Source organism: Tachysurus vachellii, chromosome 18 (genome assembly GCF_030014155.1).
Source record: "Tachysurus vachellii isolate PV-2020 chromosome 18, HZAU_Pvac_v1, whole genome shotgun sequence".
In the NCBI taxonomy this organism is placed as follows: Eukaryota; Metazoa; Chordata; class Actinopteri; order Siluriformes; family Bagridae; genus Tachysurus; species Tachysurus vachellii.
Genome location: NC_083477.1, coordinates 12,333,213 through 12,477,391, shown reverse-complemented (window position 1 = coordinate 12,477,391; position 144,179 = coordinate 12,333,213). Strand labels below are relative to the sequence as shown.

General features: G+C 38.1%; 6 protein-coding genes across 9 annotated transcripts; 5 read left to right on the top strand and 1 right to left on the bottom strand.

Moving 5' to 3' along the window:
* Positions 1–64,414: 64,414 nt before the first annotated feature.
* pecam1a (platelet and endothelial cell adhesion molecule 1a) lies at positions 64,415–76,064 on the top strand. Of its 2 annotated transcripts, XM_060892585.1 has the most exons (15): positions 64,416–64,569; positions 64,649–64,678; positions 65,512–65,802; positions 66,572–66,853; positions 67,014–67,274; positions 67,448–67,705; positions 69,488–69,772; positions 70,517–70,798; positions 71,285–71,423; positions 71,529–71,608; positions 72,722–72,775; positions 73,083–73,169; positions 73,297–73,353; positions 73,899–73,918; positions 75,784–76,064. In XM_060892585.1, exons 1-15 carry the CDS (start codon positions 64,515–64,517, stop codon positions 75,826–75,828), a joined length of 2,226 nt encoding a protein of 741 aa, XP_060748568.1. In that variant the 5' UTR covers positions 64,416–64,514; the 3' UTR covers positions 75,829–76,064. The 2 variants fall into 2 exon arrangements, with proteins under 2 accessions (XP_060748569.1, XP_060748568.1); XM_060892586.1 differs by lacking the exon at positions 72,722–72,775 and having other exon boundaries at positions 64,415–64,569.
* A 12,474-nt stretch (positions 76,065–88,538) lies between these two features.
* On the top strand, positions 88,539–90,653 carry ppp1r27a (protein phosphatase 1, regulatory subunit 27a). The gene is made up of 3 exons (XM_060892667.1): positions 88,539–89,257; positions 89,397–89,547; positions 89,728–90,653. The coding sequence occupies exons 1-3, from the start codon at positions 88,846–88,848 to the stop codon at positions 89,846–89,848; spliced, it is 684 nt and encodes a 227-aa protein (XP_060748650.1). The 5' UTR covers positions 88,539–88,845; the 3' UTR covers positions 89,849–90,653.
* A 6,133-nt stretch (positions 90,654–96,786) lies between these two features.
* On the top strand, positions 96,787–102,523 carry mcrip1 (MAPK regulated corepressor interacting protein 1). The gene is made up of 5 exons (XM_060892301.1): positions 96,787–96,913; positions 100,033–100,120; positions 100,698–100,813; positions 101,056–101,151; positions 101,737–102,523. Exons 2-5 carry the CDS (start codon positions 100,113–100,115, stop codon positions 101,799–101,801), a joined length of 285 nt encoding a protein of 94 aa, XP_060748284.1. The 5' UTR covers positions 96,787–96,913; positions 100,033–100,112; the 3' UTR covers positions 101,802–102,523.
* Positions 102,524–104,198: 1,675 nt separating this feature from the next.
* On the top strand, positions 104,199–107,697 carry alyref (Aly/REF export factor). 2 transcript variants are annotated; one of them, XM_060892433.1, is made up of 6 exons: positions 104,199–104,577; positions 106,116–106,277; positions 106,377–106,524; positions 106,594–106,681; positions 106,779–106,965; positions 107,052–107,697. In XM_060892433.1, exons 1-6 carry the CDS (start codon positions 104,323–104,325, stop codon positions 107,064–107,066), a joined length of 855 nt encoding a protein of 284 aa, XP_060748416.1. In that variant the 5' UTR covers positions 104,199–104,322; the 3' UTR covers positions 107,067–107,697. The 2 variants fall into 2 exon arrangements, with proteins under 2 accessions (XP_060748416.1, XP_060748417.1); XM_060892434.1 differs by having other exon boundaries at positions 104,201–104,577; positions 106,615–106,681.
* Positions 107,698–108,414: 717 nt separating this feature from the next.
* On the top strand, positions 108,415–126,421 carry arhgdia (Rho GDP dissociation inhibitor (GDI) alpha). 2 transcript variants are annotated; one of them, XM_060892155.1, is made up of 6 exons: positions 108,415–108,568; positions 120,867–121,062; positions 122,110–122,193; positions 123,499–123,575; positions 124,252–124,315; positions 124,517–126,421. In XM_060892155.1, exons 2-6 carry the CDS (start codon positions 120,876–120,878, stop codon positions 124,714–124,716), a joined length of 612 nt encoding a protein of 203 aa, XP_060748138.1. In that variant the 5' UTR covers positions 108,415–108,568; positions 120,867–120,875; the 3' UTR covers positions 124,717–126,421. The 2 variants fall into 2 exon arrangements, with proteins under 2 accessions (XP_060748138.1, XP_060748139.1); XM_060892156.1 differs by having other exon boundaries at positions 108,421–108,568; positions 120,870–121,062.
* Positions 126,422–126,696: 275 nt separating this feature from the next.
* On the bottom strand, positions 126,697–140,695 carry cdr2l (cerebellar degeneration-related protein 2-like). Its single transcript, XM_060893209.1, has 5 exons — positions 140,183–140,695; positions 131,589–131,701; positions 130,310–130,458; positions 128,411–128,575; positions 126,697–127,891 (listed from the first exon to the last, which is right to left on the bottom strand). The coding sequence occupies exons 1-5, from the start codon at positions 140,259–140,261 to the stop codon at positions 127,009–127,011; spliced, it is 1,389 nt and encodes a 462-aa protein (XP_060749192.1). The 5' UTR covers positions 140,262–140,695; the 3' UTR covers positions 126,697–127,008.
* Between the last annotated feature and the right edge of the window lie 3,484 nt (positions 140,696–144,179).

The following is a 144,179-nucleotide window of genomic DNA, read 5'->3' as shown; positions in this document are numbered from 1 at the left end:
GAGCTAACATTGTTAAATGTCTTTTCTTTGACCAAGAGAAATTTATTTATTAAATTCTAAAGACAGATATATGGGGGCACGGTGGCTTAGTGGTTAGCACGTTCGCCTCACACCTCCAGGGTTGGGGGTTCGATTCCCGCCTCCGCCTTGTGTGTGTGGAGTTTGCATGTTCTCCCCGTGCCTCGGGGGTTTCCTCCGGGTACTCCGGTTTCCTCCCCCGGTCTAAAGGCATGCATGGTAGGTTGATTGGCATCTCTGGAAAATTGTCCGTAGTGTGTGATTGCATGAGTGAATGAGTGTGTGTGTGTGTGCCCTGCGATGGGTTGGCACTCCTGCCTTGATGCCCAATGACACCTGAGATAGGCACAGGCCCCCCGTGACCCGAGGTAGTTTGGATAAGCGGTAGAAAATGAGAGTGAGAGAGAGAGAGACAGATATATTGGAGAAGATTATTTTTTTTATTCAAAGTTGTGCAGAGCAGAACCTTAACTTGGTTTCTGGGTGGTCTATTTATATTTTTAAATGACTTATATTCTGTTTATAGCAGATTTTCTTTTTTAGTAACGCACCCTGCCATTTTTCATCCAATATTAGTCATTCCCACCCACTAGTTTGTTTTTCATCACATGACAACTACTAAATGTGGAGGGAGAGGAGTAACATGTGCTTTCTCCAAAACACGAACATTCTTTTCTACTATTATCCAGGGCAGGTGATCACTCCGGGCAAACTGCCCTCTTGCAAAGAAATGATCTCACAGATGTCCATGATTGTTGAGAGTCAGTCTGAACAGGGGTGAGAATAATGCCATCCCACCCACTCATACTGCAGGTCAAGTATCTTGCCTTGGAATGCTGGCTATAGACGGCTGTGGCAGCGTCACAGTCAAACTTGCAATCTCCCTATACCTATAGCAGTGTTTGTAATTCCAGAGTACAAAGACTGCAAGATGATTTAGACAGGCTACAGATCAACCACCGTCTCTCTGAAACACTGGTCAGATTTGACCCTAAGGTCAGCTTTGTGTGTTATGTACAGTAGACATTGGCATCTCCATGCAGCTAATGTAGGGGATGTCAGTTAGACACAGCTTCCTTTAAATGGACAATTCAAAAGCACTGAGCAGAAAGTCTTCCAACAGTACTGTAGAATAATTATTAATGACAATATACAGTAACACGAACTGTAGGAGCAATCCAACCCAAGCTTTGAGAAAAAATACTGAACCTTTATTTAGAGGAAATAACAACTCCAAAACAAAAAAAAAGGGTAAGATTGGTTAAAATGACTTCAAGACCAGGTGGTAGTAGGGTTAACAACAAAGCACACCTCTAGTCAAGCAATTAACAATATCTGGTATTTTTGTATACACACATGGACAAAATTGTTGGTACCTTTCGGTCAATGAAAGAAAAACTCACAATGGTCACAGAAAAAACTTTAATCTGATCTTGTCTATAATTTTCTTTCTAATCTCCTGAGACAACGCTTTCCTTCACTTCCTCTGGTCCATGTTGAATGTGGTACGCACCATGTCACCAGACAACACAGTGACTACCTGGAGCCCTATATATAGGCCCACTGACTGATTACAAGATTGTAGACACCGGTGATGCTAATTAGTGGACACACCTTGAATTAGCATGTCCCTTTGGTCACATTATTTTCAGTCTTTTCTAGGGGTACCATCATTTTTGTCTAGGCCTGTTCCGTGAGTTTATTTTTTTTAAATAATTCCATTGAAGCATGGTTGAAAAGCAATGTCTGGCTTTCATTGGTTAACATTCATAGAATTTTTATTTATTATTACTTTATTTTTTATTTTATTTTATTTATTTATTTATTTATTTATTTTACTTTATTTTTATTTTTTTTTTACTTTATTACTTATTTTTCTACTTTATTATTACTTGTCAGATTAAAGTTTTTTTTTTCTGTGACCATTGTGAGTTTTTCTTTCATTGACCAAAGGGTACCAACAATTTTGTCCACGTGTGTATAAGTGTATTGATAAAGTACCTAGCGACAACATAAGCTTTGCTAGTCAGCTAGATGGTTGAGAATATGGGATATTCAAAGGATGAATCGCTGAAGAGGAGACCCAATTTGTGTCAAAATATTAGCATGTGCCTGTAATGAAATGGAGAATATCAACCACTACCAGTACTCCAGAAAGATCCACAAGGCCGATGGACTAGCTTAAATTCAACACAGTAAGTCTCACAATTGACAATAGTACAATACTGAAGCCTAATGGGTGCTGAAGTAGCATTCTATGAATAATATTCACAAAAATAAAATGAAATGAGATGAGGCTGATGATGATCTCCAGGTTTGTAGGACAGGACGCACAGATGGTCACAAGCTGCTATATGAATAAATCATACTATCTTTGCACTATGTAGGCCAACATACAGACAGGCGAGAAGTAGAAAGGGAATCATTTTATCTGTAGCAGCATCATTCATACCGAATACTGTCATATATATATATATATATATATATATATATATATATATATATATATATATATATATATATACTGTATAATGTCATATGCAACTGAATATTTAAATGATACAGATCTCCTCTCTTCTACAAAATCAACACATGAGTAATGGATGTGTAATGGTTTTGAAACATTTTACTCATATAGACATCTTGAGGCCTGCAGAAAATGTAATACATAGTGTACACAGTTGCAGACTGGGTAACAGCAATAAAGGTATTTTGCATAGCCTCAGAGAAAACAGAACAGCTCAGATATACTGTACTTGCAATACATCATTCTGACAGAGAAGAGATGAAGGAGTAGGCACTACAGCACTGGAAAGCAATTAGAAAAGATTTCACAAAAGGCTATTAAATGATACCACATTTTTATCTGAACAAATATGGACTTCTATATTTCTGTATCTTCTCTTTATCTTGTTCAGTTTATCTTTGCTGCAGTTAGTAGCATTTTATACTGCAAATTTTAATAAAGCTTTGCAAAAATAGTTCCATAATTTCACTTAGGTCCATAGGCACACATTTGGGTAATATCATTAGGAAATAACTATCTGTTGATGAGCAACTCTGGACTTCAATTTAAATCTGATGTTAGCTAGATACAAAAACTCTATCCCTATCAATGCTGCTGTGACTAATCCCATGTCAGTGTCACTTATGTGCCTGAATTCTAATTATAAATGATTAGTAGTGGTAAGGTGGTCCCTTTCCATTAATGGATGTGGTTGGGGATGGCTAATAAATCATGCACTATGTACTACATTACACAAGAGAGACCTTCCACTAGTCCTTCCACTATTCATCTCTCTAGACAATTCTGTGTATGTTCGCATGACTACCCTCATTAGTACCACTCACGACAGGTAGGTGTGGTCAGAATGACTGGCTGCTGTGTACTGCTTCTAATCCAAGGACCTCATGAGGCGCAAGGAAGTGAGGTAATGGTGAAAAGGAATACATTCTGTAGAGGTCTTAATGTCAGCAGCACAAGTTGGTGTACAGAGGATACAGCATCTATTGCAGAAAAACTGACATTAATGTTTGAAAGTACCTTCAAGCTAAAACCAGTTAGGGTGAGGTTAGCACAGGAAGAAATAAAATTACATAAGGGATTTATTTAAATAAATGAAATAAGTATAAAAGTATTTGATGAAAAGGAAGGCCTTTGCTCTTTGTAACAAAGACAGTGAGGACTCACTGGCTGTTTGGATAGCCAGGAGAAGTTCATTACACCATCTAGGTGCCAGGAAAGAGAAGAAATTTATTTTACCTTGAGGGATGAGGGGTGGGTTGAGTCATGCTATTCTCAAGGCTTAAAGGAAGTGTGGTGCAGTCCAGGGTGTAATAAGTGCCTTGAGGTAGTGTGGGCTTGTCTGTTTTTGGCTTTCTACTGTAGGTGAGAGTCAGTGTTTTAAATCAGATTCCAGCAGCTACAGAAAGCCAATGGAGTGAATTCTCTCTTTTTTTTTTACTTCCAACACCTACATATTTAAGTGGTGTTAACTTTTTCTTTCTTTCTCTACATGCCCAGTACCACATAATGTATTGTTGCATTAGTCATCTCCTCCTTTGTTGTTCGTATGGTATACAATATGTAAGGTCAAAGTGTTCGTCTTGTATGGAGGATGTGCAATGCAAGTAGTGTGCTACTTGTGCTAGTGTGCTAATGCCCCAATGCCCAAATTCACTGCTGATAGAAAACCTGACCTACCTTATTTAGAAGACCCGCATGTTTCTTTCTTTCCTTTAAACGTATATGAAACCAACAGGTATTAAAACATGTCTAAAACATGCTAAGAGGCAATCCAGAGGCCTGTGAAATTAGAAGAAAATTATTTACCTTTAAGTGAAATATCATTGCTTAAGAATAATTGATTCATGTTACTTCTAGCTCTGCGTTCATCTCTGTTCACTTAAAATCATTTGCGATATGATATTTTCATAGCTACATTAAATACGCATGTATATGCTGTGCCCTTTTATAGCTAAAATTACATTAGAGATAAAAAAAAATAAAAATTAGTAATTGAATAGAAAAAGACTGAATCCTGGATATGATTGTAAACTCTGACCTTTTCTGTAGCCCACATTTACAATATGGTAATAAGGTTTTTTGTTTTCTTTTTCATCAAATGGGCTAGCTTTATTTATTTATTTATTTATTTATTTATTTATTTATTTATTTATTTATTTATTTATTTATTTTAATAGAATGGTCTTTCCTTCACATCTGCTAATTGCCACATGCTCTGCTACATTAGCTGCATTTCCACTAGCACACAATACGTGAGTTTCCCTCCATCCCCTGTTCGGTCTCAGCTGTAGCTAAATGAAGCAAACACTTGATATTTACAGTCTTTTAAATTCTACAGAGACATGTCAGTGAAAGCAGAGACTTGTGGGGAGTTATGTAATGCTTTAAAGATTAAAGATTAAGCCTTAAGCAGTGGCTGTTTACATTTAGCAAACATAATTATAGTAAACTTTAATTTTTTAACATATTTATCAATATGCTAAAAATGGAGCAATTATCCACATAGTAAAGTCATTCACACTGTATCACGTTTTAAACCAGGTGGTCCAATCTTATCTGTAGTGGGCCGGTTTGGATGCAGTTCTTCATCTCAATCAAACAGAGCCACATGTGATTCCAGCTGTTTAATCAGTGGATCTTGGGTTTTAATTAGACTCAGGTGTGGCTTCTGATTGTTTGGAATGAAAACCTGCACTCACATCAACCATTTCCTGATAATACTAAACACCCCTGGTTAAAAACTAGAGATGAGCCGGATACTCGGCTGAAACGAGTATCCGGTACGGATAAAGCACTTCTGCCGAGTACGAGTATTATACGAGTAATATGAGTCAATATCTGTGCTCGGATTGAATGAAAATCATCATTGGGTAGCTGATTGTGTCAGCGTTCTGTGATAGGCTAGTCACAGCGCCCCTCCCCTACACACATACAGATTTATTGTGTTGCTGTGTCTCGCTCTGCTCACTCACAGTCACACACAGAACAGCTCTCTGTCTCTCCCTCAGTCACTCGGGTTCGCGGGTATTTTCCGTTAACGTTTAGGCTTTCTTCAGCTTTTTACTTCGGGTTGTAACGTTAATAATACGTACTTACTAACCAGTAGAGTTCTGGTAAACGTGGGTTCGTTCAGACGTGGTGCTTGCTTGGTAGAATGCGACTCGCATTGCGTCTCTGCCTGTCGGAGATTATTTTTCTTTTTTAACCTTCAGCTGTCTCTAACCAGTAACCAGACACTGAGTGTCTGACACGTTTTTGCTGTATTTCATAAAAACATAAAAGTAGTAAGCTAGTGTTATAAATATTACAAATTAATTATTACAGGTTAAATCCCCGCCCATCACAAGACAAGCCCCGCCTACTTCCGGGTTAGGCTCCACCCACTCCGAGTACGGATATAGATACAGATAATTCATATGGTTAACAGATACGGATACAGATACAGATAATGCTGTACTCGCTCATCCCTATTAAAAACATAGTCATCTGTAACTTTAGACAAAGAAGAGAAAGGAAAAAAGGAGTTAAAGTTAAGTGTACCATTATTAACCATGGTTAAGTTCAGTTCTGTAGTCTTCCTTCATTTAACATATTATCAGGTAGGTAATCAAAAGAAGCGGTAGCTCAGTAGTTAAGGTTTTGGACTAATGACCAGAAGGTTGTGAGTTTGAATCCCAGGTGCTCTAAGCTGCTGCTGCTGGGCCCTTGAGCAAAACCCTTAACTCCCTGGTGCATGATAAATGAAAGCTGCTCTGTATAAGGGAATCTGCCAAATGCTGTGAATGTAAGTGACATAACTCAGCATTCATTGAGAACTGTGTATCAATATACATTTATCCATTCTTTTTTTTTCGCTTTGGGACACAAGGCAAGGGACACACACTGGTTGAGGTGCCAGCCCATCACAGGGCAAAATTGTGCACACTTTAGCACAACCATTCACCAGCTACAGAAAATGTTTATATACTAGTTAGTGTACAGCACTTTTCAGTACTGGGGGATGAGAACCAAGAACCTGGAAGAAACTCCTGAAGCATAGAAAAACATGCAAACTCTGGGGTGTGATGCAAACCTGCTGACCATTAAGCCACCGTTCCCCCTTTACTAAATCATACCAAAAAAGAAATGTTGCATAAAACAGTCTGAATGAAGGCTTATGCAAATGCTCATGATTTTATCACTTGCCTGTAAATCAAGTTACATAGAAATAAGCTCACTGACGTTTAATGGGTTTAACTCGACACTGATTCCTAACTTTTAAGTGAAATAAATGGTTGGGAATGCTTTAGAAACCTCTACATGCTTGACTACCATGATGGCAGATTCACAAATAAAATATTGTCACTTTTGAATGATTCTTATGTGATAAATTGATTCACAATCAAATTCCAAAAGTGTTTTCTCATAAACACACAGAAAAATACTAAACTTAATTATATACATATTCATAGCCTTTGGTTAAAATTAATAGGCTGTAACTTCAACCTAAATGTAATTATATTGTCATAAGATAAGATTAGATTCAACTTTATTGCCATTGCACATGGATACAAGGCACCGAAATGCAATTAGCATCTAAACAGAAGTGCAAAGTTGTAGTGCAGTACAGACATTTGTACAGATATACATAATAAATAGATATCATTTATTTATGAATATGAGTTAAAGAGTTCATTAAGGAGACCGCTGTGGGGTAAAAGTTGTTCCTTAGCCTGCTGGTCTTAGACTGCAGGCATCTGAACCTTTTCCCAGAGGGTTAGATGGTAAACAGTTTATGGGCTGGGGAAGAGGTGTCCTTGATGATGCTGCGAGTGTTACATTGTCACCGCTTCCTCTGGACAGACACCACTGTCTCTGGATGGACGTGTAGCCACTGAATGCAGTCAAAGTGAGTTTACAAAGAAGAAGGGGTGAGTTTAAGCAAAGATTTGAAAAACTAAATTGTGGTTAATATCTCTTTCATGATCATTAGCACACCATTCAATTTAATGTTTCATTTTTTATTAAACAATTTCATTTGAAGTCTGTTTAATTCTATTTTATAGATATTAATAAATGTAAAAAAAATCATTATTTATATAATAGTAATAATATAATAATAATAATAATAATAATAATAATAATAATAATAATAATAATAATAATAATAATAATTAGTTGTAGTAGTAGTAGTAGTATTAGGCAGTAAAACCATATTGTAAAAAAATAAGTAAAATGGATGTATCTTATTATTATTATTATTATTATTATTATTATTATTATTATAATAAAAAATAGGTACATCCATTTTACTTATTTTTCTACAATATGGTTTTAGTAAACAAAAGAGTTTTGAGAGAATTTTGAGAATTTCCTTTCACTACATAATTCTTTTTTTTTTTTTTTTTATGTGTGGAAATGTTCTACAAAAAGTGACCTTAAGCCACAATTATGCTTGCATGGGATGCCTACCATTATGCAGTTCAGAGGCAGTATCACAGTTGTACTGACTGCCCTGGCTGTGGTTTGTTGATAGTATATGAAGTACATAAAAATATCTGGGGACAAAGATAGTCTGTCATTGTTTAATGTAATATAAATAGGAATATTTGTAACATGCCCAGTCTGGCTAGCAAGACAAGCTGTCATCATAGAGATTTTCCCCCCACGTGTCTCGCCGTGTTCCTCGCTCCCCCCACATGCCCCACCGTGTTTCTCGCTTCCCCCATGTGCCTCGCCTTGTTTATCGCTTTATAGCCGTGCCTTGAATGGGGGGGTTACTGCCATGGATGTTTTGGACTATTTCCTGCATGAACACCAGGGGGCATTCTGGCAGGCTTTGTGTATGTCTTGTGCCATGTGTCTGTGTTTTTGTTTTGTGCTCACATGTGTTTGGACCCCCATCATTAATCCATTCCCACCTCTGCACACCCGTTCCTTGTGTGTCAATGATTGTTCCCCCATTTATACCGGTTATCTTGTGTGTGTTGTTTGCTGAGCTCTTGTGTTTTTGTCTGTTGTTGTCTCTCCTGGTTTCTGGTTTGTTATTACAATTGCTTAGTCTTCCCTCGTGCTTCCATGTGTTTGTAGTCTTGTAGTTTCTTTTAATAAAACCCCTTGTTACCTGCCATCCCTGCATTAGGGTCTGATTTTACACTCTGTTCAGGCACCATTTTTCTGACAGTATCATTATATATCATATACTAATATTCTACATCACAACAATACTTAAGATCTTGTGCTGATCTTAGTGCCATTAACTTTAGTACATTCATATTATTAAACCTTCCATCTGCATCAATCAAAAGCAAGTCAAATCCTCATGGGAAATGTGTTGTGGTATTTAGTTGCTGGTATTAGTCTTTCACCTTCTTTATTTATTCTTGACCCCTCTATCTCATATACACTACATAACACTACATAACTTTCTTTATTCTTGACCCCTCTATCTCATATACACTACATAACTGCATTTTTCATGCTTGCAGACATCTATATATATATACCTCAGTCTCCTTTATGAAATGAAATTAATTAACTCTTATTAAGATCCAGCATGGATTATTTTATCCCTTCCCCCTTTTGATTGGTCTGTCTTTCCAAACAAATTGCAGTATGTTCAGATCTCTGATACTGCTTCTATTCCTATCCACACTACAAAGCAGTCCAGCATCTAAGGATGTTTCACATGCAATCCCAAATTCAGTTTAAAATATTTATTCTCATAGTTATTTCTCCACCCAAGAAGCTCTGGTGAAGATTCCTACATATGCAAACATTTTCCTTTTAGTAGCTCGCTCCTGTGTTCTGCATAATGCAAAGCTTCTTGCAGGAAGCTGCAATATTTAGGTAAGGGCAATCTCTTTTACTAGAGATTAGAGTTTTAGTATTTAAATGTATAGAACTTTTACTGCGGACTTTAATAATCAAAGGAGCTTTGATGGGGAAAAATAATAAAATGAAAAAATGAAAGACAGACCCATACATACAGTGTATGCTTCAAGAATGTCTAATCTACTAATGGGGTGACCAGGCCTGGCATATAGGCATGCAGATTATTCCCAAAGGTGTTCAATCGGGATGAGGTCAGTCAACTCAACTTCATCCACTCCAACATTGTCAAACCTTCTTTTCATAAACCTCTTTCTATGCATGGGACATCAAATATGTTTTGAGTTCCCTTAGTTCGCATTGATGGGAAACTGTAATGCTGCAACGTACAGCATGTGCGTCCAACTTAGAGCCAAGCACTTTTGGTATCCACAAACTTTTTCACCATATAGTTACTTTGGTTTAGAATGTTGTATTAAGTAGTTCATGTGTCATTGTCATTAGGAAAGCACTGGAGGTTTGGATGCAAGTATGCGGCATTTAATATCAAAAAGTAAATAAAGGAACATTCAAAATAATAGAAACAATGCAAAAAAGATTAAGCAAACAATGCGAAATTGTCATTGTCATAGAATATAAAGTGGCAAAAAAAAAACCAGTATGTGAACCTTTTGGAATTTCATGGTTTTCTGAATAAACCTGGTTTTCATATATAAATAAAACATGGTTGTCATAAAATGTGATCTGATCTTCATCTAAGTCAAGGGTATTGACAAACATAATGTGTGTGATCTTTCATGTCTTTATTGAACACACTCATTCAACATTCAAAATGGCAATGGAAAAAGTAAGTGAACCCTTAGAATTAATAACTGGTTGACACCTCCCCCCTCCCCCCCGTTGTCAGCAATAAACTCAACCAGGCGCTTCCTGTAGCTGTGGATCAGACCTGCACATCCCTGAGGAGGATTTTTAGCCCATTCTTCCTGGCAGAACTGCGTTAGCTCTCTCATATTCTTTGGACATCTCATGTGTATGGCCCTCTTCAAGTCAATCCATAGCATCTCTATTGGGTTGAAGTCTGGGCTCTGACTTGGCCACTCCAAAAGTCGGATTTTATTTTATTTTTTTTCGTGACGTGACATACGGCTAAGTATGGTGACCCATGCTCAGAATTTGTTCTCTGCATTTAACCCATCCAAAGTGCACAAACACAGCAGTGAACACACACACCGTGAACACACACCCGGAGCAGTGGGCAGCCATTTATGCTGCGACGCCTGGGGAGCTGTTTGGGGCGTGGGGGGGGGGGGGGGGGGACACGTTGCCTTGCTCAAGGGCACCTCAGTCGTGGCCGGCCCGAGACTCGAACCCCCAACCTTAGGGTTAGGAGTCAGACTCTCTAACCATTAGGACACAATCTGCCCCTAATTGAGGTGTGGACTACAGCTACTTTGACTGATAAAAAACCCCTCAAACTTTTGGAGTTTGTTTGTTGGTTGGTTGATTGGTTAGTTGGTTGGTTGGTTGGTTGGTTGGTTGGTTGGTTGGTTTATTTTTAAGGGGAATGGTGCCTGATCTGTTCATTTGAATTTAACAAGCCAACATTCTACATAAATCACCACACTCAGAGATGGCATTCAAAGGGCATGTGCTAACCATGTAACCTCTAGAATATCACAGTCAACTGACTGTTAAACCAAATTGCTGCTCCAGACCATTTTCATAATTTTCATCATCAGAGTGAATTATGGGTAATAGACTGCACTGTATGACTATAAAAAATATTGTTAGAATGGAACCTTTGTTTTGTTTTTTTTTAATAGCTGACATTTTAGAGATGTGACATGAATTAAACCACACATTACACTATAGGCATGATTTCTTGCATTCCTGATTTGTCCTTCTCATTGTACAGCTGTGCTCTAATTCTCAAATACAGTTTACTGCTATATTCCCCAGTCTGTGTCTTATCTTTCAAGTACCTTTCTACATCGCAAATCAATTTCCTTATTTCTTTTTCCCAATGTTTCCTTAGTGCTGGATTTTACTTTTCCCTGTGGGATGTTGGTCTATGATCATGAATTCTCATATATCTACCATGTTTTAGCCACTGGCCTTGCCAATACCTGGAAAACCTCAAGTCACAGCCCTTGAATCCTGAATCCATGGTCAATACTGGTATAATGCTGCAAGGCATTTGATTCACAGCGTGCCAAACGTTTCATATGCAAAGCCTTTCCAATAACACTGTATATTTAACCAATAACAAATGCTGCCCATACTAGGCTATATGGCATTTGCCTTGCACACTGCTTAAGCCCAAATGGCTTTACGGGGGATTATTAGTGCTTTAAATTGGTACCAGCTTAAAGGGTATTTAGAATGAATAGTCTAATTATGATATGCATGTAGAGATGAGATTTTGTGTACCTGGACCTCTAGGCTACATAACTGGGACTATAAATATGTATCCCTAGATATAATCTTGAAAATATTGTGTATTTATGTAATGTTAAAACTTTCTCCTTGGACATGTTGTTCCAAAAGTCATTAATAAGAAATACTTTGTGGGTTTGGTAAAAGTAAAGGTTAGTATATTGTTAGTAAGTGTGCTAAAACACAGAGAAAAAAAGAGACCATATATTATTGACCCTTTTGGCTCAATTCTGAAAATCGTGTGTGTGGGTTGATGTGGATGTATCATTCATGCGTCATTGCAACCCCTTCTAATGTATTGACTGTGTTGGTGTTTTTCCTGCAAGGTGAGAATTTATGAGTGCAGAGGAGTCAGATAAATAAATAAATAAATAAATAAATAAATAATGAACGAATGAATGAATGCCTTTCACATGGCAAAAACACAGCAGTTTAATTCTCTGCTGATGTTAAATATGAGGTGAAATCGAATGAATTACTAATAACTAACCTGACTCTCTACCAACTGTTTACTTCTCCTTTTCTGAACAAATTTCCTTTTTCTAAAAAAACTTCCCAGATACATCTTACATACATTATGCATGTGTATGTCTTTAATTGTGTGATACAAAAGTATTATTTTTTGCCTTATGCTTTTAGCATTAGGTTGTATATCCCCCACAACTTGGGCCCTTTGTTAACATACTGGTTAGTGTTTTATTCCTTCCTACATTTAGAGTCCAAAACACTTTTCAAGGTGATGTGGCAATGATACTGCTACTAAGATCAAACAGATCATATTGTCCTTCAGTAACAGGTCTGAATTTCAAACAGAGGTTTTTAATATTTTATTTTATATAGTCAAAGGCTTCAGATGAGCATCAGTTCAAAATCTGGAAAAAAAAAAACAATCTCACAAACACAGACTGAGTGAAGTTTAAATTAAAATTTAAACCTATCAAAAAGTTTTATTTATCTTTTCATATTGCCCAGAAAGACCTTCCAGACATTCAATGTGACTGGAGGTTATTTAAAACACAAGTTTTCCCTGGTGCTTCAGGTAAAAGCCAATTCACCTGACAGAACGGAATCTAAAAGTTTAACATTGTACAACATTTTGTTTTCTCTTTCAAGACATACAGAGGTTCGACTACAGATACTGTATAGCGGGATCGGTGACAGCAGGCATGTTTGGGCTGTATCAATGAAACAAGGAGACAAACTGTATAAAAATGAATAAATGTAAGATTATGATTTAATGGCACAGAGGAAAAGAGTAAAACTAGGTTGATGGGATTGTATTGGCTCTTTGTCAGTAACCAATCGTAAACTTCTTCGAGTTGGGGAAGGGTTGAGAATGTACTTTTAGACAGTGTTTTTGTTCAGTCTGTTTTTTATATTTGTATAATGATCACTAGTTTGATTTTTTTAACTTTGTGCTATAGATTTGGGACCTACACCAGCTGTGAGCCAGTTTTCTTTCTTAATCTAGGCCTGTGTTATGTATGTTTTGGCCCAGATCTGTAAAAAGGAAAAATGTGTCTGTGGTACAAAAAATGTGAGCCAATGCTACTTTTTTTGGCCTAATACAAAGCAGTATATATTTATCTGGCATTGTGTTGCTTAGAGTCAAGAGTTTAAAATCTATCATTCATCTTTATTAACCATTTTATCCTGATCAGGGCTGCGGTGGATCCAGAGCTGGTAGAATAGTCCTGGAGATTAATGAAAGATTATGTGTCTAGCTGTGTGCAAGTGAAACAGAAAAAATCAATGGTGTTTTGCAATAGAGTGAAGAAGCTTTTCCTCACTAACATACCATCAGAACTTTTTCTTTTAAAATGCATGTATGAACTACTCCATCAACATATAAGCAAACAATTCATGGAAATAGACAGTAAGAAGATAAAGATGGACAATGAGAGGATTCTTTCTTGTGTATGTTTTTTTTTTTTTTTTTTTTTACAGAGACAGTGGTTTAAGTGACTTTAGTAAAGCACAAGGCTGTTTTATTGTTCTTATAAATTTATAACTCATATGTAAATTTAAATTATTTGCTCCAACAGACAGTTACCCACTTTAAATGGAAATTATTCTCCTATTCTATCTCATGCATATGATAGAGATTCTCTCCTGGGAAATGCATGTATGAGATAATGTGCAATCAAGCATCTTTGCGAGAAGTGGTGGGTGTCTGCTGTTTGCTTGCTAAACTAAAGTATGCTATAAAGAGACTGATACGCAAACAGGGGCTGGCTTGACTGCCAGAGGTTTCTCCTTCCTGGAAAGTACTGAAATTAACATTTAGCATGTGTTAATAACTTTCATTTGTAACTCCAGACAACTTTAACTGTTCGCTGTAGAATTTGAGAAATTTTCCCACTTGGCTTGAATACTTAACACTCACAGTGTGATCTTCCTGGCAATGTTCTGTTGATAGGCCTTGAATCCTGGTATTCATGTGGATGTTAGTTTGACACTTAACACCTACCTAAACATTGTTGCAGACCAAGGACACTTCTTCTCGGCAACAATATTCCCCTAATGGCAGTGTCCCATTTCAGTAGTATAATACACTCTGCCACACTGCATACATTGTTCAGGAATGGTTTAACCTCCTACAACCTGGTGTCCACACATTGCATCTACAATGCAAGCCAAACCAAAGCTCATATAGGACATATAGGATCTACTGCTAACACACCATCAGAGTCTATGCTTCTATGGGTCAGAGATGTCTTGGTGGCACACTGGGGATGTTTTTGGGGGAATGTAAACAGAACACTACAAAAAAAGCTTTCACACTCCACCAGATGTTCTAGAAAGACCTTGGGTTCTTGGTAAACTAAATCAAGGGATCGCGCAAGCTTCAGCACAAGAATACTAAATTGAATCCTCAAACATGTGGTTAAAAACCCTTAGCTGATCGAGTATCTGCAGATATTTGATAAATCTCTCATATGAAGTGTTTATTAGTGGTGCTTCTAACCACTAAAAAGTAAACCATTAATGAATCAAATATTCACTGGCAACTGGCCTTCTCTGGTTACAATATGCCCTGGGATATTAACACTTTCCCTCTCATTCTGCCAAAGCTGTAGTCCTGCACGGCTCTGTCTCTGGAGATACAGCTTCCCATAAGTCTCTGTGTGGCGAATTAAACTGGATTTCTTCCGATCTCTCTCTCACTCATTTTCTACCGCTTATCCGAACTACCTCGGGTCACGGGGAGCCTGTGCCTATCTCAGGCATCATCGGGCATCAAGGCAGGATACACCCTGGACGGAGTGCCAACCCATCGCAGGGCACACACACACTCTCATTCACTCACGCAATCACATACCATGGACAATTTTCCAAAGATGCCAATCAGATGCCAATCAGATACCATGCATGTCTTTGGGCCGGGGAGGAAACCGGAGTACCCGGAGGAAACCCCTGAAGCACGGGGAGAACAATGCAAACTCCACACACACAAGGCGGAGGCGGCAATCGAACCCCCAACCCTGGAGGTGTGAGGCGAACATGCTACCCACTAAGCCACCGTGCCCCCTTCTTCCAATCTCTAAAAGAATAATAATTGCTTCAAAATAAAATACATTTTGCTTGACAATTACTGATAGAATACAGGAGTGAAAGCTTAAGATTTTTGCTGAAAAGTTGGTTCCTGATCACACAATATTGTGTACAGTGTTTTACTTCCTATGTTTCCAAGACTACAGATTTGAAGGAGGTTTCTTGACTTGTCTTTGTGTCTAAATCATTAAAACATGTTCTTTTCTTTCTTCAGTTCTCCTAAAATATTGTAAGCAGGGTATTGAAAGTACATAGTCAGATGTTAGACTGACAAAAAAGCCACATTAGACAGACATCTTACATGGAAGAGGAAGAAACCTTGAGAGGAACCAGACTTAAAAGGGAACCTCATCATCATTTGGGTGACACTAGAGGGCGTGATTATAAAATGTTATAAACACTTAAGAGTGTTATTATGGATAATGTCCTTTCTACAGTCATATACAGTCCAACAATTGTGTAATGATTGAGAATGTTGTCCTCATATAGTAGGCTTCTCCTCTTTAAATGTCCAAAAACTTCACAAAGAGGAATCCAACTGGAGCTTGTACAGTCACTGTATTCCTCAAGACGGGTAGAAAAAGAGAAGCAATTAGAGAGGAATTAGCGTAGCTGCTGTTCATAAAATCTAACCAGCACTAGATAATAATGTACATTTGGCAACTCCTCTGAGATAAAACCTCTTCATTTGACAGTGAACATCTATACTACAGAATGAATAAAAGGTTTAACTATTACTCTTTGCATCCGTCACCGCTCAGATATCCGTATCTTTATTTCTTCCTCTATCTGTTTCTCTATTTAGAACACATTATCTTTATGTGTCACTTCAGAAGACGTACCATAGTCAGCAACTATTAGTTTTTTCTAACATCTTACAACATTTGTCTTGTATACATGTTATAATGTACATCAATCAACATAACCTATACCACAGGCATCTGTCTGTGTATGATGGGAGATAAATCCCAAGTCTGGGATAGAAATGTCTGTCAGATCTGTAAGTCCTGCCTTCAGACTGACAAGGGAAATAGCTAAGCTTTTCAAAATTAATCCCCTGCCTTGCAATATATAGTTCTGAGTCTGAGGGCTGAGTGTGTGTAGATTGAAGACAGGTGACATTACTGCGATGAGGTTTTATTCCCCTGTGATAACTTATCATTCCTGTCACAGCATTTTCTTCATGATTAAACCTTCTGCACACATTTCTGCACTATCAAAAAGAGAAATTATAAAAAAAAAAAAAAAACCTGTAACACATTATTTTCATGTCTAACCCAGCATCAGTGGAGTGTCTGTACCTTGTTATGTCCATATGTACTAACAATAGCAGTACATTTTAGCTTCATTCATCCTGAAAAGGATTTAGTCATTGAATCAATAATCAATAATTTAAAGTCTGGGAGTTTAATCTTTTCACTTAGTGAATGAATACGAGGATGGATTGTCAAGTACTAAAGGTGCTTTGAGTTGACCCTCTAAATTATATTACAAACTGAAAAATGTTTTGTGGGAATGTTTGAGAGTTTATTGCTTTATTGCATCTGCTGTCCCCAGAGTGACTTAACCATCACTTTTAGCCTTTCTATTATCCTTACTCTTCCTTTTTTGTTAAAGCTGTACCTTTTTCCTCCCAAATGATATTTTGATTCTTCAGCTCTTTTCTTTCCTCGATTATTCAAGTCCCTCTGCCCTACAATTTGTTTGATTTGCATTGATTTTTGTGAAAAGCAGAGATATATAACCGAGAGCTTTAGCAATTACTTAAAAAAGGTAATAAAAACGTGTTAGCCTTCGTATGAAGAGACATATTCCATCTGTAAAGCTAAATGTCTTTCATCTGGTCAACAAGTGACAATGGTATACTACAGTGCCCAGGCTTAGATTTCCCTACTTTTTATGCGCTTTTCTGTACAGCTATCATTCAGCATTTTATTAATCTTACATATGTTTCACACCACTAATAATTTTCCATTGGGATTTGAAACAGAAAATGTGCTAAAAACTATTTTGTGCTTAAAATATTTTTCAATTTCACAGTAGAGAGGTAGGGTTTAATTTGAGGTTTGAAAAAGACACGATCGAAACGGATAACAGAACTCACTGATTGTGAAATAACATTTCTAACAGGGAATTATAGACTGCTTGGTAAATACACTCATCATCCACTTTATTAGGAGCATCTGCTCATCCGCACATTCATTTAGTTATCAAATCAGCCATTTATCTAGCAGATGTTCAGTGCATAAAATCATGCAGATAAAGGTCAAAAGGTTCAGATCAAACATCAGAATAAGGTAAAAATGTGATCTTAGTCACTTTGACACTTTCTAACTATAGGCAATGCTCCAGGTGGTTTGGTTTAAGGATTTCAGAAATTGCTGATCTCCTGGGATTTTCACACACATCATTCTCTCATGTTTATATAGTGTGGTGTCGCAAAAATAACAAAAAGCATCTTGGGAGCAGCATCTCTGCAGAGTGACCTGACTGGTTTGTCAGAAAACGGGTGTCTTCACGGAGTGGAAAAATCAGAGCCAAATGCAGAGATGGCAGGTAGCAAAGGTTTTATTAAAAGAAACTGGGACGATCAAACACAGGGAAACATGAGGGGGGGAAATAACAAAACTACAAAATAAATAAGATACAACAAAAATAAAAAAGAGCATAAAACAGAGAACATATGTAAGAAACAAGAGACATGCAACAACAAGGACACAGCAAAAAAAAACAGACTCAGGACCACAGGAATACATAGGGAAGGTAATTGGGAAGACATGAGGAACAGGTGTGGAGAGGTGGGAAAGGGGTAGGGCTGGGGCAGAGGTGGGAAAAGTATAGGGCGGGGCAAATACGTGCAATAACAAAAAAAAAAAAAAGACCCATGACACAAGACAAACAAAGCCTGCCAGAAAGTCCCTCTGGTGTTCAGGCATGACAGAGTTCAAGTCATCCATGACAACGCTAACTCAAATGATCTTCACAATCGTCGAGAGTTGAAAAGTGTCTCTGATCGCATAGCGCATCAAACCATAATAAGGAAAATGGGTTACAACAGCAGAAGACTACATAAGGTTGCGCTCCTGTCATTCAAGAACAAGAAGCTGAGGCTACAGGGTCACAGGTGCACTAAAACTGGACAGTTAAAGATTTGAAAAGAAGGTGATTTTTTTGCAATCTTCAATTGTGTAGCTGCTGTGAGGAATTAGAAGTGAAAATGAAAGTCTGGCAAGTTTAGGTTCAGTGTCTCTCTCTGACTGGTTTGTATTTTCTTTTGCTTTTTGTGCAAAATGTGAGCTCTCAGTCCCATCGATATTACTTTACCCCTCCTTTTTAATGCCCTCTGTCACTCCCTACAGGCATTCTGACACAATCACTGTTTACTTCTAAACAATCTAATACAACCACTGATTTATTTCTCCCTCTCTTTCCTCTTTTTGCTCATGTTTGCATCTGCATACAATTTCAGACCTAGCTCCCACATCCTAATTGCTGTTTTTATTGCCTGTACCCTGGACAAGCTGTGAAGTGTGTTTTACAGCTATTTACATACCAGATTGTAAAAGTAGCTTAAAATAAATTTTAAAGTGTTAAAATTATTCTGATTTGAATGTGCACTCTATTAGTTAGCAGTTGTTCAGTCACATTCATGTGTTTTTGTTTTTTTTCCGATAAATTTCCTCTAGAGATTTCGGCAACTGTTTGCGATTTCTTCCTTTAATCCTTCCATGTAATATTAATGCAGCTTTATTAAACCAGCCAGCTGAAAAAGGAGTATAATGTGGATGAAAATCATTATATCTTTTGTGTGTGTGTGTGTGTGTGTGTGTGTGTGTGTGTGTGTGTGTGTGTGTGTGTGTGTGTGTGAGTGTGTGAGTTGTATCAGAAAATCATGTGTGATGATAAGATGAATACTAGGAAATATAAATAACTCAATCTCTGCAAAATTGTCCCTAGTGTGTGATTGCATGAGTGAATGAGAGTGTGTGTGTGCCCTGCGATGGGTTGGCACTCCATCCAGGGTGTATCCTGCCTTGATGCCCGATGACGCCTGAGATAGGCACAGGCTCCCCGTGACCCGAGGTAGTTCGGATAAGCGGTAGAAGATGAATGAATGAATGAATAAATAACTCATACCAATTTCTATGTTTATTTATCGAGGTTATTTAATACAGCAGTCCAAGCCAGTAGTATGGAAAATACAAGTCCTTGTGTCTCTCAAGAGACTGATTTGCATCCATCAAAACATATTGGATAAGCTTTTTATGCTATTTAAACTGCAGTGTAAGTAATCATTGATTTGGACCACTGAAGAGCAAAATCCATTTTATCTGTGATTGCTGTCAGTCCTGGCATGGTTGCTGAATTGCACATAGTAAAAATGCATCATGGTCTTATTCTGTGGTGTTAGTAACAGTGGGACAGAGACAGATGAAATAGTATTTTCCCTATTTAATGTAGATGATCCTAAATTGCCAATTTGTGCAGTACTAAGGGCTCTTGTCCTAACAAACTGGCAAGCTTAGGGCGAATCTGAAGATTAATTGGTGCAGATTGTTATAATACGTAAGAATGAATTGAGGAACCTTTAGTTCTTCTTGAACAAATCCTTTATCACTTCCTGCAGTTTTGTTTTTGTTTTCTTCTTCTTCTTCTTCTTCTTCTTCTTCTTCTTCTTCTTCTTCTTCTTCGAATTTCATGAACATTATAAGGAAATAAGGAAAGTTCATAGTGCAGGTATATACAGTGCAGTTATATATAGGCATATACTGTATAATATATATGTCTGCCACTGTAATAAGCAGCATTAATCCATTTCTGTTAGATGATATTGCTTATGTAACTGCAGCACAAGTTTTTTTTTAAAGATTATTCAAGGCTAGAAAGGCCACTGGTTCTTTGTGAGAACTTTGTTTCAGAAAGTTTCTGTCAGAAATCTATGTGTTGTGCACATAGTTCTTGAAGGCCTTGAATTTCATTTGGATTTATTGGTTGTATTGTGACACACTTTGACATTTCTTTATTCCTTTATTACTTATGACATTACAAAATGTTTGTACATTGCGGTTATGAACATGTATGAAGGTCTCCGGAAAAACAGATTAATACTCGCTGATGAAAAAAATGATGAAAAACCCTTCATTATTTTATCAACCTTCTGAGACTGAGACTCACTTACTGATACCACTTTTAACTCCCCTGTATGTACCCCTGTACCCCTGTATGTCATGTGATCATGACACTCACATCACATGCCCCAATCATCATATCTTTCAATTTAATTCAATGCATTTGTATAAAGCTTTTTTAACAATTCGCATTGTCTCAAGGCAGCTTTACACAAGTATAGAAACAGAATAAAAATTGTAAGTTTAAATTTTAATATTATATATCTCTAACATCTATCTCATGATGGAACAATCCTGAGGTGATGGTGTTGAGGAAATACTGTCTGAGATGATATGAGGAAGAAACCTTGAGAGCAACCAGACTCAGATGCTCATTTGAGTGACACTGGACAGTAAATAATATAAATGTAAATAATGTCCTTTCTACAACAATTTGTATTTGAGTGGAATTAAGCAACCAAGAGCTCCTGAGGAACTGACGGGTCAGCGCAATTTTCCGATTTCAACACAGACCAAACACTAATTCCTTCCTGCTAAAGTCTTCAAATAATCATTGAGGAAGGACAGACGATAAATCTGACTGAGGCAACATTTGTTCAAAGAAGGCGTAACGGTCTCTGGGTGGCCCCATCCACAGCAATCCCATGAGTCACTGGCTGTCCATGCAAATCCATACCTTAATCTTAATCTTTCCATCCTAATCTTTGTCCACTTAATGTTGATGTCATGTTCTGTTTGTTGCAGCCCCCTACATAGCCTTGTATGTAGTCTGTATGTTTCAGTGTTTCGTTTTGTGTTTCACAGTGTGTTTATTCCTTCCACATTTTCCTCCCTGCCAAAATGCGTGGGATAAGCAATACGGAAGATGGATGGATGGATAGACGCTTAAGTTAAATTGTTAAACCTTAGATACTGATTCCACTCCATTCAAATACTATTCTGTCTTATTCAGTATTTCTTCTAAATTACTGAAGGTGCAGTGTGTGCAGAGTTGGAAAACGATTAAAAAAAATTGAGAAGAATATTCACGCTGCATCAAAAATAGTCACATACACGTATTTTATTTATTATATACAGTAGTTAGATGCATTTTTTGTTATTTTTGTTGTGAGTGATCTGAGCCCATTCTTTTGATATATCGCTTTATTTATTTAGGACAGATGGTATATGATGACTTTAAGAGAATGGGCTTGAGTGCATGGTGTACCAAACTTCATATCTATGTTTTATGTCTATCTTTGCTCTATTTTATAGCTACAGCTCCACTATCCACAGCAGAATTACATACTGTGAGGAAATAGTATTTGGTTTAATGGTGAATTTGTTTTTCTTATTGGGTGTAGGGGAAGACAAGGCTGTTCGCTGTGCACAGCACTATCTCTTGGAGATTTGTTTACTGCTAATTTACTACCCTCTATATTCATCTTTTCATGTGTGTGTGTTTGTGTGTGTGTTTGTGTGTGTGTGTGTTAGTGTGTGTGTGTTTGTGTGTGTGTGTGTGTGTGTGTGTGTGTGTGTGTGTGTATGAGTTTGTGATGCCTGCTGCAGATAGACATTCAAGATCCATTCACACTCATGCTCAGTTAAGTAGTTGGCAGTCATAGCTCTTCTTCTTACATCCTAAGTAGAAATTAAATTTCACAAAATTGCTTATTAAAAAAAGACCGCATACAGACCCATACAAGCAGTTATGATGTACCCAAATATGCAAACACATTTTAACTTTTAATCATTTAAACTTTTTAAGTAAATCTTTAAAGTATTTTTTTGGTAAGTTGGATGGTAAGTTATGCTGACATGAGCTTAGGGAATAGAGAAGTAAGTGAAGTATGTGGGAGGTTAGGTTCTCATCAGATTTGCTTGATAATAATAATAATAATAATAATAATAATAATAATAATAATAATAATAATAATAATAATAATAATAATAATGAGAAGAAGAAGAAGAAGAAGAAGAAGAAGTACACAGTCAAGAGCAAATGTCAACAGCTGCTAACCAACAGGAAACTCCTAATAAATGTTGTTTTATATCCATAAATATCACTGGTGATTGCTTTAAGACTACATTTATTAAAATGTATCACAGTACACTTTATTAACAACACATACTAATATTGGGAGAATCTGGTCTTTGTTGACATAATATGGGAAGCTCACTGAGAAACACTGAACTCCTTGTCATGTTGAAACCAATCTGAGATGGCTTTTACTATGTGACATGGTGCATTATCATCCTGAATGCAGCCATTAGAAGATGGAAATTGTGGTCATGAAATAATGCACATGGTCAGTAACAATCCTCAAACATGCTGCGATATTTAAACAATGATTGATTGGGGATTACAGGGGGCACGGTGGCTTAGTGGTTAGCACGTTTGCCTCACACCTCCAGGGTCGGGGTTCGATTCCCGCCTCCGCCTTGTGTGTGTGGAGTTTGCATGTTCTCCCCGTGCCTCGGGGGTTTCCTCCGGGTGCTCCGGTTTCCCCCCCCGGTCCAAAGACATGCATGGTAGGTTGATTGGCATCTCTGGAAAATTGTCCGTAGTGTGTGATTGCGTGAGTGAATGAGAGTGTGTGTGTGCCCTGCGATGGGTTGGCACTCCATCCAGGGTGTATCCTGCCTTGATGCCCGATGACGCCTGAGATAGGCACAGGCTCCCCGTGACCCGAGGTAGTTCGGATAAGCGGTAGAAGATGAATGAATGAATGAATGAATGATTGGGGATTGACATGAATGACAGGCTCGAATTGTGCCAAGAAAACATGCCTTCTCCATTACATCACCTCCACTAGACTGTTGACACAAGGCAGGTTGGGTCCATAGATTCATGCTGTTGGAAGCAAATTCTAATTAACTATGTTTATAAGCATCATCAGAGATAATGTTGTTATTTTTTTATCAATCTAACTGGAAAAAAGTACTGGAAATAAATTGTAAGTATAATGTTGCGTCTGTTGTACAACTGTTGAGGGGGATGTGCTAGCTTGGTGGTTAGGGTGACGGCTTACCGATCAGATGGTTGTGAGTTCAAATCCCAGGTCCATGTTGTCACTGCTGGGCCTCTGAGCAAGGCCTTTAACTTTCAATTTCTTAGCTGTATAAAATGTGAGTTGCTCTGGTTAAGGGTGTCTGCCAGATTCTGTAATCTAGTAGCCCATGCCTTGAGCTTGAAGCAAAAAATAGAAAAGAGTGGAGAAGCGAGTAAACAATAACAGCAGACTGGTCCTTATTACTTACTCTCCTAATATAATTTTGAAGATAAATTTTAAAAAAAAAAGGTTTCTTAACAATCAATACAAACTATATTCACAATATAATTGGATATCTGTTTCATCAATGTACAGCTTGTTTGTGTTGTTTTAGATATAATAAAAAAAATACTAATTCTAAGAGAGAATTATCCATTTACAAACTAACAATTTTAAGAATGTGAATTGTGTGCATGTGATGTCAATATTCAGAACTGGTATCCAGCTTAAAAAACTCCCCAAGTGTAATGTGAGGTAAGAAGAGACTGAGAGGATGCAAATGCACATAAAGCAGTTTTTAATAAAGCAAATGCAGACCGGTCCGAAACGTGAGGCAGAATCAATGTCAGGGGGCAGGCACAGGTCAGGCGAGCAGCAATAAACAATAAGAGGACTAGGCAAAATACAGAAGTAGAGAAACAAGGTCAAAAATAAGGCAAACAAGACAGTAAGGTTTGGTAAAGGCTGGTGATGAACAACATAGAGCTTATACTTTGTAGTGAACAGAGAGAGTGAACACAGAAAATGTCCTTTAAAACTGTAGAGTGTGTTTGTACGTGTGTGAGTCAGTGATTTTTCTTTATCATGCTAGATTGGGCTAATCGGCTCAATGTGGTGAATGGAGTCATATAGATTATTTTAAAGAATCACTTTTTGTCTAATTTTTATATGCCACAATATCCTTCAGTGAGGTCACTAAATCAGGGACTACGAATAAGAATCGAGCTTAAAACATTCATTCATTCATTCATCTTCTACCGCTTATTCGAACTACCTTGGGTCACGGGGAGCCTGTGCCTATCTCAGGCGTCATCGGGCATCAAGGCAGGATACACCCTGGACGGAGTGCCAACCCAACCCACACTCACATTCACTCACGCACTCACACACTCACACACTACGGACAATTTTCCAGAAATGCCAATCAACCTACCATGCATGTCTTTGGACCGGGGGAGGAAACCGGAGTACCCGGAGGAAACCCCCGAGGCACGGGGAGAACATGCAAACTCCACACACACAAGACGGAGGCGGGAATCGAACCCCCGACCCTGGAGGTGTGAGGCGAACGTGCTAACCACTAAGCCACCGTGCCCCCCGGATTAAAAATTCATTTCTTTAAATAAATGCTATTACACATGACTTGGAAGATAGCCAGTGACTCAGTTATTATAGTATAACTTTTTCTTTTTTACTCTGTTTCTTTACTTCTGTAAAGCTGCTTTGAGACATGTGAATTGTTAATAGTGCTATACAAATGAATTAAATTGAACTACACTGTCTGGCTTTCCTGGTACCTTGAGCACCTTGAGCATGGTGGGTTCAGTTCATCCATGTTAGAGAGGGTCTGGCATTTTTGTTTTTGTACTATCAGCTTTTTAACCCTTGTATGTTGTTCGGGTCTGTGGGACCCAAAATTTGTTTCCATTTTTTTCCACTCATAACTTGATTAAATTTGATTTTCTTTTTTTTTTTTATTACATTTTATTAAAAAACGACAAAAAACGAGTAGCACTTTAATTTAAAAAATGTGATGTAATAAAGGTAAAGGGCAAATATTAACCATATATGCTGTTTATATTGCTTGTAATTGGGATGAAGTAAACATCTGTAGAGTATTTTAACATAAAATTTTTGATTGTGTTGAATTAAAAACCCAAAAATGCAGCGGGTCCACCAGAGCCACGAACACTGGCTGAGTAACAAATATACGAACAACATACAAGGGTTAAATTTGATGTGGCAGTTAGCCAATGGAAGGAATATAGCAGTTGGATTGTGTAGACCAGTTTGAGACGACTGGCTACTGAACAAGGCCTAGGTGAATAGAAATGAACAGATCTTTCTTGTTGTAAAGGAAAAATCTATCATGTCATGTTAACAATATGAGCCAATTGTCTACTGGTGTTTATAAGGCTTCTGTTGACCTTAACTACCAAGCTGAACACTGGGATTTGTATGAAATTATAATGTTGCATTATGTATTACTGCTGCCAGAATGTTGCATTTCCAGGATTTGTCAAATGTACATTATTTAATGTGATGTTTTACTACAATAATCTTTCTGTCCAACTCTCATCAGCTGAATCATATGTCTGTATCAGAAATGTGTCTGTGTTCTTCTGAGATTTAAGTGCTCCCTCCTTTTTATGTGTTTGTTCTTTTCAATCTGTCTCTGCCACGGCTTCACAAACACATTATTTCTTTAACATCTTTATCAAGCTTAGTCACATCCAGATTAAGGCATAGTGTTTTCTTCCCTATTCGACTCCAGTATTTTTGAAAGATTTACAGATATTTGTACTTTTACTCAGATAGGCTAACGGGAAGTATGTCCACTTAATGATATTGAGATTTTCAAATTTCCTGTTTACTTACAATGTGATCTCAGTCTACAGCAGTGAGAAAAATTAGTGCCATTTCAGTGCTTTGAAAGATTGTGAGAGTGTGTGTGGGGGTCTGGCACCTGACTGTGAAGTTAATTGTGGCTGCCACTAGGGTTAATGAATAGATACCAAAAGCAATAATCAGGTTTCAGGGGTTTCACTTGAAAAAAAAAATATGTTTAAAAGGTCAAATAGCCAATGCATATTTATGAACGTTCATAAATATATAAATACATACAATATATATATATACACATATATACAGTGCCCTCCACAATTATTGGCACCCCTGTTTAAAATGTGGTCATGGACTTCTAAAAATTCTCCTTTTTTTTTTAAACAACATAGAACCCAAATGCAAAAAAAAAGAGAAAAATCCAACCTTTCATTTAAATACATTACTTTGGTGGTAAAAAAAAAAAAAAAAATCACAAATTTAGAAAAAAAAACAAAAACCTTGAAATCATATGTCCCACAATTATTGGCACCCCTAACAATTCCTCAGAAAAATTTAATTGATTTTTTTTTTTAAATATATTTTTCTGTAGTTGCTAAAGTTGCTAAAGCAGGCTATCTAGGAACTTTTAATTAGTAATTCATGACTTCCTGTTTTCCTGGATAATAAATATGACGTGACACAGAAGCCTAATTCATTCATTCATTCATTCATCTTCTACCGCTTATCCGAACGACCTCGGGTCACGGGGAGCCTGTGCCGATCTCAGGCGTCATCGGGCATCAAGGCAGGATACACCCTGGACGGAGTGAAGCCTAATTCTTTCACCCATTTGTCAACATGGCAAAGACAAGAGAACACACCATTCAAGTAAGGCAGATGTGTGTCGACCTTCATAAGACAGGCAACGGCTACAAGAAAATAGCCACTCGCCTTAACTTGCCCGTATCTATGGTCAGAGGAATCATTAAGAAGTTTAAAACAACTGGAACAGTGACAAACAAGGCTGGAAGAGGTCCCAAGTTTATCTTGCCACAACGCACAGTGAGGAGGATGGTAAGAGAAGTAAAAAGATTTCCTAAGCTCACTGTCACTGAATTGCATCAAAGAGTAGCATCTTGGGGTCACAAAGTCTCCATAACAACCATCAGACGCTCTATACATGCCTGTGATCTGTGATGTGATGATACATGCCTGTGATCTGTGATGATGTGGGCCTGTTTCTCTTCTAAAGGCCCTGGGAACCTTGTTAGGGTGCATGGCATTATGAACACTTTGAACTACCAGGACATTTGAAATAAAAACCTGATGGCCTCTGCCAGAAAGCTGAAGATGGGTCATCATTGGGTCTTTCAGTAATATAATGATCCAAAACATGTGGCAAAATCTACACAAAAATGGTTCAGCAGTCACAAAGTCAAGGTCCTCCCATGGCCATCTCAGTCCCCAGACCTCAACCCAATCAAAAACCTGTGGGGCGAGCTAAAGTGCATAAGACCCAGGACACTGAATGATCTAGAAAGATTGTGCAAAGAAGAATGGTCAAAGATCCCTCTCTCTGTGTTCTCCAATCTTGTGAAATGTTATAGGAGGAGATTAAGTGCTGTCTTGTTGGCAAAAGGGGGTTGTACAAAGTATTAACATCAGGGGTGCCAATAATTATGGGACACATGATTTCAAGTTGGTTTTTTTTTTTTTTTTCTAAATTTGTGATTTATTTTTTACCACCAAAGTAATGTACTTAAATGAAAGGTTGGATTTTTCTCTTTTTTTGCATTTGGGTTCTATGTTGTTTAAAAAAAAAGTCCACGACCACATCTTAAACAGGGGTGTCAATAATTGTGGAGGTCACTATATATATACATATATATATACTCCGACCCCAACCTCCTCAGTTGAGATATGTATATATACACTGCACTCCGACCCCAACCTCCTCGGATGGGATATATGAAGAAAAGAATTCCACTGTGCTGTAATGTGTAATGTATATGTGGCGATAATAAAGGCTTCTATGCCCCCATTTTATATATATAAGTATTTGATATATGATTTATTTTTTCTTTAATGACAGGATGAAGCTTACACTGATTCCTAAAGCTTGTGTAAATCCTGATGATACATGCTAAATGGTGAATTAATTAGCCATATACTGTAGGTAGCTTTCTTGTATGTTAAAAATGAAGCATTTAGTTGTTTAGGATGTGACTTGCAACTCATGCTGGCATCTGTTAAAGCTTTCTGTAGTTTGTTGATAACAATGCTGCATTTAACTACATGATGCTTTATAAAACAAGAGTTAAGAAACATGTCCAGATCCTGGAGTTAGTGGCTATCTAGCCATCTGTCTTCTCTAAAGAAATCCAAACATTTTGCTGTCCTATGTCTTTTGAAAGCAAGTTTTTTCCTGCCCTGCTGGAACATCTAGAAACTGAACAACATGGTACAAATTTTAATTCGGGCATCTTGTCATTAATTCAGGCTACCAGACACTTAAAAAAGAGACATGCTGTACTGTACATAGTTCTCTAGTGTTATGAAAGATGTTTTCCATCAACAGAATATATTCAAATGAACAGCAACATCATGAATATTCACATGAATAAACTTGATACCCCTACAGGTTGTTTAAAGCACTTTCATTTAGAGTTTTCCCAGAACTTCGACATGTATTATGCTGAGGTATTGCAGCACAGGTGCAAAAGTATCTCATGATTCTTTTATAACTGTTCCTTCCTTCTGTCTCTCTGTCTGTATGGCTTAATAAAAGGCATGTCCAGCTAGACTTTTTAATAGTCTTTATGGGAGATGTGCATGCTGGTAAGACTAAGGGAATTGGTAGATTGCAACCTGCTGTGCTGGGATTAACAACGCAGGGACTTATTCATCTGCATACATAGAACAGCCTTAAGCTTTTTCTCCTCATCACCATCTGTCCACTAATTCTGCCTCCCTCCATCACTGTTCCCTAGACCATGATGTTGATTGTGGCACGTGTTACGGTCATCCAAATCTCATCCACAAGTCAATGCTTATGCAAGCACTGGCAAAAACCCATCGCAAAAGCAGGTCAGGTAAACAGTCCATCTATCACTGGCCAGCTGTGCTTGAAGATTTAAAAATAACCCATTCTCACACACACACACACACACACACACACACACACACACAAGGATTAGACAATGCAACTGAATCACCTGGTTTTAGACCACAATAATTTATTAGAAATGGTGTAAGGCCTCCTCTTACAGCCAGTACAGCACCTAATGGGCTGAGAATAACAGATACACGTCCTGCATAGTGGCCAGAGGGATTTTAAGCCATTGCTCTTGCAAAACAGTGGCCAGGTCACTATGTGATGCTGACAGATGAAAATGCCTCCTGACTCACTCCCCAAAATGAAGGCAAAACAGAGAAAATGAGATGAAAATCCCTCCCACAGGCCAATTGTGTCCTGAACCAGGACAACACCTAAAACATGGACTTTTTCTGTACTTACACTACACATATTGCACATTTAATTGCACGCTTTGGCAATTTATTTATAATAGTAATACTGTTCTACCAGTGATCTGCATATCATATATATAAATATATATCATATATAAATATTATCATATATTTTGTTGCATTACAACCTGGAATTAAAATGGATTGATTTTCAAGGGTATGTCTGTATAAGCTTAGCACAGCTAGCCACTGGGATTTTTGCCTATTCTTCCAGGCAAAACTATTCCAGCTCCTTTACGTTGGATGGGTTCCACTGGTGTACAGCAGAACACAGATTCGACATTGGGCCATCTCAACACATTTAATTGTTTCTCCCTAAACCAATTGAGTGTTGATTTAGTGTGTTTAGGGTCATTGCCTTGCTGGAAAGTGGGAGCGCTTTCTTCTGGCCACTCTTCCATAAAGCCCAGCTCTGTTTAGTGTACGGCTAATAGTGGTCCTATAGTGGTCCAGTCTTTACTGTGAAGCTCTCCAGCTACTTCAGGGTTATTGTTGGTCTTTTTGAGGCTTCTCGAATTAATGCCCTCCTTATTCGGTCTGAGTTTTTGTTGGTGGTCCTTTCTTGGCAAATTTACTGTGGTGCCATATTCCTTCCACTTTGCTCTTTTGGATTTAATGGTGCTTCGTGGGATATTCAAAGTTTTGGATATAATGGAGAAGTAAATGTTCAACATATACTTGACATATACTTCTCCAAAATGTTGGTCTTCATCATGCTGTTTGCTTGATGCTGCCTTTTGCTCAGTGGTGTTGCAGGCTTTTCAGAGCAGGTATATATGTAAGCTGAGATGAGGTGACACTTACTGCCCTTTTCCACCGAGGCAGTTTGGGTGCTGGTTCGGAGCCAGAGCCTAATTTAGAACCAGTTCTTTCTTTTTTAGAACCAGTTTCAGCCAAAGCACTGGCTCTGAACCAGGAAAAGTGGTTCTTAAGTAGCACCAAAACATTGCTGGTCTAGACTTAAGAACTGCTTGCGTCAGGGGATGTGGGTGGGGTTACTGTTAGCGCATTTGATAATTAGTATACCTTAAGTATACTAATGTTTAATACACTTTTACTTTACCGCAATATGATACATTATCCGCACACATGATAGTAGGTAGCTACATGCTAAGGCAAAATTTTTCTGTGTTCATGATAAAATAATGTTATGTATTTTCTTGATAACAATATATACAAAAAAACGATATACAAATTACATGGAGCTGCATGTACACGTTGGATTCGCCGCGTTTGGATGCCAATTTTGGTTCACAAAGCCATGAGCATTAACAGTAAAGCAATATCCAACATTGTTGTGTTTGTGTTTGCCGCCTCTGCGCTAACGTTGCTGGGAAACGTAACATGTAAACAGTGACGTCAGACTCGGCTCTGTGATGGGTCTCTAACCGATTGAAAGGCAAATCGGTTCTTAGAAGGATCACCAGTAGAACCAAATTTGTGAATACAAATGCACACACCAATTTGAAATTTTCAGGTTGTAATGCTACAAAATAGAAAAAGGCAAAGGTGGCAAATACTTTTGAAAGCCACTGTATATATTGTAGAGCTCTCTGAGGGATGGGACACGGAAGAACAGGCACAGAGACAGGAGTCAAACAGTGTGGTTGTTTTATTTTGCTTTAAGGTGCAGGTGCAATTAATGCAGCAGAGCACAAGTGATAAGGTGAAAACAAACTTGTCCTTCCTTTTTATGGATTATAAGAGCTCATGTGCAGGGATCCAGACTCCCAGCCTAGGCAGCATGAGTGTGGACGGCAGCAGCGAGGTGAAGCAGTCCTCTCCAGGAACGTGGCTTAGGCTCAGCCAGCAATCTGGGTTTTTGGATCAGCTGGAGGTTTCTGTAAAAGAATAACAGAAAGATTCCATCTGGCACTAGGTCCCCCTCCTTTGCTCTGAACCCCCTCCTGGAAGCAGTTGTCCCCAGAGGCTGTAGAGCCTCTAGCATTCCCGTGCTGGCTCGGTGTAGGACCTGGAATGAGAAATCCTCTAATAAGAGGAAAACAGAGTTACCCTGGCGATGGTGTCCTTTCGTCTTGGCCATCCAGAGCAGGGGGGAGTGGTCTGTCTTGAGAGTAAAGTGCCATCCTGCTTGAGAGTAAAGTGCCATCCTGCCAGGTAGTACTGGAGGTCCTTGATGGACAACTTGATTGCTAGGGATTCCCATTCCACTGCGGTGTACTTTTTCTCGGCGGGGGTCAGTTTCCGAGAGTTGAAGAGGACCGGGTGCTCTTCCCTATCAAACTGTTGCAAAAGGGCAGCTCCTAGCCCTGTCTCGGACGCATCTGTCTGCAGCGTGAAGGGGCGATCATAATCCAGATTCTGCAGTACTGGCTGGGTGGTGAGGGCCGTCAATCTAGTGCACCTTGTCCAGCTGACCTTTCTTGGTTAGATCTGAGAGGGGGGCAGCTAAAGAGGAGAAATTAGGCACAAAACATCTGTAATAGAATGCCAATCCCAAAAATGCCTATACCTGTTTCTTTGTAGTGGGTCAGGGGTATTCTCTCATGGCCTGGACCTTTCTCTCTTGGGGCATCAGCAGCCCCCGACCGATTGCAATATCCCAGGTACTGGGCCTCGGACAGCCCCAGGTGGCACTCATGGGGAATTGCCATATGGCTGACCATAAGGGCTCCCGGAACCACCCCCAGATTGAACAGGTGGTCGGACCAGGTTGAGGAGTGGACTACGTCATCGTCTAGGTAGGCGGCAGCGAACGCATGGAGGTGTAGGTTTATGATGTCAATGAACGCCATCTTTAGGATTCGCCTACAGCGCAAGGGCCACCTGCCAATAGTCCTTGGTCAGGTCGAGGGTGGAAATGAACCAGTCCTTCCCCAGGCGCTCCACTGGGTCATCCTCTCGGGGGAGGGGATAGCTGTTGAAATCCGAGAACTGGTTGAGCCTCCGGAAGTCAAGGCGAATGGACCCGTCCGGCTTAGGCACCACTACAGTGAGGCTCGACTAAGGGCTGGCGGACTCCTCAATAATCCCTTCCTTCAACATTCGTTCCACCATAGCATGATGGCAGGCTTCCGGGACTCTGTTTGGCTGCTGTTGTAATTATACCATTCATACTAAAGTAATAGTTTTACTTTTAAATCAATGCAGAAATAGCAGGAACTAATAAAAAACACCAAATCAAGAAAATAAGGGTTTTGTTAACTTTCTGAAATCTAGTACCAATGCCAGCAGCACATAGTGATAAATTCATAAACATTCTAAACTAAGATCAATTGGCAAATGCATATGATTTCACTCAAGTGTTTGTAAAATGTGTTATAGAGTAGGAAAACCTTTCACATAGTCTGATTTTAACATTTTGTCAGAACTTCTCCCCACACAACGCTCAATTACGGGTCGGCAATGTTCTTTTGTACAGAATTTTGTACAGATAGACGTGTCATGGAAACAAAAAGCAATGGTGAACATGGCAACAAGAGGATAGAGCATTATATTACTGTTAACACACATATAAATGCATGCGTGCAGTGTAGTAAAAAAAAAATGAGTTGTTCCTTTTATAATGTTTTGAAATCAAACGGCAAAGACTATAAAAGTGCTGTTCTACTGTACATGCAGGGTTATTTTAAGCAGTTATAACTATATATTTCCTCCTATAGGTTTGCTCACAAGCAGATTTCTGTTTGTTGTCTTATTCTACTCTAGGTAGTCAACGATCCTCCTTCTTCTCTAAGAGCCATACATCATGTCTTTTAGGTTCTGTAATGACATGAATACAGGAAGTAAACACTGGTCATGGCAGGAAGCTGAGAGGTATCCAGCCTTTACTCTTCAGTTAGATTAAGCTTTGATTAAAATAAAATCCAAATAACATTTTCTAAAGGTAAAAACACTTTCTTTTTGTTGCTGTACAAATAAGAAATTGTAATATCAAAAATAAAAACCCACATCAGGAACTAAAACGTATTGTTTTTTGGATCCTCAGAAGCAAGATATGACTTCTGACTTAAAATTTAATTGTGTAGTAAACAGTGTTCTATTAGTCCTCTACTCACACTCATTACATGCATTAAAACAGAACAAAATTAATAGCATTTTAAATGCCAGACTTAATAAGACTGCATAAGCATTTTCAGGCTCTATATAATATAAGCAAAGCTTATAAATAGGCTCTAATTCTCTGACCAGGACTCTGGCCAAGGCTCTGAGTGATTTTAAAGTAACACTACAGTCAAATTACCTTGGAAGTGCTAATTTGCAGGTTGAAATGTCATTTTTTGACCTCTACACATTCAACATTCATTCAACCATTTATTTTCTGTAGCGCTTATCCTTCACAGGGTGACAAGAAGCCTGGAGTCTATCCCAGGGGACAAGGCAGGGGATCCCTGGACGGGATGCCACCCATTACAAGAGACACTTACACACAATTTAGAAATGGCAAATCAGTCAACATCACAGGTATTTGGACAAGGAGAGTAAAAAAAAGGGGGAGTAACTGGAGGAAACGCTAGAAGAATTGGGAGAACAAGCAAACTCCACACACAAAGGGTGGAATAATCCTTGATACTTGTATATACAGTAAAGTACAGTATACCTTATTTAAAGGTATGAAATTCTGCATGCTACTCTGTTTACTTCTAATTCCATGCACAGCCATGTTTATTTGAAGTCACACCGGAAACAGTAAAGGAACTTGTATGATTACAGTGTTTTAGCAAGGACCCATAGACAAGCTGTGAAAAAAAGATGTGAGGTTGTATACACAGAAATGTGTTTAGCAGTACACTGGATCTTGAGAGGACCGGTACATCAGGATGAGAGTTTAGAGAAGCCTCGCCTCATTTTCTGAAGCATATCCACAGTATTGAGGATGAACAAAATACACTTGATTACGTACATTTATTTTAAATATGCATTCAATAGATTTACATTTACTGACTGTAGACTGTCTGTACAGGTATCTCTAGACGTGACCAGCCTGTATCTCATCCATGAGTAGAAATGTGCCAATGTTAGCTCAGCAATGAGCAGATATGATTTATATGGCTGTTTGTTTTCAGTATAGCAGTGACACAGTCTTTATGGTGTGTGTGGTGTAGGGTGCAGTTACGAGTGTATCAGTTGTGAATACAGTGTTTGTAGTTTTTCTATGCATCATTGTCACTGCTAGTTAAACCATAAAGATTTTGTGTCAGATGGTAAATCATATGCGGTGGTAAACAATGCCTGATGCTTTCCAGCAAGCTTTCAGTGGCCACCACGAATTTCTGACATGTCAGAAAATGTACAGTTAACATCATGTAGTGTGAGCAGTGTCAAAATGTCAAAACCTGCAAGCCTAGTCTACTGATGGCCATTATGAGTGACAAACAGTAGCACTATTGGTATTAGTTAAAGCACAAAGGTATGTCTTACATCGAATATAATGGATGTACTGACACTTTTGGTCAGTAAAAGACAGAAATGTGAGTTTTAGGAGGCCAAATACTACACCCCACTGCCAAAATCAGAAGCAAAGACTGGATGTCCTAAGGCTAAATGCAACTCAGAACAATACTCAAAATCCAGAACATCTTAGAACAGTACAATGCTGTAAACACATCAAAGAGCTTGAAATTTGAAAAATTCATGTGCATGATATGTGAAAATTAGGATACTGTTTATTTATTATGATAAAGCGGTGAAACATTTAGAATTCAGTGTTGCTTCTGTTTTTAAGGTAAACTCACCTGGAATCGATGGAAGTGAAACGATCAAGAATTGAATGAAAATGTGGATGCTTCCATGAGTGCGCCTCTAAATCGGTTAGGGTTAGGGTTAGGGTTAATAAAACATGTCCAATCATGTGGCACTATGCATGTAATCATACAGATACACGTTATGTTTTGTGTCTCTCTTCATTTATGCTTATTATGAACACCTACTTATTCATGCAATTATGCAGTCAGCCAGTAATGTGGCAGTCCAATGTAAAAATGGTTAAGAACATCAGTTAATGTTCAAATCAAACATTAGCATGAGGGGGAAATGTGATCTCAGTTACAATGACTGTGGCATGGTTGTTGTTGTCAGGCGAGCAAGATTGAATATTTCAGAAAGTGCTGATCATCTGAAATATTACACAGAATGGTGCGGGGGGGGGGGAAACATCCAGTGAGTAGCAGTTCTGCAGGTGAGATGCATTCGCTGATGAAAGTGAGAATGGACATACTGTTTTGAGATGACAGGAAGGCTATAGTAACTCAGATTACCACTCTTGGTGTTTATTCCATTCATTAGCAAACATTTTGTATCATTAAACAAATTAATTATTTTATTGCCACAATACAAGTGATTTAAAATCAGTCAGGACATTGACCTTGAAATGTTAGATGCTTATGATCAAAGAGGCATCTTAGAGAGCAGAAATGAGTTTGATGTCATCATTTATAATTTATATAAAATGTTTTTATTTTTGGAAATTTTCCATGAAAATATTGAAAAAACTCAAATACTTAGAAAAAAAAAAACTAGAAAACTCCTGAGTGTTTACTTTCATATGAACCATTAACCAGCACTGTTGCACATTGGTGCCCATGAAAAGAGAAAAAAAATGACCACCTGATGCTTTTAACAAAACATTTGTGATTCACCTAAACAGATCCTTGCTCACAGCATTACAACTGTTTTATAACACTGCATAACTTTGCTTGGAGGCACTACACAATCAAGAATCCTAAAACTTGGTCTGTTGGAGGTATAGAACCTGACAAAACAGGTGCAAATAAAACGTTTTGGCCCTACATTAAGGGCCCTACATTTAGACCTAGCAAAACGATTAAGACAAATGGGCTAGAACAACAGAAGACCAATATCGTATACTACTGTCAAGTAAGAACATGACTCTAAGTACAATACGCACAGGCTCACCAACACAGAGCAACTGAAGATTGGAAAAAACGAACATTCTTTTTTGCAGTTTTCAACTGTCCAGTTTTGATGAGTCTGTGCACCACGTAGCCTCAGAGTCCTGTTTTGTGCCAGATGTCTTTGTTCAGGTCATTGTTTTTGGTCATGATGAAGTCTCATTGAATTCTTTATGTATGCTAATGAATATGGTTTTGACCCTCTTTTATAGGCAATAAAGCTGCCTTAGTTCTGTTGTGTTATATTAGTAATTCAAATCAATTTTAACCCATTATTAAGCTATTCTGTTCCACAATCATATTATTATTATTCATTCATTCATTCATTTTCTACCGTTTATCCGAACTACCTCGGGTCACGGGGAGCCTGTGCCTATCTCAGGCGTCATCGGGCATCAAGGCAGGGTACACCCTGGACGGAGTGCCAACCCATCGCAGGGATTATTATTATTATTATTATCATTATTATTATTATTATTATTATTATTATTATTATTATTATTCAGGGTACCTCTGTCTCCATTTAGTCCATGTATATACATTTAGAATGAATGTTGCAATTTGATCGTCTATTCATGCATCCCATGTGCACGCAAAAACATGACCTGTTTTCAGGTATTCTGATGGGAAAGCAAACTCTTGAACATCATGACTCAGTGAGTTTTCAGAGCATGCTTTCTCAATAAAAAAGACTACCATGATAGCTAGAGGTCTGGCTTCAGAGGCTAATATATGTTTTTTCTTCAGCAGTATCCCAGGACGATATTGCGGCAGGGACTAAAAATCTCACAGTTTTTAGAGGGCAGAGTTGCAGTAGTTTAAACACAAGTGCAAAGATTACTGTGGTTAAACATTTTAAGGCTCATATAACCACAGGAAAATTTGTGGATATGTTTGCCGAGCAGAGATGCTAAGAATCCTGTGAAGCACAAAAAAAAGATGTTAGAAATAGTGGGTAGCAATGGATCTGATGATGGTTTGATTTCCAGAGGCTGCTATATCAACAACAGAGAGAATAAATTTTTAGGGCACTTGAATTTCTCAATTGTGTTGTATCTCCAAGTAACACAATATGTAGAGTCATAAAATAGTTGCATTGCTGTATGCAAGGACTGGTTAAGCTGCATTCTAGATGTCTTGGTAAACGTAAAGGTGGTTGCCGTGTTTGTCTTTGGGTTTAACTCTTTTTACCAGAGGCAAAAAAAAGGAGTCTATTTTCATATGTCCATCTTCAGCTTTGAATTTCATTGAAAATCAGTGGTGCTATTAAAACAATTTCTGCTCTTTCAGATGCCCCAAGGTACTCATTTGCAACTACTGGCATATTAAAAATATAGAAGAAATCAGACATTATATTTGTCTTATAAAGTCAAAAAAATTGTACTGTAAATGCATCTCTGTAGTACAAATGGACATTCTCTCCCTTTAGAGAATGTTGATTTGACAAGGAAAGTCCTTTTAATGCTTAATGTGGCACTTGTGTTCGTGTGTGTGTGTGTGTGTATGTGTATGTGTGTGTGTGAAATCTGTCTCTATGGCTTAGTTATAAATTGTTTAGACATAATAATAATATATCAGCTCTCGAGCTGCAGCTAGTTCTCTCTACAATTCACTGCATTTTTGCTAGCTTTAGCATGCACTCTCGACTTTGCATTATGCATGAGGAAGAACATTAGAGCAAAGCAACTGCAATGACCAGCTCCTTGTTACATCAGTCATAAAGCTACCCTTAGCTGTGAGTTTCACAGTTCTACTCCATAGGTCAATAACTCATGCCCGAGGGCCGTGCAAGGCAAGAGGGTCTACATGCATTACTCCTCTATTACCGCCACTTACAATTACCATTTTCCTAATGACTCACTCCCACTGACAAACCATCATTCACTCCCTCTGCATTCTCACTGCGGTTTGCCTGGGTTTATGCAGTGCATTATAGGCAGGAGAGACTCACCTTATACCATTCACTTTGATTCTGTCTTTTATGAAAATCAAGGTTTTTTTTTCCTGATGATGGTAGACGCATATCATAGTCATTTATTACAATCCCATACTACTGCTTATGCATAAAAAATTCAAAGTATTTTGCAATACTTCTGTAATAATGCTAATTCCAAGTTGAAATGCAATTGTAATTCCATGCAAAATTGAAAGAGTCAACACAGGATAAGGAACGACCCACACCCAGGACTCTCTGATCCCATTCAACACTAATGAGAGTTAAAGTAAAACTGTATTCACTTCTGGCTACTTCTCTGAAAGGTTTGTGTGTGTGTGTGTGTGTGTGTGTGTGTGTGTGTGTGTGTGTGTGTGTGTGAGTGTGTGTGTGTGTGTGTGTGTGTGTGTGTGTGTGTGTGTGTGTGTGGATCTTGGACAAGTTCCAGTGGCTTAAATTTGTTTTGACAATCTGCTCACTGCACATGCTTTGCTGCAAGCCCGAACCCTGCACTGAAAGATCTGGGGAATCCTTTTTTATTGATCATTCATAACATAAGAAAAGCTGGCATATACTTTTCAGTCTCTGTTTTACTCACCCTTGCTTCGCATGTCTGTTTCTCCCTAACCTCCCACTGCTGGTCTTGAATGCTGAAATGCTAAAGCCTGCAACCACTTGGTAGGAGTGTCAGGTCTCCCTAAAGGACTGGATATGATCCCTTGTAATCCTTCTTAGAGAATAAAAGGGAGCTCACCTCACTTGGGCTCTGAAGAAGCAAGGCCTTACTACCAAGTAAGAACCTGCGATTCAAAGGGGGCACATATGTCAGAAGAAAAGATGCTAGTTCAAATGCTACGAAAGAAAAATATGCCTTTATACCTTTTGTTAGCACACAGCTTTTTTTTTTATTGACACCATACAGAATGATTTGCCTTTTTTCTTAAGCAAATTACCCTTAAGTATGTATATATTATACATCTAGTATATAGATTGATATAAATAGGAACTCTTATATATTTGCTCATTATCCATTCAGCCAATCATGTGGCAGCATCACAATGCATAATAAAGCTACTGTTATTATTTGGTGGAACCATATCGGCTGACCATTTGAAAAACTGCTGATCAGAAAAGTACTGAACTGCTGAATACAAAAAGGCAGTGGGGGACAGAAAAGCAGAGGGTATAATACCTCAGAATAATAAGGGTACAATAACACCAGAAGAGTATGTGTTCCACTCCTGTCAGAAACGGACAGGAATCTGAGCCTATAGAAACTGGACAGCTGAAAATTGGAATAAAACCAATGGTCTGATTCAGTAGTAGTTAAAAATCTATTAATAGCTGCTTAATAAGATATATACTGATAAAAAGTAATTATTATCACAAATCATTTGAATAATAATCATTATTATCGTCTTGTTTGTTCTGTTTTTACTTTGTCCTCTTTATCCCATTACTACTTTGTCCTTTGTGTCCTGTTCATACAGTATTTTGTCATATTTACCCCTCGTTGTCCTATTATTACTTTGTCCTGTTTGTCCAGTTCTTACTGTGTATCATTATCCTCATATCAAAGGTAGAAACAGCAGCAATTGCTAATTACAATCTATGCTAACTAATGACATTTAATGATCTTTTTAATCCATGCTAACTGCAACCTTAAAGGTCACTTAAAGGTTGCATTAAAGCTGGTGGCATAGATGGCAGCTTTAGTAAACATAATTAAAACATATTTGTGCATATTGTGCAGTTTCCTGTAACAGGCTAGCTTTTGGCCTTTGCAAATTTCAGATTATTGAATCGATGCACGGGTCTTTAGGAAAGCTCATGAAAAGACTCAGATAATGCATGAGGTAAGACACTGCGCAATTACACGCAAAGCAAACTTGGGCAACAGACTTAATGAAAATGACACTGGAAGATCATTAAACAATCATAATGAGAAGAGCTAAAGGGCTTCTCTTAAACTGAACACTTTTAATTAGATTCTAGGCTCCATGTAACTTCTGTTTTGATAATTTTATTAGGGTTATTTGGTTTTCTCTTGGGTTGGGTTGTTTTAATTCTTTTTGGATTAAGAAGGTAATGATTTGGGATAAATACCTTAATCCAGGCAATAGATTAGCCTTGTCTCCACCTCTTCATGCTCCAGGTTCAAGTACCAGGTTCGTCTTCAGGGATAAATGGGCTGTGAGTGAAGGTATAGATTTTCAGAGCAGTTAGTGACCATGATATAAACAACATCCCATGATAGTTGGAGATGGATTAACAACCAATTGAGTGTCTGGAAAACAGTAGAAAGGATTATAGAAGCTCTTTCTATAAGGATCTGAGATAAGATTGAATGGAAGATAGAAGATTATTAAGCTAAAGTGAAAGTGACGTGACATACGGCTAAGTACGGTGACCCATACTCAGAATTTGTTCTCTGTGTTTAACCCATCCAAAGTGCACACAGCAGTGAACACACACACCGTGAACACACACCCAGAGCGGTGGGCAGCCATTTATGCTGCGGCGCCCGGGGAGCAGTTGGGGGGGTTCGGTGCCTGTCTTAAGGGCACCTCGGTCGTTGCCGGCCAGAGACTTGAACCCACAACCTTAGGGTTAGGAGTCAAACTCTCTAACGATTAGGCCACGACTTCCCCTTCAACTGAATCTAAAGTCAGTTAGAGTTGTCAGGTAAATAGGTATTGAGTTCAAATCCACGTAGAGCAAATATCAGTGTACATACATTCCCAGGACATGTCATCATCCACATAACTACATACCTAGTTATCTTAGTTACACTATGTTAAGATAACGAATTCTGGACAATAAAGATTTGACTCTCAACTGCTCAAACAGATAATTGGACTGTATTCTCTCAGTTATTCAAAATGTTCTTCTCAATTTACTTTTTTGCCAGGTAAATTTATTTAGAAATGACCAACAGCCTAAAAGAGACTGAACACAGTATTTTATTTAAAATCCATACACGGAGGACAGGCAGGAGCACTTGTCAAGAGGGGGAAGAGAGTCAGTGAGAAAGGAACATGAAAGTGTGAGAGATGCTCTCTTTGAAGTCACACCTGAGACCTGAGAGCATCAGGGTGGAGCTTGTCTTTCATGTCATGCTTTCTTTCTTTTTTCATAGTTTTGTCTGCCTCTTGCACAACGTGCGCTTGTTCAGGGGGAAGCTTTCCAGAACGGACGCGGGCAAACAGCAAGTTTATTGGATGAAAAGTCTATGAAATGTTAATGGCTGTTTGTGCAGTTTTCTTCACAGGTTGGTGTGCTCTGTTTCACAAATTGAAAAAAATGAAGAAATTTTAACATCTCACCAGCCCGTACCAGTCTCAGGACATCTGAAGAAAGTGGCTTCTGTAAGGCTTCTCTAACTGTGGGTTAAATGTCTGTGGTCTTTAAGCACTTTGGAGGATTCATTACTATGGAAACCTTATAGGTTCAAGGCATGAATACCTTTGTGAAAGCCATGAACATGCCTTGAACCTAATGCACTTAAAACACTTAACGCACTGTAAATTCCATACTGTATAGGATTGGTGCTTGAAGTAAATGGAGAAATAGTGTCTCCAATAAATGCTTGGGGTTTTTTTGGGATTTAAAAATCTAATCTATTAATCAGAGGTCATTATGAATCATAACAAAAGCCATTGCAAGTTCTAGCTCTAAACATTTCTTTATTTTCTGTGAAAGCAGCCAAAATCACATCCTTGAAAATTTATCCATTTTACATCGAACTAATTAATTTTAATTGTTCAAATCTTCATTCGGGCACAAATAATTTGTCAATGGAAGTATCTCCATTGTTGTCACACTAAAAAAGCTCCATGCCTAAAATGTATTTTCTGCTGCTTGCACGATATTAAGCGCTTGTCACAGTGTCTTAGCACAAGGTGAGCTTTAATCAACAGTAATTAACTAAAGCTGTCAGAAGCATCAAGTCATTTTGACTACTTTCAATATTTTGTTCTTTGACACTTGAAACCCAGCCAATACTCTATTTTGGTTCAGTTTGCTAATCAAATCATTTGGGTAACCATCTGGGTATGACATAGCAAATAAGTTATTTTAGAAGCAATATTATTTCCATAGCTTAAATTAAAATAAACTAGGTTCAGGGATCTGCAGCACATTTCTTCTCAGGATCTCTAATTTCTAATTGTTACATGCTATCAGCAATTCACAATAATATTAAGACTACATGATACTATTAATACTACATTTTATCCATATGATAGACAGCTCCTACATTTATTTTGGTTAGAAAGTAAGATTCAGGGATTGGGCATTCTTCAGCTTTGATCTCAACAACATTGAAATAAAACACTTACAATACTTTAAGAAAAGGCCTTTTTTTGTCACAGATACATTAAAGCACTGTGAAGTACTTTTTTCACATATCCCAACTTTGGAGGTTGGGGTCAGAACACAGGGTCAGCCATGATACAGTGCCTATTAAGCACAGAAGGTTAAGGGCCTTGCTCAAGGGCCCAAAAGAGGACGTTTGGTAGTGCTGGGACTTGAGCCGCAGAGTTTTAATCAATTCAACCACCACTGCCCCTTCGAAAAAATATTAGGATCAATTTGAAATATTAGGATCAACTTTCTATAGCTGGTTAAATGTTGCACAAATAAAATACATAAATAAAACATTAGAGAGCTTAAATTAACACCAAACCCATACAACTGACAGAGAAACAGAAAGAGGGTCAACCAAGAAGACTTTAACAAAATCAAGAATCTTATAAAACATAGAATACCATAGCCTTTGCCCTAATAGCCAACACACACACAAAAAAGAAATATTTAAAACAACCCATCCATAACACTGAATTAAATCAGTTTGTAGTTCAGCATATGCAAAGCAAGTTCAAAAACAATGCCCCCATGTGTGGTGAAAACTAAAATAATTTCAAATTTATATAACTGTCTTAATTTCAGTTTTACACAAGTGTATTAATTTATGTCACTAAATATATGGGAAGGAAACAGAATGTGTGCACCAGTACAGCAAACCTATTAGCTGGAATCTTGTACACTATTCTACACATGCTAATACAACTCATTTTCAACAAAATATAAGTAGAGTTGGAGAAATATTGAACAAAATATGTTGACAAAACCCAAGATCTTCGACAGGAAGTACACATGAAATTTGCTGGAATGCATTAACATCAGCAAACCCCAGTCACGAAACTCCTTGGGAACATTAAGGGCAAGGTCCTGAACATACATATCAAGTTTGGTGATGATTCATAGAATCATTGCTGAGATAAACCTTTACATACTTTTTCTTTGGATTTGCAGTGTTTTTCAGGAAAACAGTTCTGAATATGAAAATTCCTTTGATAAATTTTGTTCTTACAGGTCTCAAGATGATTTGGTGAAGATTGGACAAAATACTGAAAAAGAACAATCAATGATTGAGGAGTGTTGAACTTGCAGGGAATCCAGCAATGCCTGGGTTTTAAGTATTAGACACATGGATTAAAAGTTATGACAATAAACAATACTTCAAAATTAGCCCAAATTTGACTTGAATTTGGTGCTAGACCATCGGTAGCACTTGGCCCAAATGTGGGTAGAATTTATAATAATCGAGATCATCATATAGATAGAGGATCTGAACGGTGCTTAAAATTCAAGTACCCCAATGTAAAACACCTTCTCTGGTCACTGAGCAGTGATAAAAGCCCTCTTCTGCACACATAACTTCACCGGCACTAGTGGTTGATTGACAGGGCAAAGAGGGTATGCTATGCTATCAATCCCACCCAATTTTGCTACCATACACTGTGACTCATGTGAATCAATCCCTGTGATGATTCAATCTAAATCAGTCATCAATATGAACTGCCCAAGTTTGTTTTTATGGTCTCCTGCAGTAGATGAAACAATTGTATGTTTGTGTCTGGGTTATATGCCATGAATCGCTTCTAACCATCGTTTTTTAAGACTTTTTTGTTTTTATTACCTTTAAAAATGAATATGTTATCAGGGAACCTTTTCAGTTGCAAAGATAGATACAGTAGACATATAGATACAGTAGACATACAGCAAATGCATTTAATATTTTTACTTTTTATTACTTTTTGTATTGCACGTTCAACAATAGACAGTCTAGCAAAGCAGCTTGACAGGAATATATAAATTTAGGACATAAATTGTAAATTTATATTTTTCATTTATTTCTAATCAACAAGGCCAGGTTAGCAGTGGCAAGAAAAAACTCCCTGAGACAATATAAGGAAGAAAATCAGTAATCTTCTCCCACAAAAAAAGTACAGTTTATGTTGTAAAGACATTTTACAAGATTCTAAACAGACACCCAGACGTCTATTTTAGATTTAGCCATCAGTTTTACGGAACATCTAGTTTACTCTCATAATACTAAAAAAATCATTACAGTGGCTAATAGTATACGATTGTCTTGAAAGAATGATTAGACACTTATTGATCTCACTCACTCTTTCCAAAGGTTTTGAATGCTGCTTTCATATCCATCTCCATCTCTATTCTGTAGTGATATGGGTCAGCCCCTGTCTCTGCAGCTCCAGTAGCTCCTCCTGCCAAATGCAGGCAAGAAAAAGGCAGTGGAACACTGCAGCATCACAAATCATCAGGCTGTTTGGGCTTGGGGTTGGCTACTGGCCAGAACTGCTGAGATAAAGACGCAGTGAAACCGCCTCAGCCCGGAGATTATAATCATACATCAAAGTGGAGCGAGAGAAAGAGAGAGAGTATGAGTTTATGTTTGTGTGAAAAGGTGCTGTTTTTGTGATGGGAAAGCTTTTAAACTTCAAATCATCTAACACACCATGCTGTGTACTTGTCAGTGAAGCCAGCAACAGCTCTGTGCTTAGGGTCACACACAGGCCATTACAATAAACACTGCGCGTACGTTGGTGTGTATCTAGTCGACAGACTCCGCTAAGCATCCTATTTAGAATTGTTCTCCTTCCCTGCCCCTGCGTTTTACTCCCTCCATTTTCCTTCTCTCAGTACAAGAATCTAAAACATTCAGGTGCACACATTAGAAAGTCAGTCACTGTAGCTGTCAATAACACACACATGTGATTTACACAAATTTTGCCATAGGAACTGCTTAGAGGATATAAAATAAAATCCACCGGAATCCACAAATCCTATTCCTTTCTTTATTAATGAACTTGTCAGCAAGTGTTACAGTACACGGCTAATGAAGGTCTTAAGAGATCAATGTTACACGTCTAAAAAGGTAATTGCATTTAAGCACTTGTGTGGGGGGATAAGGGTGTACTCGTTGTTGCAGCTTTGTGACTACTACAAATAAATAGGATAATAAATAAGGTAAAGTTGTCAAAAATGTTCATTTGTTTATGTCAATGAGGCATGTAATTCAATATGTGCACAGATATAGGTATACTAAATCAAACCTAAAATCTAGTCGTTGAATCATATTAAAACAAAAATGTTCATATCACTGGGGGACGACTATCTTGATTATTGGCTAATCTGATTGTATTCCCCATAATTTTACTTATTCCAAGTGTTTATTTGACAATAGTATAACCATTTAAATGTTGTGCTCTGGTATATAATAATAGAACTAGAAATTCACTTTTTCACTAAATTCACCAATTTGCTGGAATATAAGTTTGATGTGGGGGGCACGGTGGCCTCACACCTCCAGGGTCGGGGTTCGATTCCCGCCTCCACCTTGTGTGTGTGGAGTTTGCATGTTCTCCCCGTGCCTCAGGGGTTTCCTCCGGGTACTCCGGTTTCCTCCCCGGTCCAAAGACATGCATGGTAGGTTGATTGGCATCTCTGGAAAATTGTCTGTAGTGTGTGATTGCGTGAGTGAATGAGAGTGTGTGTGTGTGCCCGGCGATGGGTAGGCACTCCGTCCAGGGTGTATCCTGCCTTGATGCCCGATGACGCCTGAGATAGGCACAGGCTCCCCGTGACCCGAGGTAGTTCAGATAAGCGGTAGAAGATGAATGATTGAATGAATGAATGAATAAGTTTAATGTTGATTAAATTAAAAATACAGTACAATGTTAGCTTTCTGGAGAAATCCTTCTCTACTCTCTACTCACCATTAAAGACCTCTTGAAAGTTGTAGCCTTTCATATAATGTGAATATGTTCATAGTAATTACATTAGCATTTAGAATCCGTTTATATACTTTAAATGATATTATGTACTGAACATGATTCATGTAGACATATTGTGACGGAAAAACACACAACAGGACGTTACAAAATTCACATAATTTAACAAAAGTACAGAAACAACAACTTAGAACAAGTGAATTAATATTACACTTTCATGTTACCCAGCAGTTATATATACGAAATTAACACACAGATTCTGACCAATCAGAAGCATTCAACCTGGCATAAAATATATAAATATATAAAATATAAAATATATATAATTTTCAAGGCCTTCATGAGTTCATGGAGTGTTTATGTTGAAATGAAGTGGATGTCTACTCCCAGCCTCCACAAGATATATTTTCACATGTGAAATATGCATAAATATCATATGGCACAACACAACTATACAATAGCACTTGTTTACAACTGAAGAGAAATTAAAATTAGAGAGAATAGGACAAAGCTTCTCAGAAAAACAAATAATTGGTTTCTCATTTGGTTTTGTTTGGTGTGTGACACACACGCACGCACACACACACGTGACATTCCACCCTTCCTCATCCACTTTTGCAACCATTTTCATAATCCCTTTGTCCTTACTGACAAAAATGCAATAATACTCAACCAGGTTGTTGCCATGACAACCATTCACCAGTTACATACTAATTAAAATTCCACTATAACAACAAAGTTCAGCAGAAAAAGTGGGCATTGTAAGTGTCAGCTTTTGGCCACCATACACACGACCAAGGTCAGGCCCACTGCCTTTGCTGACAGGATCTTAGAGGAACAGAATTCTTCAGCCCTACCTTCACGCACTCTCAGCATGGAAACAGCATGAAGGGAATTTCATTTTAAGCTCCGAGTTAAGTAATGCATGCTGCAACCTCGGGAGCTGTCCTAAGTCATATTCAGTCTTGCAGCACATTTTATCTAGACTGACAATTCAAGCATGGCGAGAGAGAGAGAGAGAGAGAGAGAGAGAGAGAGAGAGAGAGAGAGAGAGAGAGAGAGAGAGAATAAAAAGCTAAAAAGCAGGAATAGAGCAGGAGAATAAAAAGGAAGGGAGGACGTATTAACAGACATGCACACACCTCTGCTCTCATACTTATTCCACAGATACTGTAGGTGCACTCATGTAAAGTGATCATAAAGGAACAGGATCAAAACAATAGAAGCCTTCTCTCTTTGTCTCTTTCTTGAGTGTTTGGCTACTTTGCAGGCCTTTTGTAATCTCCAACAAGATTAACAAACCTCCTTCAGTCTACACGGTGTCTGCAATTTCCATCACGAAGAACGAAGTACTTCAGACAGTCTGGTAAATGATGACGATAACAATTATAGACCACACACAGGACTATTTTGTATTCTTTGACATTATGTCTTCTGAAACACAACTGATTATTGTGAATTCTGTTAGCAGTCCTATAGGTGTAAAGGTACAGGTAGACAAATTGTACATTTCTTTAGCTGGCAAAGTGAACGTTCCCATGTGTAATTTGTACTGTTTACCAAATGCCGGATTTGCGTCTATGCCTCTGATACTGAGTTTTGGTCTTTCTGATAAAACCAAAAGCTGCATTTATATGTGTCTCCGTCTCTCTCTCTTTCTCTCGCTCTCTCTCTCTCTCTCTCTCCATATCTCTCTCTGTTTTCCATATGTATCTTAGACACAGACACTCACTCTGTTCTCGAAAGTGACAAAGTTTTTAGAGCACTGAAGCATACCAGCTTTTCATCTTCATGCCTTGGTCTTTCTTTAGGAGGAGAAAAAGTCAGTCAGTGTACAGAAAGTCAATATCAGGTATAAAATAACTCATTTTGCTAGTATTGTCAATACTTTCTGCAGAGATAAACCTCAGTGTTGTCCTGTACTGCAGCTACAGTAGTTAGCTAGGACAAGGGTGTGCTATACTGTTGCTTGTTGAAGATCTATCTTGTTGAGTGTAGACTGTTTCCAGTGTCGATGAAAATAAATATTAATAATGAAGCACAAACACAATCATTGACAAAATGGAAATGATTATGTAGTGTGAGGTCATATGAACTGCAAGGATAGATTAAGATAAGGAATTGATATTCCTAATTGGTGTTTCTATGTTATTTCATATTCCTGATCACCTCTCACTGTGTTCTCTGCTGGCGTAGTGCAGCAGACTGTGGCATTTAGGAACGAGAAGCAAGCTACAGTTACAGCATTATAATGCCCTAAGCCATAATTACATACATAGCTGAAGAGACGGGAGTGTTATAGCTAAGCATGGACCATAAATAAAAAAAATCCTTCATGAAGGGAAATAAGGAGGGTTTTTTTTTCTTTCTCTATTGCTGGACTAAAGAAAGAAAATGCTGCTGAGCCTGCAAATGTTATATGAACAGCCATGTGAACCAACCTCCTAAACCAGGCTACGATGGGCTGGACTAGTGAATAGTTCAGTCATGAGAGGGCTCTTTAAACACAAGTGACACACCAATCCGTCTACAACAAGTAAAGCTCTCAAAAAAGGTCAAGATAAAAGCAGACAGGCTCTTCAACCTGCTCACCTCTCCACATCCACAATGTTCACAATCCTCTCTAACGATGGCCTTTTATGAAAACCATTTTATTTGTTACTATGAACTTTTCTGAAAAATGGATTGTTTTTATGTGATGAAGCACAGTGACAGTTCTCTCTCTCTCTCTCTCGCTCTCTTTCAACTGCAGATGAGAGGGCTATACGGAATTGTACTAAGCTGACAGAATCATCATATTGATAAAGATTTTGCACCTCAGATACTCTCTTCTTGTGTCTTCACTTGCTATAGAAAAGAATGAAAAGAATGGAAAATCCTTTTTTTTACTGTCTCTCACCCTCCAGGTCTTTTTTTTTTTATATATAATTGGTCGCTGTTTGAGGAGAAAGAAAGAGAGAGACAGAGGCAGAGAGATAGTGTGTCTGTTCCCCATGAGGTCCTTGTTTTTGTTATCTGGTCGACTTCATGTCTTTCCAACTCAGTGAGTGAGGACTGAGGGATTTGGGGTAAGCTTCAGAAATTGTTTTTCATGGAGAAAAACATGTCTAAAAGTTCCTGATAAACAGAAACCAAACCTCAAAATAATTTTAGCTGTAATGTGTGTACAGGCCTAGATATATATGACACCACTTCACATTTTAATATTATGTAATTACATCTATTCTAATATTATTTCTTTATAATCTGGTCAGTGCTCTCAATCCAATTTTATGTTCTGTACTTCTAGTATTGTGTCTATCTGTGTATGAATTGGGGCATCAGAAGGTGTAATAACACCATGACCGCCAGATGTCTCAGTTACAAGAGCTCTAGCTTGGTTGTTATTATTATTACAAAACATGTTTATTCCTTATATAAACCCTTATTCTTTCTGTGGTCTATTCTGAAGGGACAAATCTAACAAAGAGCACTTTTTTAGATCAATAAGTAAAAGCAAGAAAGAAGATTAACTGACAAAATCCAATTACATATCATTCTTATCAATTTATGTTTCTGAAGCTAAGTTGATGTATGTGAAATGCTAAAAACATCAGAAACCCCATCACTCAGTGCCTTCATGCTCAACAAGACCCAAGCTCAAGCCTACTCTCTATAGCACAGAGCAAGAAAAGTAAATTTCTCACTCCAACATGGTGAGTGTCACCAGCAGTATTATTTGCGATACTTATGCTGATAGGCAGCTCGGACAATTGGGCAACAGTTTTAGTTCTGATTGACATTGGAACAGCAGGCAACTTCATCAACAGCTCTCTTGTCATGAACTGTATATCCAAGCCTTTGATGAGGGACCTATTGATGGGGGCTCCATAAACAGGTTTATACACCCATTCTACTCAAAGTCTAAGGCATCCATAAGAAACAAATTTCTCTCTTCTTGTCACAATCACCAAGAACTTTCCTGTATTCTGGGCTTCCTCTGGATGCAAGCCAATGAGCCACAGATCTCTTGGTCCATGAAAGAAATCTTCCATTGGTCCCCACTCAATTTAAACCATTGCCTGCAGGCCCCTATGTTCCTTGTAGTATAAATCTCAGTAGTTATGAAACTGAAGTACCATCAGTATTAGGATCTCAAGGAAGATCAAAGCTAGAAGCCTCCTTTCAAACCAACCATATTGCTGCTCTGTTGATATCAATGACTGTACCGTCATGTGTCAGGAATGGCTGGGGCTATTCCCTACCTGGACACTAGGGGGACATTCTGGCAGTCTTTGTGTCTTGTGCCATGTGCTTGTTGTTTTTGTTGTGTATCACCTGTGTTTGCCCGGTCCATTCCTTATCCGTTCCCGCCTCTGCACACCTGTTCCTTCTTTCAATGATTGTCACCCCTAGTGTCCAGGTAGAGAAATAGTCCCAGACATTCCTGACAGTCATGGATTAAACCAGGACAGAGTCAAGTAGCGTTATCTGCTACCCGTAGTCCCAGCAGCACTGAAAAATCTCAAGGACACCACAAGATCTTCACAAAACTCTAATTTCACAGTGCACACAATCTTGCCCTGATCTGAGAGGAGGATGAGTGGAAAACTGCCTTTAGCAGCACCCCCGGCCATTTAAAAAAAACCTGCAAATGTCACCATCTCTGCCACCTGACATTTCTCTGCTTTTGATGCTTGTGACTGCTTGATACATAAACATTTTGCCAAATGTTAATAAAGTGTATTTTTTCATGGTGGTACATGAGAATAAGCAACCACTTCTATTTCTTATTGCATGAAACAGACCTCTACATTATATTCAGAAATAGTAAATTGTACAAAAAGTAAAACAGTCATGCTCTTTGATACTCAATCAATAACGGAGTACATAAAGTTTTGTATGGACAATGTGGTTACCAAAAAGAATATAGGTGTGTTATCCAATAATGCTTAAATAGACTGCAATTGTGCAATGGGATGGGATTTAACCCTTGTATGGTGTTCGTATATTTGTTACTCAGCCAGTGTTCGTGGCTCTGGTGGACCCGCTGCATTTTTGGGTTTTTAATTCAACACAATCAAAAATTTTATGTTAAAATACTCTACAGATGTTTACTTCATCCCAATTACAAGCAATCTAAACAGCATATATGGTTAATATTTGCCCTTTACCTTTATTACATCACATTTTAGTTAAAAAATGTGATGTAATAAAGGTAAAGGGCAAATATTAACCATATATGCTGAAGTACCATTTGCCCTTTACCTTTATTACATCACATTTTTTAACTAAAGTGCTACTTGTTTTTTGTTGTTTTTTTAATAAAATGTAATCAAATTTAATCAAGTTATGAGTGGAAAAAAAAAATCAACAAATTTACAAGGAAGCAAAGTTTTTCAAAACTATTGATGTTTATGAATATGGGTCCCACAGACCCGAACAACATACAAGGGTTAAACCAAATTCTTAAAGAAATTAAGACACAGGGTACATAGTATACAAAAACAATGTGCAGATTGTGTTTTATGATATAAAGGACACAGTGTAGTGTAAGTAGTGACACAGTGGTAGGGGATGCTTGTTTTTAATGATCGAGTAATTAATATGTGGAGAAGTAATAAATAATGCAAACTTGTTACACAAGCTTGAGATTAACATAATATGAACAGTGCAAATGACAGTACATAGTTTGATATAGAAGATACACTATATTGCTGGGCGGTATTGATATCTCTTGACATCACTGCTCTGGTCTAGCAGCTAGGATCCAATTCTCTCTCTAGGAGGTTAGTATTTGTGGCATACTCAGATAAAAATGGGAGGATTGCATCAGGAAGAGCATCTGCCTGTATCAAATGAAACATGAGATTCAGATGATCCACCGTAGTGACCAACCAAAGGAAAACAACAACAATTGAAGCTGTGCTGATATTCAGTACAACAGAGTGAGTCTGCCATTACTTGTATTCAACAGATCTATAAACAAGAAATTAGTATCAAGTAACTGACATTTTAGACACAGTATTTTGTTCATTTTTGTTCAGATAATGAAAATAGTTACCAAAGACGCCATGCGACATACACACCGGTTGGCAGTCAGAAGGATATGAGTTCTGCATTATTAACTTATAACTATAACCTTCCAAAAATATGTTACAGAAGAATGTGTGTACGTCAGTAAAGAAAGCAACATAATACTTAACAAACCCTCTTCACAGTGTCCAGAGGCAGATTCTCCCCGATGCTCAGTAAAACTTACTAGCCATTTATTATAAAACTGCACAAATTGGACCTGAGACTACTGATGGTTTGGTGTGTGTGTGTGTGTGTGTGTGTTTGTGTTTGTGTGTGTGCTATGTTTTTATTACATAATCCATTACATTTCCTCATTCAACAGACACTTTTATACAAAGCAACTTACAACTGAGGCAGGATGTTCAGGCAGTTGAAGGATCTTGCTCAGGGACCCAACCATGCAACTGTCTGATCTGTAGCTTACAGCTCTCCCCAATGACTCACCAATTCCCAGGAATTAACTTGCACTAAAAGATGAATTTCACTGCTTTACTACACCAAAGTTTTTCACTTTTCACATCACTTAAATCAAGGAAGGTCTGCACAAAATACTAAATGGCACATTTCTCCTATGGTTTTGTATGTGTTTCTGGTATTTAACAATTCTATAAAACAGTAATTTGTTGTAAGACAAATACAATAGACTGTTTGTGTCACTGCTTATCTGTGTTTGTGTCTAAAATTTAATTAAAGAAATAGTTTGTTGAAATGCCCTGCGATGGGTTGGCACTCCGTCTAGGGTGTATCCTGCCTTGATGCCCAATGATGCCTGAGATGCAGGCTCCCCGTGACCCGAGGTAGTTCGGATAAGCGGTAGAAAATGAATGAATGAATGAATGAATGAATGAGTTTGTTGAAATGGAACTGTTCCAACACTATGGCTTTGAGTAAGTCATGGGAACACATAACACTCTGAACCCATATCCTGCTTTGGCTTATTTAGGAACAAAAAGAAACTACATTTTTGGATGTAATGTGTCTGAGATAACAGCTAATCAATATTAATTTCTTGTTTATAGAACTGTTGTATAAAACCAATTGTAATGATGATATTCACTACAACAGCACTCTTGGTCATGTGATATTACTAATGGAATCTTGATGGTCAACAAAATGGCAAAAGCCAAACCAAATATTGCTCTATATACTGGTGCATTAAGGTCCACTTGTGTACATATTACAATTTTACCAACGAGGACTTGGAAAGCCATTCTGTTTTACAAGCAGTTTGGACAGAGATACTTATTATTGCTTTTTTTTTTTTTTTTTTTTAAATTTTTTTTTTTTTTTGCTTTCTACCTACATACCATTCTCTGCCGGTGATAAACAAGCATTTATTTTGTAATTCTTGGATACTGGATTGATTTGAAACTGCCTATTTTAGGTAGGCAGGTATAGATATAGGTATTGTGTGAGTCTGGGTGAATGCAATCAGTACAGGTGAACACGACTGTGAGAAAGTCTGTGATGGCTGTGAGCTCAACGTAGTCCATGCTAACCATGGTTGTAGACTAGGTTCTCTTGGAGTTTGAGTTGACATGACCCTTCTGTCATTATACATTTATAATATACTATCCAGCATAGATATACAACAGATCCAGGGGCAAGTTTTTATACAAACTGTTGTTTCTGCTCTGGGGATACGATTATAATTTCAGCAATCCCACAGAAAACCTTTTTAACTTTGAGCTTCTTCCATGTGCTTACATTGAGCAGGCCATTTTTCCAGTCACCTAGAGATGTTTTATGCAAGAGCTCTGCTATCTCAGAAGCAACACTGATATCGATTTAAACATAAGCCTTCGCCAGCTCCTTCCTGGCTTATGAGGGGAAAAATGAGCCTTAATGAACAAGCTGAAAATAGGTTAAAGCGCACAGGCTGTAATCATACCATGCAGTCGAACTGTCACTGTGTAAGAGTTATATTTCGTTAGGTATTGTCACAGCAGTCAAATAAACCAGACCGATATGAAATGATTATTCATGCTAGGAGAAAAAAGAGAGATACGCAACCTTTTTTTGGCTTTAATTGATCAATTATAAAATATTTGTATTTATGAACATTTATAGAGTTTAGATTTTTACGAGATACAAATTTAGAACATGGTGAAATATAAATACAGCACTGCATCATTCATGAACCAGTGCATCCTGTATATTAAAGAAGGTACTTTGCATTTTCGCTAAATCACTTTTCTCTGCAGGTTTTACATCAGTCTGTGACTGATGACACAGCGGGACCAATTTGGTTGACAGTCAATATTCAGGGACTATTTGAGTATTGTGCGGCATCGTGTATCTAGCCTTTTTATTACTGCTTGTTGTTTTTTTTTTTGCAAATGATTATAAACTAAACAAAGCAGTTATTGTTTTAATATGAATTATGTCATAGGAAAAGGGACATTATGAAGATAATATGAATATAAATGTTTTACTTATAGGCAGTGAACACTAGCCAGGGTATTAGATGGAAGGATTAAAGCAAAAAAAGAGCAGTACATTATATTTACAAGGTCTTTTCTGGGGCATAATAAGAATTATGTGGGATAAACTATAACAAAAAAAAACAAAAAAAAAAAAAACACACATTTACACAAACATAGTCAGCTTTTTCTTTATGAAATTTATGTAGTAGAGCATAATGCCCTGTTGATTTCATCTCCTCTGAATACCAAACATGGTAAACAGAATAATATTAACCCTTTTTTCAAAGAATAATAATAAATAAATAAATAAAAAACCTTAGATATTACTAACATATTATTTAAATATTACTAACAAGTATGTTGCGTGCTCCTTCTTAAACACTGCTGATGATGTATTACGGATGTGTCAGTGACGTGGGATAAAAAATATTAGCCAAATGAACATTACTTCTAGGGGGTCACTTTGTGTAATCACTTATATAAAACGACAATCTTAATGAATCTATAGTCTTGGCTATAATCTAACCCTCACTTCTTAATGGCCATTGCTCATGCTGTTGCCCAAAAAGTCTAAAATAATCTGTTTTAGGACATTTGTTTTAAGTAAAGAATAATACATAAACCATGACCATGACAAAATAGATTAATTTCCTATGAAAGCACAGACCAAAGCATGTTATTAGGCATATACAGAAGCAGCTTGACAACAATTACACATTTCATTATACATTAAAAAATGGTCATTTTATTTGATCAAAATTGCATTTAAAAGTTATCAGTTGTTTCCTGTATTCACTTTGCCAAGTGAATTGCCAAGTCTGGGGCACTGTGTTGGCAGTTTTGGATCCTGAAGGGAGTTTCTTCAGGAAAGCATCCAACTCCAGCATTTTCTCTTGGCACTGCAGGCTATTTTCACACTTGTGACCTGTAACTAATATTGTGAGACCTTCAGTCCCTGATCTGATAACAGTGTTTCTAGTTGAGTGGTTGCTATATTACAGCGACAGGGTGGCCTTCTCATTATTATGGCTACACATGTTTCTCAGGTACCAACTGGCTCTTTAGAGTTTCACATGGACCTGCTGTCCATCACTCTCAGTGGTAAAAAGGTAAAGGTAAAAATTCAGATGGCATTTTGATAGATATTTTTGAAAACTGTTCACTAGGCAGTTAGGATTGCTCAGTAAAAAGGCCATTAATTTTTTGTTTGTTTATGATTTTCTGTCTTAGCATTATGGGGAAGACTAACATACTTGCCCTCATTCACCTTTATTTCAAATGAGTTTCTATTTAAACTAGAGATAGTTTTTACAGAGCTTTCATTTGTGTACACAAATGAATGCAGCTTCTGTTCGCCAAGACAGTCTTTAAAAACCTTAATTGCCTATTTTGATTCTTTTGATCCATTTTCTCTTTCTAATGTCTACTTTAATTGGGCTGTTTCCCTTCTCGAAAGTCTGGCACTTCCCATAAATGTTGAATGAAATTGGAAACAAGTCTGTTGTTGTTTTTGGTTTTGTTGTTACTATAGCAACAACAACATCTTTAGAATGAGTGCATTGATATAAATCAGAACCATTGTCTGTATAAAGCCAAAGTTGCATCATATGAATCAGTTGAACTGTTGAAGAGAAAATGAATAATTTATCTACAAGTGTGTTAATTAAACATGTTGGATATTGGATGTGTCACATGTTGGATGTTGGATGTGTCATGTTGGATGTGTCACATGAAGTGTCATGCATGTTAAGATTTCATTCAGTTCTTTTTTTAAAGGTGTTGCAGTCCTCACTGTCTGCCCATTGTATGACTTTTCAGCATCATGTCTATATTTTTATTGTCATACATGATTGAAAAGTAAAGCTGAGAGCAAGGAAGACTTAGCAATGTAAGTTCTTCTTCTTCTTCTTCTTCTTCTTCTTCTTCTTCCTCTTCTTCTTTTTCTTCTTCTTCTTGTTTCTGCTTATATTCCTTTATATAATATATACAGAAAAATATATACAAAACGTTGATCACTGAAATGGATGGGCTACAATAGCTAAAAAACACACATTGGGTTACACTCCAGTCAGCCAAGAACAGGGATATGGGCGCAGACGCCCAAATGCCATTTATTTTTAAACAAAATTCACATCAAGCACATCTCTTTGTAAAGTTTGACATAAACATATTTGATCTAGGAGCAAATTAATATTGCTACATTAACATTTATGTCACTACTGACCATCAAAATATATCAATTACAATGGAATGGAACAATTACTAAGTATTCTCCTAGAGAAATACTACTATATACTGTGGTTCTTACAGTATAATAAATTACAAATCTGCCATGTTGGGACGAGATTTCCCTGAAGTTCTGAAAGGGAGAAATGCAAATATTTAGGGTATTCACTGAAGCAGAAAGTGATAAACAAGTCCAAAAAGCTCCAAGCAGTGTAGCATCAGATACACGTATAATACAAGCAAGGAGAAACAACAGAAGAACTTTACTACTTTAACCTACACTGCCATAGTAAGGTAAAGACTAACAATTTTCATGCATGTGATTTTTATGCAATCATGAGCTTAGCTACTGAGTTACAGGATGCTACAGGATCTTTGAAAATAATTAGATATTGGCCTATAGTTTGATAGATGACAGGTTTAAAGGTTAGTTTTGTAATCAATACTAAAGTACTACTTGGCTTGGCTTGTTTTGTTCCATTTTATTTTTTAAATAGGTGCATAGGAAATATTGACAGAGAACTTCATTTTAACACCCCATTTTTCTGCTCCATCAGATCTTTCAGCGTTTTTACATTTATATTTACAGCATTTGGCAGACATCCTTATCCAGAGCGACGTACAGAAGTGCTTAAATCTCTAACATTGAATACATTAATGCTGGCTCACTAGGTTACATACTTAACATCTTCTTTTTACATGTGTGCAGATTTAAACTTGGTCATTTTCTACAATTATTTTGATTGTTTTTAGTTGTGCGAATATAATAATAATAATAAGTCATAAACCTTCACTGCACACTTTAATAGGAAAATATGTACCCCTGTTCATTCGTGGATTTATCCAGGTTCCACTCCTGTCAGCCATGACCATAAATCTGAGACAGCAGTAGGCACGAGCTCACTGAAACTGAGTTATTTGAGTTACTGTAGACTTCCTGTCAGATCAGCAGTTTCTGAAATCTTTAAACCACCCCGTCTGGCACCAACAAACATATCATGGTCAAAGTCACCAAGATCATATTTTTAATCTTGTGAAGCTGCTTCACTGCTTCACTCTATTGTCACATGATAATTGCATGAATGTGATGGTGTATAGATGTTCTTGTTAATGTGGAAGGTGCGTGAATATTCTCGAATGAAAATGTATGGTATATAATAATACATGATTCTTTTATACTTTTATCCATGTAATGTTTTTTTTAATCACAGACATCTGCAACATATTGTAGGTACTAATGAGTGACTCTAATGAATGTAGACTAGCATACGGTCCTCATATGTTAGATTTGTATGTACTCATGTAGAAATGTGTAATGCTTTTAAAAAAACATTCCCTAAATTGTTATTTCATGTCCGTTTGCATGTACGTGAACCTTCTGTTTTTAGTGAACAGAGTCTGCAGGGAATCGTCTTGTCCATGTTCTCTCTAACAGTCAGTAGTGATAATGAAAAGTGCTTTCTGTCTCACATCATATATAATTGACTCAGGATTACAGAACAGCAGGATAAATTTTGAGGAGGTTATGGAAATGTGTATTGTATAGGGGGCAATTCACTGTGCCTTCAGCTCAAGACAGGAAGCAAAATAGGGAAATGTGGAGGAAAGAGATGAGAGACAAAGAGCGAGGATACAAAGAAGTCTTACATAATTGTGAGTGATGTTATACAGGGCACAAGAAAAGTCCCAGACATGGTTTTTTATAGTCATTTACATTTTCAGATCCTTGATACCTCATAAGTCACTTGTCAGTGTTTCAATGTTTACAAATGTACCTGTAAGGATAGACTTTGATGGTAGCATACATCACCACATTGCTAAGTTACTGACAGTCACTAAGATTAAATAAAATCCCACTGGGGAAAATATAGAGAATATTCTATGAACGCAGCAGCCAATTCTTGCTACAAATCTTAAGTCATCAATAATTGCTTATACCTTATTTGTGCTTGAAGTGCATCCACGCTCCCTAGTGTGTGTCTGCCACTATTTTGCAGGCTGTCTAAAGCGCTGGATAATGGGATATGTAGAACAATAAATGATAAAAGCAGGCTGACTTCAATAATTGACCAGATGAAGGTACCCCAGCAGGCAGCACTCTAAACAAAACCTTTCATCCAAACATATCTTAATGTCTTACTATCTTCAAATACAGATTAGGGAGCATTTTTTATGGTTTAGTCACATCCTTAGTTTCTTCTAGTATTAAATGATTTTCCTGGAATTCCTGCATTTCCTTGCATTTGCATCCAAATATAGTGTATGCATAATTTATGGAATGTATATGAATGTTGAAAAATTCAGTTAGGGCCCTCAATGATCACTACCATGTACTTTATTAGGAAAATATATATACATCTGCACATTCAGGCAATCATGTGGAAACAATGCAAAGCATAAAACCGTGCAAACAGAGGTCAAGAGCTTCAGATAATGGTCAAAGCAATCAGAATGAAGGGAAAATGTGGTCATGGATATTGGTGCCATGTTGGTATTATGTCTTTGGTATTTAAAATCTGTTGATCCTAGGGGTTTTAATATAAAACAGTCAATATAGTTTACACAGAACGGTGCAATAACCAAAATCATCCAGGGTTTGATGGCTGGTCTGTCTCTGTATTTACAAGCAAAAAGCAGCTGAAACAATATTTAAGTCTATTTCCACAGTTAAATAACAAAAAGATTTCATGTAAATCTTTTGCCTTTATACAAGCAATATCAGAAGCTGGTCTATGTAATGTTCTCTATTCCCTTGTGTCGAAAAACAAAATGCGTCATCCACCTTCATTTACTTGAAGCAAATTCTACTCGTCACGCTTGTCTTGGTCTAAATGTAAAAGTAGTTTAGTCATACCAAGCCTAATGTAACAATGAAATATATTCTCTGTTGCTCTAAAAAAAAAACGTTTGGCTGAATTCTAGGTGACCTGCTCTTTAACTTACTCACACTGACTCATCTATCCATATTTCTGTTAGTTTCTCTTTGTGCTGATTCTTTCAGCATGCTGAAAGCCATGGGGAGAAGCATCATTCAGAGCCTTTAGCGGAACAGTGCTCAGACCTGGTCTGCTCCTTCAACACCACCATCACCCCAAATGCTCAAGGGTTCCAATCATTCAACCCAACCCACTGCATTGCAGTGCGTATTAATATATAGTGTGCCTGACTAATAGTAAATGCAATGTGTTGTTTGGCCCCCAGGTCTTTATCCAGTATAATTTAATGTCTGAGTGTCATCATGCATATTCAATAAAGTGTAATAGAGGGCATAGTCCACAGTACAAATGCCATAAGCCATTAGAGAAAGCATATTTTGTGACGTGAGGTTTGCACTGTGAATGATGAAGATATTGCAAGGAACTGTGGTAACGTTTCCTACTAATATACCTGTTGAGTTAAAGCATTTGGGAAGTGAGCAGGAAAACTATACCAGAATTCTATTTCAAAGACTCCACAGGGGAGTCACATGAACCCACACGCTTCCAATCTTGTAGACTTTGTGTAATGGGAAGAAGTAGCTAAGAAATCAGGTCAGGTGTGGACACAATCAGTCTGATGGGTAAGGGCCAGAAAATACATAAAACACCACCTCCTACACACAGTGGAGGAAAAAAACAAGGGCAAATGGGGGATGTTAAGTCATGATTGCTTGACTATGTAAGCACCCTAGAAGGGACTGAATGTTGGAGGGCACTGTATTTCTTTTTCTCCACTAGAAAAGCGCACCCATTAGGACACCCATTAGGACATTTCATCATGTTCTTGCAGTCCTGCATCACTGCAAGGTTACTTTAGGGTCCACTTCATCATGTTTTCTCACATGTGGGGGCACCCTAGAGAGCACTTCATCATGTCTCTTTCATGCTGTTAGGGTTACTAGGTTACCCAAGAGAGTACTATATCATATTTTATCTACAGAAGAGACACCAAAGGCACTTCAGGGCACTTTTGCTGTGTTTTTTGTTTGCTTGGTTGGTTGGTTGGTTGGTTGGTTGGTTGGTTGGTTGTTGTTGTTTTTTGACAGTGAGAGATACAAATTTCTTACAGACATCTAACCATGTACGTGCAGAGACATTTAACCATTTCAATTATAGGTGCTTGTTGAACATCATATTCTAGACTTTTACAGTCTTCTGGGATAAATGTATGTTGTATTTTGGAGCATGTCTCAGGGGATTTGCATTAGCAAAGTTGTGGTATACAGTCAGCATTCCAGTTCATTCCTAACAGGTCTTTTTCATGGACCTTGCTTTGTGCACAGGGGCACTGTCACACTGAAACAGATTGGAACAGTATTTGTAAGTAAGTTGCACCTATTTTTGTCCCAATTAAACAAGTACAGGGATAGGATATAAAGTGATAAACATATAATATATTTTTATGTATACTCACGGGTCTTTTTAATATGAACACCTGTACATTTTGTTTATGCAGTTATCCAATTAGCCAGTGCAGAAAATCATGCAAATTCAGGTCAAGAGATTCATAGAATGTTTTTGTCAAACATTACAAAGAGATGTGCTCAATGTGAGTTTTGTTTAAAAATAAAAATCAGGTCTTTTTCCAGTCTTCAACTGTCCAGTCTGGGTGCATCTGCATCCATATCCCTGTTCTTGGCTGACTGGAATGTAACCCAATGTGTGTTTTTTAGCTATTGTAGCCCATCCATTTCAGTGATCAACGTTTTGTGTTTTCTGTATATATTATATAAAGGAATATAAGCACAAACAAGAAGAAGAAGAAAAAGAAGAAGAGGAAGAAGGGCTTACATTGCTAAGTCTTGCTTGCTCTCAGCTTTACTTTTCAATCATGTATGACAATAAAAATATAGACATGATGCTGAAAAGTCATACAATGGGCAGACTTAAATTTCATCCTTCACTGACGTACCTCTGACGTGTTCAGTGTGGACTGCAACACCTTTAAAAATAGAACTGAATGAAATCTTAACGTGATGTCACGCAATGCATGACACTTCATGTGACACATCCAACATGACTTATCCTTTAGGTCATAAGTTAACATCATATACAGTAGAACAATTTGGAATTAGCAAATCAACACTTTATTACCGTGTAATTAACACACTTGTAGATAAATTATTCATTTTCTCTTCAACAGTTCAACTCATTTATATGATGCAACTTTGGCTTTATACAGTAAATAGGACCTAGTCATTGTTTCACTTACCATTTTTTCTCATACAATATATCCCTTATAAAATCATTTTATTAATATTAACATTTCTATAGAATAATATTTGTAAAATGCAGTTAAATGTCAGTGTGGCCTCCTCTGAGACCTTTAGAGTTCAAGTTTTAAACACATGCAAATAAATTGGCCTTTTTGCAGAAATAAGGCATCGTATAAAGAGAAATTATAATTTTACAGCCAACCTTTTATCAGTCAGTGACCTAGAGGGCAGGACAGACATGTACACTGCTCTTCCTACTGTGAAGCTACTTTGTGTGTCTGTTTGGGTGAGATTAGTATCTGCTGACCCTTTCTGCACTCATCCCTGTGATCTGCATTTATAAGTAGTCTGGCCATTTTAAAAGCTATGAAACCAACAGAGTTTGTTTGGGATTTAATCCATTCTGTTTTCTTCCTAGGCATACTCATTATCACACTGGGTAAACCGGTCACTTATCAGAATGGAATCAGCAACCATTTGGTTTTAATGCAAAGTTTGTGTTCATGCTGACGGTCAAGTCTGTTTAGATGTACAAGCTCAATTTGTACATCCAAGTTGCATGTATTGTTTATGTTCACTGGTCTGTTCTCTGTTATACATATACAGTACTAGACTTAACATCCAACTTAAGAACGTATATGGTTTATTCTTGATACTGATCCTGCACTTTTTTTTTTTTTTTTACATTGACCATTGTATCCAAATAAATCTTAACATGGACTAATTTTCTGTGTTAAACAATGAAAAAATATACCATAGGTTACGGCTGGGTTATTTCGATCCAAGAATTACACAAAATGTTGCTTGTTATTAAAAATAAAGAAATAAAAACGTCACATATTGTGAACTGTATTTTTAACTACTCCCACGCTCATACTTGATCACTGACACATGCTGGCAAGAGCATTCCCAGGCATGAGTAGAGGTTTTGTATGTCTTTACTGTTTTATAATAAATAGATCCATTCATGGTTGACCGTTACAAATATTATTTTCTCTCTCAGCCACCCAAAGGCAATATGACCCATGAGGAGTACATACACTGCTAAGTAGCAAACAGAACACAATGGATAATCTAAACAAGAAAATGAACATTGATCTTCAGAGAAGTGTTGTAGTCTGTTGCAAGGTTGCATGTAGGCGTTAGATAACCATCAGATATAGATACGCAGCATGAACCTCGAGCAGCACCTAGTGTGTATACTGGAACATTGCAGCAAGCTTTTACCCGGTGAAAAGCTTTGTCTTTGTACTGAACACCTCCCTTCAGAATTATGCAAGCCTGAGGCATATTGTCTCAACTATAGCAGTTTTTCAGCCACATGTTTCTGTTTTAAATTTTTGAGCTAGGTCAGTATCAACTAAGACATTTCAGATATTGATGAAATAATGATGTTCCATTTCTCCAAACAAAGCATGGCTATGGATTGGACCACTGAGCATCATCTAAGGTTTAGTTCTGCTGTTCTATTTTAATATTTGCAGTCAATTCAGATGTCATAGACTGTTTATTTTATAAAAAATACTTTTATACTTTTTAATACTGGTCATGAAAAAAGACTGTGTTTATTTTAAGTTCAGTCAAACATACCAATATAAACTAATCAATCAACTAATCATGGAAGTTTTTTAGAGTAGGCTCATATATGATGTCACATAAGCAGCAGTTGTATTGACATGGTATGACATGACATGAAATGGTAGTGTTGCCCATGCACCTGATGCTTCTGATGTCCTTATTACTGTTGTTTAAACTGTGTAATGTTGTATTAATCTCTGACCATTGGTCTTACACTATACTAAAAAGAGCAGCTTCTACAAGCTACATTACTTTAAATTGTATTAGAATTGAAATTGTATTTCGTACCATTGAACTAAATATCTTTAGCACAGAAGTGTCCAGCAGGAGTCAGAGCAGGACATGGGCAGGGATTGTCAGAATAGTGGTCCACTTAAGGGCACAAGCAAACGAAACAATCAGAATGCGCACATCCTGAGGAAGCAGTGCTCATTTCCTGATTAAAGCAAAAACAATGAAAGGTTACAGAGCAGCTCCAGCTCCATAAAGCCTCCTTCTTACATTCTCTTGTACGTCTACAGAGTCACACAACACACCTGAGATCATGGACCGCTGGCCATTCTGGCCCACTCTGGTCCTCATCTGCTTTGTAAATCTGCGTAAGTTTTAAATTCACCAAATTCCAACTTTCCAAATTCCAAATTTCAACTCATCTTCGCTCTCTATTGCTTTTTTCAGCTGGAATGTGTGATGGCGGGACACAAACACGTAAGTTTACTAAGTACCTTCCTAGTGTCTGCTTAGAAAATTGTAGCAATGCTTCTTGCATTCAGACAGTTTTGATGCATTTGCTTATATTTATGTGAGATTAATTCAATGTGTGTTTAAGCAGTTTAGATTCTGGCTGCTGTGATATGGTCTTTAGTACATTTACCCAGTCTATGCTTGTCCCATCTCAGACTCTGATATTGTGAAGTGAAGTCTGAACTTTATCAAACGATAAAACAAAAAAAAACAGAAAACATAACATTTTATGGTTGAGTTTTGGGATGTAGTTCCTCTAAACATGTTCAGTGTAAAGTGACTGTAGTATAAGAAAAGCACAAGGCTGGGAGATTTCTGTGGTTTGGGGTGTGACATCCTGCTGCTTTAGCCTAAAATTAACATTCTGCATTTGATATCTTTAGTATTATTGAAGTCCTGAGTTTCTATTAGCTAAGTGGCCTGCTTTCGTCAGTCCTATTCTCTCTGTTTAAAACTCATAACTCCTTCAGTCTTGGAGTGGCCTTCCTGTGGACTCCCTACATTGTCATTGTTATTGTAGTGAGAGGGAAAAAAAGAGAGACCTGGGATCAATTTTTTTGAGTGAAATAAGAATTCTTATTATACTTTGTCTGTTATAAATGAATAAAAATAAACAAATAAAACTTCATTATCCAAACACTAAAATGTACTAAATTAAAATGTACTTTTTTCCAAACATTGAAAATACAGGTATAATATATAGTACAGTATGTAGTATTGACTTATTGGAAGACAAACATTTTCCCCTTATGTTTGGTAAAACACTTTCCTCATTTTTCCTCAATCTCTATGTTCAGCATTCACCATTGACTGGGTAAAGCTGACCCTCCTTCCTGGAGCCACAGTGGCGAGTGGCAGCAACCTGACGCTCCGCTGTGAAGTCAAGATCAGCTACAGTTCCTCACAACTCATGCACACTCTGAAGTTCCTGTTAGATGGGACAGTGATCTACTCCAAAAAAACCAGTGAAACTTTAGTGGAGCACAGTCTCATCCCAGCCAGGGTTTCTCACTCAGGCCTATACAAATGCGAAGTCCAAATCTTGGCAAAGGAGAAGAGCAGCGAGTATCAGACACTCACTGTAACAGGTAAAGTATGTGGAGTAAATAACAGCTGGAACAGATGGAAATGCTGAAACGATGATGTGACAAGACCTTTTCAGTCATTCTGGACATATTTCTAGTAGAATGAAATTGTGTTCTCCAAAACCTTGAAGAAAAGTGACAACATGTTAAGAGATGATTGTAGAGTTGTAGAGTTATATGTAGAATTTTATCTCAAAATAGCAAATTAAATAGTCCCTGAATGTTATGAGTAAAGTGTCTATTGTATTGTTACCTGTATAGCAGGTAATATTGTTCTAAGTGCAAATGTAAAGTGGTAATATCAGGGATGTTGTACTTTACATTATGGTACTAGTTTATTTATAATATAAGAAAAAATACATTTTAATTCAATATAATGAACTGGTTAAATAAAACAGTCTAACACTCATTTCTAGTTGAGACAATTATGTACTTGAGTAAGACAGAACTGTAAGCGTCAAACAGTTAAGACATTTCTACCTTTAGGTTTTTCCACTGTTTTACACAAAACACCCTACGGGTTAGTCACCACCCAGTTTGTGATCAAATCAAGCACCAAACATGTATAGATAGTGTCATATATTTAAATATACTATAATTAAACCTGAATATAATTTTAGCAATACAAATACAATGATCATTTTTATTAAAGTTCATTGGGAAAATGGTGCCAAGTAAAATAACGCATCAAGTTGGAAACTTGACGTTAGCTTTGAAAAATTAGTTTCAAACAGTATTAAAGGTTTATCTCACAAATTCTGTACCCATGCAGGCTTGCAGACTCCACTGCTTAAAGTACAGCCTACTACTCTGAACGAAGGTGATAAAGTTACGGCTATATGCAGTGCTCCAGAGGAGACTGGTGGTCTTTTCGCCTTCTTCTACAACAACAATATTTTTTTCCAGCAAACTCGTAGCACTACCAATTCAGCAACTACTGTTGTAAAGGTTCAGGAACCAGGAAACTTCTCCCTTCACTGTAACTACAGGCTATTGCTGTATCCCACCGTAAACCATTCCAAGAACAGCAACAATGTGAGCATCTATGTACAAGGTAAAGACTCACAAACTTAAGTCATTTCAGCTAGTTGGATTTGCTGTGAGACTGTATCTTACATAGTTTGAAACAATGTTCTCACTCGACATTTAAATGCAGTTGTTGTTGATATTATATTTCACTGTATTCTTCCATTTTTTGCTTATTTTCTTAACAGAGCTTAACATAACACCTTCGATAAGAATTTCCCCTAAATCTCTTGTTGTGGAGGGGGACCGGGTGCGAATTGAATGCAAAGTTTCACATTACTCCCAAAGTGACCTTGAAGTCTTCCTGACCAAAGACAGTGTGTTATATAAAGACAGCGGGTCATTCAGTCACAGCTTTGTGGTAACAGCAAATGACTCTGGAACATATATATGTAAATCTGAAAGAGGCAGCGTTCAGAAGAGTGCTAAGGCCCAGCTGAAGGTAGAAGGTAATTATCCATAAATATATGATATACCGTATATCCTGTTTACCAGATATCACAAAGATTAGATGAACATTTAGTTGGAATTCATCTGAAACATCTTAAACTACAAGCACAACTTGTGTCAGTTTAAGGATGGCACTTACAGCACTAATTACACTTTCTTCTTTACTTCTTAGAGTTGTTTTCACGTCCCAATCTAAGCGTGACTCCAGAGCATGTTTTCGAAGGACAACACTTCAATCTGAGCTGTAGCTCTCAAGCACAAATTGATACCATAGATATGAAGTACAGTCTGTACAAAGACAAGAAGCATCTAAGAAATGGACAAGTCTTCGGCACTTTAGCAAGTAAAGCCAGCAGTGGAAGCTACTACTGTGAGGCCAAAGCTAAGGGCATCACAAAAACAAGCATGCCTTTGGTTATTAATGTTAAAGGTAAGCAAACAATTTATGTCAGTAAAACGGGGTGTCTTTACCAGTAAAAAACAGACCAAAATGCAGGGATAGCTAAAAGACATGATTTATTAACATAACATAACACAAAACAGAAAACAGTCGGGAAAGAACTTCAGGAAGGAAAAGAAAGCGAAACTTAAAAACAACAAAACAGAGATACAGAACGACAAAAAATGCAAAGATAAATAGGGAAAACAATTAAACAAATAAGTAACTGGTGTGCAGATGCGGGAAGGAATTACGGCTAGGGCGTGGCAGAGACACATGAACACAAAATGTAAACAAAACCACATGGCACAAGACACACTGCCGAAACGCCCCAGAATGTTCCAGCAGAAAATTGTTGACTCTGACAATTTAGCTTTTCAGCATATGGCATCAATATTGAGTATAGACTCAATTAATGATTGGTTTCACCCTGCCATCAAAAAAAAGAACATTTTGCATTATTGAACTACTGTCTATGTCAGTCTAGGTTTATTTTAAAACACTACAGGTACTATACATACACTGGAAATAGAAAGCTCCCCTCCTTCATTTTTGGGTTTTAATTTATCAGAGCATAAATTGCAATTATTTTCCCCAACTTCTATAAAGCTGTAATTCAGTAGCCTGTATAATTAGCTTTAGCAATTCTAGGAGTTTTTTGGTCTCTCTACAGTCTCTCTAAAGGTTTCTTTACATCATTGCTTCAGTACATTGATGTTTGATGGCATTCATGAGGTTTCATTCAGGCGCTCTTTTACAATTCAACCATATCCTCTCAATGGGGTTGAGGACTGAACATTGACTTGTTCATTCCTACACCTTCATTTTTTTCTTGTTTAGCCATTCAGATGTCAATTTGTTAATGTGCTTGGGAATATTGTCCTGTTGCATGGCCAATTGCAGCCCAGTTTAAGTTGCTTGACAGATGGCCTCATATTTGTTATCAGGTATCTTCTAATACAAAGTGGAGTTCATCATAGTCAAATGAATGCAAGTGACCCAAGACTTTTGGCTGCAAAACAAGCCTACATCATCACCTCTTCATCACCATGCTTGAGAGTTGGTAGGAGGTGCTTGTGGTCTTGAGGTCCTTGTGGTGATTAATGACATCCAATCATTTTGGCCTCAGGATGAATAAAAGGATATTCTACCAGATTCTGCCAGCTGCAATTTTGCAAACCTAGATCATGCTGCCATATTATTTTGGAGAGAAGGAACTTTTTTTTTACAGATTCCTGAGCATTATCGGTCTGACCTAGTACTGTATTTGTTTGGACACCCACTTCTGGGAAGACTGGCGAAAAAGAAATTGAAGAAAGGCTCTCTATTTTTAAACAATCCTTCTCACTGTAGAATGGTGAATTTCATATTGTTTGGTAGCCTTATAACCCTTGGCAGACTGATAAACAACAACAGTTGCTCCTCTGAGGTTATGATCTCAGTTGCTTCAGTTGGATGATGTAGACACAAACCTGAATGCTCCAGAACACCAACTTGACAAAAGTTTTTAGTAACACTGTGACTATTAATTATTTTCTCAACAATTGTGGAAGTAGGAAATGTGTACTTATTTTTTTCACTACTGTATTCTGTATGTTGGAGAAATATAAGAGAAATACATGACTATACAGTATGATGTTTATTTCTTTGTTTATAAAAGCTGGTGATGACCACCCAGTCGTTATTTATGTGCTGAAACGAAATATTTTTCCCATGACTGTTTACCCGTTTTCTTAATATGCCCATCTTCATTCTTCTTGTCTTCTCTCTCAGAGCCTGTTTCAACCCCAATCATTCGCACAGTTGGAAAGATGATCATAGGGCAGCCATTTCAGCTCCTGTGTGAGAGTGAAAGGGGAACACTCCCTATTACCTACACCCTACTTAAGTTTCAGGAGCAAGTGTCGCACATGATAATGACTGGTCCTCAGCGTAGTGCTTTATTCAACATCTCCTCCATCAGTCACAGAAATGAAAGCAACAGCTTCGCCTGCCTGGCCGAGAACCAGGGTTCACGCTACAGCAAATATAGTTTATCTCTCAACACACCAGTCATAGGTAAGAGATGCAATGATGAACTCATACAACGGCAAGTCTGATTTATAAATATATAGCATAATGTTTGAAAAGGATACAAATACAAATAGAAAACCCATGGTATCTAAGATTCCACAACAACAAAAATAGGTGCACAAGGTTTTTAACTTTCGTGCAGACGGGAGCCTAAACAAAGAAATACGACACTCGTTATAGACTATTTTACAAAACAGTCATTTATTCATCCTTAGTTACTGCCTGCTCATGGCCATTGTGGTTAAAATTAAGAAAAGTCAGTATTTCAGTATTTTCAGTATTTCAAGGGACTTAGTTGTAGGCTTTGTTTTTCATTAAAAGGTTTCAGGACTAGGCCACACCCTCTTCAGGTCTAAATCCCAATACAGCTACAAACGTAGATTTTGCAGAACTAAACAGATACAGAGACAGAACCATTATTGTGTTACACTCTTAAAATGTATGCTTAATTTTATAAAAAATACCATGAAAAGCAGAGAGGTTATGATTAAGAAAAAAAAAATTAGGTTAGGGTTAACTACAAAAACAAACTTTGTTGCTTCTCTCCTCTACATCCCTTTTCTGCCTGACCCCAGTTTAATTTGGGATGTGAAAAATCCCAACAATATTTAATCAAATAAATAAAAAAGAAAAATAAAAGAGCTAGTAATAAGAATAATTTGGTTTGTTTTTGCATTATTTGTTCATCTCTTCATTAAACCCCTCTCTCTTTTTTTCTATACTCACTAGAAATGGTGTCCACACCAGATTTGACTCTTAACACTAAGAGCAACGTGGTTACCGAAGGTGTAAATCTCAGTCTCTACTGTAGTGTGCAGCAAGGAACATTCCCCATCACCTTTACCTGGTACCGCATTGGAGTTGTGAAGCCCTTGAAAACCATACAAATCAGCAAAACACAAGGAATTTACAACCTCAAATCTATAACGCGTGATGACGAAGGACTATACTATTGCCGGGCCTCCAACGATGCTAATGAGACAAGGAGTAGTGATAATGTCAAAATCAAAGGTCATAATTCACCTTCTTTGTGTTGCACTATTAATGTGTTCTTAGGTTATAAAACATCACAGGACAGGTTGGGGTGATGCAGGCCCACATGAAGTGGAGAGCTGTAACCACCCAGAGGTTAATTATTTTCCAAAAACCGCACATCCCATTGATTCACTCAGTTGTTTTATGAGAACTAGGATTGTATAATGAATCTGTACATTATTGATCTTCATGAATATAATATATTCAAGTGTTTTTATGTGGAAATATCAATTCAAATCAAAAATATGATCATGAACACCATAATTATACACACATTCATTCACCTTCAGTAACTGTTGTGTCCTGGGTCAGAGAGGATCCGGATTCTACTTCAGGAACACGGGCATAAGCCAGAATATATATATGATAAAATATACAATGAGCAACTTTTATTGACTACTGTTGGTACATTTTTATGATAATTACTTTGTTCTGAGTGCTTGTTTCATATTTTCTTTACAGTGAGCTTAGCAGGATGGAAGAAGGCTCTCATTGGAGTGTCTTTTATCTTTATTTTGGTGCTCATTGTCATCATTCTTGTCCTTTTCTTCAAGAAGGCACAAACTCCACAGAAAACTAAAAGAGCAGTCGAGCTGTCTGTGTAGGTGTTACCTGCTTGTCAGTTGTTATTTTTCCGCTTATTTTCCCATCAGTGAATATAAAATGACTGAATTAATGTATTCTCACACACGCTTTACTTTTTCAGAAAGCCTGTACATGCTAAATCTGGTGATCCCATGAGGGTGAGTCTGACGCTCGACTTTGAGGACAATACTGCAGGCAATGGTAACTTTTTCATGTTATATCAATACATAGAGTATCGACTAGACTTTGCTTTACTTTTATTGGCCTCATTCATCATTGTTTGAGTAACAAGTTGAAGACAAACTGCACCAAAATTTGCACCAAAATTTTTGTTGTACATGCGCCTCTTGATAAACACTATTCACCCATACAGTACCACACAAAACTCCTTAAAAAGCAGAGTTTATTTGTTTTGCTAAGCTGAAATTAAAATGATGTCTAAAAGACAACAGAGTGCAATGTACTAAATATGTACTAATTCTTTCAGCAGACTCTTCCTCCTGTTATTGGAAACCATTTCTTTCATTCCAGTTAAACAGCTAATCTTAAGTCTTAAGTAAACTATATATTAGTTTAGAATTGATTGCATTAATAATAAGTGTCTAAACTTGCTATGTGTTAAACTGGATAACTTAATCGATATATATAAAACACCATACTGTATTGTATGTGAGCCTTCCTCAAACGGTTACCACAAAGCTAAGAAATGGAATTGTATAGAAAGTCTTTGTTTGCTTTAGCATTACATGTTACCTTGACTAAAAATAAGACGCCCAAACCTGCTCCATATTAACAATGATCCTGTGACAAAATAAGCTCCATATAGGTAATGCTTGAGTGGAAAAATTCTTTGTGTTCTGCACAGAGCCTTGACCTCAACCCCAATGGGATGAACTGGAACACCGACTACGATGCATTTACAATATCTGGCAGACACCCTTATCCAGAGTATCTTACATCTTATTTTATACAGCCAAACAATTGAGTGTTAAGGGCCTTACTTAAGTTTAAATACCACTCATACTTACCGATTGTACCACTGGAGCTCTGGACTACAGGCCAATCCTCCTCACCCAATAATGTCTGATCTCAGTAATGCGTTGCAAATGAATGGACATAAATCTCAACAGCCATGTTTAATTAAGTAGGAAGCCTTCTTATAGTACTTTATAATTTATGTCAAATAACTGTTTTAACATCATTTTAATACATAGTTTAGTTTAGTTTAGTTTAGTTTAGTTTAGTTTAGTTTAGTTTAGTTTAGTTTAGTTTAGTGATATGATGAAATGAATCACAGGACTTTTTGATTCACAGCGACTCCTGGAATCATGGGCCGGAATGTGTGGAGTGATCATGTATCAAGCTCAGGTACAATTTTAGTATAAATTAAGATCTAGCTAAATGGTAAAAGTGTACATACCATTCATTACTTGTAGACATGGACAAACGAGAGTAATAACAGTGAACTTTCCACAATTGCTGTTGCCAAAAACAAGGTAAATATAAAGAACCTGAAGAGGTTTACAAGTTTAGCTCTATTTCCCAGCACTATGTTTTATCTGAGCAGTGTGGTGAATTCTTACAAGGCTACACTTTCAGTCCTTGCCATAATGTTGGTGGCATTCTGTCTATGAGCAGTGTGTTTATGTAATGATGAAATATCTGTATGTCATAGAATCTGATGAAGAGAATGAGAAGGAAAAGTCTAAGAAGTCTCAACACCCCGACGAGCCGCCCATAATGAATGTGGACTCTGGAGAAGGTGAGCTTACTGAGTTTACTGGGATATAAATATATAGCTGTAAATATATGCCCGCTGATATGAGTCTGCATGTGTATGTAAATGTGCTGCACACCCCATTATAACGCTTGTATCTGTGTCTCATTAGAGCTTGCCATGCACAATACAGACACAGTGAATGGAGATTACCAGAACATCAAACAAGGTGAGTTCAAATGTACACACATTTATAAATCTGTTAAACTGAGACTGCATTGCAGATGGTTTCAGCATCTTAACAGCAACTTAAATATATTTTTTAAGCAATGCTGGAGGCACCAGGTGTCACTTCCTATCCTGTTAGTAGGACTACTTCCTGTTTTCACAATTGGCCATTGAGCCTCTTGTCTTTTTAAGGCACTTTGCCATTGTTTCCCTTGCAAAAATAAATCCTCAAGAGGTGTTTTTTTTTTCCTTTAGTGATTAATAGGCTGTGTACTCCCTAATTCTTTTGGAATGTGCTTCAAACACAACAGCGTTAGCACAATAATGGCTTAGGGAACAGTGATTTATTATCCAGCAATGGCTGCATCTGAAAAGAAAAATATTAGGTACACACACTCATTAGGGTGAAACTAATGCAAAACAAAGCCGAAGCAAATGTCCCACACCCATTTCCCTGGGAGTTGATTGAAAACAGCAAGGTGGGTGGGGTTGTACTATTAATCATTCATTATTAGTGTTCACGCTCTGGCTTTTTTTTTTTTATAGATGAAACAGAGCAAGTGGATGTAAGTAAAGCACTACACATAAGCCGACAAAGACACATAAGCCAACCACCGTACACCAACATACAGAATGTGTATGCCGTTGTGTACTGTGTTTGTTACTAGCCATCACACTTAGAAACAATTAATGTGCATGTGTTACATAAACTAGCTAAACATGTTTAATGATTTCTTTACTCCTTGACTAAACTGTTTACTCAACAATAAGCAGTGTTGTGCTAGTTACTAAGAAATAGTAACTAGTTACAGTTACTAGTTACTTCATTCAAAAAATAACTCAATTACTTTGTTGATTACTTACACAAACTTTTTAGTTACTTTTTTTAAAACCGTTCTTTAATGTTCCCATTAATGGATAGGACCTTCGAACCTTTGACTAAAAGGTTTTTGTCTTTATGCTCAACTAAAGTGAAATAATGAGCATATTTCCACTTAGAGAATCTCGTCTTGCTCTCACCTTGACTCGCCATTACTGCCACACATACATGAATAAACGGAAACACACCCACAGTGCGGCTTCTTCGTGTTTACAGTGGTTGGCATCCACCAATCCTACAATGCGTCACTGCTGTAAATAGGTTAGGCTGTAGGCTACACTTTAACGGAGTTACTTTATTTAAAAAGTAATGCGTTAGAGTATTAGTTACTGTCAAAAGTAACTGCGTTACAGTAACGCGTTTCTAGTAACTATTGCCCAACAATGTCAATAAGCCAGTATATAGCTATAACTTGCTAGTTAACATTCTGTCAGCTCATCTTACTTAGTTAGTTTATTTAACTTTGTTGTAAAAGTAGCAAGTACAGATAAATCAAATAAGTAATTTTTCATGGATGAATGATTCAAAATGTCCGGTATAGGGATCATCAACTCCTGGACATTAAGTCCGAGTGCAAAAACAGCAGGTTTGTCAGCAGATTGACAGTGTAGACCCGAGTGTCTAAAAAATATGGCAAAAGTTCTATGACTCTAGCTTGACTAGCATAAACCTCAAAAATCCCTGAGAAAGAGAAGAATTTAAAAACCTGACAATCCTGTCAGTAATATTCTTGTACTCTGCTCATCCGCTGAAAATGCTCATAGAATTAACAGAAGACAGAGTGATCCCTGCCCCAATGAGACTCTATAAGATGAGAGGGCCACTAGGCACAGTGATAGCTCAGTGGAGCTAAATGTGGAAGTAAAAGCGCTGCCCGATGATTGCACAACAACTAAAAGAGTTTTAAATCAATAAAACGTCTGCTTATATCTGTCAAATAGCAATATCTTTTCTAGAATTTAGTCATTAAAAGTGGTGATTAGTACTTCAGCAAACATTTACATTTACAGCATTTGGCAGAATGTTTTTATATGCTTTTTATACATTTCTATAATTATATAATAATCATACGGTATATAAATATATGCTTTATATAACTTTATGTTTAATACATGTTAAATGGCTGATACAGTTATTGGAAAATGAAAATACACACTTTAATACTTGATTTTTCTTTATCAGGGAGATAGGAATGGGGGTTGGGGGAGCAGTGTTTGTTTACAGACGTATCATCCAATTGTTATTTAGCCCCTGATTAATAAAACCATAGAACCGAAGGACGTGTATGTTCATTTTGAACGTGACTTTTTATTTTGACGTTCTGGTCCAAGTGCCTTTATCCTACGACAAGCTGGGTAAGAACAATGAAAAATGTTGACCAGCGCACCTTTAGGATATCAAAGCTTAGTAACAAACATGAATATAATTATTTACGTATTAATTGATATAGTGAGCTTATATCATATAACTACATGCCTCTGAGCATAAAGCAGTAGCCGATGGCACATTAATAACGTCTATAATATGGCTGTTTCTCTGTTTCTTCTGCAGACGGATCTGGAGTACGTTCAGCTTAAAAACTGTGAACCTGAGTAGTCTCTTGACCCTCTACACTCGACACACCATGTGTCATTCACATGTAATTTATTCCACTTCCACTTCAGCTCCACCTGGCTGCCAGTTAGGAGTCCTTGCGTCTGTGTGTTGTACACATTCTGTGCCATTTCTTCAGGCAGGGTTGTTTTTGTATATGTCGTTGCACAAATCATTGTGTTGTGCTGTGGCACAGTTGTGTAGATGAGAATAAAGACTTTTCTTTAATCAAGAGTCAATTCTGCAATCAGATCTCTTTTATGTCTTCAGTCTTGAAAACAATCACTGCTCTTACCCTTAGTCGCTAGAAACTAGTATCCATAACTGGATAACAAATAACAATTCATTTTAGTTTTATCAGCATAGTACTGATGAGAAACCTGGTTAATGTCTTTACCACAATTGTCTAATATTTCTTACGGAATTATTCCGCTACTAATTATATTTAGGAGCAGTTACTAAGGAACTGAATTGCATTAAGCTAGTAAATATTTACTAATACTATCAGAAGCAAAATGTTATATTTAATTTAATATAATAAAAATGTAATAATTTAATAATTAAATGTATGAGTAATTTAATCATTTAATGTATGAGGAATTTCATCCTTAGAAATAAATACTGAGTGCTGAAAGAAAGTTAGAAGAGCCATACATTGTGTTTTTACTAGACAAAATAAAAAAGCCTATTAAACGTGATATATTTAATATACACATGATGTGTTTTAAGGTGACGTGCTCACCTTACACATTCTAAAAACTAAAGTTATATCATTTAAAATTATTAAGTAATTGTAGGTCATTTTATTGTCAAAGTTTTGTTTAGAAAAGTATGTTAATAGGGAATTTAAAAAAAAAACAATCTAAAGACGGTAATTGATACAAAATGAATATTTGCAATACCTGCACCTTTTTATTTTATTTGCTTCATTTGCTTTACGTTTGTAAGGATTTCATTCTGCTTCATTCTTTTTGCCGGTTTTGACGAAATGGAATTTTTTTTTTTGGAAAAAAATTCTAGATTTTAAAATGAATTATTTCTTACTAATTAGATTCATGACATCCAACACATATTATGCACATACATGGTATTAGTCATTCAGTCATACTATTGCATACAAATAAATTGCCAACTTGTATAAAGATTTATTAATAAGAAACTAGGTAACTTAACTAGTTAACTATGGTATACCATTGTATGAAAAAAGCCTTTAAATGCTCAATAGTCAATGACTAGCTAATATTGTTACAATACAGAGAATTTATGGTGGTTTATAATCCTAAAGATTGTTATAGGATTTATCTGAATTACAAAAACAAAAAAGCTTTGTCTGAGTTCAGTTGCATTCAGTAACCCATCTATGTATTCTGTTGTTAACGGAGCCTGATCAGTCCAGTGAGCTTTTCTATCACCCTCATATACTACATGTACTTATTTTAGGCAGGTAGGACATCACGTACATCCTATTTTACCACTACTTTTGAATGCTTTCCCTAACTCCCTCTCCCTCACTGACTCGTAACTCAAACCTGGCCCTCATGGTTGTGCAGTAGGATTCCTGTCCTGCTACTGGAGGTGCTGCTAAAATTGGCACACTGACCCCTGTGAAATGCATTCTGGGAATATGTTGCCCTCTACTTTACCTTATGGAGCTTGTATGTGTGTGACTGTCACGCATTATGAGGTCTCAGATTTGTGACAACAAGCTCCACTTTCTCAGACATGTTCTTCACACTTACCACACCACATAATATCCATAGTAACTGTTAGCTTTCAGGAATAATGTTACAAGCTTAAATTCACTGCCATAGCAGACTTACTGTATGGTTCATGTCAATTCTGTATGACAGTCTGTGCATCATTATTATTAATTCCATTCAAAATCAACAGAAGTTTAGAAACAATAAAAATTGAAAAGTTTAAAATGAAATTAGTATTTGTCTCTAATAATCTGTCCTTAGTATTTTAATAATTATTATGGTTGATGTTGTGTTCCTGACTTTTCCAACAAGTCCTTTACTTATTTTAGTAAAAATACCTTTTTATGGGTTATTGGGGTTGGGTTTGGATTTTTATTATTATTATTGTTGTTGTTTTTGTTTTTATTATTATTATTATTATTATTATTATTATTATTATTATTATTATTATTATTATTATTGATGGTGAAGTTTTATTCATGACATTACTTTTCAGCCCACAAAATCTGAATGAAAACAACTGCTAAATACTAATGAATGTAGACTGGCATCTCCGGTAAAACTACAATAAAAATCTATCATCAGCCATCATGTCATGTGTGTTATCTTGAAATCGGCTGTGTTTCTGCAGTGTTTATACAGGATTGTGTGAAAAACAAAACAAAAAGCCTCCAGTGAGCAGCAGTGAGGACTAAATGTAGACGGAAATATTTTCCTGTTGAGAGAAGTCAGAGGTCAGAGGAGCATGGCCAGGTTGGTTTGAGCTGATGGGAAGGTTATAGGAAACCAAATTTTCACTCCTGATAACCGTGGTGAGCAGAAAAGCACCCCAGAACACTCAACATGCAGCAAGATCACATCAGACACCACATCTGTCAGCCAAGAAGAGGAATTTGACTGTATACAGGTCACAGGAACACTGAAGCTGAAGATTAGAAAAGGACTAGAGGATGTTTTCTGGCATCTGCTTGATTTTATCCATGTGACTGCGACTTAATAACATGAATATTTAGGTGTTCCTTATAATGTGAAGGTTGAGTGCATTAATGGCTGTATTTCATGTATTGTGTGTGCGACTAAACAAAACTACACATCTAACAATAGTAATAAAAAATCTGATAATATATATATATATATATATATATATATATATATATATATATATATATATATATATATATATATATAATCAGATTTTTTTATTACTATTGTTAGACGTGTAGTTTTGTTTATATATATATATATATATATATATATATATATATATATATATATATATATATATATATACACTTTTTATAATAGCTGTACTCATTGTCAACATACGTGAATGGAAGAGGGCTTCGGCTGAATATGTATTTTGATGGTGTCTTGGCCCAAATGTGTGGAAAATTTGCAGTAAATTTGAATAATTGCAAGCTCCTCCAAATACTGCAGATTTGCTTCATTTTATTTTTATTTATTTATTTGTTTGTTTGTTTGTTTATTTATTGCTTGTTAAAGTACATCTTCAAATATGCCACTATTTCTACAGCAACAACGTACTGGAACTTGCCTGGCAGACACGACCCATAATGTAAGACTAATAATTTGGAATTTAAAGCACAATAACACTTTACAATATTATACATGAGCCTCCCAGAGCATGTACTACTACTAGGGTGGGATTTGAAGAGAAACGGATGGAGAATGATGCAACAATTAAGGTTAAAAAGAAATTATCGGTGTTTGTTATTAGTGACTTTCTTTAGTGAAGTTCAGTAATGGAGATCTGTTTAAATGATGGAAGTAATCTGCACAATCCAGTGACTTTTTTGTATGAATAATTTACATATGACAAATTATGTAAGAAAAAAAAAAAAAAAAACGGTCAGTTCATGTTCTTTCTTACAGATCATGTTTGGTTTAGTTTATCCATACAAAAACATGTTAATACTCATGTTATAATTAAGGATTTTTTTCCCTCATTGGTTTATTATTAGTCCATGCTCTAACTCCTCATGAGTTCATATTTAAGTAAGTATTAATAATGAATAGTAATGAATGATTATTAATGTATTGTTACTGTGTGATAAGTGATATTGTGATGTTTGTGTAAGGCACAAAAAGATTTACTGCTGGTATAAAAATAATTCCTCAAACTGACATAATGCCACTAATTAATCCACAACCTGCACACAATATAATACCTTTTTAAGTCATTTTAATAGTGAGTAACCTAAACCACATAATAGCTTTTATATGTATCTTTAGCAGATAAACTAGAGCAGACCTTCTGACCTGGTCTCTAAGCTCCTGCTTCATATTCTGCTCCTGTTGCAGTAGCTGGTGAGAGGACTTGTGACAACAACAGGAACTCAGACCCTAGTGCATACTAGTCTTGGTAATGAGACTGATAGCAGCAGGATATCCTGTCAGCACCATATGGTATCCCGTTCTTTCTTCCCAATGTTCATGTAGCTACTTTGCTTTCCTTGAAATGCTCCCGTCGGGATGGTGAACGAGAACGCTTTGGAAGACGCATCTGTTTTACGCTGTCCTTCTGTTTCGTCAAGAAGGCGGATCAAAGTAATCATATAATCGTAAAACCTAATGAATAATACCTGAAGATGCCTTATGTAATTATAGAATTAAACATCTACCAACACGACTCATCTTTTGCTAAAACATTCATTAAAAATCTCTCTCACGCTCCTTTATATATATTTTTTAAATGCCCTTCAACATTTTCATACATAAGGAGAGAATCTGAATAAATCAATAGACCACACTGTCTGTTCCTCATTTTCATGCTTCATCAGGTCTCTGCAGGTCAACAGTTCAGTGTCCTACTTTGTGCTACACTATAAAATTCTTGCATATATTCATGCTTTCTTTTTCTCAGCAATCTCCAGTTTTAATTATCCATACTGTTACTTTCAGCAACCTACCCTTAGGTCTGTAATACAGCTTACTTTGTGATCATTTTTAATGAATTTAATAAATGAATTTTATTATTTTTAACTGTTTTTACTAGAGGCCATAAAAGTATTTCTGTTTTTGCGTAGCCTACTAGGGTCGATATATTCATAGAAAAACTCCAAAACTCAAAATAAAACACTTTTAAAGGAATATTTTGACTTTATATTAAATGTTGATATCAAACCCATTTCTGCTGAGACTCTCAAGAAGTGCTGGTTTATAAGCAACAAATATTTGAAAGGTGTTACCTCAACCACTGAAAGGTGTTTCTTCAACCACTAAAATTCTGTGTACGTTTATCCCAGCAGAGGTAAAGACGTCTCAGCCCAAAAGCCAACAGTGCCCTGAGTCATTTTATATCAGATTCGCTGCAATAAACTAATTCATTTCTTTATACAGATTGTAAGTTCAGCTAAGGTCTGTGTGGAGCTTCCCGTGTTGGTAAGTGGATTGGTCTAAATCACCTCTAGGTATTAAAGGCGTCTGCCAAATGATGTAAATGTAAATGTATTATTCTCTATTTATTCTCCCATTGGTAGATATTTGTCAGTATGATGTTTTTCTCTTAAATGAATACATTCATTCATTCATTCATCTTCTACCGCTTATCCGAACTACCTCGGGTCACGGGGAGCCTGTGCCTATCTCAGGCGTCATCGGGCATCAAGGCAGGATACACCCTGGACGGAGTGCCAACCCATCGCAGGGCACACACACTCTCATTCGCTCACGCAACCACACACTAGGGACAATTTTTTCCAGAGATGCCAATCAACCTACCATGCATGTCTTTGGACCGGGGGAGGAAACCGGAGTACTGGGAGGAAACCCCCGAGGCACGGGGAGAACATGCAAACTCCACACACACACAAGGTGGAGGCGGGAATCGAACCCAGACCCTGGAGGTGTGAGGCGAACGTGCTAACCACTAAGCCACCGTGCCCCCTAAATGAATACAACTTTTATTTAATTTTAACATAATCTATGAAATTGAAAATACTTTTAGCACCGTAGAACGTTTAGCGTCATTTAAATGACCCATTCGGGCCAGGCAAAACATAAGGGTTAAATGTACAATGACTAAAATATGACACGTGAATTATTCTGCCACTTTAATCCTTCCTTTGAAGCCTAGTCACACTTACTTCCTCTTCTTGGCAGCCATGCTAACACACTTCCAAACAAAGGTTAGCAGCCAAAGCCGCATGACTGTGACCGCATGGACGCTCACTGTGCACGCAATCCATCAGCCGTGATGAAAGATGAACTCAAATTCGGTGGCAATAACCTGCTGTTATAGCAGTATAAAGCTGTCATTCAGTATACCACGTGAAGTGATGTGTCTACGGTCTAAAAATAATTTAGCATATATGATAGACAAAGTGTGTAATATAAATTATGATTAAATCTGCTCTGTGTGGTGAGTTTACATGTTCTCCCTGTGCTTCAGGGGTTTCCTCTGGGTACATTAGTTTCCTCCCACAGCCCAAAGTCATACATTGTAGGTTGATTGCTTCTCTAAGATGGATGTATTGTGTGAGTATATATGCGATGGGTTGGCAACCTATCTAAGGTGTCTGCCATCTTGTTCCCCGAGTCCCCTGAGATAGACTTCAGGTTCACCGTGACCCTGTGTTGAATATAAATGGATGGATATGTACAAGAGTTATAATGATCCTTTTTCCTGTCTAATAACACTTTAGTCAAGCCTTTACATCTAATGTGGTCAAAATGATTGTAAATAATAAAGAAATGCACTACCATATAAAAAGAGTACTTAATTCATCATAGTAAAACTGTGTTTGGTTTTCTTCTAGTCTTACACATTCTCAGAAATACATTTCATATTTTTTCAGCACTTTTTGGCCCAGTGTAAGTAATTCTACTCCTTCATTCCAGTGTAGACTTTTCTCAATCATGCTTGTTATGCTACACAACAGCCGCTTAGATTTGGCCAGTTGGTAAGCGTGCAGTGTCCACACCTACCTACTCAATGCCAGTTTGTACTGGCTCAAACCTGCACACTGCAGTCATGCAGAATGCATAGAGCTTTGTTGCTGGATTTGTTCTATTTCAGTTGGAATTATCATGTTATGAATCCAAAGATGTCATCAGCTTCCAGGATGGTTCAGGATGTCCACATTCATAGCCTAGGACCATTATTATTGCAAAAGAGTTCATTATAAAATAATTATTTGGCTGTGAGTCAATGGTATAAATCTCTTTTTTCTTTTTTCTTTTTTTTTTTGAGAATTGAGCAATTGATGGTTAAGGGTTTGTTCAAGCAGTGTAGATTTGAACTAACAACCATCCTTCACCATCAGTGGTCCAACATCTTAGCCACTAAGCTACAACATTTCACATTTGGTGCAATTGTCCAACAACAGTGACCAAAGACAACTAAAGACAACGTTCTAAAAAAGTCATAATTATTATTATCAAAAAATAATATTAATATTAATATAAATATTAATATAATTATTATTATATTAATATTAATATTAATATTAATATTAATAATAATAATAATATTTTTGACTCTCATCTAAAATCCACCAATGGGAGGATAGGCTGGAGAACCAAAAATGTTTGTTTGAGCAAGCAATCATTTATTTAAACTACTCTGACTTACTTTTGTCAGATTATTACAGAATTGGCTCTACATACTCTTAGTTGCAAAGCTAAGATTACCATCATAATAGACAAAAAAAATCCTTATGGCCTCAAGCTCACTTTGAAGAACACACACTCCAGCTTGTCCTCATTTACCCTGCCAGGAATGGCTAGCATTTTTTCTCCAGGGGCTTGTTTCTGTTTGTGCAAGCCCATTTTGGTTCTCGAGTCTAGATTATGTGGATTGATGACTTAAGTATTATTTGCAGGTTTATCATTAGAGGATCTTCAGAGTATCATCAGTCAAATGTGAGCACACAAATTTACCCAATACAATTTGGCCAAGATTTGATTGGGATTGTCTCAGTAGTATAATACTATAGGACTACTATAAGCAGTATAACAAGTAATGATCTTAAAAAGGGCTTAACCCTGAATTATCATCATTACAAACCCTTCTTTTAACCCTGGTACAGGAATGTTTCACACTTATAATTTACAAACGAGGTTATCAATACTTTATACCTGAAGTTGTGAAAACGGCTCTGAAAAACAGTTAGCGCTGCTTTTCAGGTTACTTAGTATCATGTACAGTGTACAGTGTACAGTGTGAAACGATGCAGTGTTAGTATGTTACGGATAGATGCTTAGCTTATGTCACATGAAAACCAGGACATTTAAGAAAAACAGCTTGGTGTCTTCAGGAAGCAAAACACTGAACATCACGGAAGAGCACGGCATAGCCTGGGGAAATACCTGACATTGAAAAATTTGCATTGTGACACAAGAAACTCCTAAAGACTGCTTTAATGGTAACTCTAAAACAATCTTTAGGATTATAAACCACCATAAATTCTCTGTATTGTAACAATATTAGCTAGTCATTGACTATTGACCATTTAAAGGCTTTTTTCATACAATGGTATACCGTAGTTAACTAGTTAAGTTACCTAGTTTCATAACTGTATTTCTTTTTAGTGGTTTCTCTTTGTTGTGCTAGTTCATACAGCTGCTTAGTGCTTATACATTTAAAAAGTTGCTAAAAACTGCATTTCTTAAAAATAAAAATAAAAAACTGCATGCACATATTGTTTCAGTGTTTTTTTTTCTTATACAGTATATCTCCAAGAATCTGACCAAGAAGAGTCAACTTAGCAATATTTTTTGTTCATGGTTATTAAAATCTCAGTGGAAAATATGAACATGACTAGGGGCTTAAAAACTAGAGCCTGGCATCAGACTGTGCCTCAGTGCCAGGGCCAGGTGTGCAACAAACCAGTTAGGTCAAGCTAGATTTAGGCACCAGATATCCTCTATACTGATACGCAGTACTGCACTCAGGGACTCGACGTTTAGACCCGTATGGTTCATGTTTCCGTATGATGTAGACTTTGCTTTCTTCTATCAACTAGTAATATAATTCATGAGAGTAAAAACTTTTAATATCAGAATCAGAATCAGGTTTATTGGCCAAGTGTGTTGACACACACAAGGAATTTGGTTCCAGCTGTTTGTGACTCTCAAAAGTACAGACATGTTATTGTCCTTAATACCAAAACAACTTTGTCTTGCAACAATATTTAGTCTGATTTTTAGTCAAAAGATAATATGAGCTTTGAAGCAGGTACTTTGTAGTATAATGTAGCGCGTCTCAAAGAACTGTTTTTGCTTTGTTGATTAAATGTCTGCGTGCTAGAACAGGATCCATTCTGGCTTTACAGGAAAACTATTAGTGTCCTCGATCAGGCCCTGGATTACAGTTTCCTGAATTAGCCACAATATCTATTTCAATTCTGGCTTTCACAGGAGGATAGTAATTCCATCAAAAGTACAGAGTTTACTTGTGAGGCTATTTTGGTGATGGAGGCAGTGTTGTTATTTAGATGAGGATTTTTTTCACTGTCCTCTGTGTTTTTCTTTTGTACCGAGCGGGTTGTGCCCTTCTGAGAATTTTGTGCCTGGATCATATTTTGAGAATGCAGATCTGGCATTAAATGGATCTAGTGCCTTTGGCTGTAGTGCTGGTAATTTGACTCCCTCACAAAACTCCATTCCAATATAGACTCTCCTTTTCTCCATCCCTGTGAAGACATATTCATGCTCGCTATGCTCAACAAAACAGCCGCTGCTGCCCCAGTTGGTAAGTAAGCAATGTCCACACCTACCTACTCAATTCCAGTTTGTCTAGCATTTTAAATATTTTGGCCAAGTGTTGGTAATTCTACCTCTATCCATCAATCTATTAAGAAAGCTTCCTTTCCAACATTGTACTCCAATACAAGCCCAGGACCAGTCCTTCTTTCAGATAAAAATAAGGGCTTTCCGAGACACTGGATACTGTGAGATGATTCATAAATCTTTTTGGCTGCAAGTCGAAATGCTTTCAGCATTGACTCTACTGGTGGCCTTGATTTGGAGGTCATCCCTTAGCCGGACCCCAAGCACCTATTGCACTTCTCACCTGATAAACACAGTTCAGGATTTAAAAAGTATTGAACAGGACTGAACTTAAACCACAGAACATTAACGTGATTCTAGTTTTCAAAGTGTGAACCAGCTTAGCTTCTGTAGAGGAATTTCTGTTGGAGTTTTTATTCGATTTCTGACAGTTATGTAAATTATTTAGATGAAGGCAGCTTATCAGAGCAAATGCTACCCATATAGAGCATTAGAGATGGAAGGGATAGGAATTTGTACTGTTTCTGGTGTGACTGTTATTAAAAAATATAAATTTATTCCCCGTCTTAAGCTCATAACAGATGACTCTCCCTGGTTCAGAGATATGTTTTCGGAGATGCGGTCTTATTTTTAATACAGGTGTTCAAATATAAAGCTTGTGGGTGAAAGCAAGAAGATGTTTATTACTGTGGGAATGAACAGGTTGCCTTGTGGCTCTGCATTTATGACATTCATTCATTCATTCGTTCGTTCGTTCGTTCATTCATTTATCTTGGTAACTGCTTTATCCTTTACAGGACAAGAGATCACAGGCAGATAAAATAAAAAATAAAAACTGCATGAGTGGGTGGCATTGCTATGACCTTCCGTAGATCTGAGTGGGATTAAAAAAAGTCAAGCTTACCTTTTCTTGTGAAAGGATTAACACAATGTGCCAATGTAAAACAAAACAACTCCATATTGTCTTATTTATAGTCATGAAGTAAACACTAATGGGGATTGCGTTAAATAGATGATGTTTCTAAAAAAAAAAAAAAAAAAAAAGGAAGTTTATGTAAGAGGGTCACAAATTTTAGTTGAATACCCTGATATATTATTTTGTTTTTACCATAAGCATGCATGCTTTCTTTCTTATTTCAAACATTTGTGGTTTGTTGGGGTTGCTTTCCAGCTTGTCTTTGCTGTAAACCAATATCTTTTTCCTTAGGCTGCAAGGATTGATTGGTAAGGTCAGACCGTAATTCCTTTAAGCAAGCAAAGGGTACCATGTTAAATGGTAAGGTGGTGTTAAAGAGAGGGGTTTAATCTTGCTGATGTTTGGTGATGTCCCTGCTGTTGGAGAGGTCACAACATCCTGGATTATATCCAAAGGATGATGTAAGCTCCTCAGATAAACAACCCTTCCCAAGCCAATCAGACCTCTTTTTGGCTGATTAGTAGGTGGAGCTCAGTAACCTTCTATGCTCACTGCCATATATGTCAGCGTGAAATATGATAGCAAAGTGTCAAAGTGGCAGCCTGCAGTCACAAACTTTCAACAGTCACCAAATCAATTTGTCTAGACTTGAGCACTCCTTCAAGCATCGCTACTCTCCTCGACATGACAGAAAGTTTTTTTTTTTCCAGGAGCGTTTCAACCAAGGACAACTTCAGTTACTAACTAATTTGAAGTTGTCTTTAAAAAAGAATTCTTTATTATATCATGTTTAATATTTCTTTTCATTGAGACCAGTGGGAAAGCAACAAGGTGACGGGCCGATTTAAGTGAATCGGATACTAAGTACAGGAAAATAAAACAAGCAGCCATAAAAATATCATCACAGTGGTGTTAATTATGCAATCTATGTCTTCTGGTCAGATGGTTTGTTATGTCTCCTGGGTGTTCACACGTGCCTTGAGGAAAAGATCAGGATATTACCGTATGCCTTTGCTATTTCGCTTGGCTAGGTATGTTCTTTAGATCTTTGAAATGCTTAGAGCTGAGCCCAAGACAGTTAAAAATCCAGATTGAACCAGCTCTGCTGCTCTCCAAAGTCTTTCTACAGGAATACTGCAGTCTATATAGGTCTGGACTTTAGAGTGTAGTGAAAGCACAGCATTAGATGAGAAGGAGAGCCTTCTCTTTTCACTCAGGGTTTGAGTTTGTATGCCTGACATCAAGGAATAGTGGATATGAATAGTGGACAGTGAGGAATCTTTGATTTGTCATTCTGTGTATATCCGGAACATGATCTCTGGTTGGAAATTGAACGTGAACGTGAACATTTTTTCACTTAAATGCCTTTAAATTGCACCATGCAGACAAATTGATGTCTAAAAACATATTTGTTGAGTAGTACCATGTGACGTTTAAGATTCCATACTAAGGGAAAGGTTAAACTTAGCAAGTTTGATTTATATGTTTTCTCTGACACCACATTCAACAGCAGGACATGGAGGGTTGATACTTGTTTTTCTGAAAGTACAGTATTAATGCAGTGATGTGTTTTTTCTACAGTGTTCTAAATCATCCGGTTTACTTGTAAATAAACAGTTTTGTTCTGTTCTAAATGCTGACATGTCTTATAAAACCATATACACTAATGTGTAATGTGTATGCCTATTTCAAATGAATTCAAATACATGGGAAATTACTTGTTATAGAAAATCTTAGCATTAAATCCACTAAAGTATTATCAGCATAAAACAAAGCCGTATCTTTGTCTGTTCAATATAAATAAGGTATTGTGCACAAACTCCATTCACCCATCTGAGACCATATACTGAATGTTATGCCCTAGTTCCAAAGCATGTGGCATTACCTAACTGCTGTTGACCCGCATGAAGTGGCATGATTAATGGCACTTTCAAATGATCTTTTGAAAGTGCTATTTCAAAGATCACATGGGGCTTGTGCACGCTGTGTGCCTGCTGTAAAACTTTCATTTCCATCACCTGCTGCCTACCCTCAACAAGAGGAGTGGAATCAAGTTTTGTTGAAATACTACTAACAAATATAGGTCTAGCTCCATCATGTCAAACTGCACGTATTGGTTGATTTTTTGAAAAATGAGGAACAGCGTCAAAGGTTGTGGCCCATGTGTCCGCATTCTGGGAGTGGCTGTGGGGCAGCCACTCGCCTCTTTGGTGAAGTCACTTGATACAAGACGTCCCCAAAATAACTAGACAAAGGGTATAAAGGGCTCTACCATAGCCTGTACAGTCAGAGGGGAACCCAAAATGAGAATCTGCGAGGCACAAGTACAAGTATACTAAGAAGGAAAGAGAAAACTGAGTGAACAAAGCGCAAAAACTCTGGTTTGGAGTGTAAAGCATTTGAGAAGCATCGTCAAGCACTTTGTTTTGGACGTCTACTGAAAAAGGTTAACAGAAGAGGATAAAGTATTTAAGAAGGACTGTGAAGTTTTTCTGTTACTGTGTTTCTGGAAGTCTACAAAAGAGAATAAGACAGAGGGTTGGCCTTTGAATTCGAAGACCTTGCCTGCATTTTGGGTTAGTTTGGTTTTTTTTCCTGCACCTCCTCCGAAGCTCAGTGTAGTGGAGGAGGCAAAGCGTAGTCATAGCAGTAATGAAGTACAGCTGCCAGAACCTTGTGTCTCAGTACACACGTCCGAGCACATACACCCCAACACACTACACCCCTACTTATTATACTCCGAAGAACTATTCCACCAGCTCCTACTCCCCAAGCCACTACAGCTCAGCAAAGTACACACCAAGCTACACGCCACCTGCTTACACTCCGGCTTACAAAAGCACCTCTTCCTCCTACAAGTCTGTCTACAGCAAGCCATCACGACATGCCAGCAACCACGTTAAACCTGTACAGCCTACTCCCATTGCACCGAGCAAGCCTAATCGGACTGTCCGCTTCACCAACGATGTTGTCTTCCAGGACTACGTACGCCATGGAGATCTGGAGATGATTGGCCGCTTTATGAGAGCGAGGAAAGTGCGAGTGGATACAATCTTCCATTCTGGTAAGCAAGCTTGCCGTTATTATTTTTCTTAAACCACAGTTGATTCGCTTGAAATTAATGGGCAAACCTGAGAAGAGCGAAGTGGTCAATCTTTGCATCTTGATGAAATGTGAACAAGAGATATCTTTTTTCTTAACAGGCATGGCAGCTCTCCATGAGGCTGTTCTTTCAGGCAACTTGGAGTGTGTAAAGCTTCTGATCAAATACGGAGCTGATGTTCACCAAAGAGACGAGGATGGCTGGACACCTCTGCACATGGCTTGCAGCGATGGCTACCCTGAGATTGCACGGTATGTTCAAGTTGACAGATAAATGTGTTAAAGCATAATAATAATAATAATAATAATAATAATAATAATAATAATAATAATAATAATAATAATAATAATAATAACAACAACAACAGATGTTAAAATGTTCCTTTAATCCAAAAAATACACCTTAGTGATTTAATCTACTTTTCTCCACAGGTATCTACTTTCTCTAGGTGCTAGTGCAGAAGCTGAGAATGCAAATGGAGAGAAGCCAGCAGATCTTATTGACCCTGAATGTAAAGAGCTGGTCAAACTGTTTGAAGTGGGCTGTGTTTAAGCGCCAGCACAAGAAAACCCAATAGAACTACAAGGAACAATTCCTCTGGACTCAATCTGTCAAGAGGATGGTGCAATCAAAGTAGCTTCTGGTTATTGTTTTTGTTTGTTTTTTAGAGAACTGAAATTGGAACGAGGACATTGATTTATTTTCTTTTGGTGCAAGGTGACATAGGAATATCTGTAAGTGAAATTGTATGCTTGTGCCACTTTCTTTAATATATTCTGTATTTGTATACTTCTTTGTACTGCCATGTATCTGTACTTCCAATCTTCGGTCCGTCTAATCCCCCTTCCCCACCATGCAGTTGCTGCACACATACTATCCTCTCTCAATGTCTGAATACAGTGCAACCTTCTCTGGAGCTCGGATTACATTGCACCCCGAGGGCCAACCCAGCCGTCTCATTTCATCAATGCAAGCACGTCATCCTGTGCAAAATATAGAGCAGGACAACTTTCATATACAGTCACACAAGGAATTGCTGTTATGTTCACAGATCTGTGCATAATATCTAAACTGTAGCTATGAACAGGATTATGAGAACAAAGTGATTGTTTAAAACAAGGTAAATGTACTGGCATGGGTTTGACCTGTACACTATTTAGGACAGTAGTGTGTCTCTTGTCTGCAGGGCAGCTTGAGGCAACACCGGAAACATGTACTGTACGTTTTAATGATCGAATTTGTATATGAGCCATATACTATACTTTCAGTACTGCTAAAAGTGAGTGCACTATTTCTACAAACTTGTGGAATTTCTTGTGTAAAGTCTTATGTTTTTCCTCTTTTTTACTGTTTTAATAAATAAAGGTGCTTTGTAAAGTATTAACATCTACTGTATTTAAGTTTGTGAACCCTTTAGAAATTAATATATTTCTGCATACATATGACCCAAAACATCATAAAGTCCTAAAAGTAAACACAATTCATGAGCCAACAATTTTATATTTCTTCATTAAATTATTGAGAAAATGATCCAGCATTACATATCTGAAACTATGTGAACCTCGAGTTTCTGGTAACTTTTGATCAGTCCTGCACAACAGCTTAGAAGAATTTTATCCCATTCCTCAGTACAGAAGAGCTTCAACACTCGGATTTTAGTGGATGTCCTCACACGAACTGCTTGCTTCAGGTCCTTCCACAATTTTTCTTTCAGATTAAATTCAGGACATTGACTTGGCCATTTTAAAACATTATCTTTGTTCTTTTTTTAATCATTCTTTGATAGACAGACTTGGGTGCTTGTGGCACCATGTTGTCTTGTTGTATGACCAATATTTTCTTGAGATTCAGTTCATGTACAAATGTCTTGCCATTTTCATTTAGAGTTCACTGGCATAATTTCTGAATTCAATCTATCAATACTGGCAAGCTGTCCTGGCCCAGATGCAGCAATACAGGCCCTAAGCTTGACACAACCACCACCATGTTTCACAGATGGTTTAAGGTTCTTATGCTGGAATTTAATATTTTACTGTCTCCAAAAATAATGCTTCTCATTTTAAAACAAAAAGATTTATTTTGGTTTCATTCCTCCACAAAGTATTTTTCCACTAGTCCTCTGGCTTGTCCATGTTATCTTTAGTAACTTCATGGGCAGCAGTGTTCTTTTTGGAGAGTAGTGGCTTTCTCCTTGCAACTCTGCCTTGCATACCAATGTTGTTTGGTGTTCACCTGATGGCAGACTCATGATCATTAACATGAGCCAAAGTAAAATAGGCCTTTAGTTAGAAGTTATCCTGTATTCCGTTCTGACCCAACAGACTGTTACATGTCTTGCTTTTGACTCCAATCCGATCCAACTCCGATCTTTGTTGGTTGACCACTTCTGAGAATGTTCCAATGGTCTTAAATTCATATTTTATACTGTATTCGTATTTAATACAGTATTCGTAAAAATTGTATTGATACTGTATTCATAAAAACTGTATTCATGTTTAATACTTGTACTGTCTATATTGTATCTCATTGTCTGTATTGTCTTGTCTTGTATAGTATAAGGTTATTTATATCTGTACTTTTGAGAGTCACAAACAGCTGGAACCAAATTCCTTGCAACACACTTGGCCAATAAACCTGATTCTGATTTCCTCCATTTGTACAGAATCTATCTGACTAGGAGACCAAACACTTAAAAGAGGATTTTTCCCAGCCTGATGAGCAACAATAACTGTTTTTTTGAAGTCCACAGAAATCTCAATTGTTTATTCCATGATCCACTTCCACAAACACGCATCATGACCATCAGACTTTGACGTCTCTGTTATTTAATTAAAATAGGAATAAAATCATGGAGAAGTGATCAGATGGACTCTAATTTGACCTTGAAAGTAAGTACTAAACTTAGAGGTTTACATACTTTTTAAAAAAAAATATTAAGTATAATATATTTGTCTGATTTGTTTGCTTGGGTTCACTTTGTCTGCTTTTGGGACTTGTGGGAAACTCTGATTACATTTTGGTTATGCAGAAATATAGAAATTTCTAAAGGATTCACAAATTTTCTTTCGACACTGTATTTGATTTAATCGACCTCGTTTAGCAAGCTTTTACAAATGTTGTATGTAAAGGTTTCAACATTTTTGATGACGCTGAGTTTTTTCCCCATACCTACATGCGTATGTTGATAAATGTCACTCACAAAATGCAAAGCACATTCAAGCTCGAGCTGATTTACATTTGCTGACAATTACAAAACTCAGCCAAAGGCAAAGCTCAACAAGGAGCTGAAAACTAATTTCTCAGAGACTGTGAAATAAATCTATTAAACATATTCGAAAATGATCATAGACAACAAGCATACAGAGAAGCTTCTATGTGTAGTTGTATTTTTTTAAGTGTCACTCTCAGCCAGAAGGCTTGCCAGAGCACTGATGTATTCTTCAGCCTCTTTTGCACCAGCACAACGTTCTCAGTGCCAACTTGGGAAAATGGGAAAACATGTGTCACAAGGAAACATGAAGTATTTGAACAAAAGCCTGCTGATGATGGCACCATGGAGATTATATGTCTCTCTTTGAATTTGACAGTAACAAGAAATCCAAACGGGGGCACGGTGGCTTAGTGGTTAGCACGTTCGCCTCACACCTCCAGGGTTGGGGGTTCGATTCCCGCCTCCACCTTGTGTGTGTGGAGTTTGCATGTTCTCCCCGTGCCTCAGGGGTTTCCTCCGGGTACTCCGGTTTCCTCCCTCAGTCCAAAGACATGCATGGTAGGTTGATTGACATCTCTGGAAAATTGTCCCTAGTGTGTGATTGCGTGAGTGAATGAGTGTGTGTGTGTGTGCCCTGCGATGGGTTGGCACTCCGTCCAGGGTGTATCCTGCCTTGATGCCCGATGACGCCTGAGATAGGCACAGGCTCCCCGTGACCCGAGGTAGTTTGGATAAGCGGTAGAAGATGAATGAATGAATGAAGAAATCCAAACACCTGGACAATCCTGGACATGTACAGGAATGGCATAATGTGGCTTTGTCAGTCACATTAGTGACTTAAAAATGCTGAACAGCATTACAGAAACAGGACATGGTGGCAATGGTGGCATTAAAAAAAGTCTCTGAGGTGATTAGGATGAAATCTTGAGAGACCCAAAAGGGAAACCATCCTTATCTGGGTGACATCAGATTATAAATAATTGTGTTTTATAACTGCGTACTACATGGTCAAAAAGTTTTATTGTGTAACTAGGAAATTTTTATTCTAGTTTTAGCATGATGTCTATTCATAGTCACAAAGTAAACCAGCTGTCACCTTCCAAATAAAGTCATACCAGTCTCGAATTATTCTTTCCTTCCTAACACAGGCATAGGCCAGCCCGTCCTCCTTTAATAGAGCTATATGGGTTCTGGCTTAATTGAATGACTTGAATGGATTTTTGTTGCCTTGCTTTCATTAATTATAATTTTTTTTTTTATCATATTTAATATTTAAACCTATTTTTACTAGTACAGTGGCGTTCCATTGAAAACAACTTATCAGTTTCAACCAGTATAAACACATAGTTTGTTTGTGTTTTTTTTTTTTTTTTGGATTTGAATGTGAGACATTTTTCCCCCCTCTGTTTCGATAACCTTACACAGAATTTTAATGGTTGGAAATTGCTAATGAACAAGCAGTTGGGACATCTCAGAGAGCAGAAATGGGATTGATATCACAGTTTACTTTAAAGATATAAACATTTGAGTGAAACTTTTTTTTTTATGTGTTAGGTAAAAACAGAAAGCCCAGTGTCTACTTCCATATTATTAGTCATTAAGCACCACTGTGCAGTTTTTTGCCATCTCCTAAAAAAAGGCAGAAATTCCTTTTTTTTTTGAGTAAATGAATATCTTTAATATAAATTCTTTATTAAATCCATGTGTGCAATTTAAATATACAAGTGTATAAAATCACAGCCTTTCATCAACACTTTTAGTGATGAGACTTATTTGTAGATTCCCATATGCCAATAATACAATTTGTCTATCGGTGGATAGTCACATTAGTGGCATTCAGGAGCTTGCATAGGATACAACAATTTTAATAGGATATTTGTGAATACCACATTTAAAAAATTTTCTCTTGTAAATGATTTCCTAAAACATTTCTGAGCATCCACCCCACCAACTGAGGTAATTTATTGTGTTTGTATATCCTACAATAGCTATTTGATTTGTACGCTCATCCTGCCACACAAAAATGTTTTACAAAAAGCAATAATTAAATGAAAATAAAAAATGTTTAAAAAAAATAAGAAAAATCTATTGTTGAAGACGTATAGTAAATAGAAGGGCGTTTATTCTTGAAGAGTAAAAAAATATCCTCTAGTCTACAGCACCACCTGAAGGACATATTCTGTTCGTGATTCAAGCCTGAAGTCAAGATTTTTAGATGCAGATAAACTGAGGACTTTGAACTGTATTTCTGGCAACTGTTAACTTCTAAAGTATTTTCTGTTTAAACCATTTCTATCTCACCTAGTGTTAGTAATTAGTTAACAACATGTGAATATTCCAGAAGGGCACATTTTTAAATTTTAAAAGTAAGGCCTGTGGATGCTCAGGTGGTTTATTAGATAAGGTTATAAGAAGACTTGCGTAAAATGTAGCGTTGATGCATCACATCTCCAGGGTCTCATAGTCGAACCTGAGCTCAGGTTAAGGTGTCTGCAAAATTTCAGATGTTCTTTGGTTTCTCCAGTTTCTTCCCAACTCTCAAAAACCTACAGTAGCAGTAAGTAGATGGCTAACACTGCAACAATGACCAGGATAAGGACAACTTCCATTTTACATTCATGACCTTCTTCAAGTGCTTGAGTCTCTATCAGTAAATACATCCTGATACTGGTTCACTAGGTCACAGACCGAGAATACCATCTGTCTTAAAAACCTGCTCAAAGGTAATATAGTATGAAAAGCCCACAGACAACACTTTATTTAAAGTGAAAGTTGAAAACAAGTTGTGCAGAGGGGGAATGGTGTTAAAAATGATGAATCCTTCTGAATTGTCCTAAGGGGAAGTTGTGACCTAGTGGTTAGAGAGTTTGACTCCTAACCCTAAGGTTGTGGGTTCGAGTCTCGGGCCGGCAATTCCACGACTGAGGTGCCCTTGAGCAAGGCACCCACCCCCCAGATTTTGTAATCTGCCCCTTTTCCAGGGAGATTACAAAATCCTTACATAGCAATGAATCACCTGAGATGAACAGCAATTCAGTTTTGCTGGGATTAAGTTGCAGGCCAATGAACTGCCATTTATGATGAGATATCTGCCAGACTTGTTTAGATTTGAGCGGAAACATGGATGTCAGAGGGAGGGAAGGAAAGACTGAGTTGAGTATCATCAGCATAGTTCGAGTACAGAACAGAAGAGGACCAAGCACTGAGCCTTGTAGGACATCAGTGAAGAGTCTGTGTGGAGCAGATCTGGATTCCCTCCATATCACCAGATATGAATTACTCGTTTAGGTAGGAGACAAACCATCGCTGTGTATTCCAAGACTCATGAGGTATTTGGTAGATCTCAGATTTATTCATTAATCGTTAAGATTAATGAATGAATACATTAATAATAATAATAATAATAATAATAATAATAATAATAATAATAATAATAATAATAATCCCGTGACCCGAGGTAGTTCGGATAAGCGGTAGAAGATGAATGAATGAATGAATGAATGAATGAATAATAATAATAATAATAATAATAATAATAATAATAATAATAATCCTAACAAAAACAATAGGCTTCCAGCACTTCTCGCTTGAACCCTAATAATCATGCAGTCATCTGGAATCCAATTACCTTTTTTTTATGTCTTATCTGAGCAGAAAATTAAATCCAGAAATAAAAAATACTCTATAGCTCCAATAAAGATGCCAAATATTATTTTATACAATTCTACATTATAATTTGTCTAATATTTGCATATATGGCTTGTGATTTTCAGTACTTTCTGTACTTTTCTGTATTTAACCAAATAATTCCTAATAAATTCCTCAATCATTCAAAAACAAGCAAGCCTAATAATTAAAGGACTTTCACTGGGATAATAATAATAATAATAATAATAATAATAATAATAATAATAATAATAATAATAACCTTTTCACCATGAGCCCCACATCCAATTTCTTTTCCTATTCAAATAATAAGCTTTACATTTTGAACATTTAGATTTTGTTCTTACAATAAACCATCTTATGGGGATTTATGAAACTTCTTTTATTTTTAAAGAGGCTACAATAAAAATTGAGAACCCCTGATTGAGTACACTTTCAGAAAATCTAGCCTTTGTGAAGTGTATTACATGCAGTGATATGTGAACTTAAATGCCTTCGAGGTAAAGGTTTGTAGTTTGTGAATGTGTTTCTGCTTTAACTTGTCTACTGAATTCCTGCTGATGGTTTGAAATTTGAGAGCAGCTCTTTTCTTCTGAAGCTCTGCACTGCGCATGCGCCAACCTATTGCTTTTGTTTTGCCGACCCGGAGCTACTTGGGCTGTATTATAGCAGCACTGCGGCTGACGATAGCCTGTGTTTCTATTACCCAAAAAAGAAAGTGAAAAGAGAGAAGCATACAGGTTTGTTCAATCTTACCTTAATTGCACCATTTCATTGACATCTTCACTGTTTTCCTCAGGTGTTTTTGTGAGATGCTTGTTAGACACTTAGCGTCGAGAGCAAACGAGTGTTTCTCATTAACTGCTTAATATGTATGTAGGAGAGAAATTCATAAATTAGCTAGAAACCCTAAAAAGAAATATAATTTAATTTAATATAAATTCAACGACGGTGAAGTCACAACGAGCTGCCGAGTGTTTTTAAAATGCTAAATATTTGAAATGACTTGCTTTAGCTACAGACAGAATTAGCTCGTTAGCTTTAAACAATAACAAACACAACGTGTGTGTATATATATATATATATATATATATATATATATATATATATATATATATATATATATATATATATATATGACGTGTTTCCTTCACGTTCATCTCTGGGGTAGATAGATAGAAGGTTTGTGGTCAAAGCTGGATGTATAGATTTTGCTAGTTTTCATGCTAGCTAAAATGCCACCATTTTTGTGAGATGGAAATTCCAGGTTGTGAAAGTTGTCATGAAAGCAAATTCCGAAGCGTATCTTGAACATCCTCCTCATTATGTAGATCTATTAGCACGTGGTCATGTTGGACGTTCGTTCAAATATGAGTAAGCTTGGGTTCTAAAGAAGGTGTAAAGATGCCACAACTTGCTGACAGAAAAATGGTAAGAGTAAAAGTAAGGCCTGTGGATGCTCAGGTGGTTTATTAGATAAGGTTATAAGAAGACTTGCGTAAAATGTAGCGTTGATGCATCACATCTCCAGGGTCTCATAGTCGAACCTGAGCTCAGGTTAAGGTGTCTGCAAAATGTCATATGTTCTTTGGTTTCTCCAGTTTCTTCCCAACTCTCAAAAACATACAGTAGTAGTAAGTAGATGGCTAACACTGCAACCCTGACCAGGATAAGGACAACTTCCATTTTACATTCATGACCTTCTTCAAGTGCTTGAGTCTCTATCAGTAAATACGTCTGATACTGGTTCACTAGGTCACAGACCGAGAATACCATAATATAATAAGGGTTGGACATTGAATCTGAGTAAGCTTGGGTCTAAAGAAGGTAAAGATGCCGCAACTTACAGAGAAATGGAGGTACTGCAAGCGTTGTTTATTGTACAAACCTTTCTCTTTGCATCTATGGAAACATATATTACAGGTCATTCTTCTACAATAACACATGATTCTGGTTCGTGATTCATTCATGATAATACATGATTCACTGTATTCGTTCCGTGATTCTCTGTATTCTTTCCATGATTCCACAATCAAGTGTCATTATAGACCTAAAAACATCACCTCACATTCCCCTCTAAAAAACGCAGCCGTGATCAAGCCCCAAAAGGCTTTGTGGCCTTTTTCATATTCCTATTTATTTCATGTTCCACAGTAGTGCAGTGCTGTTGAATTCTCAGTTCTGATTGGTCAGAAGGTGTTGGTTTATTTCTATAACAGCAGATCTGACGGTTGTTCCAGCTGTAACTTAAATTGTTCTGATGTTATTGTTTCCATAGTAACTCAGGGAAATGTTATTGTTTCCATAGTAACTCTGCCACTGGGATATGCATTGCTGAAGAACAGCATAAACTAATCCTTATATGCTTTATTAAGTGTGGTGTTAAAATAAATAAAGAAACATGATTTAATTTTGTTTTTGTGTTTTTTGTTTTTTTTTTTCACCAAAGAAGCCTTTTGGATTTAATTGTTTTGTAACGGTTGGTAAGTTTATGGTGTGTCTCATTTTTCTCTAACATTGACAAGCTGTGTTTGAGAGCAACTGTTATACTGTTTATAAGGTTAACAATGACCTACCTGTCTCACAGAGCTTCCTCAGCATTAAATGGTTAAAAAGCATGGCACACCATGTATTCATCCTTTAAGTTGCTGTGATATTAGAGGAATAAAACATTTCAGGACAGATGCTGTTAAAGGAAAAATAAGCCACTTTGTAGTGCTAATGCTCCTCTGCCTGTCAAGAAACCTGAATTATTTTTCTACAACAGCACAACCAGTAGTGGTTTATTTCTTAGCTTGCTTCCTAAATTGGTTCTACTGGGGAAAACTCCATCCCCCAAAGTGTCAACCAAAGAACCCAGAGGGTTTTATTTTGTGTATGTTTGTGCATTTCCAAGGATATAAGCACAAAGTTTCAGCGTAATAAGGAATGAGTTTCTGTTTACCTTTTCTAATTTCTATTCCAGATTTTATTTATGTCAGATATGTAATATATGTAACAAAAACATCACATTTGCAATGCTGAATTATCTGTAGTAAACATCAGTAGTGTTCAGTAAGGATGCACTGAGGTTTTGTCTAATAATTGGCATCGTTGATATGAGCGATTATCCACACTATCAGAATCTATGTTAATTGAAAAGGGAACAGGAAAACGTATCTGGTTACCCACCTTAAAGCTCAACACGGCAATGAATATGACGAGATCTTTAAAGCTAAAGCGGAGGCTTCTTAAGATAAAAAGGGACAAGTGAAAGCATTATAGTGAAAGCATTATAGTGAAAGCATTATAGTGAAAGCATTATAGTGAAAGCATTATAGTGAAAGCATTATAGTGAAAGCATTATAGTGAAAGCATTTGACAGAACATTCAAGCCACGCAGCACAAAGGCTCGAACAATTACTCTGAGAATAATAGTTTATCACACTGGGCTATCAGCAACTCTCCATAGTGGAGAACACTTTCAGAGTGATTTCAGTGTTTCTTGCTAAAACAAGTCACCGTTATTTCCATTATTGTGAGATAAGAACAAAGAAAAGGTTCAGATCTCTTACCAGTTTAATGTTCAGTGTTAAAGTGATTTAAGTGTGTTAATGAGTTATTGCCTTTACTTTTTTCAATTTTCTAAAGGTTTAGAATAATCCTTTTATACATAATTCTTCAAAATTCATGCGATGTCACACGCATAACACTAGAGCATTCTGCATTCTTCTGGAAAGATTATTTCAAACATCATTTTTGCTGAGCATGCAGCCAAGTGTTATATTACTCTTCAGTCTGCTACAGCAAGCCCATCAATCTAAATCTGCATTTTAACCTCCCTTTATGCTTCTTTTGTCCTTATTGTGTCTGTTCATAGGTATCGAGCTCCACAAAGGAATTCTCAGCAAGTTATCATCCAGGACCGAGAAGAGGAGACGCACACCTATTTATTACACAATGACCAGGTGAAGATTTATGATTAGACTTCTGATGATTAGACTTCTGACTGCCTGCTTGGTTGGACATGTAGCAAAGTGCAACACACTGGCAATGAAACCTAATTTATGTAACTTTTCTCCGAAGTAAACTTGTTCACACATGGGCCTAGACTAGTACTGGGTTGTTGCTGTATTTGACTTGTTCTAGGTGTGCTGTATAGCTATTAGCAGACATTTTGTTTGAACAATGCTGGCTACACCGTTGTACCGATGTGTCATGTAAGCCCAAAACAAAAAGCATCCTTTAGAGCAAATGCAAGTGCAGCAATAGAAACACATCCGGGCCCAAACTAATATATGAGATGACAATAACAAAAGATAGGATGATGTCCATTGGCTGGTTTGCAAGAAGGAAATCGAACCACCAACACATTGAGGTGTAGCAAATTTTTTGAGCTGCTGATCAACTCCGCTTCTTCTGGGTAGTTGTGTTGAATAATATGAAAATATGCATGATTTTAATATTTTACAATTTTACAATTGAAACTGGTCTCCGAGAAAAGGGACTCTATCTAATAATTCTATCATCGTGTATTTCATCCAGCTCCTCTGCTCCCAGAATGCATACATACAAAAGGACCTCTAGTCCTCGGTCTCCGACTAATACCGGCGAGCTTTACACCCCGGCACATGAAGAAAATGTGCGTTTTATCCATGACAGTAAGTCTCTTTTATATGCACATCCTTATATGTCCATATTGTCATTTCTTTCTTTCTTTTATTTAAAATAACTAAAGTAACATTAGCAGTAGTAGGTCGAGGCCAATAGCCAGGCTGGTAGTATAATCTCAAATGCATTTCTGTCACTTAAAATGAGTGTCAAAGCAGCTGGGTGCAGTCCAGGTACTACTAGAAAGTCTAAAATTCACAGGTCTCTAATGTTCTTTACGCTCTCATTCCAGCATGGCTGTGTGTTCTAAGAGACATTAAATCACCTCAGAACAGTGAACGAGGACCACAAGAATATGTGGAGAAAAACCCAAACCCAAATTTGCTTTGTGAGTTGTTCATGAGTTTCATATTTACATGTTTTCTTGTATCTTAAGGTTATTACTCACCTTATTACTAAATTAAAAATGTCTACACTTGGTTTTTTTAATCACATTAAATCAAATCAAAAGTATAGTCCAGTTGAACTAAATGTCACCTAATATTGAGAATGATATAAAAAATAGGGCCTGTATTATGATGGGTACTTAACGTTCCTTAGCTGGCACACATTAATATTTGTGATTTTAGAGTATGCCGCCTTGGTTATTAAAACAGTTGCCAATGACAAAGACAAACTAGGATTAATCTCTTAAATATATTTGCGTAAGCTGACTGATTTGTTTCACATAGGAGGATGCATAACGTCTTTGAAATGTTAATAGCTAAATTACTTATTAAATTCCACCCTCTACTGTTGGGTGTAGGAAATGCATTTTGATGAAGCAGTGATAAAATGCAAATGACCAGTGAGTGGGAAATCAAGAGCACATGCAGGAATATTCCCACCTCACACCCAGGGATATTGTGGCTAATCTTGTTTAGACACCATGAATTCTAAAGTCCTGATGATGTATGTGTTTATTCTGTTTCAGCCTTCACCCCAGTTGACCTGAGTGAACTCAGGAGGCCAAGCACACAGGACTGCAAGAAGTCTTAATGAATTTCCTCTCATCTTGGTCTAACAGCCAAGCAGCTCCTCTTTTTTTTTCTTCTCCCCACTCATTCTTATTGGGACCTTTTTTATGCCAGCAACTTTGTCAGCCAAATTAGTCCAGAAAGCCTCTTCCTTCTCTGCCTCATCAAACTTTGCTCTGGACAAACTGGCAGGTGTGTGTACAAGACCCACTGTATCAAAAATTGTCATCCCAAATCTGCAACTCTTATTAAGAGATTTCAAATTTCAGGGAATTTGTCATCACTTTGTTTTTTTGTTTTGTATCCTGGATTTCTTTTTCGTATGCATCGTTTATGATCAAGATTATAAACCCGACAGAAGAAGGTGGAAGGAGGAAATTGGTATGTGGTGACTAACAGAAGGAGTCACACTCTGGGGGGATAAAAGGACAAGCTGCGGCCTTATATATAGGCTTTACTTTCAAAACATGACACTTTCATGAAAAGTGTTTTTTGTCGTTGTTGTTTTTTTAAGTTAGTTTGATAGAATAAAATATTGGAATAGTAAAGGCAGGCCAAATATTTTTATAAATATTATACCACATTCACAAAAAATATTAATAAATATTATACCACAAATATTTTACCACATTCTTCTTATTATTTTTAAAGAAAATACATACTTTCAAAAGTGTAATTACTTTTTTTTTTTTCTGTCTTTTAAGCCTTGAAATTGAAATAAAATTGTCTTTTATGGTATCTCAACTTAGAGCTCACAATTGCCTTCTTCTCATTTACCCTCAATAACTCACATGACTGTATATGAATGCAGCACTCCAACTATTTCTGCTCATACTTGTGTTGTGTCCAAACAGTATATTTCTGGGAAGTGCATTTGATCAACTGAGCAATTATCAGCCATGACAAAATAATATATGTAATCACTGTTAATATGGCTATTTTCCAAAAGGGTGGCATGGCGATGCAGTGGGTTGCTTAGGCATCTCACACCTCCAGAGTCCCTGGTTTGATGCCGAGTTCCAGTTACATTGGTAGCATAGCGTAAGGTCTAAATGAGTGTGAGTGCATGATACCCTGTGATGGACTGGTATCCTCTCTTACTCTCTCACTTCACACCCAGTGATCCTGGGATTGCCCATAGACCTACCGTGACCCTGAGCAGGCTGTGGCAGTTATTAAAGATGCTTGCCATATGTTATGGCATATTTAGACCTTGTGGAAGCCCTCATTCAGAGTTCAATTTTATTTTTCAAGCTGTCAAAATTCACATCATTGTAATGTAAGTGTTGAGCATAAGGCCAGGAAACATAAGTAAACCCCCTTCAGCACAGATTTATTTTAGAAACAGTAAGTATTTACAGTAAGAGTTTTATTTCTTCAGAAAACATTAGGTACAATCCTTGTGTTATTACAGTTTGGATTAATCACATTCAGTTCATGTAAGTAGTCAGATCAGTTAAAAACTATAAGATTGATGATGAGAACCACTGATTGGTGGTGTTGCCTTGGAAGAGCATCCATCATGCAATTATGATAATTAAAGTGATCGATTGAATTAATGGACATTTGTTATGTAATACTATTAAAATATATATTGTGTGTGTATATATATATATATATATATATATATATATATATATATATATATATATAATCTACATATATATATATATATATATATATATATATATATATATATATATATATATATATATATATAAAAACGTACAAGTATTACTTTCCCATCACAAAACCATACATATTATTACTTTCCCATCACAGGCCCAGCATATTATTGTTGCATTTCCAGCATATGGTGTGAATAATTATCATGACCCTCCATATTATCACTATTTCTGCTGCCCGCTGAGTTGTAAAGTGCTTAAAAACTAAAGTTGGTTGTCCTTGTTATCCTTGTGTGCTTCTCTGCTGACACAACAGGTGTAAGAGTGCAGTGCCTTCCAATGCTTCTCACCTCTTAGCATTTACTTTTTTAACTTTACCCACAGTGACATTTCTTGATATATCTGTGTATTTTACCTAAATAGCTAAAAATCCTCACCATTGAGAGAAAAAAAAAAGTTGTCATTTGAGTACGAGTCATTTGAGTACGAGTCATTTGAGTACGAGTCATTTGAGTACGAGTCATTTGAGTATGAGTCATTTGAGTATGAGTCATTTGAGTAACTGGTCGATTCACTCAGTCTCACTCCAAAAATCATCTAAATCATTTTATTTAGCATGAGTTAGCTTAGAAAACCACTTCACAGAGAGAGAATGTTTGACTCAGTTGGGGTATGTGAAGAAAATAATTCCACTGTGCTGTAATGTTTATGTGGCGATAATAATTCTATCCTACACGTACAAATTCGAATCAACGTGATTGGACGGTTACAGCGGAAGTACGTACTGCGCGTTACGTCATCGTCTGTGCTTTATAAGAATCCGTAAAGGCGCCTTTTCCTGTTCTAAAAACATTCGGTCTAGGGGCAGAGCAGCGTTTTATTTTAGTGAGCAGCCGCGTTAGTGTTACAGGTTAAACAATGGTAGACAAGATGGATATGTCGTTGGACGACATCATTAAGCAGAATAAGCAGCAGAGAGGAGGAGGAGGCGCGGGCGGCCGCGGTGGAAGAGGAGGCCGAGGCCGTGGCGGCGGTGGCCGAGGGCTTGGAGGCGCCGGGCGGCTGGGCGCTAACGCGGGCGGAAGCTTTGGAGGCCGCGGCGGAGGCTCAGGTCCCATGAGGAATCGTCAGAACCTGAACCGTGGCAGAAGCAGACCCACGCCGTACAGCAGGGTAGGAGAAAGCTAAAGAAAAATTGCCTGAGAAAGCGGACCAAACCTTGCGCACATCCAAAAATGCCTGGGTGAAAGTCCCCGTTTCCTTTCTAGGCTTGCTAGCATACACGATGGCTAGCTTGCTAGTCAGCAGTGCTACTTGCCCCTCCGGAGTTTCTCTCCAAATGTCATGTAATGTGGAGAAGCTCGTTAAATTTGGCTTTTACGTTGTACATAATATTCTCTCTCCTCCCCACACCCCATTTTTGTCTTTTCGTCGCTTTGAGAAATCAACAGTACGGAGCGAATTGAGCTAATTCGGCTACGTCGTGGCTAGAAGTGGCTTATCGGCTAACCTTCAGCAACCGGCGCCATTTTGGATCCAGCAGCTTCTCTGTCGTTGAAATGGTGGCTTTTCAACTTGTTTTTCCTCCACGTCCGATGCTCAGCGCTCGAAAGCCTCCGAGATGACCAGCGGTCCGACTCGAAGATTTCAACTTTTTTTTTTTTTTGTATTTTTTTTTGTCTGTTTAAAGCTGAACCTGAATGCGGCCTGTTTTCTTGGTGGAGTCCTTTGTCTGGGAGGGGCCCGTGTTCATTATCCTTAAAATTAGTGCTGTTTTAGTGTTGATATTCAGGAGAATTAGAAAAAAATGGACTTTAGTTTTTAATCGAGCGATTTTAAGCCTTTTAATATTAAGTGGCAGGAAACTAAAGCATTAGTATTTTAGAATATTATGGGCTGTACCAAAATGTCTGTTTCAAAATGGACGCTGTTTTGGTCGCAGTGGCTTTTGCACAATACACAGCCAGTTACATGGACATTTTTTTCCCCCCTCATCGTGTACTCGATGGACTTCAGATTCATCCCGCAGCATTTTTTTTCCTTCAGCGGAGATTGGAGAAAAGCAGCCGTGGAACATCACATCTGGAGGTCTAGGATTCATTTAAAGTGAACGGCAAGAGACTTTTGGGGGTTGTTTTGGTTGCTTGCTGATGTAGTTGCTTCCTAAAGGGTGGGCAAAGATATGAAGATGGGAATAACAGGCCACTAGGTGTAGGCGTTCAGAAATGTGCACCAAAAAAGTCAGGATTGTCAAGTTGTGTACTTAAGTTTTAGCAGTTTTTGTTCTTTGTTTTTTTTTCTTTTTCTTTTCCTTTTTCTTTCTTTGTTGCTGACAAAGCGTTCTTTACATAGTCCCTGATGAGCAAAATGTAGACCTGGTGAAGCCTAAGAAATGCACTCGTCTATTTTATTTTTTTTAAGCATTATTGTATTTATCTTTGCCTGTTATTAACCTGCACTGATCAGGATTCGTACACTTGGCGCACAGCGCCGTTCAGCCGTACACGTTGCAGTATTTTCTTTGCATTGGTTTACTTGTATGTAGTGATGGGGTGGGCAGGGATTGCTGGATCACACTGAACACAGTTAGCTGGGTGCCGCCGGCCTTGTTGAGGTGGAGCCCCCTGCTTGCCCCAGCACCCAGCCGAGTGGACTGTCAGTGAGAGACGGGATCCGAAGTCAGCAGGTGCGTTCTCTCTCGTTTGTTGCAGCCCAAGCAGCTCCCTGACAAGTGGCAGCATGACCTGTTTGACAACGGCTACAGCACCAATTCTGGAGGTGGCGGCGGTGGCGGCGGAGGAGCAGGTGTGGAAACCGGAGGAAAGCTGCTAGTATCCAATCTTGACTTTGGTGTCTCTGATGCAGACATTCAGGTATTGTTTACAAGTTTAACAGTTGCTACCACACTGACATGTGGTCATCATATAGTTGGTCTTGATTGGTTGTAATTTCATGTGTCTAATTCTGTACAGGAACTTTTCGCGGAATTTGGAACCTTGAAGAAGGCTGCAGTCCATTATGACCGGTCTGGGCGCAGTCTTGGCACAGCAGATGTCCATTTTGAGAGAAAAGCGGATGCTTTAAAAGCCATGAAACAATACAATGGTGTTCCTCTTGATGGTGAGTTCCAAAACATTGAACTCCGTCCTGCTGCATTTTTAATATTGTTTTTTAATTTTATAGATTCAGCCTTTGTTGATTTTGTTTCAGGTCGTCCAATGAATATTCAACTAGTCACATCACAGATTGATGCACAGAGACGAGCTCCGATGCAGGGGTCAGTTGTATTTTTCTTTTAACAAGGGTCAAATTTTGAGTTGGCTTTCATGGAGTAATCAATTTTATTTATTTATTTTCCCCTTGAAACTTTTCAGTCTGAATCGTGGTGGTGGAGGGGGCATAAACAGGAACAAGATGGGGGGCTTTGGAGGCATGCAGAGAGGACGGGGAGGACGGGGAGGTGGAGGCCTCAGAGGCCGTGGCAGAGGGGGAAGAGGCAATAACAAACAGCAGCTCTCAGCAGAAGAATTAGATGCCCAGCTAGATGCCTACAATGCCAGGGTAAGTTCTCTTAGCTCTGGTCTTTTTTCTTTTTATCTTTTAAACTAGACTTTAGATTGTAACTTTTTTCCTGTTGGTCTTCACAGATGGACACCAGCTAAACTGCCCAGTCTGTTCGAGCTGCAGCTTTCTCTTGGCACCGCTGTGGGGTGGTGGTTGTTACCGCTTTGAAATGCCGGCTATTTTACATTTACATGTCTTCAGAAGTGATTTCAATTTGTGTACCAGTTTTCTCCTTTTAAATGCTCTGACTTTTTTTTTTTTTTTTTTTTTTTTTAAACCTACCATTTATTGTTTTATTTCTTTTTTGAAAACCTAGTCTTGACTGACTGTAGGATTCAAGTGTGGAGGTGCTTGTCTTTACCTTCCCTTTATAGATCATTGTAATAAAACCTGCAGTACATAGTATCAAATGACTCTGCTTCCTTTTGTATACAAGCAATTAGCTTAAAATTTCAGTGTACAGATATTAGATGGTTTGTAAAGCCAATGGCAACTACTTAATTCTGTTTCAGTGCTGTTAATACTGCTTATTTTTGTTTAACATTTTGGGTGAACTCTCAAGACAGATTATTTTACACTTCAATTGGTGTGCCCCAGGTTTTTTTTGTTTTTTGTTTTTTTTTCCTCTTTAGCCCTCCATACTGTATGTTCATCACATTAAATATTTGTACATAATGACTGTTCTGACTGAAGTGTCATGATTTGATTAAAACACATTTCAGAGTCTTATCTACGTGACTAAAACATTGAGTTGCTTTATTTTTCCCCATTAGGAATGTTGTATGCCAGTTTGATTAGACTATAACGTATCTTGTTTCGTTTATAATGATAGAGACTAGGATATGCAGGACAAGTTAAATACTTTCAGGCTTAGGCATAACTTAGTATTCATAGTCTTTGTGTGAGTTGAGGGGGTGTTTAAATACTCTACCAAACTGTCATGTTCCACTGGAAGCCAAATAGATTTTGACTGGTGTGTTGTACCTGGCATGTTGGCTAAATAGGTCTGTGGACAATACAAATTAATTATGTTTAAAAAAAAAAAAAAAAATCCCCTTTTATCGTTTGACTGTTTGGTGTCAGATTGCAGCAGTATTAAACTAGGCCACACTTTCTGTACCAAGCAGTTTATCAACACTGATTAGTATTTACAATAAACCAGTAAAGAAATGCTTGATGTTTAGAAACTGACGGTAGAACCGTGAAAAGCATAATTTGGATACTGAACGTCTTTTTACAACAAGCTGTGTGTGTATATATACACTTATATATAAATACACTTAGGATATATTGGCGTTTGTTTCATAATTTCACAATATCACTTAATAGGAAAGTGATAACTGACCAAAATACCAGTAAAATCAATGAGTTCTGATGAATAAGAGATATTTTCACGACGCCGGATTTTGACTCATTTCTGGTTGGCGGAATGGTTATTGTGCGCATGCGCACGGATGCGTCGAGCGCGAACACGTGCGCGCGCCCCGGTTTTCCCGGAAGCGGGTGGTTGTCTGACATCGCCGCTCCCTCCTCGCGCCATTGAAAAGTCAGTTGAAGCTCACGCTAGCGTATTGACTTCCACAGCAGCCGAATCTCTACGGTAAGCGGGTTTAATAGCGGTATATCGTGGGTTAAATATTTTACGGTTCGTTTTTCGGTGAACTATCGGTGAAGCTCGATAGTAGTTTTATCTTGTTTGTGAATTTCGACGCGAGCTTTTCGAGCTAACGTTAGCGAGTCGGGAACAAATGTGAAGTTGCTGCTCGGCTGTTTCCTGTTCTCTCTATAGCTATGGAGTGTAATGAAGTGATTATTTATCTCTGTGTGTTTATTTGTATATCAGTGCACGTGTCGGTCCTCAGTGCAAACCGTCAGGTTTATCACATGCTGCTCACATCAGGACTGAACAATGCTCAGGTTTTATCTGTGTGATGATAACGAGTTTGTGTGGATTCGTTCAAGTACAAAATGTCTCCATACACCTTTTATCTTTACCTGCTATGACGTGACCGTTTAGACGTTTTAAAATTGGACTTTTTGACGTGATGCCTTTTTTTTTTGTTGTTGAGACGTCGCCTGTGGGAAAGTTGACACGAGTCTCTCCTCTGGGGATTAAACAAAACCCTCAACAAAAAAAAAAGCCTGAGGAAACCCACTACAAGTGAAACAACCACTACAAGTGAAACAACCGCTTCAAAGATACAGTAACTGCTTCATAAATGCGTTTAACGGCTTTACATCGAGCTACATATTAATATTAGCTTGTTGGCTAACTAGCTGTAATGTAAACCTTCTTTCCAGAATCTTCGAGCTAAAGTGTGATATTTAAGAGGCATTTTACAATCGTGTGCGATTCAAATTCAGTGTTTCCGCGCTCATAAAGAGATACAGATGCTGTTTAGATAACTTTTTTCCAACTTCCGACTTTATCTACTCTGGGCGTTGCTTAGCCTTTCGGCTAGATTTGCTAACCAGCGAGTGTTTTTTTTCTTTACCTGTATTGAGGTAAGCTCCGCCCCCTGCTATAGGAACGCTGAAACGTAATTCGCCAATCAGAGCGCGAGATTGAACTGGTAACCAATCATGATGTTAGATGTGGTGGGTTACCGAAATGCGGGTGGGAGAAAATGTGTGCAACTTCCTGTATGGAAGAGAACCAATTACGGGCAGTTCAAAGGTGGTCGAAATGTATCAAATTCGCTGGTTTATTTCTTGTGCAGAAAAAATAAATAAAATAAAATAACGTCGACAGATGATTTTTTTTTTCTTTCTAAATACAGAATAAAAAGCGTTCGGAGGTTTTGTGTAATTGAGATCATTGATAGTTTTGTATGTATTGCACGTGTTTTATATGGTGATCTGTTCCTGGATCAGTCTTGAGGTCTAGAGCTTGGTCATGATTTAGTCTGAAGCCGAATGTTAAGATGAATGCTGAAAGCACACACGGTGTTGTGTGATCTGTTTCCTCTTCCGTCCTGAATGAGTTTCTAGTTTGTTCTGTGGCTGTAAAATCAGGGCGGTGTCTCTGCCCCCTCTCACTGCTGCAACTTCTCACTGCTGACACTGGAAAATCCTTCATGTCACATCTTTATTCATTTAGGTGTGTTCAGTAATGTCCAAGCTTTCTGTTACTAGACAGATCAGTGGATATTTGGGTAAGAAGCAAGGCTAGGTCAGGTGAAAGCATCGATTACGTCAAGCCGGGTTCACATTTTCACCAAATCTCACGTTGTAAAATTGTTTGGTCCTGAGTTGTGTTTGGTGGTGTTCTCTTCCTCTTTATTTAAGTCCTCTTTATCTGTGGCTGTCGACAACTGTGTTTGTTTTTTCATCTTAAATGTCACTGATATATCTTTTAGGATGGTTGCTTGAAAGCCACTGATGGGGTGATGCAGCTCACATTTGACAGCTACAAATAGAGTACAGAGAAGCAACGTGAACTAAACGTACAAAATCGTTCACTTGGATTCATGCTTTCTGTTACATTTCATACATATTAATGGTCTAAAAAGACTGCTGAAATCAAAGCCTAAACCCAGGTTTAAACATCATCTAGGCCTAGCACTATCCTAAGTAACCGAGGCTTGATAAAGAAATACGGTCATATTGTAGACATTGCAATTACTTGATTATCAACAATCGTAAAAATAAATATTGAAGAATATTAAGGAATGCTTTTTTTTCTTAATTCTAATGGTAATGGTAATCCACTGATTGTTTGACATATTGCTAGAAACATAAATCAAAACGATGCATTGAAGGATAATTTAGTGTCTGAATACAAATTTTGTTCAGTCTTTTGAATTAATGCCCATTAAAAGTGAAATATGGGTGTATTAATAAAAGCATCAGCTCTGTGCTACATCTGCATGCCATAACCCCATTTCACTGTTTACAGCATCATTTAGCTAGACACACCCAGAGAAAATGTGCCTTTTACTAACACATTTAAACCCCTGGTAATTCACTCGAACCATTATCATAAAAATGAATTGCAATTGTTTCCCCAAGAAAGTTGCTCAGAAACCTGTTGTGGAGTTTTTCAAAGGTTATTAATGCTTCACGGTAAACAGCATTTCCTGTGCCTGCTGGCAAACAAGCACGGCCTTGCCGATTGTCTCTCATGCGTCGTTTTTGCAAATGCGCTCAAAGCGGAAGATCTCTGGCAAAAAAAGGCTGAAGAAACAGGAAGCAGAAAGAATGCAGTGCTGCGTCACCTCAAACACATTTTCTCTCACTAATCTAGTGCACAGCTTTAATCTGAGGGTTTTGCTGTGTGCCTTTGATTTGTACAGGTTAAATGATATTTTGTCTTGCTGTCTCCATTCCTTTTGCTGTCAAAGCATGTTTCTAAGAAATGACCATTATTCATATACCCGTGTTTCTGTGCACACCAGATAACTGATATTGGAATATGCCGAGACCCAGCCAGCAGAAATATCATCTGTTGGGATTTAAGGAGCCGTGTCAGTTCTTATCAAATTTACAATCAGGTGGAAATCATCATCCTAATGTGGCAAAAAAAAAAAAAAAAAAGGGTTTAGTTGAACCTTTTCTTCTGAGGTGACAGGTCAAAACATTGATCTTGTCTCTGTCCAAGAAGGAAAAACATCTTTGGACAGAGCAGTAAACTCAGTGGGGTCAGAAATCAATGATGTCCTGATCCCTGAGCACAGAATCTAAAATCTCCATTAATGCACTCAATGTAGTTTTTTTTTTCAGTCTCAACTGCTGCCGTTTTGAATGTGGTTCTCATCCCCAGGTTGGAGAAGCTGATTCATGATACTGCTTGATCACATGTTGTTGTTGTTGTCTGTTGGTTAAACTCAGTCATATAAGCAGCTGGAGATTTAAATACTCACAAACTATTCACATACTGTAAGGCAGATAGCACCATAGTGCACCTTAAGTGACATGTGTACAAAGAGAGAAGATCAGTGACGCTTATGTACAATACCATAGCTGTTGTTGAAGGTCTTGGCATGCATGCAAAATTGCACATGAGAAGGTATTCTAGTTATTCTCACAGCCCCTGGTGCTTATAAGGGGCGAAATAGAACCTCTAAACACGTGAGACATCGATATGTTTCTGACTTTTCACTTGGCCACCCATGTGTTTAGCCCTAAATAAGCCATTAGGACATTAGCCATGACTCGTGTTAAGGATAAAAAAAAATTCAGTCACTCTGGGATTGTGTACTCGCAAAAATTAAAGCAAAATGCAGCAAACTCTGTGAGGAATAGCTTGCAAATTAGTTTTTAAATGACCACAGATCTGGGCTGCAGTGCATCATGTGATGTAACCGTAATGCACATTTAGCCAGATCCCATCCCATAGCAGAGCTATCGTAGAAAGCAGTGAAGTATTTGTCTTCACTGGTTGTAGTGTTAAAAGAAGATTTCTGTTTTCTAAGGCACAGAAAATGTTTTTTAGAAAGCTTCTACAAAATCAAGTATTTTTTGGTTGTACCTATCACAATAAAACTCTGATTCTGGAGCGATCGAAATCTACACCTGAGATTTTTATTTTTTTTTTTTTATAATCTGTTGACATGAAGCTTTTTCAGAACTTAAGCTTTTCCTGGGGCCTCACGCCGAACAAAAGAACAGCTCTCATCTTCCGAGTGTCTTTCATTGTGATCTCTAGCCGCACCGTATTCTTACCTCACTTACTGTTCCTCTATACAGTCGTCATCTGCCTGGAAATGTGTATTTAGTTTATTACTGTTGATAATGTAGGGCTCTGCTGACTGCATCACTGACTCACTCACTTCTCATGGCATAAGCGTTATTGACCAAGTAGAAATCACGATAACGAAGTCGCCTATCGCCATCAGGGGACACGAGCCTGTGGTGTCTTGCCTGGGGCAGGCAGACCGCTTTCTATTCACTATGAAGCAGCTGTCTTTGTCAGCTTCAAATGTTAGTGTAGAATCTGTGAGAGAGCGAAAATGTGAGAGAGCGAAAATGCTGGCATTTCATAAAGGTGAAATTGTGCTATTCATGAATGTTAAGTCTCTGGGATTAGTAGCAATGGTCTCAAAGCGTTTGAACAAGTCAAAGTACTCTGGTTCGTAGCTCCGGTCCATAGTTTCACTAATTCATTTAATTGGTTACATAATGTAGAGACTTAATATTTGGCCTTCAACAGTGCCTGGATTTTCCAGACTTGTTGCTTGAATACTTCCTGTTTTGTGGATTGTTTGTTGTTTAGGTTAACAGTAGTTGCATAACCTTGAAGATATAATAAAAACCAACACGGATACACACAACTTGTCAGAAGCAGATCAGCTTTCTTGCGGGGTTTCATTGTTCTATTCGGGCCCCTGAGTGGTGTAGATAAGCCACAGACATTCATGGCCAGGATCCAAGAGCGCATATTTGGCCTTATCTGGGTGCGAGGGATGGCCTGCTTTATGTCTTTCTCTTATCAGTCACATCAGCCAATCATAGACATCTGTGAGCTCCTGTATGCAGAAGAGGGTCGATAGCACCCTCCTCCGAGTGTGTTACGCCGCCCTGTGGCGCAGCAGCTCAAATAAAAATACGATGAATGACTTGTGTGTCTGAAGGACGCGCTTGTCAGCCTTCACTCTCACTGGTTGGTAGCTGTGGTGTAATAGCGTCGAGCTGGCTGGTGGGTGGGAATTTGCATGTGAGCAGATTGGAGCGAAGTGTTGAATTTTTGCGTGATAACTCTTGAGTCAGACGTCGCAGGATTGGCGGGAGGCTGATGGTGCTGAAGAACCCGCAAGTAGGTCTGCTCAAAGTGTGTGTTCTCTTCAGAGATGAGTCATAAGCTGTGGATCTGGGCTGGGTTTATTTATTTATTTATTTTACTCTTAGCAGAGGAACATGACGACTAAAAATATGAGCATGTGTGTAGTGAGCAGGTCCAAGAGGACAATGGGGAGGAAATGGTAAACAAGGAAACTGCAAAGGAAAAAAAAAAAAACAGTGCCAAGAAAAGGGCTTGGAAACTTTTTAAAGCATATCTAAGAAGCACACAATGATCTGAGAAGAGTCTCGCCTTAACTCAACTTCCTGTCAGACTGCTTGAATTATATTGACTCACCTTATGAAGCTTTACTTCTGTCTGAATAAAATAGGTTGTGTTCCCTTGCAGTTTACTTTATAACGTCTTCAGCAAGTCCATTAGCCTTGTTTTTACATGCAAAAAACAACTATGTAGTAGCAGATGCTTGAATTACTGATGTTCTAAACATGGACTCTGTAGGAATAGGTTCATCTGTGAGCAAGAGATGGCGTGCGTGCACGCGTGTGACATGCATTGTTCAAACTGTGTCAGAAGTAACTGTGTGTCCTTGTATACACCTTTAAAATCTAAAATGATTACGCTTTGCCTTTCAGGTTAGGTAGGTTAAGACAGCTCATATTTAACCCCAGGAGCAAAGGGTAAACCTGCTAGATTCTTTTTGTATTGCTCCATAATGTTATATCAGCTCAAGCTACAGGTACGGCTGCGCTTTGTGCTTAGATAAATTCCACCCTGAACCACTTTAATGGACTTCTTTATTCATTTATTTTTTTTAAATGAATGCAACACTTTTATATCGCTGTCAGTTTGTGATCAGACCGGTATTTTGATTTACACACACACACACACACACACACACACACACACACCATCCTCACTCTTCCTCTTCATGTCAACTGCCTTTGTGCGTTTTGGCGCTCTTTTGAAGCATCTCCTTTCGCCTGTGTTTCATTTTTTAAAAGGTGACTCGCATGGAGGGGGTGTTAGAGAAAAGGTCAGTGTAACTGCATGCACTCTGAATTTCGTGAGTATTATGTTTTGTGGAGGAAAGCTCAAAAAAAGTGCCCCTTGGGTTTTATTTTTACACCATAGTACTCTGATTTTTAGGTCTGTGAACTCAAACGAAGTGCTGAAACAAGTGTTCAGAGGAAGAGGAAGCACAGACTTATGACTCAAGTAACTTCCCAATCCACAGAATAAGAGGAAATGCTGCTTAATTAACATCAAATAAAGTCATAAACCAACTCTAGCTCCATTATCCTTGTGTAAATGATCCTTGACCCAGGTATCATAACAGTGTTGTGCCCATATTAATCATAAAGCCATGATTCTGACTCTGATGTACTGACAAACTGCTCCAGTCCTTTAATCAGGTCAAGGTTGAATCCCAAACGTTTCCTGCTGGACTTTATGGATACGAGCGGTCTAACACACTGCCACTATCTGTGTGTCTGTTTACGGCATAGAATATGTGTATATGAATCTAGATTTAAAGCTGGTGGCCAGAAAAAGAAGGGGTTTTATTCCTTCATTCACGTTCAGAATAATCTCGACTAGAAACGTGTGCAGACTTTGTTTAACCTGCAAATGCAGTTATGACGTTTGGCTTAGTGCTGCATGGCCTTTTAGTGCTGCATAGTCCTGATACACACCTCAGGTTTAAACCAGACGACCTCTGAATAAGAGCTCTTTTAAATATTGTTTTAAAGCCCAGTAACAGAGGGAAAATGGAGGAGGAGGAGCCATGTACAGGAAGTTGTTGAGCCATCGTGGGTTTGATCTGCAGCTAATACAGAATGATGTGTGAGCATTGCAGTAGAATAGGAAGGACAAGTGTGTATATATGTATTTAATATACAAATATTTTGCTCTGCTGTGTCATGTTAATGGTATTTGAAGGTCTTGGGGTGTAAATTCATTTTAAAATGGGTTGTCCTGATTTTTCACAACCTTCTAGGTGACTGTTCTATTTATAACCGTGCAAGCTGTGCACTGTATGATGAATTTAGTTTTTCTTTGATTTTATTTACTCTTAATTATCTTGTTAAAATAGCATTCCTACACGTGCCACAGATTCTATACGAGCCCATCAGATGTGATGGAAATGACGGCGTTTAAGCTAGCAGCTTTGACTTCTTTTATTTTCCTTCATTTTTTCATGTATTAAAAGGGAAACTATTGAAGAAAACACGGGTCTTTTGGAAAATGCTCCAGTCTTGTCATTTCTTTGGCTTCAAGCCCAATAACCACTCTGTCTAAAACTATAACTATAACTTATTTTGATTATAAGTCCAAGAAACTTTGTAATGGCCTGAAAACCGCTAGGATACATCACGCTACAGCAAGTGAGATATGATAGGATACGAGTCTGTACATAAACCTGATGACACTCAGCAGCTCCTCTACCTCGTTAGGCTTTTTGCATGATATTCAAAAAGAAGAAAAGGTTGAAGTGAGGCTTGCTTTTGTGTCTTTTTTGTTTGTTTTTGTCGCATCGCAAAGTATTGTTAAATCCAACTTAAACTATTCTCGTCATGCTGGTGTATTCAGCTCAGAGATTCTGTCTCTAGAGGGAGGAACGTTGCTTTGTAGGTTCTTTGTAAGAGGTTAGTTAAATGACAACGACAGTAAGGTTTTGGGGGTGTAGTTATTCACACACGGGTAGTGAAGTCTTCAGAACTTAATAGTTTTGAGCAAGAGCAACAACCGGATATATGGGCATGTGGGTTTTGGCAAAAGCAGAAAGGGAATGAATTACTAGATGCTAATGCATACAAGCTTTACTTCTACTGAACACCAAAAACGGTTCTGCTCCAAAAAACTGTTATTTAAGCCATTGTTTCATTTTTCTTTTTGCACACGTGTCACTTACAGCTTATTTATTAAAAAAAAAAACACAAAAAAAAAACACGAATCAGTTGATCGTGATCATTTTTTCTTCCATCACAGTCGGTATTGGAGACAGACGATGCAGATCATCTCCAACATCCTCTCACTCCTGTTCAGTTTGAGCAACGTTATTCTTGATTGGTATCCGATGTGAGGTGAACGTGAGCGAATGTGCCGCGGTGAAACCGGCGCTCTGTATTTAGAGACGATGAGGCTTGTCTTCCCAGCTAACTTAGCGAGGATAATTGTATCTCTTGAGGATGCTGATTAGTCTTGTAGAGGAGACTTTCTGGCTGACACTTTGCCCTCTTGTGAAGTGAAGCCTCATTAACTGTAATCACAAACGCAGTAATCGTATCAGGATATTGTTGCTTAGAAGCGGCCTGTAGGTCCTGATACCTGTAACCGATTCGGATTAGTGTTTGTTAAAGGTGATTATCTACACGATGCCTAAATCCCACTCAATGGTCATAGGAGTGCTCATGATATTAAAGGAGTCATGGGATTAGGCAGATTATCCCCCAGATTATTCCATCATGTGGGATTTGCAATCTCGCATCCTTTACACTTCAGTTGTCCATGCTTACACGTGCAAGTGTAGCGGTGTGGCCCAGGTTCTACACTTAGTACACTTGATGGTAAGGTAGTGTGACTGAAGGTACAGCAGTGGTGGAGGAGCGAACGTCAAGTTCAAGCTGGCAAGTGTGTACTGTGTGTGACAGCGCTGTCAAACTGGCTCAAGTGGCCAGGAGGTTTGTTCTGATTTGCTTGAATCGAGGACCAGCACCACCACCACCTCTGAACTAGATGTTCTAAAATATAGCCTGTTTTAAATAGTGTCATCTTTGAACGGATCCGTTGCTGTAACACTATACTGGTATTGAATACGAACCCTACCACTATGTCTCCAGAAAAAAAGTTACAAATGCAGTGGGTTTTTTTTTTTTTTTTTTTTTTGTATTTGCCCGCAAAACTTAAAACGAATTTAAATAATTTCACTTGACTTGCCAAATGCCTGGTTATCCTTTCTGATGAGCTTGTTTAAAACAAGAAATAGTAATAGTAATAATAATAATAATAATAATAATAATAATAATAATAATAATAATAATAATAATGGCAATAATGCTTCTTCTGTTTGTATGTGTATTTGTCTGGTTAGGACACATTATCTGTATTCCACTACAGCCCCAGTGTTTTAGACGAGGTCTAGAAGTAAATTCAGATCATTTTTAATCTCCATTCACTTGTGAATAAACGTCATCTTTACCAGCCAGTGAAATGTTTTGATGAACGGTGCGGCTAAACGCTCTCTCCCTGCTCAGTGCTTTAAACCACAGCCGAATGTGTACGTGGGCCTTTAACCCAAATGTCTTTTCCAGGCTTCATTTACTTCACGGTGATTAAGTAAATTTAGTGCATCGACCGGAGTTCATACAGTGATGGTCTCTTTGCCCTCGCTGTGCTTGTGGTTGTGAAATGACTTTCCTGGCTGTGTTTTCTTAATAGAGGGAAGTCTTTTATTAAAGCGAGTATTTTTATTCTGGGCAGGTTTTCCAACCATCTCGCTGCCCGTAATTTAGGTGCCAGGCTGCCGGATGTTACTCTCTACACCGAGTCACCCTCAGTACATGTTGTATTCCAGCATAAAGCTTTTCTTCATACCGCTATGAAATGGATACAGATCTCTTTCTGTAATTTTTGATATTTTTTGCCCCAGTTTTTTTTTTTAACTTCTTTGAGCCTTCCCCCACCTCCAAGCTGCTCAGCTCAGAAAGCACACCCCAAGGGCTGACCTGCCAAAATGCGCTGTTGGCAGAACTGGATTCTCTGCTTTTATAGGAATGCAGAGGCCCTGGACAGGAAAATGGTGCAGTGTGTACACGTAGTTTGTGTTCATATTTTCAAAAGTCACATTTTAGTGTGTTTTAGGCAAAACAGGTACGATTCTGTTCTGATTATTACGTCTGCCATGTGCGTTGTTGTCGTGTTTATGAAAGCAACATCTGTGGTGGATGTTGGAGACGGCGTGTAACATTTTGGGTTCATTCCCCTGCACATGACTTCATCCAGATCTTCTGCAGTAAGTTCTCACATCTGTCTGTAACATGTGCCTGCATGGCTGCGTCTTCTGATCGGTGTGTGATATGAAGCATTAGGGGTGGATTTTGCTCACCTGGAGATAGCTGGGTATCTTGAACAACACAAGTTTTGCTGTGTAATCATGTAGCACGGGCAGTTTTGCGCTCACTCTCAACACTGCCATGTTGGCCAGGTGTCGTAGAAAAGCTTTGAGGGCACATGAAGGGAGTATATGGCACGTCGTAGCTTATAGCACGTACCAGATCCGATAATCATCAGGCATAAATTGCTGGCTGTAATGGTGTTTTCTTACAGCCTGAGCTATTACAGCATGTCCCTCTTTTATACAGTCATTCTTACTTGATTTTATTTTTATTTTTTAAATATTTAATAACTCCTTAGATAATGCATTTAATTTGAAATAAAAGTTTTTTTTGGTTGTTTTTTTAATATTATTTCTGGGTGTTTGACTGAAAGGTAGAAGCTTTCAAAAATTGACTGTAATCCATAAAAAGTGCAGTAAATCACTGCAAATTATATGATCTTGATCCTGAGCGAATGAGATTTGCATTAGTTAGACGACTTTGGTGTCTGATTTGTCACCCAAATGAGGATGAGGTTCATCTCGAGGTTTCTTCCTTTACCCTCCAAGGGAGTTTTTTTTTCTTCTTCACCACAGTCGCCTCAGTCACCTCAGACTTGCTCATTGGGGATAAATACAAACACATTTATATATAAGGCTAATAATAATCTTGAACTTTGTATTATATTAATCTTTATATCACATTTTGTTATGTTTGTTCTGTAAAGCCGCTTTGAGATAATGTTCATTGATTCATACCATACAAATAAATAAACATTTTGAATTGAAAAAAATAATTTGTGCAGAAATGTGCACACACGCCAGAGCATGAGCAGGATTCATATGATTTCCCAAATAGGAAAAAAGCTTCTTGTGTAAAAAGTTATGTTGTTCTGGACAATGTCATGTCTTTTTTTTTTTTTTTTTAGAAAGAACTCTGGCCTGCTTTGTCTTGAATCTCTGCTGAATGCTCACATTTCATATGCTGTGAGAAAAGTACCACTTGAAAGTAATTTAGTTTTGTTTTGCATGTGTTCTTGTAAATCAAACCTGCACACCATGTAAGGTAAAAAGTACTTGTAGCCTTACAGGAACAGGAAGCTGCAGCCGAGACGCAGAGGGAGCTGCAGAAGCCGAGCAGAGAGCGACAGACCACTGGCACTCGTTCACCGCTCACCAACATCTAGAGAAGAATTAGTTTCAATGCCGCTGCAATGCAGCAGAATAAAAAGCGCGCATGTGTGTTGCATCTTCCAGTTAGGGGGAAAAAGGAAGCCGCACACTAAGCTAAAGAGCCTGTATGACCTGTGAGAGCGTTTTGATTTGAAACAGGGTGTATGTTTATAAACCCATATTTTACTGATCTAGAGCTGAAGGCAGCTGTGCATGTTAACGCTCGCTTTCTTTTTCTCTCTCCCCCTTCGCTCTGGCCTCTCAGTTCCAGCCTTTCACCGAGAGCCCGCTCTCCTTAGGGCCAACCTCCTCCCTTTTTCCTCTCTCTTACCATAACAACCCCGATTACGTCCTCCTTATTGGGCTGCTGCCAAGCCTTTGTGTCCAAGTCACACACTCCGGCTCAGAGCGGTTCGTGCGCGACAGTATGAAAGTGCACTGTTATATGACTAGATAAAAAAAAAATAATAATAATAGGAACTGCTGTGTTGTGATTTTGTAAATCTCTGTACAAGGGATGTTTAAGGTTGTATACAGAGCCAACGTTCAAATTGTAAGCACCCTTTCTAAGACACTATAGTGTCGGATGTCTTTTCTTTGGTGACCGGGGTGTAACTCAGTGTGGTCTGCTGTTCTAGCCTAATCTGCATGCAGGATGCTTTTTAGCTCAGCACAGTTGTAAAGAGTGGTTCTGTAGCCTTCCTTTCTGTCCTCTTATCAAGGTGTTTCTACCTGGATGTGTTTCACATCCTTTCTAAACTTTAGAGGAACGGCAAGTGGCGGCTCTGCAATAAAGACTTTGAGCTGCTGTTCACGAGTCACATCGCGTCTCAATTTGCAAATCTCCTCAAGCAGAAATAAAACCAAGACGTGTTTATTCGTTTGTGTCTCCAGCAGTAAATCATGGCCGAGCACGAACCCACCCCAGAGCAGCTAGCAGCCATCGCTGCCGAGAACGAGGAGAGCGAGGCTGTGAACTACAAGCCGCCGGCACAGAAGACCCTGCAGGAGATCCAGGAGCTGGACAAGGATGACGAGAGCCTGCGCAAGTACAAAGAGGCTTTGCTCGGCTCGACCGCTGTGGCCGCAGGTGGGTGTGTGTGTGTGTGTGTGTGTGTTGCACAACTAAAACTGAAACCACAAAATTATTTTTCCAACTTGAAATAAGACCATCAAAGTAAAATCAAAAACTAGAAAAGTTGCTGCCAAAACTCAGCGAAAGCAAAATAAAAGGATTTTTCCACCACTTAGGAAGGCTTGTGATTTGTTTGTGTTTAGTTTGAGCTAACTGTGGAAAATGGAGGCTGGCAGGAAGGGAGCGAGTGTGCTGAGGGAAATATTTCAAACCGAATTCTCTTCCATGGTTCCTAATAACACAGTTCTACATCCATATGTAGGTCTTTGTTAAAGTTAACTTTGTTAACATCTTGTCTTCACTTGTGTTATGGTCATTTCTGTTATCCGGCGCTCTCGTCTCAAATTCTGTGTTTAACGGGGTGAGGTTTATAGATTATGAATGACTCTGTAAACACGCTTTGCTTCTTATAGCTAGAAGTTCAAGGTGGTTATGGATTCCTTGTGACATATAATAATATATATGTGCCATTTGCTACAGCGATTGAAATTTACTTACACTTGAATTCTAAGTGAATATTTTGAACATGTTAAATAAGAAAAAAAGACAAACATGTTGTAGGAGGTTGTGTGCTTGGAGAAGCAGGACGGCTTCAGCGCTCACTAGATGTCCTGAATAACAGTTACGTCTGGAAGCGTCCTGTGCGCCGAAGCGCCTGACTTTGTAGACGGCAGGTCTTGAGATGAATAGGCAGAAAGGAGGTCACATCCCGACGGGCTCAGCTTTGTCATCGCTGTCCTAATAGAGCACCCAAATAAACTCTCCACTGTTTTTCATCCTTTTTTCCGGCTTTTATTTGTGTCAGGTGGAGTTTAGTCGATTTATTCTCCAAATGTAAATCCAACACGAATCATCCGTGAATGTCTTTTTATACAATAGCTTCAGTCCACATACGTCGGCTCTCAGTCCAAACCCAGCCGGTCGAGTCCTGTCTCTCAACAACCCACCCAGCATTTTGTCATGATTTTAACCCGAGATGTTTTCCTTCTTTTCTTTTTGTAGATCCCACCATTCCCAACGTCCAAGTTACCCGGCTAACTTTAGTGTGCGAAACGGCCCCTGCTCCTCTGACCCTTGACCTGCAAGGTGAGTGATGATAAGCAGAAGGTTATCTTAAAGTGCATGCTACAACATGCCTAATGTATATAAGAGCTGCTCGGTTTAGAACTGCGTGCTTGTCCACTTCTGATTAAGCAGATAATGGTTATTGATTCCTATTGTACTTTATACATAATGCACTTCATACAAATACTTTTGCTGCATAAAGCTGTTTTTTAATAAAACCTATATAGCATAAAATCACCGACTTGTACAACCTGAAGAGTAGCAATAATTCCGATTATGATTATGTGCACAGCAATATGCAATGGATAAAATATTTACTTATTGCCGTGTCTAAACTGATGATCCTGTCATGTTCAAAATACACTAGCATCAATTTGATCTCCCGGAATAATAGTTTAAAGATTTTCTTTTTTTAAAAAAGTTAGATGGTGTGAGTTTGCTGTGAGTTTGAATACACATTGTCTGATTCACAAAGGAAAAGGAGGCGTAGATCTACCAGTCACTCACGAGGCTCATTAGAGAATGTATTTGCAGACCTCCCAGTGTTTTATGTAGTAGTCTTTTTTTTTTTCTCCCCAATAAAGTCTACAGATGAGCCTGTCAACACGTGTCTCTAGAATATTAACCGAGCAAGCTCTGAAAAACCTTTTATTTTCCTCTCTTTAAAGATGCACTGATTGCTTCCTGTCAAGCTAAATATCAAGAATGATTTGGATTCTTTAATGTGAAATGCAATCTATTAGTGTATGTTTGACATGGCTATCATCTGGTATATCTGTTACCGTTTATTACAAATACCACTGAAGATCTTTTTAGCCGAAAACGAATCAAAATAGTACTCGGCCTAAAAGGCTATTTAGACCGGCATATAGTGTATCGTTAAAAATGTACAAATCAATTTATAATATGATGAACGAGCGAGACGTAGAAAGAAACCCTTACCATACACCCTCATGGCCAACTGTCTCGGTGTAATTCAGACTTCAATCACGGACTTGACTGCAACTAAAAATGGCTGAGAGATAAAGCAGGGCTTTGTGCTTGAGGTAGAGGAGAGAGTGCAGGAGGACAGATTGTACAAAGCCATCTGCTGGATAGAGGCTCGCACTGCAGTCTCGAATGCTGCTATTTCTGTTTAATTGTCATATTAGATTTACAAAGGTTAATAATATTCCAGCACAGTCCTTCCCAAGTATTTCTAGACTTTATGATTTTCTTTCTCTAGTTTTGAAGCTATTTCTCATCTCCTGTTCTTTAGTAGAACATCCTTATATAAGCTTTTGGAATGTGTATTTACTGCTGTTGTCTGGGCTTTTGTTTACTCAGGAGACCTGGAGAGCTTCAAAAAGCAGTCATTTGTTCTTAAAGAAGGAGTGGAGTACAGGATAAAGATCAGCTTCAAGGTGAGACGGTCATTTGTTTCTGTGGTCTTTTTGCGTTGGATCAAAGAATCCATTCTACACTGCAGCAGCTTGTATTAGTTATCATCGTTAACAGTTTGTCAAATCTCCCCCAGCCGATACTAGCAGTCGCACTAACAACCGATCACGGGCGGCTTTGTGCTGTCAGCTTTCGTTAAAGTTTTATTAGTGGGAAATTTCTTTAGTTTCTTTTATGCTCAGTGTTTTAGAATCGTGACGTTTTGCGAGTATTGAGATGAGTTATGATGCGAGTTATGTTTGTTTATGCCAGTAAAGTGTCGTTCATGAGAATATTCAAATACTACACGCTGATTATTGACCTTATAACTGAGCGTGGCATGGACACAGTAATTAGTAGTGATCAGTGGACGTATCTTTTAACCAATTTGCAGCAGAACATTTTGTGCCTTGATTTCTATTAAAGCCATATGATTGAATTCGTTGTCATTCTAACATTAACATAGCCAAGAGATTTCCTATTTCGGTCATTTGTACCCATCTTATGTCTAACGTTTCCATGTCACTTCTAACAGTGAGCTACACTGTTAAAGAAAACCAGTCTCGGAGCATTATGCCTCATGGGTTTAGTAAAGCCTAACGCTGTTGGGCTTTTGAAACTGATCCCCCCCCCTTTTTTTTTCTATGCAAATCTTTCCAGGTAAACAAGGAGATTGTCTCCGGTCTGAAGTATGTACAACAAACCTTTAGGAAAGGGGTGAAGAGTAAGTATGATCACGTTGCTAACTCTACATCCACTTCGGTTTCTGCTTAGTGGCAGTAAAGTAGTACTGTAGTGCTAGTATGATTGGTTCGTTTGCTATTTGTCTCCTCCTCGTGGTCATCCTTAATTTTATAAGAGATTTGTGTGAGGGAGATTTGTGTTTCTTTCTTTTTCTTATTTAATTCATTCTTTCTGTACGCAGTTGACAAGAGCGACTACATGGTGGGCAGTTATGGGCCTCGACCAACTGAATACGAGTTCCTCACCCCTCTGGAGGAGGCTCCAAAGGGCATGCTGGCCCGTGGCACCTACACCTTAAAGTCCAAGTTTACTGACGATGACAAGCACGACCACCTTTCCTGGGAGTGGAACCTCAACATCAAGAAGGATTGGAAAGACTAAGTCACTCCTGAACCTCAGCTGCTTTTCCTCTCCATCGATTTCCATTCTTCTTCTTCCTCCCTCTCTTTTCTCTCCATTTCCACATAAGTACCATCATTATGGAGTAACTGGTTAATCAACGACGTTTCTCACTCCGTCCATCTTTCTAGCATTTGTCATTCTCTACAATTGCTCCTCCCCTTCACTCCCTTCCAATGAACGAGTATTGAGGATTTTCATGAAAAAATATATGTGAAAACAAACAAATGTGCACAATCCAAATTTTGTGTTTTTGTTTTGTTTGTATATAAAAGTTAAAAAAAAAAAAAGAGAGGAAAAAAAAATGTTCAAAAACATGAATGCTATTGACATGGCTGTTGTTAGTAATCTTCACATCCCCCCCATGCTTATCCTTCTGTGTCTTATACCGTACCCATGTGTGTGTGCAGATTTCCTTACATTCCTTATCTCTCTATTCATTCTTTTTTTGTTGTTTGTTTGTTTGTTTAAATTACCATAATCTGCCTTGAAAAGAAGTAATGGGAAATGGTGCCGCATGACGTTTTGCCACTGGCAGAGCTATTGACTTTCCTAAACCCCTATACATGTGGGAAAATAACGTGTACCTTTTGTTTGATATAATCTGTGTGCAGTGGTTGGCGTGAGTGGTTCTAGCTGACGTTGAACATGTGTTCCTAGCAGGGATGTTTGCATGTGGGTAATGTAGTGTTTCCAAAAAAAAAAAAAAATGTAGCTGACTTTATTGCAAACGTGACCTCCTGTCCACTGGGGGAACTCCACTGATACAGCCTTCCTAGTGGTGGCCTGTGTGTTTTCTCTAACCCCTTAAACCCCCCCTTCTTTCTTTTTCTTTTTTAAACATGTGGCCTTAAGAAATTATTCCTATAGCACGATGTTGAGGAATTTTTTGCCTTTTGAAGTGTAACGGTTTTAAAATATTATAAAATCATTCCCCCATGGCTGGAGCAAAGGTTGCTCGCTCTGCTTCCGGCTGTTTCCACTTGGGAAGGATCTTTTCATCCGGGGCCTCTTCCACTTATTTCGTTTCACTATAAACCAACACATGAAGGCCAGTAGAAGTAGGTGAACTCTGCTAAAAGCCAACTCAATCGTAGTGTCCCCTGTACCTTCTCTTGTGTTATTTGTTTCTAGATTCTGTCAAGTCAAATTCTCTTCCCCAAACATGTCCATTTCTAAAGAGGGCAAGTGCTCACTTCCTGAAACGTGCCCTTAGCATCATGGTCTACGCAGGTTGTCACTGATACTAAAGTGATTTCTCGTAGCGGAAAGGGCTGGTTTTTTTTTTGCCTGCAGACCTCAACTATTATATGCTTCAGATAAAAATTTCAACATCACTGGCTGTGCCTCCACTATTTACCACCACAAGCTGCTTTATGAAGACCTCAAACATGAACACAAAACTCTAACCGAGGTGTGTGTGGGTAAGATGGACAATTTTGGTCTTGGGGTGTTCTTTCATTCTAGATGCAGTGTAGCCGCTTTCACCTCAAGATTTAATCTCGATAGAGAATACATCCGATATCGTACACATTTTTTCCACCGACAACATTGCCTATAATGTTGCATGGAGATTTTTAGCACTTGCTTCTCGCTTTTGTCTGGTCTCTGTGTACTTCTGTCATTCTATCACTGTGGAAGGAGATTACTGTTCATCTGTGTCAACATTAAAAGTGTTCAAAATGGATTGTGGTTCTTTGTTTCATTCGGTTTTCCCCTAATTTTATGGTGTGGACATACCATTTTATTGATTTTTGGTTATAAGGAGTCATAAGGACCATCATGTTGTCAACTCACTCATTCATCCATCCTCAAAGTAATAAATGTGTGAACAACCTGATAAGCAAAGTGTCTTTTAATATTGGAAAGAGATGATTACAGAATAGAGGTTGTTGTTACATACAGTTAAGCAAATAGGAATAATAAGCAGTGGTGTAACCCCCCCCTCCCTCCCCTCCCCTCCCCCCGATACAGGTCACCTGCTAGCATGTTAGGTTCCAGAAAAACCAACAACGAGAGAATCTTAATTCTTCCTTAAAACACAAAACAACCAAGGAAAGATCCATAAGACATGACCTGCTCTGTCAGTGTTGTTCCACCAACGTGGCAAGTAAGCTCCAATATTCTACTCTAGCCATTAGCTCTGCACTAGCATGAAACTTCTTCAAATGCCAGCTTACTGAATCTGGTCAATTAAACAATTAAGACTGTGGTCTTAATTAAGGTAGAACAATAGCTCCCACTATGCATTCCTATGAGCAGGAACGCCTAGAGCTATTTCCCACTTTTCCTTCCTTTAGTGGAGTTGATGTCGGTCTTGGTCTTCTGCAGGCGCGAGAAGATCTCTTTGAACAGAGCCTTGTACTCTGGTGTGTTCTGGCTCAGCCGTTTGTCCACAGACTCCACCTGCCGGCTGATGCCCTCCATGGCCTCAGGTGTTGAGGGGGTTTGCGGTGGCGTGCCTGGCTGTGTTGTGGCCTCTGCTGCGCGACACTCCTTCATGGATGGGTCTCTGGACACAGGTCGTGATGTTTGCACCTCAGCATGGCGCAGACTCTCTTCGTGCCGCCGGCACTTGCCCAGCAGCTCCTCATACCTCTCGAGCAATGCATGGTACTGCTCATCAACTTCGCGCAAGATTGACATGCCACGTTTGCGCACCCCATTGGCATGGAGTGCATAGCTTCCTTTGCGTCGTCCAGACGCGTCTACGGCTGAGATTACGTCGAGTGCTGTGTCACTACAGCTCTTGCGTACTGGTGGTTCACTAGAGCTCTCTTGGGATGTGCCTGCAATGTCCTCCATTGTATCAGTTTCTGGGGCATTGCTGAGCAGCGTCTGCTCCAGGCCATCTTCAGCAACCAGTAAGCAGGCACGTGACTTGCGTAGCTGCTGTAGCTCCTGCAGCTCTGCCTCCAACTCATGGACACGCTGTTGGCAGCCCTCAGCACCCAGAAGTCGCTGCTCCAAGCGCTCGAACTCCTGTAGCACGGCAGTGCACTCGCGCTCTGCATTCTCCCGTCGCCCACGTTCAGCTGACACAGCAGCACGAAGAGTCGCAACCAGTGCACGCAGGTGCTCGTTTTCATCATCTGCTGGCCGCCGCTCTTGCAGGTCACCACTACCTGGGTCAGAAACCCTGAATCCATCCTCATACCTGACAAGGGAACAATTGTAATGGGTACATAAACCATACAAGTCCATATTGTGGTGCAAAATCCAACATGTGTTAAAATCTGAAAGAGGTGGATGGTAAAGTTGTCAAATTCTACATCTAAGGTTCTAAGTTTCTGAAAGGCAAAACCTCAGCTGTACCATTGAGCTCCCTGGTCCTGGTGAACTGTCCCATGATAGAAGAGCCCTAGGTAGTGGCTTACAAACTAAATACAGAGGAATTTGGGTTTAAAAAAAATAGAAACAAATGAATACAATGCATTTGAACAAAGCTAGATATCTCCCTCTTAATATTTACAACTTGTAATAGACATCGTACCTCGTTCAAACAACATTTTACTTACTAAGACTATATGAATGCCTGCATTCTAAAATTACAAAAAAAAAAGGTTTCTACATTTTCAGGTCGTTTCATTGCCATCTTGATCACTAACTGTCTAGCAAATTGAATCGATTAGATATCTGTAATCTAACAGAGATGTAATCAGGGATGATGTAATACCTGGGTGCAGTGCAGAGCTCCTTGAGGCATGGGAAGGAGTGCACAGTTTTTCTTCTTTCTTTCTTCTCCCTGCGAACCCTGAGCTCTTCAAGTGTGCGCAGTTCCTCCACACGGGCCGTCAGCGTATCCACCTGGCCCTGCAGCATGTCCATGGTGCTCGTCAACCTGCGTGGCCATAAATCATCTCCATTTTCTGACTACTGTTCTCGCATTTTGTGTGGCGTAGGTTAAAATAGTAACACACATTAGTACTTTATTGTAACCTTAGAGCAACTTGGTGCATAGGGGCAGTGGTGGCTGAAGCGGTTAAGGCTATGGGTTGTGGATGGGATGTTCAAGCCTCCGTCACTCCCAAGCTGTTGCTTTTAGGCTCTTGAGCAAGGCCCTTAACCTTTAACAGGGGTGCTGTATCATGGCTGACCCTGCGCTCTAGCCCCAGCCTCCAAAGTTGGGATATTCGAAGAAAGAATTTCAGTGTTCTGTAATGTATATGTAACAAATAAAGGCTTCTATCTTCTATCTGCACATTCATAACTTAACAGAATGTCATGTTTAGATTATTATAGACAAGTGAACTTTTTACATTTAGGTAAAACAACAAATGAATCCATTTTAAAAACAGATCTATGGAGTACAAGTATATTCTCGTTGAGCTTGTTGAAAAGACAATATCAAAGCTGTGGAGTAAATACCGTACAGTGAACGACTCAAGGCTTTGGTTCTGGTTTGGCTACAATAAAATGGTAATAATCCATGTTGTAAACTTTAAACACAATATTCATTTGATTCCGTCTGTCAGTAACTATTAAAGTTAACCTACATGTATAGTATCAGCAGTGGGTTCTGTTGGATGTTGTCTGTTCATGGCTGTAGACAAGCTAAATAATGCAGTATGTGCTGTAGATGGTAAATGGGTGCCTGAAGGTTGATCCTGGTCTCCAATATCGAGTATACAAGAAGGCCTGGTGGTCCAGCTCGGTATGTGCTTTGGAGATAAATAAAAAATATATTCACTGCCAAGGATTTAGCGAGAATGGAACATGGTGTGGTTTATTACCAGTGGTAGTGACACCCACATTCAACAAGAGCTGACAACTGACATCCCAAACTGCTTACTAGCAAGTGCAGCCAGTTAACAAAAATATTCATCTAAACAGGAGTTGAAGAAGAAGCAGCCTTTATTTGTCACATATACATTAAGGTACGGTAAAAAAAAAACCTGTTAGGAAACTGGAGTCAGAGCACAGGGTCAGTCATGATACACCATCTCTGGAGCAGAGACGTTTTAAAAGCCTTACTCAACAACACAACACAGGCAGCTTGGAGATGATGAAGTTTGAACCACCAACCTCCTGTTCAGTCACTACTAGGTTAGTGTTCTGAGGAGAAAATGTATTCTGTCTGAGTAGCAGGGTAAGCCTGTAGCAATGCGAGGGTCAGGATATGGTTATAAAATAATGAAATGATGAATGTGTAAGAGGGCACGGTGGCTTAGTGGTTAGCACGTTTGCCTCACACCTCCAGGGTTGGGGGTTCGATTCCCGCCTCCGCCTTGTGTGTGTGGAGTTTGCATGTTCTCCCCGTGCCTCGGGGGTTTCCTCCTGGTACTCCGGTTTCCTCCCCCGGTCCAAAGACATGCATGGTAGGTTGATTGGCATCTCTGGAAAATTGTCCGTAGTGTGTGATTGTGTGAGTGAATGAGAGTGTGTGTGTGTGCCCTGCGATGGGTTGGCACTCCGTCCAGGGTGTATCCTGCCTTGATGCCCGATGACGCCTGAGATAGGCACAGGCTCCCCATGACCCGAGGTAGTTCGGATAAGCGGTAGAAAATGAGTGAGAGACAGAGTGAATGTGTAAGTTATAAGAAACCCCCTGGCGAATTTCACTCATTGTACTCACCTGTCTATTTTCTGATGTGAAGCCTTGCTTTCCAACACCAGCTTCTCGTTATTGATCTCAAGCTCTCGAGCCGTCACGTCCAACTGCTCATAGACTTTTGCGTGCTGCTCATTCATCTCCCGTAGCATCTCCACTTGCTTGGATAAATACTGGCAGGGAAAATAAATATAATAAACAGACATATTGGAACAACAAGGTCAGTTCTTTTGTTCTTGCTGTATATTGAAATCATCTGCGATCGCAAATGAACTTCAGTCATAAGATCCATGATGTCATCATCGGGTCTCTGGAATAAACACTGGATATGCAGCTGAATAGTAATTGTATTTTACTTTAAGTCTATCTGTTCCTACACTTATTCTCACCTGAAACCTGGGTGGTCTGCCACCAAAGGTGACATTATCTTGAGTTGTTTAACACATCTAGATGTAAATATCAGGAAATTCTGATTGAGAAAATTAACTTATGTTTGTCTTTTGATCTCAAACCCAAACATCTTTGATTTATAGCTAAAAAACTAATATTTTCAAAAGGTCTGTACTGTATATATGGTTGTCTAATGTTAGACTGATTTGAACTGAAAAACAATTCACGAGCAGGAAAATCAAGTTTAGAAGAATGGCACAGGCCATAACTTTAGGAACGTGATCCGTTCAGAAGGGGAATGTCAGGAGGGTCGGTTATTACTCAGAGAACTCAAAACATATACTCACGTTTTCAGATGTGTATGTTGATTGGATAATCTGATTTTTTTGTTTGGGGGGAAAAGAAAACTGCTGTTTTGCCACATTTCACTGATACAAGCATAGGCCAGTGTTATAATGCAAAATGTTTGGCAGATCTGCAATGCTGCAGCATGACTGATGGAGGGAGTAGAGTGCACATATACAGAGGCTGATGGGATTAAGCACATTACTGTAAAATACTGCATAAAGTAAGAACAACTGACTAAACGCATCCTTAAAACAGTGCGCTATTGTTTTCTTCTCTATAATGGTCTTTGTGCAGCAGATACTGGCAGCATGACAGGCAACCAGCATGACACCCCCCCCCTTCAAATCCAACCCCCACACACTCCCAAAATACTCTTATTCGCCTTACACGGCTCTCTGCTGGCCTCATGCCAAGACCCAACAATGGTCACTGTTGGGAGAAATCCCCAATGTCTGCTGATTTCTTTGTGGCCAAGTGCATGTATAGACAGACTAACACACACACACACACACACACACACACACAGCTTGACGTATCTACACGTCAAACAAACGGGGGGGCGTACCTCAATCTCCTGCACCTGCTCCTCGTTGGTGATGTACATCTGCTGCAGCGAGTCCTCCAGCTCCTTATTGCGTTCCAGAAGGGTCTTCCCTAGCTCTGCTGCCAAGTGCAAGTCTGAGAGAGAGCAAACAAAGACAAGACGATGAACATAAAGGAAAAAAGTGCAGCTGCAGTAGATCAGATAAGCATAAAATCTGAAGCTGAATAAGTTGAAATGATTTTGAAGTTTACTAGAAGGCGCTACTAGCTTAACACTGTGAATGTGTAGTATGTTGTCACTGCACCATTATACTAATACTTTATATGGCATATGTACACACGCATGCACGCACACACACACACAAAGGATTAAGCTGTTTTATGTCACAACTTCTAACTGCCAGGGAGTCTGTACCTAGTGTTACAGAGAACTAAATGAGTCTAAATGAAAGTAATGACTGTAGACCTGCTTTATGTTTACACTGAAGGCTACTAGCAGCATGCGTGGAAGAGGTGTTTGTGCTTATCATTCATTCATTCATTCATCTTCTACCGCTTATCCGAACTACCTCGGGTCACGGGGAGCCTGTGCCTATCTCAGGCGTCATCGGGCATCAAGGCAGGATACACCCTGGACGGAGTGCCAACCCATCGCAGGGCACACACACACACACTCATTCACTCACACACTACGGACAATTTTCCAGAGATGCCAATCAACCTACCATGCATGTCTTTGGACCGGGGGAGGAAACCGGAGTACCCGGAGGAAACCCCCGAAGCACGGGGAGAACATGCAAACTCCACACACACAAGGTGGAGGCGGGAATCGAACCCCGACCCTGGAGGTGTGAGGCGAACGTGCTAACCACTAAGCCACCGTGGCCCCCCCACGTATGTTTTTATTCATTAAAAATAGCATTGTTTGCTAAGTTCATTCTGGTGGGTTTACAATTGTAATGCCAAGTAAATACAAGAAGTACTATTTTGAGGACAAGATAAAGGTGAGTTAATTTAATTTGGGAACCAAAAAATACCAGAAACTATCAGTCAATGAATAACACCCTTGAAAATGTTCAATATTATATGATATACATCAGTACCATTGTATTTATACCATTATCATTTTTTTTTTTTGCAAATTCACTGGAGAACATCGATCATAAAGCTACAGCGGTTGCTACACAACACAGACTACACAGAACACACTTCTGCTGGTTTGCTAGCAGGGACTGTGAAGGAGATAAATAGATTTCTATAATGAAGACTTAACAGGGTCAGAAACATTGACCTCCATTGCATACCTATAAGTGCAGCAATGAATCATGAAAACTCTGGTGGCAGCAAACATCTGGTAACATGGTACCATACAGTAACATATCAACATATAAATCATACATGAGGACCAGGACACATCGTAACAGCTGCATGAGCACAGTTCCCCTGAGGTCCCCAGGCTGGAGACTCAGCAGGGTAGGTCTTACCAAGGAGACAATTCATTACACACACACACAAGGTTCATTACACACCTTCGCCTATGTTTTTCCCCTCTTTCCCCAACTGCTGAGAGAAAGTAAGAGGGATAGAATTGTCTAGAAAGAGACAGCTGGACCATCAATGACAAACAGCTAGAGGCTAGGATACAGTGCAGAGAGTTCAAAATTCTTTCAAGTCAATTATCCACAAAAACACATAAGGGTTTTTTTTTTTTCACTTGAACAAGTTAACCCTGAGTCACTGAAAACTCCGGTTAAAAGGAATCCTGGTTTATTTTGTTTCACATTGCTCATATTTCACCTGGTGTTAACAATTAGTCCTGGATAATAATAATCTGACGTTTCACACAGTACATTCCTAAACCTTGGGCTCTTATTTGCAAATGTGCAGCATCGACAACCCTGTCTGAATAAATACTGGGCTTGTATCAAAGGTCATCCAGGTAGACTGCTCAGGTATTTCTGATTGGTCCATCCAGTTTGTTCAGACTTCCCTAAAATGTATATATTTTACACCACCTTTCTTTCAAACCCTGCAAATACCGTTTACACGACAGGTGGGGTATCAGTGACCGGACAAATCATGTCATATGAAACACACACTGTTTAATTAATTATTGGGTTTCTGTTGCTAAGCATGTAACTGTTCCATTCTTAAGGTGCATCAATTCACGCTACACATTTGGCACTGTAGTGTGGGGTTAACGCTGCTTTAAACAACACTCCCCACTTCTAAATTACAAGTATGAATTGTTCGTCTACCTGGGGTTAAAAGCAGGGTTTAGAACAATGAAATGCAGTGTGAAAAGCCTACATAAGAGGCCGCACCGTCTATCCATTTATTCCTCTTCAGTAAGCACATTATCCTGCTCAAGGGTGTGATAGATATGGAGCGTATACTGGAAAGACTGGTCACATGACAGGAACACACTGTACACACACAGAGTACAGAGAATAACTGAAAACAGCCAATCCAAGAACTACCAAACAATATTAATCAACAAGCATTCAGGAAAACTAGTTCCTACAGTGCAGCTGTAAAACTCAGTAGGTGTAATTCAAACTCTACATAAACCCTGCAGTTGTGAAGCACAAACACCACAATGCCACCTATGAGTGTACATATGACAAAAGAATCTATTTGTCTTGAATAAATTCTATTTCCATATCCGTATTTTAGCGGATATCTGTCAGGACCCGCGACGTATCATCGCTGGCCTCAGGATGTAGGCTCTCAAAGAACATTTATTCAAGTCATCATGTGAGGAAGGAGAATGAATGAACCACGTAAGCTGTGAAACCCACGAGCTTTGCTTTTATTCATCTATGTAGGTCATCTTTAATATAGAAATCTGCTTTTAGACAAGATTAGGACAATTCATCAATACTGTAGTAAAGCCTGTAATCTTACACATGAATGAACACTGAATATTAGTACGGTGTTTCCTTAAAACGTCACATTTTCAATAAGAATTTTTGAACAACTGACAACATCGATCAGACAAAATTTATCTGGTTCCACTGTGTCAGTGCTATCGTGTTGCTGTTCAGTATCACAGCCCTGAAAATAAGAGAATATTTTCAGCATGCTGTAAAACTGACGCTTACTGTCTACTTCTTCTACAGTCTCAGTGGTGAAGCTTTGAAAGGTAAGCAGCAACCAAGGACATATTTGCATTTCATTAAACTTTAATTACAGCTACAAAGCTTAAGATACAGAGTGGGAACGATTGCTTTGTGGCTGTGTGTTCAGAAGACTGTTAGCTTGTTAAACATGTGAACTTCAGAATATATACACACACTCTCAGCGTCCACTTTATTATTAGCACCCCGTGATCTCTCTGATTTTAACCATGGAACGGTTGCTGATTACAAATGGGCTTGTTTCAGTGTTTTTCATGTACAACAAACTCTAGAGCTTCGCAGCATGGTGCAAAAAACAAACATCTTGTGTACAGAGAGTCTCCAGGCTGAAACTTCCTTGATGCGAGAGATCAGAGAAGAATGAACAGACTGGTTTGAGCTGACAGGAAGTCTATAGTGACTCATATAGTTACTCTTTACAACCGTGGTGAGCAGAAAAACCTTGAGGCGGATGGGCTGTAACAGCAAGATCATCACATCATTCGTTTCAACATTCGTCTTCAGCCATCACTTACTCAATGTTTTTTTGCAGTTTCAGATCAGCAGTTTCTGGAATACTCAGACTTATCTGTCTGACACCAACAACAATGCCACTGTCACAGACATTACATTTATTCTTTATTCTGATGTTTGCTTTGAACATTAACTGAAGCTCTTGACTTGTATCAGCATGATTTTACGCAATTGCGGTGCTGTTGCCGCCACGTGACTGGCCGAACAGAAAGTATGGTGTTCCTTATAAAGTGGTCAGTGGGTGTACGTTCATACAGCAAAGCACTACAATGAAATCAGTTTAAACTATTTTAGTTAGCTCGAATGACATTATGACATGAGAATAAGTGAGGGACTATCTGGGTTAAGAATGAATGTTAAACAAACTTTATAATTCTGAAGAAATCGTCTAAATGAGTTGTACATGCAATTAATTGACCCATAATTTAAAAAACCCTATTGTAAAACATCTACTAGCAAGTGTACTGTGAGATTTGTCCATATAAAGAATATACGTCATGTACGCTCACATTATTTAGTCTTCTCTCGCTCTTAGTGAGAGGGTGCTGGAGTGTCTGCCGGGTACAAACAGAGCTATAAACGCTTTCCTCTCACCATCTAGATAATCCCAGGCTTAATGGCAGTTAATGAAAATATAATGCAGCCAAAGAGGAAGTGGGAGAAGATAATAATCCATCTACTAATCCATCTACTAACTCGGTTTCCTGCCTGGACAAACCTCAGGAAAGCTTTGTATGGAGGTCATGGGGCTACACATGATTGACACATGAGTGTTTGTTTTTCTTTAGGTCTGCCATAGTACTGCGCCTATAGCATAGCAACGCTACAATATACAAATGTGTCTTTGTGTATCTGTGTGAATATCCTATATAGCCAGAACTTCCCTTAAAACAATCATATCATATTTACTTTTCTATGAAATGTGATATTAATAAAATAATGCAAATATAAATAAATATATTTATACTAAACTTTATCCAATATGCAGTAATGATGCACTAATAGTGTTCACAAGTGATGAGCTGTAATCAGCTGTGCACAAGAAATACAACAAAACGGTATTTTCGCAACAACTTTTACCACACAAAGTCAGCTATAGAAGAAAAAGAAGTCTAAACACATATTAAGCCAATATACTGAAACTATGATGCAATATATAAATAGCGGATTAAATGATTTAAAAAAAAAAAACATAAGCAATAGCCTGTTTACTTTCACGTAACTTAAATAAAAATAACATACAGCCCTTGATAAATTTCAAGTAGAAACACGCTTTTAATGCTTTTATGGCTAAGATATGCCATAAATGCGGAGCGAATAAACACCACAAACGTGAGTTCATACAAACATGTCAAAACTTTTCTCCATGGAAAACCACTGTACGTGTTAAAACTTGTGACTGGAGCACAATCGTAATTAAAGTCATGACCAAAGTGTATGAAAGTGTATCAACTTCTGGGGGCTTGCTTTGTCTTCTCGGAGCCACTGTGACCTTTATTTTGACTGAAAGCATCTTAAATGTAATTTGGGTAAGGTCTTACCAGTCAAAGCCATATCATTCGCATTTCAGTGAAACAACCACACATCGTGGTTGACGAGAAGTATTAGATTGTCCTGGTGGTCCAATAGCACGATCCCATGCTCTTACAGCTCTTACTTGTTAACCTGAGGGGATAACTCTCAGTGGAGGGCATCCGATGCAAAAATTCACTGCAGTGACCCTAAACAGGGAGCAGCTGAACAATATGCAAGTATTAGATTGACCATGAGGGACACATTTCGACAGGCACCATATTTTGTTTACCAAACAGTCAAGAATTTCTCTGTTTGTGAGAACGTCTAATGGCTTACAAATTGCACTATATAATGTAGAGAAAGCATTATTTCACTACAAGTAGCAAAAGAATTGCAATACATTATAATCTCGCTCTTGCATAGGTCAGCGGATAATGCTGCATGCAGGTCAGAGGATAATGCTGCATGCGGGGCAGCGGATAATGCTGCATGCGGGGCAGCGGATAATGCTGCATGCGGGGCTGCTCCGCAGCGGGTTCAAGCCTCAGCACAAGCTGCCACAGTTGAACCCTCTAGCAAGGCCCTCACCCCTCCCTGCTCTAGGGGCACTGTATCATAGCTGCCCCTGCACTCCGACCCCAAGCTCCTCAGTTGGGATATGTAAAGAAAAGAATTGCACTGTGCTGTAATGTATATGTGGTGATAATAAAGGCTTCTATGCTATTTTATTTAACTAAAGCTTGTAACTCTGAATATCTTAACTGCACCTGGGAAAGAAAAAAGAATTAAAAAAATAGGAATTCCTAAATGGAAAGGAATCAACCCCAAGTTTGATTGTCATGTCAACATGGCTGCTCACTCCGTGAGTAAATAAATTACTTCACTACCTTAAATGAGGTGTTTAACACTGAGCTTGCTGTTTTTAGAAATACAGTACATCCTTGTTGCTAACAAAACACACACTTAATATTTTTCTTAACGTTCTCTCTTGAACACATCAAGCTGGAAATCTTTCAACTTCGCAATTACTAGTTAAAGCTGAACGCAGGCTAAATATCACTCCAGTATGATGCTATGAACTAGTGCACGTTCCAGATCCTCACCTTATAGTATACGATGTGTAGTCCTGCCCTGAACATGCTAGCATGTTCCTGGAAGACTGATACCCATGATGACTTGTCAATTTGCTGATTAGCTGAATCAGGTAAAAAACAAATAATAAAACTTTAAGTGTACTGCAGTAGCAGTGATGGGAATCTCAGGCTATTACATGAGAGAAATATCTGATCTAGCAATTCCAATCATAGTAGTTCAGTGGATTTTCCCTGTAAGCACTAGAACTGCCGATCCTCTATTGATTGAATGTTTACAGAGGAAGATCAATAATAAATTTGCGTAATAGGAAACCATTTGTGTGTAAGTGTGTGCAGCTTTCACAAAGCCATTTGTAGCAGTGCAAGTCAAATACCGGTGAACTGATAAGATCTGACTTCATTCCACATCAAACATCTAAATGTTCAGATTCATCATATAGCAGGCATCAACATGCAGCAAAACTAGCTTCTTACATTTATATGTCGGACCTGTAAAGGCTTTAGCACCTTTATTCCTGACCTGAGGTCACTGCGGTTAAATCAATACAATCAATATTGCAGAATTGAATGGAAGAAAATTAAATTGTTGATTTTAATTTGTTTGTTCTGTCAATTTTGACAAAAAAAAACCTAGATAAAATCATTCAAAAGCATTATTGTCCAAATGGAGCCCTCTCTCAGGGATCTGGGCTTACAAGTGCGATTATGTTAGCGCATATATAGTATTTTGTCTCTGTTGCACAGTCCAAGTAGCTCAGTGAGTAATGCGGCACTCGACCTGTAAAGGCTGTATTGTCTTTATTTGTGACCTGAGGTCACTGCAGTTACGTCAGTACAATCAATATTGCAGAACTGGATGAATGAGAATTAAATTATGGATGTTTTTGTCTCTATCACATTTGACAAAACAATGTAGGTAAAAAAAAAAGAAAGAAAATGAATTAAGGTCTGTTTTATTGTTCTTGAATTGTTGTCATTGTTGGAAGCAACTTGAGTCCTGTCTCAAATCCTTTTACAACCCACTCTGAGCCAAGAACTCTCTGTGCAAATCCAAGTTCCACGTCAGCATTCAGCCACAAATGGTGAGAATTCCCTCCCTGCACATTCCCTCTCACTTCCCACAGACCAAATATTATGTTTCAAATTCCTAAATCACAGTATCACACTGTTAGATAAAAACTAAACTGACCGTGTCATTAAATGATGTTGAAGGAGACCTTGGAAAATGCACAATCATCTACTAAGCAATAGAAATAGTTTCCAAAAATGCTTGCTCTGAGGTCAGAAAGGGCAAAAACGTCCTACTAAGCACTAACACACTCACAGGGGTGAATTTGTGGATTTGTTCCCGTTTTCAAAGATGACTGGAAAATGAATGGTCTACATTCAGAGCCAGTAGGGTGGAAAAGAAGGAACAGAGTGATGCATATACTATAGATAAAACTGAACACAACACTGTAAATGAAAAATGAATAAGTAAAGGGAAAAATCACAATAGGATGTGCTGTTATGGGGGAAAAAAGTTTAGATGAGTTGCTGTGATGTCATTACCAAACCGGAGTGGATTATTTTCCTGTAACAGCAAACTCAGAAGTCATTTATTCCACCTATACAGTTAGTCATGTTGTACTAACAAAAATATGAGCTATTTCATTAACAATTGATGTCATTCTTTTTAAACATTTAGAGCTATTTTTAATGCACTAGGGCAAGTTATCGCTTATGTTACAGCAACTATAAACAGAAATTTCCTAAACAAAACTAGCTGATAAAACAGTTCGTCATGTTAATGAGAGACCAGAAAGCAAAAAATGCTCAGTCCGGCAGACGTTCCTGTGCAGAATACTTACCGTTAATACAAACCAAGGACAGTGGAGACTCCTTGCACAATGCGATTGAATGAAAATAAGGCGACATTAAAAGTAAAACTCAATAAACATGTTAGAAGTGTCAAGATATGGGAATGCGTGTAATTAATATTGCTTTGAGATGTTTAGTTGAGAAATCATTTAGACTTTTAGAATAAGACATACAGTTAAAATGGCCTACAGAACACTTTAATCCCACGCTGAGATGGGAAGATGGGGAAGATATGGATTTGTGGAAATATAAGGACATACTAGGACTATTTCTCATCGACAGATTGTTAAAATAATATATTTATCCTATTATGCTCTAAATCATTAGGCTCAATCTTGCACAGATCAAATCTCCTTATCTGATGCCATCAGATTTTTGTATAATCTTACTAGGCTTTTCTCATTGCAATTGGATGCTTTATTGTTGCTAAACTCTAGTCTCTAATCTCTGCAGCTGTTGTCAGGCAGATGTTTGATGTTGAATCACAGACTCACCCTGCTCCAGGTCTCTCTGGTCGTACCATGGCTCGTCTTCTTCGGTCACAAACTCGTCCATCCTGCTGGCTCCGAGCATCAGGCACTTCTCCAACAGAACACAACGTTCACCAGCTTCTTCTGCGCTGATCAGGATGAACCAAGCTTTAGGACGGTGAGTCGGAATCGGTGCAGTCTGATCAAAGAGTCTGATCAGCTGTGCGCGAGCGGATTGTCCGCAGCTGACTGCTAACACACTGACATCACTGATGTGTTCAGAAACAAAACAAAACACGGATGCAAGAGCAAACGGTGCTGCTTCTCAATACAGTGCACGCGTCTCTGCTGTTCGTGCAACGAATCTATTTCTCGTAGATTGCATTTAGTTTTGTCCCTCCCACTCCCGTGCTAATCACCGACATCACCCACCTCCCCGTCCTCTTTCTCTATCGACTTCCCGACATCCCGTTCGGCTCGTGCAGATGGTGAGGTGGCTGACTCCGGTCCTCACTGCTGCTGCTGCACGTGTTGCCAGATTGACCGCTTTCAAGCACTCGAGACTTCTTTCTGTTTTCACTGGAAACAATGACATGTTCTTTATGCAATAACCGAACGCTTTATTTATTTATTTATTTATTTATTTATTGAAACTGTTTCATTTAGATACATTCGATGTAATATTTATTTCAAATTTTTATTCTCGTGTGCTTATAAAAGAATAAAAAAGAAAGAAGGAAGAAACCCTACATTTTGCACGTGTATTTTTTAAACATAATATATGCTAAAATAATAATGTTAAATGGATATTTTATTAGTATTTATTTTATTTATTTTATTATTTTTATTTATTGTTTTTTATTATTATTATTTTATTACATCTAGATATTTTTATTATTATTATTATTATTATTATTATTATTATTATTATTATTATTATTACATCCAGATATTTTTATTTATTTCTTTTATTTTATTTATTGTATTATTTTATTACATCCAGATATTTTTATTATTGTTTATTTTATTTATTTTAATTAATTAATTTATTTATTTTATTATTTTATTACATCCAGATATTTTTATTATGTGTGTGTGTATTTTGAATAGTAACTCTTTCCAACACAGAGACAGTGTCTTTGTGATCATGACAAATGTGACAGGCTAAATGCATAGTTTAAACCATAAATTAAATCTACAATTAACATATAAACTTCACCCTAGCTCATGCATTCCTAAATTTATATCATCATACGTAACACCCCTGTTTTTGTACACTTGGTGGTGTACACACCACTGATTTTAAATGTTGGGTTGGAAAAAATGGCCCTTTTTGACCAACACTAAAATGGAAGCCTTTAAATCTGATTGGCAGGAAAACAGCCAATCCAATCTGGCAACCCTAGCTGCTGTGGCTGACCTCCTCCTCTTCCTCCACCTCTTCCTTCTACTCCTCCTCCTCCTGTCTCTCCTCTCCCTCCTACTTCTCCAACAGGAATAAGACTTACATAAGCTCAATCATTAGGCTTAAGGCTAGAAATAAGATGATGGATAACTGGAGTACTTAAAGAATTTTCTGTGGGTTCAGCTGACTTTGAAATCTGTATTATTTGGTGTCGGTTTATCAACAGAAGAAATCAAGGCATACAAGATCTAATTAGTGCCTGAGTAAAAATAGGACTCAATCTGTTTTCATTCTTTTCATTTATCGACTTGCATTCATCTTGACATAAAAAAAATAATAATAAAAAAAACAACTAAAAAACACAAACACACAACATCAGAAACATGACGTTCTTACAGGAAGTAAATAGCAAACAAGCCAAAATGGGAGGGTGTAAAATTATATATTAGCAAACTGAAATAATGGTAGTGTTTGTGAGAGACAAGAAGCTTTGCCTTTGTAATTTGAGAATTTGAGAAACATAGCAAGAGTTATAGCAAGAATGGAAGAAATGCTATATCTGTCCTGTTATGCTGCTCATTTAGTGAATGTCTTTGCCTTCATCTTCACGGAAGCCAGATTTCAGTATCGGATTATAATTTATATACTGTATACACTATATGCAATCTGTTCAAAGGAAATTTCCTCTAATTAGATGTTATTGTCATAGTTATTGGTTTTAAATATATATATAAGTTCTGAAATTGCTTTTTTTTAATGATCAGTAGCAGATTGTGTCAGGACAAAGACAAGCCTGATTTTCTGGGGTGATCGCTTGGCTTCCATATCAATATACAGAGATGACATTGAGAAAACAGGAGACAGAACAGCCAGTGAGAATTACATGAATAATTAACTTCTCTATATACAGTCAGCTTCTGAATTATTGCTACTCTTTATAAGGTCGTACAAAACGATTGCACTGGCTTCGGAGAACTGGAGGGAAAATCTATTTTACTCCAACCCAAGACATTTAACATTTTCCCTTAAAATGTATGTAGCAAAAATGATTGGCTGCTATAAGGAACATTTAAATCAAGCAAACAAATCCACAACCTTTAAGCTATTTCGTATTGTTCTGTACCCCTCATAACCCAGAAGCTCCTTTGTTGCCTTTAACTATTTCATTTTTTCCAAGCTATACATTTTTGTATAACACATATTTGTCAAATCTCTTTGCAATTCATTGTACTGTGTAAAACCAAAAATGTTCTTAATAAAGAAAAGTCAGATAGTTCATTAATTTGTATATATTCAGTAATCACTAGTTTTTGGTCAGAATTATGGTGGATCTGGAGTCTCTCCTGGGTAAACTTGGACAACATGCACTGAAACTCATCTCAGACAGGAATCCAAGCTCAGATCCAACCAGGAACACTGAAGCATTGAGGCAGCAGAACTACTCGCTGTGTGACTCCTAAAGCAGATAATGGATTTAAATATACATAAGCATGTTAAAGTACCATTAAGCATAATAAAAGCATCATAAAATTTTACACAAATGTAGTGCGGTAATGTACCACGCTGTTCCTCCTTCTATGGGTCGTTTCATCATGTCTATAAGGGCAATATAAGGGAAATAATTATTAAAAACAGATCATTCTGATCTGTACTGATAGGATAGATCTTTTGTATTTTGTATATATATTATCAAGGTAAAAGATTAATATTTATGTAAAATAAACTCAAAAAGGAATATCTGTATACCAGCATATTCATGCAGTTATCTCATCAGCCAATCATGCAGCAGTACAAATAATCATGCAGATACACATCAAGAACTTCAGGTAATGTTCACACCAAACATCAGAATAAGGAAAAAGTCTGATTCCTGTAACTTTAATTGTGGCGTGGTTGTCAGTGCAACTGCTGATCTCCTGAGAATGTCATACACAACAGTCTACAACAGAGATCTTCATTCATTCATTCATCTTCTACCGCTTATCCGAACTACCTCGGGTCACGGGGAGCCTGTGCCTATCTCAGGCGTCATCGGGCATCAAGGCAGGATACACCCTGGATGGAGTGCCAACCCATCGCAGGGCACACACACACACTCTCATTCACTCACGCAATCACACACTACGGACAATTTTCCAGAGATGCCAATCAACCTACCATGCATGTCTTTGGACCGGGGGAGGAAACCGGAGTACCCGGAGGAAACCCCCGAGGCACGGGGAGAACATGCAAACTCCACACACACAAGGTGGAGGCGGGAATCGAACCCTGACCCTGGAGGTGTGAGGCGAACGTGCTAACCACTAAGCCACCGTGCCCCCCCAACAGAGATCTTATAAAAAAAATAATAATAATAATAATAAAAAAAAAAACAAAAAGCATCCTGGGACTGCAGGTAGAAAAACACTGTGTTGAAGAGACATTAGAGGAGAATGACCAGACTCGTTGCTTCCAGGAAGGTATAGATATAGTAACTCAAATTCATTCTCCTTTAATTGTGGTTTAGTCTGCAGATCATCTGCACATTCGATGTTTTTTTTTTTTTTCACACAGTTCTGTTTAAACTCTAGAGAATGTTGTGTGCATGAAAATCTCAAGAGATCATCAGTTTCTGAA

Coding starts and splice junctions, on each gene's coding strand:
- pecam1a (XM_060892585.1), top strand. CDS start 64,515: ATGGACCGCTGGCCATTCTGGCCCACTCTGGTCCTCATCTGCTTTGTA. Junction 64,679..65,511: donor TGATGGCGGGACACAAACAC/GTAAGTTTACTA, acceptor CTCTATGTTCAG/CATTCACCATTGACTGGGTA. Junction 73,919..75,783: donor ATGAAACAGAGCAAGTGGAT/GTAAGTAAAGCA, acceptor TTTCTTCTGCAG/ACGGATCTGGAGTACGTTCA.
- ppp1r27a (XM_060892667.1), top strand. CDS start 88,846: ATGAAGTACAGCTGCCAGAACCTTGTGTCTCAGTACACACGTCCGAGC. Junction 89,258..89,396: donor GGATACAATCTTCCATTCTG/GTAAGCAAGCTT, acceptor TTTTCTTAACAG/GCATGGCAGCTCTCCATGAG. Junction 89,548..89,727: donor GGCTACCCTGAGATTGCACG/GTATGTTCAAGT, acceptor TTTTCTCCACAG/GTATCTACTTTCTCTAGGTG.
- mcrip1 (XM_060892301.1), top strand. Junction 100,814..101,055: donor TGTGCGTTTTATCCATGACA/GTAAGTCTCTTT, acceptor CTCTCATTCCAG/CATGGCTGTGTGTTCTAAGA. Junction 101,152..101,736: donor CCCAAACCCAAATTTGCTTT/GTGAGTTGTTCA, acceptor ATTCTGTTTCAG/CCTTCACCCCAGTTGACCTG.
- alyref (XM_060892433.1), top strand. CDS start 104,323: ATGGTAGACAAGATGGATATGTCGTTGGACGACATCATTAAGCAGAAT. Junction 106,525..106,593: donor CAATGGTGTTCCTCTTGATG/GTGAGTTCCAAA, acceptor TTATAGATTCAG/CCTTTGTTGATTTTGTTTCA. Junction 106,682..106,778: donor AGACGAGCTCCGATGCAGGG/GTCAGTTGTATT, acceptor GAAACTTTTCAG/TCTGAATCGTGGTGGTGGAG.
- arhgdia (XM_060892155.1), top strand. CDS start 120,876: ATGGCCGAGCACGAACCCACCCCAGAGCAGCTAGCAGCCATCGCTGCC. Junction 122,194..123,498: donor TCTGACCCTTGACCTGCAAG/GTGAGTGATGAT, acceptor TTGTTTACTCAG/GAGACCTGGAGAGCTTCAAA. Junction 123,576..124,251: donor GGATAAAGATCAGCTTCAAG/GTGAGACGGTCA, acceptor AAATCTTTCCAG/GTAAACAAGGAGATTGTCTC.
- cdr2l (XM_060893209.1), bottom strand. CDS start 140,261: ATGCTCGGAGCCAGCAGGATGGACGAGTTTGTGACCGAAGAAGACGAG. Junction 131,702..140,182: donor CCAGAGAGACCTGGAGCAGG/GTGAGTCTGTGA, acceptor GCTCTCTCTCAG/ACTTGCACTTGGCAGCAGAG. Junction 127,892..128,410: donor GAGCTCTGCACTGCACCCAG/GTATTACATCAT, acceptor TTCCCTTGTCAG/GTATGAGGATGGATTCAGGG.